The sequence below is a fragment of the Myotis myotis genome, unplaced genomic scaffold, assembly GCF_014108235.1.
Source record: "Myotis myotis isolate mMyoMyo1 unplaced genomic scaffold, mMyoMyo1.p scaffold_m19_p_2, whole genome shotgun sequence".
In the NCBI taxonomy this organism is placed as follows: domain Eukaryota; kingdom Metazoa; phylum Chordata; class Mammalia; order Chiroptera; family Vespertilionidae; genus Myotis; species Myotis myotis.
The window spans coordinates 145,950,728-146,094,906 of NW_023416324.1; the positions used below are offsets into that span (position 1 = coordinate 145,950,728).

General features: G+C 40.0%; 1 protein-coding gene and 1 pseudogene across 2 annotated transcripts; one reads left to right on the top strand and one right to left on the bottom strand.

The window, feature by feature from the left end:
* Window positions 1-5,591: 5,591 nt before the first annotated feature.
* Window positions 5,592-31,455, top strand: LOC118675711 (annotated as a pseudogene).
* An 8,249-nt stretch (window positions 31,456-39,704) lies between these two features.
* Window positions 39,705-109,630, bottom strand: IFT57 (intraflagellar transport 57). Of its 2 annotated transcripts, none has more exons than XM_036351589.1 (11): window positions 109,302-109,630; window positions 106,572-106,734; window positions 105,597-105,715; window positions 98,881-98,971; window positions 90,279-90,347; window positions 73,156-73,278; window positions 47,937-48,008; window positions 44,606-44,737; window positions 42,978-43,040; window positions 41,228-41,294; window positions 39,705-40,143 (listed from the first exon to the last, which is right to left on the bottom strand). In XM_036351589.1, the coding sequence occupies exons 1-11, from the start codon at window positions 109,511-109,513 to the stop codon at window positions 39,965-39,967; spliced, it is 1,290 nt and encodes a 429-aa protein (XP_036207482.1). In that variant the 5' UTR covers window positions 109,514-109,630; the 3' UTR covers window positions 39,705-39,964. The 2 variants fall into 2 exon arrangements, with proteins under 2 accessions (XP_036207482.1, XP_036207483.1); XM_036351590.1 differs by lacking the exon at window positions 39,705-40,143 and adding an exon at window positions 40,302-40,438.
* Window positions 109,631-144,179: the final 34,549 nt, after the last annotated feature.

Sequence of the window (144,179 nt, forward strand, 5' to 3'; positions counted from 1 at the left end):
AAACCCATTTACTGGCACTTCTGAAATGCTATAAGAATGAGGAAGTGCAGGTGCCAGCACATGTTTATGTAATGTGATGAAATAATAAACGGCCAATGTTTATGTTGGGTGTAGAAGCACACAGTCATAAATAATTCACATAGAAGGAGGGTCATAGGTATGACCTGTAAAGAAGACAATATAGATTTTTCCAGCCAAACTTATGTTGGCGCACAACAACCTTAGACATGTCAGATTTTATAAAGATAATTTTCCTCTCACACTTCCCTTTCACTATCTAGAAGCCAAGCTGAGGCATTTTCTTTGGTGAGTGGGACTTGTAAGGACTAGCTCAAGAGTAGCGCAGGCTTTAGGCAAAACTGTAATGTAGGGGTAAATTATTGATGTAGCTGCATTTTGTTTCAATGTCTTGAGTCTAAACCCTAATCTCACCCCCGGGCACCCCAAATCTCTGCAGGTACAAAATCGCCCAAAGAAGTGTCTCTCTGCTCTTTAAACAGTGCCAGGGCTTCATTTTCCTTTTGCCACCATCTAAAATTTAGCAATTCTAATATTTATTTCCCTATGGCCCCAGTTTTGGGGGTGGGGGCATTTATCAGTGCTAATACCACAGTTCTTATGATCTAAAAGTGTTATTCTTCTAAATAAGTGGTTTGCATTTTAGCAGGGGAAAATAAATGCCTTAGTTCAAAAGAATGACACCATGGGGGTTGTTAAATTCCCACTTCCTCCAGCCTCACTCTGCCTCCACAAATTAGAAGTTCCAAGTTAAGACTCCCAGGCAAGTTTTCCTGTTATGGCATGCGGCATCCATTATTGTGATCACCTGTTTCACTGTACCTTGTTGGAGGAGGCCAACGACAGGATGTGACCCTTGATTGACCGCTAGCTGGACCTGGACAATCACATTCACTCCTCGCCCCTCATTTTTGGGATGTACATTCTGTCCATTTTTCCTGCACCAGGAGCTTCATAAAGGACACAGCCCTGAGAGAGGAATGTGTTGTTGGGACCATGCGGATGAAATACTGAAATATGTGACTGAATCCCTTTAGGATCTCTATATAAAATCGTAAGATTCTGGTAGGTGGTTACAATCTACTTGTCTTATAGCCACCCAGGACAAGTCTCATATGTAAGTTCCCTTGCTTCTTAAAAGTGCCACACAACAATCTGAAGTGGTCTGCCTCTTTCTTTGGTCTCTACTTGCCCTCCATGCATGGGGCCAATTTCAAATTTCTCCCAGGAAGCTCCCAAGGTTGCAAACCTCTACTTCTTTCTAGTTGAACTGTGAGCTCTGCATGTGAAAGCATATACACTGGGCGGCCAGATTATTATGACCACCAGACATTTGTAGGCAAATTAACTATAATTTCACGCTGAAGTTGCTAGAGGGCCAGACCATTATAAATGTCTGAATAGCACAACATACCTAAGTATCATTGCTGCTCAAGTTCATCCTATCATGTTGATGGCGTATCCCAATGGAGATGGCTTCTTCCAACAAGACAACGCGCCATGCCACAGTGCTCGTATTGTGCAGGAGTGGTTTCAAGAACATGAGGGAGACTTTACCTTGCTGAGGTGGCCCCCACAATCACCAGATCTCAATCCAATTGTGCATTTGTGGGACGAAGTTAAAAGAGCCATCAGGCAGCTGGTTCCACAACCATCAAATCTTACAGAACTGGACAGTGCTATTCATCAGGCCTGTTGTCAGATTCCTCGCATCACCTTTCAGCATCTCGTGGAGTCAATGCCAAGAAGAATCACCACCGTATTGAAGGTAAAAGGTGGCCCAACAAAGTACCGATGGGGTGGTCATAATAATCTGGCCACTAAATATATATATATATATATATATATATATATATATGTACACCATTATGCTAGTTCCCCCCACCCAGCTCTGTGATTGAATACTTGCAGGACCTCAATAAATACTTGTGGATCTAAGAATGAATGACCAATTCTGATCATTTCAGGAGCTATAGAAAAGTGATGGGCTGAGGGAGAAGAAAGCAGTATTTTGGAGATCAGATGGCTTTCATTAATGCCTCCTATTTAGTTATTTTATAAAGCTAGAAAGCCCTTATAAATTTGAAAATACCACTTGAAGTTAACAGATACAGATTGAAATATCACTTTAAATGCTTTAGAAACCTGCTCAACATGGATACAAATACTTGAGTATGACGATGACATACTACAGCCACAACCTTTACAGAAATTATACAGAAAGCGCCATGGTATTCATGTTTTATTCAGTGAGGGAATCCATTGTTCAAGTTAAAACCAATAAGGAAATTACTTCTTTCACCAACAAGAGCAGAGAATGAAAAGAATAACTAAAGTAAAATCTCCTCAGCTCTACGGTAGGACATAGAATGCTCAGATAAAAAAGAGAAAGGTGGCTCCAGGGAAACAAAAATAAAAAAAATAAGTATTTCAGTGGTCTTCCAAATAAATAGTGGTTAGCATTTCGACTCAGTTACTAGAGTAAAAGACCCTCCTTAGCAACACAGTGATAAGAGCTCTACTCAGAGGAAAGTGAACTTGGAGCAAGTGAATGAGAAAACACTGAGAACAGGGGCTGACTAGAAGAACACAGCTCCTAGGCGCGTGCAGGCACAGCTCAGCTGAGTTCATACAAGGAGGAAAGGAAAGTTTATCCCAGACCGGAGACTGCTCTAGTCATCTTACCTGTGGGTCTCTTCCTAAGTTCTTAGTGAGGCAGAATGTAAGTTACACCAGAACTGCACTGATAACATACAGTTTATCAATGCAACTGTGGCTGAATCAACTGTATGTAGTTCTTAGTAATATGGCCTTCCATCATTTTCTTCTCTCTCTCTCTCTCTCTCTCTCTCTCTCTCTCTCTCTCTCTCTCTCTTTCTCTCTCTTTCTCTCTCTCTATCTTCCTTTGTCTTTATGACATTTCAAGTTAAAGAACCTCTTTTGATGTTGTTACAACCAAATATATATGGACCAGGAGGACCAATAAATAAGTTAGCATGTAAAAAAGATCAAATCCAGTAAAAGTATGTAACTTCTACAAATCTATTTCAATTTGAATGTGTTACATGTTTTTACACACACACACACACACAATCTCATTTAATTCCCTCAACAGCTCTACCCTATGATAATTATATTTCCATTTTTTGGCTGAGTAAACAAATTTAGATAAGTTAAATAGGTTGGCCAATAACAAATAGAATGTGGATCATGAATTTAAAGCTAAATGGTCTGGCTCCAAAGCTTATACTTTTCTCCTTGCCTATCTTGGGAGATAATAGGTACAAAGTAGGATAAAAATCAATGTTGTGATTATGGTTTAGCTTACATAAAGATGTCACATCCTCATTCATAATGGAGTTCATTTCCCTGCTCTAGAAGAGGAGTTGCAAAGCTACCAGATACAACTAAAGACTCGGAAGCCCTCCATGCACAAGTTTTAAAACCCAGCAGCTTCATGCTTTTCTCTCTCCCTTCGGCCTGGGCTGGTGGACACAGCGGCCATATTCCTAGCATGGAGGACACCTGAGGCTTCCAGGCTTTGGTGGCTTCCTCCAGGATCCTGTACCCCCATGCCCTTCCACAGGGCACCTACCCAGGTGAGTGGCAGGCCCATGGCACCAGTTCAGACTCTGTTGTTCCTACTTTCCCATATTTGATTTATAATATAAACTGGTACAGGATATTGGTATATTTTAATTTGCTCATATGTCAAATCACAGTGTTTATTTGCAATTCTGAGAATTGATAAGGAGAATAAATAGAGTTAGAATTCATATGTACAAGCACCAGGAAGTGCTCTGAGCTTCATTAAAAGAGGTGATACAAAGACATTACATTAGAAATTGGTTAAGAGAAGCAAATGGAGAGAAGCCACATTTTGCTTTAAACACACACACACACACACACACACACACACATATCACCAGCCCTTCATTATGAGCAGCACACAATTTAACAGGTGTGTGATTTATTCATTTATTCAGACTCATGGACTAACTATTCTATCACAGCACTATTGTCTATGGAACAAAACACTTTTGCAATAAACTATATCCACTTCTTTGTTGAAAAAGAAGGTTAATAATCACCAAAATGGTAAACATGAATAAACATTACCCCAATAAAGTAATTTCCATTCTTGGATTTCTGGTTCATCTATAACCAGTACTTGATAAAAAAGGAAAAATATAGTGTATTATTTCCAATGGAGAAATAATGAAGTGTAATAGTTTCCCCATATGCATCTAGAACGGTCAGCGGCCCCCTTGGGAAAAGTGCGGTAGCTCTGCCCTTTTCTCACTTAAACTTGAGAGGAAGATGATTTTCCTGACTGGTGAGACTGGGGAAAGCATGCCACTACTTGGCCACAGTCCTTTACTGGGCAAAGTTAAGTATTGATACGCCATTGCTCTTTTGTTCATAGACGCAGCGCACCTAGGAGCTGCATATGCCCATCTCAACTCTCCAAGTGGTTACTTGTCACTGGTGGGCCCAGCTAGGTCTCTTGTTCTTGCTTCTGCACTTGGAGCTGGGTAATCTGTCAGGGTTCAGTGGGTGTCCAGATGCAGACACAGAGCACAGAACTAGTAGATCAGCTTCTCCCACACAATTAAACAAAGCGCCCTGTGCTCTCTGGCCCATGACATCAAGCTGATACTGTGCTTGGATCGCACAGTGTTATCCAATCCAGCTTGACTGATGGTAAAGCCGATGCTGTGCTTTGATCCTCTCTCCGCTTGCTCCTTTTGCCAAGTTCTTAACTGTGTGGAATTGGAAAGTGGTGATTGGATGAGTGATTTTTATCCTGCCCCCAAATTCCAATAAGAAAGCAAGGGCAACAAAAGGAAGACTGGGGGTGGAGGCCTGGAATGAGAGTTGATTGTTGAAGTGTGCCTATGGGTGTGTGTGGAGAGACAGGGACTTTTCACTTTCTGCCTGCCTTTAGTTCATTACAATGCCCTAATTAAAAAAACACACAGACACTAAAAAGCGAGGTTCAAAAATGATCCCAGGGGCTATAATGCAGTCGGCGGCACTGTTGGAACATGCAATCAATAAGTAAACAGAGCATGTCAGCCTGAAGACCTTTCAGAACAACATTTCTACTCAGGGGAAAAAAAATTAAAGGTAGATTTAGTCTATTTAAATATTTCCCAAGATCCTTGTTAAATTTCAGTTAGTAATATTCCTTTCTTTGAACAAGCAGTGTATGTTTGCCTTTGACTGAGAATAGTCTGGGCTAAAGACCATTTAATATTCAACCTGTGACTATTTTAGTACTGGGGCTGGACCCAAAGAAATTCATGCTCAATGGAATGATTTTCACTTACTGAGACAAATTCACTTTTTGCTTCCTTCAGCAATTCATCAATCTAATGGGAGAAATAGAAGCCATTGTAATAATGAGAACAGGGCTCTAGGAATATGAGCCAATATCAATACTTTAATAATGCAAATTCTATTGCTATTTATTTGGTCTCAGTCCAAATTTGCTTTTAATTAAGTTTTCTTGCCTTTGCATGCTGCTCTCTCTCTCTTCACACATATGATGCCTATGCTTTTTTCATAAGATGCATATCACATTTGATAAGATCCTAATTGGAAAGATTGATAATGATATTGATGGCACCACGATTACCATCATCATTACCATCATATCAGTGAACATTTTAGAACATTTTGCTCTCAACAGTGTTTTGGATAAAGTAAATGTTTCCTGTCTGATATGTTACATCTGCAAACAATACACCAAGAATGCTAGAGAAGATATATATTTAAAAGTAATATATTAACATAATGTGTAAGTATGAAAATTTATTCTGTGTCGTGACTAAACGTATATAACATAAGATACTGTTAAACTCTTTAGCTGCAAGGACTATCAAATTCTGTTCTTTCATTGTTTTTATATATATAACAATTTTAAATATTTCTAGGGTAGTTGATTCTGGGCAGCGGGCATCATTCAAGAATATTATGAAATTCTGTGGCTTCTTCCATCCTGGTTCCCTACCTTTATTAGGATGCTCTGGGCAACCTGTGGTTAACAACTATGGCCCAGACCCTAGTTCCCTGGTTTCTCCCCTGTTTCTAGCCTATTTCCAGCTTGTTCCTGACTCTGCTTTATTGTCCTCTACTCTCTATCTCCCTTTTTTCCTTGAAGCTTTTGACTTTGGGCTCCTTTCAAGACTCTGGGATTGCTGTACAGCTGCTTTAAAAGGGATAACCCACCTTAGCAGGCTCCAGATACAAATGCTGACCTAGTTTCTCTGGTGGGTGGATTTGGACAGAACAGTTTCAGACCATAGCTTGCTTGTTCCTTCATCCTTCTTTATCCAGACCTTAAGTGTTGGATTTCCTCAAGGCTTAGCCCTGGGTCCTAATGCATCATGCCATTTCCTATTCCCAGCAGCATTATAAGGTGGGGAATATTGTTGCCTCTATTGTGTAGGCAGTAGAATTTTGTTTAGAGTATTTGAGTAATTTCCTCATGATTGTACAGCTAGGAAGTAACAAAGTTGGGCCGAAATCTAGGTAGTTTTACTCCAGGACCCCGGTTTTCAACCACTGCTGTATATAGCCATTGGTTTACATGGAATCTCTAGGTGATCACATTCACTTGTGAGTTCAATTGCCATCAAAACATTGATGACTCCCAAACTTCAGTTGCCTACTCAAGGCCTTTATTTGAATGTCTCAAAAAAATACACAATTTCCATCTAAACACATCCAAAGATTAATTTAATTATTGCCCCCTCCAAACCCAGTCCTCTGAAGTGTTCCCCCATCATTTCCCCACAATCTTCTGTTTAGCAATACAACCCAAACACCTGGGCATCACCCTTGACTCATCCCTCTCCTTCAATCCTGGATATAATCCATTGTTAAATACTGCCACCGAGGCCTCTGAAATGTTTCAAAGCAATCCTCTTACCTCCACCTCCACAGCTCCACCTTCACCTAAGCCCCTGCTGTAATTCATCTGATCTAGTGCCTTAGACCCCTCACATCTAGCCTTGGCCCTTTTCATCTGCTCTCAACAATGCTGTCGAAGTGGCCTTTTCAAAATGTAAATCTGACCATATCATCCCCTGCCTAAGATCTTTCATGGTTCTCATTGTCAGATAAAGAGTTATCTACTTAGCATGGCCAGCAAGGGCCTGCAAAGGTTGGCCTCTGCCTGAAGCTCCAGCCCAATATGGATCCTGTCTCCTGGCTCTCTGTACTCAAGACACTTGCCTTCTTTCATTTGGGCAACTTCAGCCTAATGCAGAGCCTTTACGCATGCTATTCCCTCAGTCTGAAATTCTCTCTCTTCCCTGACCCCTCCCCCCCCCTCCGACCCCCTGCCCAAGTCTAGATAACGTTTACTCATTCTTTAGTTCTCAGGTCACATGTCAATTCTTCAGAGACACTTTCCTACCCCTCACCCCAAGACTGTGGCAGGTTCTCTTGTAATATACTAACCTTATGACACTGTGAACTTCACTGTCATAACACTTAGCTCAGTTTGTAATTATGCTTTTGTTTATGTGATTACTTATTCAATGACTCTTTTGCCCAGTGGAACAAAATATTCTCAATAAGGGCAGGGACCAAGTCAGTTTTTGCTGAATGTTGTATCTCCTGCAGGCATTGATAAATATTCATTGAATGATTAAGACAAATGACTCTAAAAACACAACAGAATTAATTTTATATGTAACAGATTAAATGGTAGAAATTAAATGTCTGTTGAGTGATAGGTCATATATTAAATTTGAAGATAGTTACATTTTTTGACTCAAAACTTCCCTCTTCTATTATAAGCTTCTTAACACATTCTGAATATCTCAATATATAACAAAAAGAACATAATCTGGTCTTAAAACCCATTCCTGAGTCTTGAAACTTGACCCCATTGTGGTATGTGGCAGCCAGAACATGCTGCTCTGGGGTATTTGCCTGACTGTCCCACTTCCCACCACACTCCATGCATCTCCAACCTTCTGGACTTCCCAGCTACCTTGCCTTCAAGTTGGAGCCTATTGCTGGCTCTTGGTTGGGGTGACCCGTTAGACTCTAGTTTTTATTTTACCCTTAGGTTTGTGTCCCAGCAGCTTTAGTAAGAGTCGGTGCCAGGCATAGTAGTAGATGGAGGTGAGGAGGTAGTGGTGGTGATGCGGATGGCTGGTCTAATTTATAGTCACTGCCAGGAGGGGAATTTGCTAATATCTGATCTGGAGTCTGAACTTCCTAGTAGAAAGAACAGGGGGTGCTGGGAGTTGTTTGATAAGATGCTAGTAGAATTCATCATTTTTGGTCATTTGGGGGAAATGATTAAGTCCCAGGACTATTAACTCTGAATCTCCAAAATGGGCCCAGAAATCTGCATTTTAATATGCAGCCCAATTCATTTTGAAGCATGTAGTTTTTGTATTACACTTTGAAAGAAACACTGGCATAGAAACACCATTTATGCAGAGCAGTGTTAACACTTACTCTAAACACACACACACACACACACCACACACACACACACACACACACACACCATACACACACACACACACACCATACACACACACACACACACACACACACACACACACACACACACACACCTATATTCTCGGCTCTATTGACTTGCTTTGAACAAGATACACAAATGCCACCACATGGGCTGACCCTCTGGTCCCTTCCATTAAAGTATATAATGGGTATCACTGTTTTTTTATGCTAAGAAGCCTAGAAGAGTAGTTACCTGTTTTTCTTTGTGAATCTCAGGAACATCTGTTGCCTACCACCTGGAGTTCTCTGTAACAGGTGCATGCTAGAGACAGCAATGGTGAAAAATCACATGGCATTAGCCCACATCCCTCTTGCCAAATGGGTCAGTTGAGATGGTAGCCAGAATTTGAGCAGATGTGTATTAATAATTTAGTGAAGTGTCACAATTTAAATGAAAGAGTACACAGATATGGGACACATTTTGTGGGGCAGGAGAGGCAGTTTTCAACTATCCAGGAACCTCAGTCTCTTTCTTCCCCTCTATAAGTTCTCATCCCCTCTTTGCTTATCCCCAAAGCATTCACTATTTCTAAAGACCTTATGAAGGAGATGAAAGTTGTTCAAATAAAGGAAAGCAGTTGTGTAAATGGTGGAGACCTCAGTCAGAAGGCCCTGAGATCGTCTGATTCACATCTATTATGCAGATGAGGAAATGGTAGCCCAGGGACATTATGCAATTAAGCCAGGAGATAGGCTATATTATGGTCTATTCTGTCTGGAATCCAAAGCCCAGCTGGAGTCCAGGTGTCAGATGGAGTTCAATATTCTTCCCACACTACCACAATGTGTTAACTCAGAGTTCCAGGCAAGGGAAATGGTCAATGATATTCTCTCTACTATACTGGAAATTGTATGTCACGAGTACCTGTCTTGTTCTTCGCTATAACCTTAGTATTTAAAACAGTGCTAGACTTATTGTGAGTACTTGGTAAGTCTTAAGAAGGCCTGGAAGCTTCTATTTTTGTGTTTCTAGGAACTTTGAGCTGCCTGCAAGAAGTCCTACTACTCTGATGGAGGGATCCTGTGCCCAACAGGAACCTGCAAATGAGACCTTATTTGGAAACAGGGTCTTTGCAGATGTAACAAGTTAAACTGAGGTCATGCTACATTAGCGGAGCCTAAACCCAATGCCTGGTGTCCTTAGAGAAGACCATGTGAAAAAACAGCAGCACACAGAAGGCCCTGTGGTGACAGAGGCAGGCAGAGACTTCAGTCATGCAGCTGCAAGCTAAGGAAGGTCCAGCCTTCACAGTCCAGCAAAGCCTCCAGGTTACCACAGCCCTAGTTGTCATCACAAGGAGTAGAAGAACCGCCCACCCAACTGAGCCCAGCCAACCCACCAGATTGTAAGCAATAATAAAATGGTTGTTTTAACTATTGTGTTTGGGGGTTGTTTTCTACACAGCAATGGATAACTAGAACATTTATGATCCCCATAAGCAGATTTGGAGGTTAGAACGTGATTTATTAGGTTATGTTCCCAGGAAAAACAAGTGGCATGGGGAACTGGGATAGCAAAGGCAAGACAATCAAGTAAGGATGTGGCACCAAGCAAAATCCCATGGAGGGTAAGTGTGAGCTAATCCTGAAAGGAGATCTGGATACAGTGCAAGTCATAATTCAGCATTGTCCCCATCAGGGTCATAGACACGGCAGAACCTATACTTCCTTATCCTCAGTCATTGGTTAAGGACTTCCAAGGGAGACATCAACTTCCAGTCGCCTCTGGCTCTCTGGGTGAGCAGGTGCAGGGGATGTTAGCAGCAGCCCTCCCACAGGAGACACAATGCTGAAATTTGGGAGTGAGGGTGCACAGAGAAGCAGTTCGGGTGAAATAGTAAAGACAGGGTAACTAATTAATTCCAATTTGCCAGGGACTATTCATGTTTAAAATGGACAATTCTACATCCTGTGAAGCCCTTCAGTCTTAGGACAAACTGAACAGCTGGTCACCCTAGAAAGGGATCCCAGGGGACATGGGAAGAGCATGGCAACATCTGTTGCAGTGGATGCAGTACTATCCCCAAGCTGGAGAGAGTGGGGTCCATGGGACCCTCCAGAGGTGTCTCTGTAAGAGGCCAAGGATGCTGGAGGTCAACAAGCAGACGACACTTTTAATGTAAGAGCCTATAACCTGTGACAGATATGAATGTTTTAAAACTATTTCAAACACTGCACAAGGGCTGAGGGTGATCAAAGAGGAGAAATATCTTTTAGTTCAGCAGTTAGAGGCATGGGTGTGAGAAAAGGGACAGAAAGCACATTGATTGATAGGACTAGGAGCTGGTATGGAACACGGAACTCAACAAGGAGTGCACATCACAGCGTCATCCATGGTGAGGGTATACAGGAAATGAGAGACAGGTGGAAGACTGGGAATTAGAGGGAGGAGAGGGACAGGAAATGATGAATTTACGGTTAGGCAGAAATTTTGGAAAAAGAAAGTGTTCTAAAATGATCATTTTTTATGTTTCCTGAGGGGAAGGAGTTCATGGATAAAAATGAAGGTGAAAACTAGTTGTGGGAATCGAGAGGCTGGTGGCTGGTGATTCTAGTAGGGAAAGAACTGGAGTCCTAATTACCTTAATTACAAGCAAAGAAGCTGGTTTATGCCAATAACAGAATGAAAAAAGAAATTTATTAGCAAAAATGAGAACTTCAGTGAGAAAAGGCAAAGATAATGGGGAGACTTCATTAATGCTTATAGATTAATGAATGGTTTGAGGACAATAAACATAAACATATTCATTTAATATCAGAATATTAGATGAAAGCGGAGTTTTGCAACCAAGAGTGAAATGCCTATAGGATAAACAAAAAGGATGGTATTTCATTTAAATTCCATAAGTTAAGTAAGTATATGAAGAGGTTATGTTATGGAGTATAATCCTTTGGCTAAGTAGGTAAAGAGGTTGAAGACAGGTTTGTATAAATTAGTGAGCAAAAATCTATCAGATTAATAAGGAAAGGCATTTAAGATTTTCCTGTTCTTTTTATTTTTTATTTTTATTTTTTTTTTTTTTATTGCTTAAAGTATTACAAAGGGTATTACATATGTGTCCATTTTATCCCCCCGCCCTAGACAGTCCCCTAGCCTCCCCTATCCCCCCATGTCTTATGTCCACTGGTTATGCTTCTATGCATGCATACAAGTCCTTTAGTTGATCTCTTACCCCCCTACCTCCTGCCCCGCAACCCTCCCCGGCCTTCCTGCTGCAGTTTGACAATCTGTTTGAGGCAGCTCTGCCTCTGTATCTATTATTGTTCAAAAGTTTATAATGGTCTCTATTATCCATGAATGAGTGAGATCATGTGGTATTTTTCCTTCATTGACTGGCTTATTTCACTTAGCATAATGCTCTCCAGTTCCATCCATGACGTTGCAAATGGTAAGAGTTCCTTCCTTTTTAGAGCAGCATAGTATTCCATCGTGTAGATGTACCACAGTTTTCTAATCCATTCATCTACTGATGGGCACTTAGGCTGTTTCCAGATCTTAGCTATGGTGAATTGTGCTGCTATGAACATAGGGGTGCATATATCCTTTCTGATTGGTGTTTCTGGTTTCTTGGGATATATTCCTAGAAGTGGGATCACAGGGTCAAATGGGAGTTCCATTTTCAGTTTTTTAAGGAAACTCCATACTGTCTTCCATAGTGGCTGCACCAGTCTGCATTCCCACCAGCAGTGCACAAGTGTTCCTTTTTCTCCACATCCTCTCCAGCACTTGTCGTTTGTTGATTTGTTGATGATAGCCAGTCTGACAGGTGTGAGATGGTACCTCATTGTTGTTTTGATTTGCATCTCTCGGATGATTAGTGACTTTGAGCATGTTTTCATATGTCTCTTGGCTTTCTGAATGTCCTCTTTTGAAAGGTGTCTATTTAGGTCCTTTGCCCATTTTTTGATTGGATTGTTTATCTCCCTTTTGTTAAGTTGTATGAGTTCCCTATAAATTTTGGAGATTAGGCCCTTATCGGATATGACATTGGCAAATATGTTTTCCCACACAGTGGGTTTTCTCGTTGTTTTGTTGATGGTTTCTTTTGCTGTGCAGAAGCTTTTTATTATATGACATTGGCAAATATGTTTTCCCACACAGTGGGTTTTCTCGTTGTTTTGTTGATGGTTTCTTTTGCTGTGCAGAAGCTTTTTATTTTGATGTAGTCCCATTTGTTCATTTTCTCTTTAGTTTCAAGTGCCCTAGGAGCTGTATCAGTGAAGAAATTGCTTCGGCATATGTCTGAGATTTTGTTGCCTTTGGATTCTTCTAGAATTTTTATAGTTTCCTGTCGTACATTTAAGTCCTTTATCCATTTTGAGTTTATTTTTGTGTATGGTGTAAGTTGGTGGTCTAGTTTCATTTTCTTGCATATATCTGTCCAATTTTCCCAGCACCATTTATTGAAGAGACTATCTTGGCTCCATTGTATGTTCTTGCCTCCTTTGTCAAATATTAATTGAGCATATTGGTTCGGGCCGATTTCTGGGCTCTCTATTCTATTCCATTGATCTATATGCCTATTCTTGTGCCAGTACCAGGCAGTTTTGAGAACAGTGGCTTTGTAATACATCTTGATATCTGGTATTGAGATCCCACCTACTTTGGTCTTTTTCAGGATTGCTGCAGCTATTCGGGGTCTTTTTTTATTCCAGATGAATTTTTGGAGAGTTCGTTCTAGATCTCTGAAGTATGCCGTTGGTATTCTAATGGGAAGTGCGTTGAATTTATAGATTGCTTTGGGTAGTATGGACATTTTAATGATGTTGATTCTACCAATCCATGAACACGGTATGTTCTTCCATCTGTTTATGTCTTCCTCTATATCTTTTTTCAACGTCCTGTAGTTTTCTGAGTAGAGGTCTTTTACCTCTTTAGTTAAGTTTATTCCTAGGTAGCTTAATTTTTTTGGTGCGATGGTAAACGGGATTGTTTTTATAATCTCTCTTTCTGAAAGTTCACTATTGGTGTATAGAAATGCCTCGGATTTCTTGGGGTTAATTTTGTATCCTGCTACATTGCCAAATTCATGTATTAAGTCCAGTAGCTTTTTGATGGAGTCTCTAGGGTTTTGTATGTATAATATCATGTCGTCTGCAAATAAGGACAGTTTTACTTCCTCTTTTCCAATTTGGATGCCTTTTATTTCTTCTTCTTGCCGAATTGCAATGGCTAACACTTCCAGTACTATGTTGAACAGGAGTGGTGAGAGGGGGCATCCCTGTCTTGTTCCTGTTCTTAGGGGAAATGGTGTTAGTTTTTGTCCATTGAGTATGATGTTGGCTGTGGGCCTGTCATATATGGCTTTTATTATGTTGAGGTATGATCCTTCTACTCCCACCTTGCTGAGAGCTTTTATCAAAAATGGGTGTTGAATTTTGTCAAATGCTTTTTCTGCATCAATTGATATGACCATGTGGTTTTTTTCTTTCAATTTGTTTATGTGATGTATCACGTTTATTGATTTGCGGATATTGTACCATCCTTGCATCCCTGGGATAAATCCTACTTGGTCATGGTGTATGATCTTTCTGATGTACTGCTGGATCCGATTTGCTAAGATTTTGTTGAGGATTTTGGCATCTATGTTCATGAGGGATATTGGCCTGTAATTCTCTTTCATTGTGTTGTCTTTACCTGGTTTTGGTATTAGGGTGATGCTGGCTTCATAGAATGAGCTTGGAAGTGTTCCTTCCTCTTGAATTTTTTGTAGTAGTCTGAGGAGGATAGGTTTTAGTTCTTCCTTGAATGTTTGGTAAAACTCCCCTGTGAAGCCGTCTGGTCCTGGGCTTTTGTTTGCTGGAAGCTTTTTGATGACTGCTTCAATTTCTTCCATAGTTATTGGCCTGTTGAGATTTTTAGATTCTTCCTGATTGAGTTTTGGAATGTTGTATTTTTCTAGGAATTTGTCCATTTCCTCCAGGTTGTCTAGTTTGTTGGAGTAGAGCTGTCCATAGTATTTTTTAACAATCATTTGTATTTCTGTGGGGTCTGTTGTTATTTCGCCTCTATCGTTTCTGATTTTGTTTATTTGGGTCCTCTCTCTTTGCTTCTTGGTGAGTCTGGCTAGAGGTTTGTCAATCTTGTTTATCCTTTCAAAGAACCAGCTCTTGGTTTCATTGATTTTCTGTATTGTTTTTTTGGTCTCTATGTCATTTATTTCTGCTCTAATCTTTATTATCTCCTTCCTTCTGCTCACTCTGGGGTTTTCTTGTTGCTCTCTTTCTAATTCTTTGAGTTGTAGAGTTAGATGATTTACTACCATTTTTTCTTGTTTTTTGAGATAGGCCTGTAGAGCTATAAACTTCCCTCTCAGGACTGCTTTCATTGTGTCCCATAGGTTTTGGATTGTTGTGTTTTCATTGTCATTAGTTTCCAGGATGTTTCGAATTTCTTCTTTGATTTCATTGGTAACCCAATCAATATTTAATAGCATGCTACTCAGCTTCCAGGTGTTTGAGTATTTTGGGTTGTTTTTATTGTAGTTTATTTCTAATATTATGCCATCGTGGTCTGCGAAGACGCTTTTTATGATTTCAATTTTCTTGAATTTGGGGATACTTTGCTTGTGACCCAATATATGGTCTATTTTTGAATATGTCCTATGAGCATTTGAGTAGAATGTATATTCCCTGGCTTTCGGGTGAAGTGTTCTGAAGATGTCTATTAAGTCCATCTGATCTAGTGAGTCATTTAGGATTGCTGTATCTTTGCTGATTATTTGTCTAGAGGACTTATCCAGTGCTGTCAGTGGTGTATTAAAGTCCCCTACTATGATTGTATTGTTGTCGATGTCTCCTTTGATATCTTCCAGGAGTTTTTTTATGAATTTGGGTGCTCCTGCATTGGGTGCATATATGTTTACCAGGATTATATCTTCTTGTTGTATTGATCCCTTTAGTATTATGAAGTGGCCTTCCTTATCTCTTGTTATGGCCTTCACTTTGAGGTCTATTTTGTCCGATATAAGTATTGCTACCCCAGCTTTCTTTTCCTTTCCATTTGCCTGAAAGATATTTTTCCATCCTTTCACTTTCAGTCTGTGTGAGTCCCTTCTAATGAGGTGGGTTTCTTGTAGACAGCAGATGTATGGGTCATGTTTTTTTATCCATTCAGCCACTCGATGTCTTTTGTTTGGAGCATTTAGTCCGTTTACGTTTAAAGTTATTATTGAAAGGTAGTTGTTTGTAGGCATTTCTGTTTTTGTGTGGCTGTTTTCTTTCTGAGCTTTTTATTTCTTGTTTTTATACCAGTCCCTTTAGCATTCCTTGCATTGCTGGCTTGGTGGTGATAAACTCCCTTAGCCTTTTTTTGTCTGTGAAGCTTCTTATTTCCCCTTCAAGTTTGAATGATAGCCTTGCTGGATAGAGTATTCTTGGATTCAGTCCTTTGCTTTGCATCACTTTGTAAATTTCCGTCCATTCTTTTCTGGCCTGATGTGTTTCTGTTGAGAAATCATTTGACAATCTAATGGGAGATCCCTTGTATGTAACTTTCCGTCTCTCTCTTGCAGCCTGTAAGATTCTCTCTTTGTCCTGAACATTTGCCATGGTAATTATGATGTGTCTTGGTGTGGGTCTTTTTGGGTTCACCTTGTTTGGGACTCTCTGGGCTTGTGTGACTTTTTTCTTCCCCACCTCAGGGAAGTTTTCTGATATTATTTCTTCTAATAGGTTTTCTAATCCTTGTTCATCCTTCTGTTGTTCTGGTACCCCTATTATTCGTATGTTGTTTCGTTTCATGTTGTCCCAAAGCTCCCTTAGGCTCTCCTCCTGTCTTTTCATTTTTTTCTCCAATTGCAGTACATTTTGGGTGTGTTTTGCTTCCTTGTCTTCTAAATCACTAATTCGGTCCTCCGCTTCTCCTAGTCTACTGTTGATACTTTCAATGGAGTTTTTCATTGCAGCTATATCGCTCTTCATATCTTCTTGGGTCTTACTTAAGTTGTTGATTTTTTCATCTGTTTCTTCTAGCTTCTTCCATATGTTATCGATTTTTTCATCTGTTTCTTCTAGCTTCTTCCATATGTTATCGATTTTTTCATCTGTTTCTTCTTGCTTCTTGCTGAGGTTGTCGATTTTTTCCTCCATCCGGTTTATGCACTCTAGGACCCTTATTCTGAATTCTTTTTCTGTCATGTTGCATGCCTCTGTATTACTTAGCTGCTTTTCTGGAGAGTCCTCCTTCTCTTTCCTTTGGGGGTTTCTTTGTCTACCCATGTTTGATCTCACTGACATATCTAGACGTTGAGTCGTTCAGTGGCTGCTCCCTTGGTGGCAGTGACTCCTTGGTCTGCGGTTCCTCTTCGGGCGGTTGCGGTAGCAGCTGCTCTTCAGTTGGCAGCAACTCCTCTGGTGGGTGCTGTTCACAGCTGTGGTGGCTCTTCTGGCTGGTGGGGCGAGGTTTCACGTACAGCTGCTGTTCCTCAGCAGAGGGTGTGGTGCTCAGGAGGTTGCTGTTGCTTGGATCTGCTGTGTTGATTTAAAGGCACAAAATACAACACAACAAGGCACCACGTACCAGGCACTATACACAAATATATTCACGATATTAATAACCCCAAATAAAGGTGACCACCTGAATTAAGAGAATTAGGGGATAAGGAAGAAGGAAGAGAAAAAGAGAAAAGAGAAAAAAGAAAAGAAAATTAGGGACCAAAAAAAGGAGTGCAAAAATGAAAGTGGGAAAAAGGAGCGGGGAAAGTAAAAGCGAGAAAAGAAAGGAAAAGAAAAAAAAAAGAGCGAAAAGAGAGAATGAAGTGGAAGAGGGGAAGAGACTTTTTATATGAGGAGAATGCTCCTATAGAACAGCCATTAATCCCAACAAATTCCAGCAACAGCTCCCTGGAGATAAATGCAAACTAGAAACAACCAATAATATAACGATGAAAATAGAATGGAGAACACTAATCCCAAAATAAAATAAAGAGAAAATAAAATGGCACTTTAAAAAAAATGGTAAAATGGTAGCAGTAATAATACTGGTTAAAAATAAGAAGGTAGTAATTAAAAGGGTAAAATCAGGTGATGGAAAAAAGAAGAAAAAAAAAAAGAAGAAGAGGAAAAGAAAAAAAAACAAGAAAAAAAAAGAAAAAAAAATTGGTTTCTTAGTTAAAAGGTGAAAAAAGAAAAAAAAAAAAATATTGCAGTAGTGAAGGTCCTTCGGTTCTTCTATTCTTCAGTGTGGCTCGCCTTAGACCTGCCCGGTATTCAGGAGAGTGTTGAGTTTCCCTGCGATACACTGTTCCTCTGTGTTGTAAACCACAGTCCTTATTTTAAAGCAAGCCGCATTTGTTTCCCAGACTGCCTTATTTTGTGTTTAGCAAAGAGTCAGTTTGTGGGTCAGCCTCTGGGTGGCAGTGTTCTGGGGTTGGCCTCTGAGGCTACAGGGCCTCTCTGTCCAGTGGAAGTTCACTGCCCAGAGCTGGCTGCGTAAGAGTTACCAGTGCTGTGTTGTTGCTGGGATTGAAAATCCCTCTATAGGCCAGACCCTGTTAACTCCCAGGGACTGATCAGGTTATTTTAATCCTTGATCTCCTACAGGGTGGAATCTGGGTGTGGCTGTGCTCCTTGCCTGGGGGCTGGGGGGAGGAGTCTCACTCTCCAGAGAGAATGGCTGCCTCAGACGTGGGCTCAGGGGTGTCTCAGCACTCAATTCGCTGCCACCTCTCCCGGCCCCCCTTCTCTCCTCAGTCTCTCCCCAGATTCCACTCCTCCGCACACTCTCCCTCTCTTCAGCACAGGTGAGTGTCTGTATCCGAAATGTCCCATGAACAGGGTTCAGTGAAAACAAACAAACGCCGGCCGCGGAAACGGGGAAGGCTTGGTTTCTGTAAGCTTCTTCTCTTACCGGGACTGCATGGTCTGGTCAGCTCTTCAGGCTGCCCCCTTTAGGCTCAGTCCTCTGTGATCACAGACCGAGCTCTCAATTCCCCCGGCAGCGCCAGGAATCCCGCGGTTCTCCTTTCCCCCGTCAGGGGCTGTGCCTGTCCCAAGGGACGCGGCTGTCTGCCACGCGGTCTCCCTCCGACTCTCTGGGCTCAGAGGTCTGGCAAACTTTCCTGCCCAAATCCCTGGTTTTTTTTACCTTTCCAGGGGAGTTCTGCTCTTCCCGGCTGTAAACTGTCTCGCCAGCTGAGGAATTTCGCCAATTCGGGGTGGATGTTACTAGTTTCAGCTGCTCACTCCATTTGCTCAGGGACACGACCTGGGACGCGTCTGCCTATACCGCCGCCATCTTCCATATCGCCCTGTTCTTTTTAAACTTATATTTCATTTCATTTAAATATTTAGAAAATATGAAAGGTCACACAGTGAAAACTTGCTCTCTTGCATCTGTCCCATGTCTGCCCAGTCCTTACCTCTCCAAACAGGTAATCGCTGTTGTGGATTTCCTGTGTATCTGTTTCCAGTATTTTTAAAAGTGTCCATTCACGCAATAGGAATGCATTCCCTGAAGGCAGGGAGTTTAGTTAGCTACCGTATCCTCAGCACCTAGAAAAGCGCCTGGGGCATAGAAGGTGTTCAATAAGTATATATACACACTTTGAATGATTATTAAGTCAGTGTTTATTAACATACAGATCATTTTCAAAATTTAAAAGAATCTACAGAAATGAATCATTGTTTTGTCAATGCTTGTTTCAAATTGATGACTGTTAGGTCCAGGCCCTACTGATAATTTGAAGCAATGGAATCACAAACATCAAGAATCATTTTGTTTGATATTTATGTGCCCTAGTTCATCAACTGTTGCCGATTTTGAACTGTAAACTTTATGTTTTATGTATCCACATAAAAAAATCTACAGGATAGATTTTTTGTTTGTTTGTTTTGTTCAAAGCTTAGTCTGGCTTCACCCATTATTTCAAATCAGTTAAACCTGAAAAGGAGTGAAAATTGAGTTATCAGCTGTTAAACGACATATACATTTTTGGTAGACAAAAATGTATGCACACTTTAAATAATTACAAAGGCAGTGTTTGTACTTCAACTGCGTTTTCAAACTTCCCATATAATTTTAGGATGAATTTCCTTTGTTCAAAGCTTAGTCTTGCTGAAAAGAAAAATATCAATTGAGCTATCAGCTGTTAAAGTGTGTATACATGTTTTTGGGACAACCTGTATGTTAAGTGATTGAATATATTCACCCCCCACAACTGTAAACAAATAGTAGCATTCCATACACACTCGTTTAAATGCATCTCACTTTATGTATTTCATAGTATGCCCTTGAAACTTCCTTTATTGATACCTAAAGCCCTTCACCTTTTTTTTTTCCAATTTGAGTTCTGTTCCATTGTATGGATGTACATACATATACATACAAGAGATAATTTATTCAACCAATCTCTTATTAATGGCTACTTAGTTTGTTCCCAAATGTTTGCTATTACAAACATTACTGCAGTGAATAACCTTGTGTGATTTTTGTATCTATGGGGTAAATTCTTAAAAGTGCAACACCAGTTTTTAAGAACCCATGTCTTTTCCCACATGTCTCAGATAATGATGACAAAATTCTAGATTAGATTTCCAAGCATGACATTTCTTTTTTTAAATTTATCTTTATTGTTGAAGGTATTACAGATGTCTCCCCTTACTTCCCATTGACCCCTCCACTCAGCACCTGCCCCATCCAGGCTATTGTCTATGTCCATGATGACGTTTCTTGTGGGGTTTTCTTTTTGTTGTTGTTGTTTTTTTATCCTCACCAAAGGATATGTTTTTTGGTTTTTCTTGTTTTTTAAATATATTTCATTGATTTTTTTACAGAGAGAAAGGGAGAGGGATAGAGAGCTATAAACATCGATGAGAGAGAAACATCGATCAGCTGCCTCCTGCACACCCCCTACTGGGGATGTGCCCTCAACCAAGGTACATGCCCTTGACCGGAATCAAACCTGGGACCCTTCAGTTTGCAGGCCGACACTCTATCCACTGAGCCAAACCAGTTAGGGCAAAGGATATGTTTTAATTTATTTGGGGGAGAGAGAGAGAGAGAGAGAGAGAGAGAGAGAGAGAGAGAGAGAGAGAGAGAGATTGGTTGTTTCCCATGTTCGCCCAGACCAGGGATTCAACCTGCAACCTAGGTATGTGTCCTGACTGGGAATCAAACCCGCAACTCTTTTGTGTAAGGGATGATGCTCCAACCAAACCAAGCCACTTGGCCAGGGCTCATGTTTGTTTTAGTGGTTACTAGGGTTACTAATGGCAGGTGTCTTTGTGTTTTTGGCCTGCTTTAAAAAAATGCAGAGAGATTTGCAGAATGAGAAACATTAAGCAGGGTTGGAAGCCATAAAATTGACACATAAATGCCCAAGGTCATGCCAAAAGATCACATTGGAATCAAATCTAAATTTCCATCTCTTGTGTAACCACTGCTTGGATCTCTAAGCTGGTTTTAATCATTACTGTTTAATATTCACATCTGTGTTTTTTCATACTTTTCTAAGGACATTTGAGTGCTCAGGCCAATTCATAATGGTTTCTTTGCCTATCATCATAGCTTTTCATTTTCATCATAGCCTTAGGGCTTTGATCTTATTAATTTGGTCAGACGGTGACACGGGGGACATCAGGCTGAAATGACAGCATCCCACTTGGTTGATCTCAGTGTTGTTTCTTACAGGCGAGGGCAAAGCCAAATCAGACATGGATGATGGTGCTAAAAGGAAACAGGCTCTGAATTCTTAACCCAGACATACATGGCCAGGCTTCCTCCCGCTGCCATATTTCCATCTGAAACCTGCAGATACTGATACATGCCCTACACTCTTTGAGGGTGTGGTGGTGCATTTTAATTAGATAAGCTTCAAAATGTAGTTTGTTTGAGCTCTTCAGGTCTGAGGTCCTGGATAAAAAAAAAAGGAGGGGAGGAAGGGTTATAGAATTAGTGAGATAAAGGAGCACATTCCAACCATGACCATTTTTCATTATAGAGTAACTTGACAACTGCTGTAAGCCTCTTACTCCAATACAATGCCTGGGAACTTCCAGTACAGCGCATGTCTGTTTAATATTCTGCTTTCTCTTTCTATGCACTAAATGCCTAGGACCATGGATAGTTTATCCAGTCATGGATATGTTTTAAATGTTAACTGGATCCTAATGGAGGTGTCAGCCTCAGAAAAAGCCCGGGGCTGCCGGCCAGGAGGTGGGCTTTTCTGACTCGACCTCACCTACCTGATGCCCTCCAGCAGCTCACGTACATCCCCTGAGCCCAGCTTCTCTTTCACTGTACAGGGTAATGATTTCTACCCCATCACTTCTGTGGATGAATGGGGAAGTGCAATGAGAATGTATGTATGAGCGTGTTCAGTAGAATAAGGCCCATTAAAGATTATTACAATCATTAATGTCTATACAGGGCACTTTCTCAAATTGGAAAGAAAATGGAGATATTAGGAAATGAGTTCCACACATCCGAGGCCAGGACTTCCCCGCCTCAGCTGAACTATAGATCAATAACAGATCTAAATTTCCTCCTGTGATATTTCAAAATTACATAGGCCTATACATGCATCAAATCTGCTTATGGATATACTAGAGGCCCTATGCACGAAATTCATGCAAGAGTAGGCCTTCGCAGTCCTGGCTGCCTCAGGCCGAAGCAGCAGCCCTGGCGACTACCTTGGCCCTCACAGCCCTGGCTTCATGTGAAAGGTTGTCTGGAAGGTTGTTCCGCTGTTTGGTCATTCAGTCTATTTGCATAGTATGCTTTTATTATTATAGATTATAATATGCATATATGGATATAAGATATAGACTTCAATATTTCAATAACAACAACAACAAAAATCTTCTTTTCAGTGGGCTCACATTGAACTGTCCTGGTGCGGGGGGGGCGGGGGGGGGGGAGTTGGAACAGCCAGGATGTAACAAAGGGGCCCAATGCCAAACTCGTCATCCTGCCAGCTTGTGTTCCAGCCCTGGGAACTGCCCCGAAACCTTTGGGTGGCATTAGGAGTCTGGAACAGATTCTATTCCAAGAGCTCTGGACACTCATGGAGAGGAAATAAACCTGTTGATTTCTTTCCCCCTGAAAGTGGATAGCCAAATGGGGTCTGGTGATGCTGGTACTTGTGGTGGTGATTACAGAGTCTAGCAGGCAGCAAGAATTCACCAGTCTCCTCTTAAATATTTACTGGGTCAAGCAGGTAATGCAAATGAGTAAGGCGGCCAAGATTAGTATTCTTATACTCCAGTGTCATCATAGTTAGCACGTAGAACAGCTACTCATTTCAGGAATACAGCCAGGAGTGTGGGGGCCGAAGCACAAGGGAGAGCATACTCCACTGGATCTGACTGTCAGGATGGGAGTGCAGGCTTTGTGTGGTAGCATTCTCTTGATTCTTACTTGAGGTCTAAATTTTCATTTTATGTAAAATCCTCTCATTTTTGAGTGTGGGTGCGTCTATATACACACTCACACATACATGCACATATTATGTGAGACAAACTCTCCCTGGGGGTCTTTGAACCTCAGGTGGAGAGGAAAGGGTGGCACCAGGCAGGAGCAGGAGAAAATTATAACATAGCACAGTGGCAACACTATCACAACACTTCCTTCTGGAGCTCAGCCTGACCTCCAAAGTGGGGGCACAGAGGCTTCTGGGCCATGACCTAAACATCTATCAATTTCCTAGGGACGGGCAGTTCAGGAAGACTACTTTGGAATTGCTTGTTTTCGATTCCCCATTTTGTTTGTTAAAGATCATGCCCCCCTCCCCCAATAAAGGAGTTAACATATAGACAATGGAACTAGACTTTGAAACCTGTGTGAGTTTCTAAGATAAACTGTATGAGTCATAATCATAAACATGGGCTTCTCTCCTTTCCTTCCTTCCTTCCTTCCTTCCTTCCTTCCTTCCTTCCTTCCTTCCTTCCTTCCCTTGTTTTTTTTTTTTCTTTTCTTTTTAGCTTATAAACAAGAGAATTGTATTTCTCACAGTTCTGGAACCCACAATTCCAAGATGAGAGTGCCAACTCTCATGTTCAGATGAGGGCTCTCTTTCAAGAAGCAGGCTTCTTATTATATCCTCACATGGTGGAAAGGATAGGACAGCTCTTTGTGGTCTCTCTCTTTTTTCCTTTTTATTGAATTTATTGGGGTGACACTGGTTAACAAATTTATACAGGTTTCAAGTGCACAATTCTACAACATATCATCTGTACACTGTATTGTGTGTTTACCACCCCAAGTTAAGCCTTCATCCATCACTATTTATCATCCCTATAGCCTCCTCCACCTCCTCCCATCCCCGCCTCCTCCCAGCAACCACCACACTGTTGTCCCTGTCCATGATTTTCTTTCTCTTTTTGCTCAATCTCTCCCCACACCCAAATCCTCTCCCTGACAGCTGTCAGCCTACTCTCTATCTATGAGTCTCTCTCTAGTTTGCCTGTTAGTTCATTTTGTTCATTAGATTCCACATATGAGTGAGATCATATGGTACTTTTCTTTGACTGGTTTACAGAATTTCACTTAGCACAATGCTCTCAAGGTCCATCCATGCTATTGCAAAGGGTGATATTTCCTTCTTTTTTATGGCTAATTACTATTCCATTGTGTAAATATATCACTGCCTTTTTCTCCACTCATCTACTGATGGACACTTGGACTGCTTCCAGATCTTGGCTATTATAAGTAATGCTGCAATGAACATAGGGGTGCATATATTCTTTTGAATTAGTGTTTTGGGTTTCTTTGGATATATTTCCAAAGTGGAATCGCTGGGTAATAAGGCAGTTCCATTTTTAATTTTTTGAGGAAACTCCATACTGTTTTCCACAGTGGCTGCACCAATCTGCATTCCCATCAACACTGCGCAAGAGTGCCCTTTTCTCCACATCCTCACCGATACTTTTTGTTTTTTGATTTATTGATGATAGCCATTCTGACAAGTTTGATGTGATATCTCATTGTGTTTTTAATTTGCATTTCTCTGATGATTAGTGATGCTGAGCTCACGTCTTACAGTATATCTATTGGCCATCTGTATATCCTCTTTGGAAAAGTGTCTATTCAGGTCCCTTGCCCATTTTTTAATTGGATTGTATGTTTTCTTGGTGTTGAGTTATATAAGGTTTTTATAAATACTGGATATTAATCCCTTATCAGATGTATCATTGGCAAATATGTTCTCCCATTAAGTGGGCTGTCTTTTGATTCTGTTGGTTGTTTCCTCCGCTGTGGAAAAACTTTTTAGTTTGATGCAGTCCCATTTGTTTATTTTTCTTTTGTTTTCCTTGGAAGTATATTAGAAAAAAATGGCTACAAGAAATGTCCAAAATTTTACTGCCTATGTTTTCTTCCAGGATTTTTATGGTTTTAAGTCCAACATTTAAGTCTTTAATTCATTTTGAGTATAATCTTGTGTAAAGAAGGTATAAGAAGGTGGTCTAGTTTCATTTTTTTGTATGTACCTGCCAAATATTTGCAACACCATCTTTTAAATAAACTATCTTTAACCCATTGTATGTTCTTACCTCCTTTGTCAAATATTAATTGACTATAAAGTTGTGGGTTTATTTCTGATCTCTGTATTCTATTTCATTGATCTATGTGTCTGCTTTTATGCCAGGACCATGATGTTTTGATTACTATGGTCTTATATGTAGCATGATTCTTCCAACTTTGTTCTTCTTTCTCAAGAGCACTGTTGCTATTTGGGTCTTTTGTGGTGTCAATACATTTTTGGAATATTTGTTCTATTTCTGTGAAAAATGATTGGTACTTGATAGGAATTGTGTTGAATCTATGGATTGTTTTTGGTAGTATGCACATTTTAATGATATTAATTCTTCCTATCCATGAACATGGTATATGTTTCCACTTGTATCTTCTTCAATGTCATTCTTCAGTGTCTTATAATTTTCTGAGTTACAGGTCTTTTATATGCTTGGTTAAATGTATTCCTAGGAATGTAATTTTTTTGAAACACTTGTGAATGTGATTTTTTTAGTTTCCCTTTTCAATAGTTCATTATTGCTGTGTAGAAATGTAACTGATTTCTGAATATTTATTTTGCATCCTGCTACTTTACTGAACTCATTTATCTGTTTTAGTCATTTTTGTTGTTGTTGTTGTTTGTTTGTTTGTTTTATGGAATCATTATGGTTCTTTATATACAATACTAGAGGCCCAGTGCACAAAATTCATGCACGGGGGGCAGGGAGGCGGGGTCCCTCAGCCCAGCCTGCACCCTCTTGCAATCCAGGACCCCTCAGAGGATGTCCAAATGCCAGTTTAGGCCCAATCCAGCAGGGGTCCCTGTGGGATTTGGCCTAAACTGCCAGACGGACATCCCTCTCACAATCCAGGACCATTGGCTCCTAACCTCTGGCCTTCCTGCCTGCCTGATCACCCCTAACCACTCTGCCTGCCTACCTGATTACCTCTAACCACTCGCTGGCTTGCCTGATCGCCCCAAATCCCTCTGCCTGCCTACCTGATTGCCCCTAATTGCTCACCTGCCTGCCTGATCGCCCCTGACTGCCTCTGCCTTGGCCCCTGCCACCATGGCTTCACCTGGAAGGACATCCAGAATGATGTCCAAAAGGTCATTTGGCTGTCTAGTTTAATTAGCATCTTATACTTTTATTATTATAGATTGTAATCTGCAAATGACAGTTTTACATCTTCTTTTTCCAATTTGGATACATTTAGTTCTTCTTGTCTTATTGCTGTGGCTAGGACTTCTTGTAGTATGTTGAATAAGAGTGATGAAAGCACTTAAGATCTTGTTCCCGATCTTAAGGGAAATGCTTTTGTTTTTTGCTCACTGAGTATGATATTGGCTTTGGTTTGTCATATATGGCCTTTATTATATTGAGGTATGTTTCCTCTATTCACACTGTATTGAGAGTTTTATCACAAATGGGTCCTTGGTTATATCAAATGCGTTTTCTACATCTATTGATATGATAATATGGTTTTTATCCTTCATTTTGTTTATGTAGTGTATCATGTTTATTGATTTGTGGCTATTGTACCAACCTTGCTTCGCTGTAGTAAATCTCACTTGATCATGTTGTACCCATCTATTTCTTTCTAATAAGGGAAAAGTAATAGCACACCATTTGTCATTTTTGCATGTGTATAATGGCAGTGCTGAAATATAATAGCTAAGCAATAGACCACCAATAAGGTGATTCTGGGGAACTGGTTTGCTCCAGCATTGGAAGGCTAAGTACTACCACATGTTTCATTGTCTTGCTTCTTTCAAATCCTTGAAATTTTCCAAATGCTAAGCAACTGACAAGAGACAGTCTTCCAGGGCACAGACTACAACTATGACTTTGGAGTAGATACTTTTGTTCAGTTGATTATTTCAATTTTCTCATTCATGACAAGGGGTAGCCAAAGAACACCTTTTCAATACACGGTGAAAAACAAAAGCTTGGTGCCGGGAGCCGGTCCATGCTTGCTGTTTCAAGGGAGCTGGCATATATGGCATACTGTTCTTAATATGTTTGCTCACCTTCTTGGCACTATGTGTTTTAACCAAGGTCTCTGAGAAAGGTTGTTTCCCCAGGTAGGGATTTTCCCCTGAAGTTAGGGAAGGAATAAAACCTCTTAACTAAGTGCCAGGCAGGTAATTAATCACTTTAACTATGGACAATCATGCTTAAGCTACATAATCTTTACTCCCTGGAATGGAGATAAGAAACGCCCTAACCTTTGTAATAGAGATTGATAGGATTGAATCAACTGGTATAAATACAGATGTAATAAGACAGCAAGAGACAGAACTTAGAATACGGAACCAAGAGAGACAGAACCTAGGCACAGAACCTACACAGAACGTTCTCTAGAGACAGAAGAACTTCGCTGGAGAGAACATGGCAAAAGATCCTGGACAGAAACTGGCCTCAGAACCTAGAGACAGAACCTAGCGAGAGAACATGGCAAAAGATCCTGGACTGAACCTGGCTGGAGAACCTAGCAAGACAACATGGACACAGAACCTGGCTGGAGATCCTACCAGAACTTCTCTGGAGATCCAGACCAGAAGTTGGCTGGAGATCCTGGCTAGAGAACCTTGCTATGATGATCATCTGAACGCCCTCTCCGTGTCATTCCTTCTTCACTAACTCCGTCCACACCTTTGGGGACCCCCGGACCCGCTGGGGTTGGAACCCAGCAGCTTGGTTCTTTCTTTTTCTCTCACTGTGAAGCTTGTCTGTAAAAATTGGTCATACCTACTTTAATCACAGAAGTTTCTGTTTTGATGGTGAAATCAAAGGACTTGGGGCTAAGGCCTATAACCCCAGGCGAGGGGAAGGGTGGCCAGCAGCCCGTGGTGGTGAGAATCAACATACGTGGAACACCCAGCAGATGCAATTGTACATTATCCCATTTAATACTCACAACATCCTCAGAGGGAGGAACCGTTACCACCCTGTTACAGTGCAGTGACTTTTCTTTTTGAAGGTTTTTTCCAATTACAGATCAAAGTAGAAAATAAAAGTTTCACATGGAAATGGAGAAAAAATTAAAAGAAAGGAAGATTGGAAGCTACTCTTCTCACTTGCCTTTAACTTATCCGATTAATCCTTCTTTCTTTCCTTTCTCTGCCTGGTCCTTAAGGGTAACCATTTCCAACCCTTGGTCCTTTCCCATTCTCTGTCTCTGAGTGATCTTACCAACTGCAGGCTTGAGGTACAACCTCCTGGTAGATGGCTCCTATCTCTAGTCCAGTTCTGTTCTACATTCCAGAACCATGCCAGCCTGGCTGGCTCCCAGCTTGCCACCTGCACACATAAATGAGTGCTGCACTGCTTATGATCAATGGCTGTGTGTTGGGCCAAAGTCGCTTCAGTCCATTTCAGAATTCCAATGAAATTGGGACTAAGTAGCATTTGCCTATACCTAGAGATCAGAAATCTGACCAAAAGGAGGGAGGGGCGCTGAATGGTTTCTAAGGGCCATGTGGTTTTCTTGTGCCCTAGATTTTGGATCCCCTCTAAGGTATGGCCACTGCAGGTGGGATCCCATTCAGTATTTCTACCTATGTCTTATTTCCTTACCAGCCCCAGGCCTTGGGAAGACCAGATGTTACTGCCATTCTGCACAACTTGGCATCATTACCTAGCCTAGCACTTGGTATCATATCAACTCTGCTCTGATCTCTGGCTGGCGGCCCCTGGGCTGAAACTCCAGAATTGCTATGCCCTGATTCCAAGTTGGACTAAATCATGACATCCCTGGGCAGACTGTATCTTTGCCATTTTGGCCCCATCCGATAAGGAAATAGAAGCTTGGTCCATTTTCTTATATTATTTTAGTTTCTAGTCAGGTTCTGCCACTATCTTCATTACAAAATATCCCATACCAAATTTCGACTGCCAGTATTTGTGGCTATTTGAGTGTATCCACATGGATGTTTTGAACATGTTTCCAATTCAACAGTTTAAATCGAATACGGTCTTTCTCTCATTCCTTCTCTATGTGAATTAAGTAAGAAAGGTGAATGGCAGTAGGCTTATAATCATGTAGATGTCATTTATAGATGCCATAACTTCCTTGCTTTCTCTCCACTGATACCTCTCTGAAAAGTCATGACTATCGTTCTCTCTTCCTCCCCTTCCCAGCTCCCTCTGTCCTTTCTGTGTGACAAGAATTTCTAACTTTGCCATAACTGGTGACCTTGGTCAATATTTTTCTTCAAGCTGTTGTGATGATTTAATACATATATTAACTTTCTTGCAAAGTAGTAACTGCTCAATAAAGGGCTTTTACAATTTTTTAAATGATTATATTCATTACATTATAACTTGATTTACTGTTGTGTTACTACATCTTATATCTTTACTTTTCTCAGATTGAAGGTTTTTGGTACAATGAGTTTAAATCCTGAGTCTACTGTTATATGGCCTTGGGCATGTTACTTAGCTCTTCTGGATCTCAGTTTCATATTTGTAAAATGGAAATGATATCTCCCTCACTCGTTGCAAAATAAAGTGTGATAATATAGATAGAATGCTTAGCACAGTGCCTGGCACACACAGCGATAATGATCATTACCATTGACTTTATGCCTTTGCTCATGTTAGTCATTCTTCTTAGAATGTTGTTTGTCCTCTTTCCCATTTTGCAAAGTTCTAAAAGACCTGGTTGAAATACCCTTTCCTCTCAGTGAATTCATGTTTCCTTAACTGTGTTCTACTGCTTTCAGCCTATTGTTATATTTTGTTTTGTACATATTTGAATTACCACTCTTCCTGCTTGACTCTATTCTTATATTCAAAATACTCCATTTTTGACCTGAGAAAGATGACATCTGAAGTATGAGAGAGTGACTCAGCACAGGGATCCTGGCAGCTGTCCCTTTAGCTTTCTCCTCAGAGCCACCAACCCCAGATTCTCCTCATGTGACTCTAGTTCTCTCTGCCCTCCCTCCACGGGAGCTCAGGGAAATGCTCCCAGACTGCATACTTTTATTTAGAGGACAGTACTTCCCTTTGAGTAATATCCATACCTCCAACACTTACCTTTCCAATTTCAGATTATATTGGAGCAATTCCAGTAAAGGACTTTCCAAAGCATGTTGCAAACTTACATGCAAGTAGTGGATTTACTGAAGAATTTGGGATACTGAAAGATTTTTACCAGATGATCATAGTAAGGTTAAGCTTACACAACTTGCTGAAAATGATAGCAAACTGACTGATTACAGCAATGACAATCATGTTGATAGTTACAACAGGTTTAAAGCTTATATTGCTGCCAAGGTCCACTGAATCCACAGCCGAAGATTTCTGGAGAATAGTATGGGAGCATAATGTGGAAGTCATTGCCATGATCACAAACCTTGTGAGAAAGGAGAAAGGAAGGAGAATGTGAGCATTACTGGCCTGCCAACGGTAGTGAAGAGCATGGGAGCTTCCTGGCCACTCAGTAGAGTGTTCAAAGGCTTGCCTGTTATGCTGCGAGGAATTTACTGGAAGAAACACAAAGATAAAAAAAAGGCTCCCAGAAAGGAAGACCCATTTGGTGCGTGGTTACACGGTACCACTCCACGCATGGCCTACATGAGAGTACCAGGGTGCTCTCGGCCAGTGCTGACCCCCGTGAGAAAGGCGTCCCATGCCACACACCAGGCTCCACGCGGTGGGGCCTGCTGTTGCCCACTGCCGTGCTGGAGTGGGAAGAACAGGCAGATACACAGTGCTAGACAGTATGTTGCAGCAAATTCAACACAAAGGCACTGTTAACATATTTGCTTTTTTAAAACACATTTACTGCCCTAACCAGTTTGGCTCAGTGGATAGAGTGTCGGCCTGCGGACTGAAGGGTTCCAGGTTCGATTCCGGTCAAGGGCATGTACTGTGGTTGTGGGGGATGTGCAGGAGGCAGCTGATCAATGTTTCTCTCTCATCATTGTTTCTAGCTCTCTATCCCTCTCCCTTCCTCTCTGTAAAAAATCAATAAAATATATTTTAAAAAACACACACAAAAAAAAACACATTTACTTGCAAATAAACTATTTGGTGCAAACTGAGAAACAGCATGTCTTCATTCATGATGCACTGGTTGAGGCCATACTTAGTAAAGAAACTGAGGTGCCAGAGAGTCACATTCATGCCTATGTTAATGCTTTCCTCATTCCTGGACCCACAGGCTAAACAAAGCTAGAGAAACAATTTGAGCTCCTGGGTCAATCAAACACACAGCAGAGTGACTGTTCTACGGGTTTACTAGTAAAGCAATGTGACAGAACCTCTTCCATCATCCCTGTGGAAAGGTCAAGGGTGGGCATTTCATTCCTGGCTGGGGATGACCACATCAATGCCTGCTATATTGTGGACAGTTATGTACTTGAAGTGAGGCATTTTCAGTATCCCAAAGGTCCAAACCCAGATAGCCTCATTAGGTAAAACTTTTGAACTTCTGAGTGTTATCAAAGAAGAAGCTGCAGCACGGACAGGCCCACGATCATTCACAATGACCGTGGAGGAATGACAGCAGGAACTTTCTTTGCTCTGACAACATTTATGCACCAATTAGTAAAAGAAAACTCCATAGATGTTTACCAGGTAGCAAGACAATTAACTGGATGAGGCCAGGAGTGTTTGCTGACATCGAGTGGTATCAGCTTCTCTATAGCCTTGAGGGCACCAGGCAGGAAGAGAACCCGCCCACTTTCTGGACAGTAATGGTGCAGCATGGCCAGATGGAAGCATAGCGGAGAGCTGAGAGTCTTTAGTTTACCACGGAGAGAGGAAAGTCCATATCTGAGCCTTGCTTCCTCTTTCCAAGATTAGACTGAAAAATCCGTTTTTTATGTGTTGTTGTTCTCCCCCCCACCCCCAGCCACCTGACAGTAACTTTCAAGATATGGGATCCTGCTACCAAACTTATATCATTAACAATGTGTGCCTTTTTGCAAAACTTATTATAATTTACTTATTGTAATTCTCTTATTGTTTTTGAATTAAATTATTGAATTTTACAGTATGTCTAAGAATGGAATTATGAGGGGTATTTTTTGTATTCATTTTAACAGAAATTTTCAATTTATAGAGATTAGGAATCCCAAAGTACAGAAAATATGTTTGTTTTTAGTGTCAAATTTTTAGCTGTATTGATAGCAATCACCAGGTTTGCTGGAAACATAACTTTTAATACAGGAGACTGTAAATAAAATGCTGTTCCTTGTGATACCCAATATTTTACAACAGCAGTATTCACCTAAAGTAGGAAATAACCTGATACTTCCTATAAATACTGCTCTAGTGTCTCCATGGACCAAATTTAATAGTTGTAGATTTATATATTTTACTAATGAGTCAGTTTCTAGTTCTGTGTAATTGCTTAGTTTAATGATGTAGTTCATTGTCTGGTCTTGCTCTATAAGTCTGCTGATATTGTTTCATGTTGTCTCAGTGATTAGCTCTGTTTTAGGATGTAATTTAAACTCTTATGGGAAACAGAAATACTTTTGTTTTGAAAGAGGATGCTTTTGTGGAAATAACACTTTACCCAACATTGTTTGGTTTATCCAAGGCATTGCAAAAATAAATATAAATATTGCCATAAAAACAGCTACACTCCATAACACTTTCTCTTGACCACTGGACGCCTGCATACCCTTCCCCATGATTGGGTTTGTGTCCTGTTTCCTTTTCCTCTGTCTGGAATGGCCTTTCCTATTTATTTATTTGTTTGTTTGTTTATTTATTTTGCTACTGGAATCTTACTCATTCATGTATAAATTCTTCTGTTTTATCCAAGTCAGAATTATTCCTTCACCAAGCTTCAAAAACACTGCTTGTTCTCTATTATGAAGCTTACCATTATAACCTTTTATTTAAATCACATGTCTTTCCCATTAGACTGTGAGCTCCTGGAGGGAGGGGTTATTATATCTTATTTATATTTGTTTCCCTCAGTAATTAATACTATGCTCAAAATATAGTAGTTATCAAATTTTTGTATTTGTCCTACAAAGATGTACTAATTTATAGTACCTGCCTAAACCCAGAGGTCAGAAAAATTACTGAAGGTACCACTTCTAGGTCAGCAGCACCTTTTGTAAAGCTCATGGGTTTCTGAGTGGTTTCCAAAAACCAAATGAATAGATGGTTTAAAATTTATCACAATCTCTACGTGAAATAAAACATCCAGGCATGAACATAAGTATAGGCTAACATTTAATGACAGACAAAGTCCAGGAAGCATAAGAGAAATTGGGTCATATGCAGGGGAATTAGGTCAGTGAAATTTTTAAAAAATCGAATAAACTCTGGCTGTGATTTTAGTCCCTGTGTATTATGTAGAATCCTTATTGAAATTTATGGCTGTGGAAAACTGGCCAGTTTCTGTTTCAGCATGGCTGGCTCAGGGACATTTCCTATTATCAATAGGAAGCTGCTATACAATTAAATGGATCAATGATGCAGTGAACTGAATTAGTTGTTTTTTTATAGTCAAGTAATTGAACTAGCTGTGCATTCCACATTTTTTCAGTCGTACAAGCATGACCTTTGAGTCTATCGTGTAGGAAGATGCCCGGGCTGCTTTAGCCTATTGATTTGAGAAGCACTAAAAGGAACTGGGTTTAGTTAGGAAGGCAGGCAAGTAACATCAATAAAATGGTTCAGGGGATGCACATGTGACACATTGAGTAGCTTAATGGAGACTTAACGATTTTGAGAACAATTTAAAAATCTGATGTAATTCAGTTAGTACCATAATAATCTACCTTAAACTATGGTGGAACATTCTGTCATATATTTAATACATTTGGTTCTGGTCTCTGTTACATTATAATACATTCTAGAGGCCTGATGCACGCAATTCGTGCATTCAGGGAGCCCCTCAGTCCCGGGGAGTCCCTCAGCTCGGCCTGCGCAGTCCGGGATCCCTTGCTCCTTACTGCCGCCCATCAGCCTGCAGTGGAGGCGGGAGAGGCTCCTGCCACCGCTGCTGCACTCTCCAGCTTTGAGCCTGGCTTCTGGCTGAGCGGAGCACTGACCACCAAGGGGCAGCTCCTGTGTTGAGCATCTGACCCCTGGTGGTAAGTGCGTGTCAGCCACGGGTCTTTCCTCTGTTCAGTCGATTTGCATATTAGGGTTTTATTACATAGGATTATGCAGGTAAATCAGCTCTCTGTTTTGCTTTTGCCTTTTTTAAACCCTAATTTTTAGTGGTTTTCTATTTTCATGGTGTAAACATTTTCATTATGGGCTGGTTTTAAGCTACCAACAGTTTAACTGCTCTCAAAGTTTCTGAATCTCTGACAATCAGCAATTAGGAACTGGCACTCCATTGCAAGTTATTACAAACAGTGGAGGAGAGCCTGCTAAAGATTTAAGTCACACAATTTTGGGACTGGAAGCATTCAAAATATTCGTCTTTTCCTAACTTTGCAGGAGAAAAATCTTGACACTGAGGATAAGTGCTGTCCTAAAAGTCATGCAGAAAGTTCCTAGCAGATTTGGGAGGAATCAAGGTGTCTGGACTCCCCATGCAGTATTCTATGCCAAACCCTTTATACGGGGGGGTGGGGGGGGGAAATTAACATTGGACCTGACTGGAAACATGACTGTGTCATACTGCTTTGGGATGCAGATGGGACAGAATGGGTGACAGGTATTGTGGACATGAAATCCCACAGAACTGCTATAAACTGCACAGAGAACCGTGTGGTTTATAACTTTGGTTTGTAAGTAAGCAGGCCAACTAACCTTTTGGGGCACTTTCTATTGATTTGGGGTGTGTGTGTGTCAGTTTTTAATATTAGCATGTCTCAAACTCTAGCATGTATTAAATAATCTAGGGTATTTATTAAAAATCGCCCCAGGTGGGGCTGTTAAGACAGTCTGTAGGTCACACTTTAACACTAGTTTAGATCTTCTTTAAAGAACTTTTCAGATCTAAGATGCTATGTCTGTGTACTTATAGCCAGAGAAAATTTCTAGAGGGGTAGATCCTCAAAGGAATTCTTAGATTAGCTGGAGCAATCACCAGAGGAGCTTTTTAAAATTTCTGACACCACCCCCTAGTCCCACTCAGAACCTCTTTAATAAGAATTGAGGGCGGAAGAGTGCTGGGAAATTGGGTGTTGTTAAAAAAATTTTTCCTATTTGATTTTGATACCCAACCAGAGTTAGGAACTTCAGAAGTTGCTAGCCTAGAGAATGCTTTCCATTAACTAGTTGTTAACTACACTGACCCATAGAGAAAGGGCCACATGTATGGAGCTTTAAGCCTATTGGGCAGCTTCTCAAGTGGGGGATGGGAAGGAGCAGGTGGTGGGCTGTAAGGTATGATCTGATTGTCAACTGGAGGTGTCCTTGTAGTACTACTTAGTGGTATAAGAACAAGACATAGAGGGGCCTAAATGGACCCGGAAATAAGGCATTGATGGTGAGTCAGCGAATCACAGATGCGTGAGATATGTAATTTAGGAGACATTAAGATGAGCATGGTTCTTGCTCTCCTCTCTCCTGTAAAACAAACAAAACAAAAAAAAAAAACAAAACAAAAAAACCTTGTAAAAAAACACCAATAATCTAGTGAATCCAAGTTTTCTTTTACCCTTTAAAATGCCATTCCTCCTATTTAAATATAAAAAATTTAGGCTTTATGACTTGGCTGTTGGTCACATTAACTTTTCAAAAATATATAGCTATGACAATGCTAGCTGACCTCAAAATAGGGCAGTGTATTCTAACTACATTTAACTGCATTGTTGTAATAAAGACTGTCTTAGAGAAAATACAAACAATTTTTTGAGCTGGCATAGAAGTGTTTTAAGAAGAAAAACATTTGGCCATGAAATCCTAGGTTCTGTACAAAGTTTCCCAACCATTCAAGGATCGCTGCCTGCTTGTTAAGCAAGGGAGGTTATGAATCAGTGTGTCATGAGTCTCTTCTCTTCCTAAGTAGGTCCGCTGGTTCTAATAAAAGGTTGGAAAGTAATCTCAGATTTGTATACTGATTTTACACGCTTATTTATCTAAATCTGCATTTTCCATTGTTAAGAGTCCATGGTTACTTATTTGTAAAAAAAATAATGGAACTACATTTGCTGCTTGCAGATTCACGATGTAGGCAGGAAGACATGAAGAAAATGAAACATGTACAGCATTTCCCAAATTTGCTGCTTACGGAAACTTTTGCTTCTGTGTAAAAGTCACGGTAAATGCTGACATAGATAAATTTAAGGGCAGTAGGAAAAAACTTCCTTAGAATTGTCAAAAAATTGTTTCTACTTGGTTTTATAATCAATGAATCAATGATTATAAAATTGTACGTTTAAGATGTATTCAATGGGCTATATAATTTTATTCTAAAAGTCATATTACTTCAACAAGTTGATTACTTGAATCGGAGGGAGACTAACTTCTATATAGAGTGTATACTTTCTAAGAACCATTATTTTGTAAGATTTACATTTTAAAATAATTTCAGACTTACAAAAAATTATTTAAAATGTGCAATGGAGCCTGGCCAGTGTTGCTCAATGGTTGAGCATCAACCCATGAACCAGGAGGTCACAGTTCAATTCTCGGGCAGGGCACATGTCCAGGTTTCAGGGTAGCTCCCTGGTAGAGAGCATGTGGAGGCAGCTGATCAATTATTCTCTCTCATCATTGATGTTTCTCTCTTGCCCTATCCCTTCCTCTCTCTGAAATCAACAAAAACATATTTTAAAAAATTATTTACATGTGCAATGGATTTCTATTCTTCCTCCAGATTCCCAAAATATTAACAATGCACCACATTTTCTTTATCATTATCCTTTTCTCTATATACATGTGTTAAACACACACACACACACATACACACACACACACACACACACACATTTTTCCCTGAACCATTTGGGAGTATACTGCTGACACAATTCTACTTTGTTTCCAAATACTTTCTTACATGACCACAGTACAAGTATAAAAAATTAACACTGATTTCACACTATTAAATCTATTTATCTACTATTAATCTATAGACCTTATTCAAATTTTACCTATTGTGCCAAGAATGCCCTTCATAACAGCAAAAAATATATTTTTTCTGGCACAGGACATCTAATAATGTCTCTTTAGTCTCCTCTAATTTGAGAGAGTTTCTGTCTTTTTTGTGTTTTTCATGACCTTATTATCGTTTTCTAAGAACACAGACCATTTTCTACAGTGTCCTTCCACTGGACTCATCCGATGCTTTCCCCATGATGAGGTTCAGGTTATGCACTTTCAGCAGTAATTACACAAGTGTGTACCCTTTTCACGAGACACGTGATGCCTATTTGTTCACTACTAGTGATGCTAACTTTTGATCACTAAGTTAAAGTGGTGCCTGCCAGGATTTTTCTACTTTAACGTGTACAATTTACTTTGAGACAATGTAGATATTTAGCTTTCCATTAAACTTTTACCTACTAGTTTTAGTATCCATTGATGACTCATGCCCAAAACAATTACCACTATGGTAGTTGCCAGATGATTATTTCTAAATATAGTATTCCTCTTACATTAGCTGTCTTTCTATTGTAAGATTCTTCTCTTCTCCCATTGATTCATTTATTTCTATCTGTATAGACTCATGGTTTCTTGTTTTATTCTATGGGTTGGAATTCATTACTGTAATCCTTTACTTTCATGCTTAATTATCCCAGATTAGATGGTGGAATATACCTCAATCTTAATTTTTTTTTAGCCATTTTCCCATCATTCTTTGAGCATTACCTTACTTTTTAACAGAGCAAGATATTTGAGGCTCATTTTGTCCTTTCTCTGCCCCAGGCTAGGAATCAGTAATTTTTCTAAGAAGCACCCTCCTTTTTTTAAGTAGAAAATTTAGAAAACAAGATCTGAATGCTAGGTATTCTCATTGTTACTGGGCTGTCACTGCGTCTAGGCCTTCAGAGGACAAAAGTAAATATATATGTATATATGTGTACATGAATTTCTAGTTATTTCTATTAACCTATATCTATGAAAAAAACATGAGTTCATAATAATGTTTCCAATTCCAATCCACCACCACAGGGAAAAACCTATCATTTATAATTACTATCTTGAAACTGTTTCAAGCTCATAGTCATTAAACTTGCCAGGCTGCAGAATAGGAGCTCTGAGATGCTCTGGAACAGCCATCCACTTACTAACTCACACTATCTGCTAGGCACTTGGCTACAAATATGGGCATGAAAAAGACTTTCTCCCTATACTCAAGCAGATCAATCTACAAGAGAGGACAGAAGAAAAAAATAAACTTAATGCAGTACAGTAAGTTCTACATTAGAGGTAGTCAGTGTTCTACAGGGGCAGAGAGGGGGCTCAGAGCAAACCGAGTAAACTGTATTATTTCAGAAAAGGAAGTAAAAACGGGCTGCTCACACTGCTCCCTGGAAGAGTGCTTAGATTACTGTGTGTTTGCATGAAATGAAGAACGCAATTTGCTTCTGAGCAAACATACATTTTATGGAGAGCTCTGATGTATCTAGAAGGGTCTTCTACATTGACTGAATTCACCGAAAAACTGCTTAGCTATGACAATACTTATGCAAATAAACTCTAGGGGAATCAATGTTAGCTTGTGGGACCACAGTTAAGTTCCGTTTTACTATGCCCCTCCCAAAAACCACAAAGAAAGGGGAAAAGTTTGGACTTTTTCAAACTGCCTATTATCACGTGATGGACTCCCCCTCTTCTTTATACATTAAATAAACCAGATCATTTTTCATTGTATTGATTACCACCCTCTTGACTAACAGAACTTATACATAGGTTTTATCAAATTTAAACTAGAGTTTGAAGGAAAGAAAAAGAGTGTTCAAGTATATGTCTAGAAAGTAAAAGCTAAGAAAAAACATTTTGAGGTAGAAAACATTAGGATAAGGGATGAGAACAGGATTTTATTATTTTTGTTGTTCTATACATAGTATCCCTATCAAAATTTACCACCAGAGCTTTCTAAATAAATACATGTGGGCTATCTCCTGGTTGTGCTCTTCTACCAGTTTCCCTTTGTTGTAAATCTGCTCACTCTAATGTTGCTTATTTTGCCATTTAGAAGTCCTGGTCTACAGAGCTGCTCTGTAGGGTATGTAACCATCACCAGGACTAGGATGCTGATCTGCATGTGACTTGCTGTCTCTCCTTCAACTACAAAATTATTCCAACACCACAGAACAAAGTGAGATGTACATACCTTCTTATCACTATCAGAAAGAGTCAACATGACTGAAATGTTTACTGATTAGGTGGCCTTAAATCATAGAAAATATAAATCCTTTAGTCACAAAACACCCATGATAAGTAATAAATTCAAATGTTAACAAGGACGTTGAAGTTTTTCTCGTGCTTTTTTTCTTACGTAATTTCAAGTAACTACAAAACCTAATGTAGTACAGTAAATTCTACATTAGAGGTATTCAGTGTTCTATGGGGCAGAGAGGGGGCCCTTAGAGCAAACCCAGTAAACTGGATTACTGGGTGTTGGAAAGAGTGCTTAGCCATTGTTAGCTGCCTCTAGGTGCACACGCACTGTGATCGCTGCAGAGGTGGTCAGGCTGTGTCGAAGGTCCATGTGGTGAGAGCAGCAAGAGAGCTACAGAAACATGGGTCACATACACTGGCTTACACAGGAACAACAAGAAAAACGAACCACTGAGTGGGGACTTGAACTTGTTTAATGATGAATGAAATCTGCTTTGAAAGTGATAATTTTTCATTACTTTATTAAATGCCATATTCATTTTAAAGGCTTTAACCGTCCATAATCACCATGATACAATATGTGTGTGTATATAAAAATACTCATTGAACATGCTTTAAGAGTTATAATTGTGTTTTGAAACATGCGAATGTAATATGATTTGATATAAAAAACCAACTAATCAGAAGCACACACAGAAAACCACACTGATATGTTTTAATAAGAACCCATTGCAGATTCTGGGATGATTGTTGCATGCATGTCCCTAGTCATGTTCGATTTCTCCTTCAGCTGTGATTGGAGTAATGTGTGTTCCACAACACCGATTCTAATGTCCATCTGAACAGTTTCCTGCTTCAGCTTTGTTAAGCTCTGTTTAATCTTTACCAAAGGAGCTGCAGAATGAAAATAACATGGAATAAAAATATTTATTTGGAGTAGCATCATATTACAGAGTTGTAACACTTCCCCCACTTGGTCTTAAGCCAAAAATAGGGTTAAGAACAGCCAACAACTTACTGACATTCACACCATTTTGCTGTGGCATTTTAACCACCTGAGATCTACAAGATGGGAAATGATACAGGATTTGAAGTACTGAGGCTGAACTTCCTGTCTTTTCTATGGAAAGAGTTGCTTAACAGGTGGTTTAGGGATGTCTTCAATTTTTTTATGGATTGGTATATATGTCTGAAGGGAAAGGGATACAGCAGAAGAAAAAGAAAAGAAAGAATTATCTTTGAGATATAATGGGTTCATTCAACCATACTGAAAAACCCCTACGTATCCCCTTTTGAAAATGGCTCAGTATATCCTATGTAATAAAGAGCTAATATGCTAATTAGACCAAACAGCAAAATGACTGTCCAGACGACCTTCTGGACGAAGGTGGGGCCGCGAGGGCCAAGGCAGCCGCAGCTGCGAGGGCTGAGCCCCTTGCATGAATTTCATGCATTGGGCATCTAGTACCATTAGAAAATCTTTCTAGAGTCTAGAAGGGCCTTAGGCAATCACTACTGGGCCAGGTCAAAATAACTAGCTCATGATGGAGAATGATTACCGAAGGATTATTAATTTTTCTCTATTTGACCTCTGCCCAGTCAGGTCTACTGGGGAAGAGGAAAAAAAACCAGAGGCCATCAGATCACTGCCCGTGTGTCACTGGGGCACACACTTAGTGCTCTTTTGTACATGAAATGGGATAATGAAGCTCATTTGATGAAAACAGACCAGAATATTTTTTTAAATTGACACAACAAAGTGCATAAATATTTCCTACTTCATTTGAATAGAAAAAAAAAAACCCTACATACAGTTAAAATGGCTCTTCTCAGCTGATTTATAAGGAAAACAGTATACTGACTATCATTTTGGCACCATGTCTCTCTCCCTAACACATTCATTTTAAAAAGCAGACTCCCTACTTATTATGACCGTTTTCTCTTGCTCATGTTCTTCTTAAAATGAGTGTGTACTTACCACCATCAGTCATACTGCTACCTTTTTCTTCCATTTCTTGCTTTACCTTTTCTAGTTCTTCAGTAACCTTTCATTGAAAAAAAATTTTCATGAGCAATGGATTTTAATAAACTTTCAAAAATTTTAAATGCTGCATTAAAAAACTTAGAAATAATATACACATAAAGACTATAGAGATATTAGGAGTATTCTGGACATAATTTGAGTAAGAAAAAGTATGCAGCCATACAAAGCTTTTTATCTTCTGAGAGTGCTCCTAACGTTAAGTTCACGAAATTACTTCCTCATTAACTTTCTCAGGTGGTAACATGACAGAATAATAAAAACTAAACTTTTGTCTCAAACCTTATAGTTATCTCATAGCATCTACTCTGCCAGTCTCTAATAATCAGTTATTAATTAAAATAGTATAAACATTCTAAAAAGATTTTGAATTTCTAAAGATCTACAAGATATCTTAACATTACAGTTTTATAAGAGAATATGCCACCTTTATCTCTATAGCACACTAAAAATAATGTGTATACCATATGGCTATGTATAAAAATATTCTATCTGCTCTATCCAAACCATGAACTCCAAGAGGCATACTCTGCTATCATATTGGTTCTTATCTGTACTCCACATAATACTCAAAATTATACAACTATTATTAAAAAACATCCAAAATAGCATCGATATAGGTAGGAAATATCATCTTGAAAAAAATGAAAATTTTTTATGTAATCTAGAACTAAGCATAATTATTGTGACTTAGTGGGCTTTATTTTTTATCATACCAGTGAGTAAAAACTTCCTTGGGAAGAAGGTATTCATCCAAGTAAAGCAAATTAATTTTTTCCAGTACCTGAAATGTTACAACTGAGGATAACTATCCACTCTGAAAGAATTGAATGAGTCCCTGGACTCCCTTCAAGTGTTAATTTACTCAACCTCAGTGAGCACTTCATTTCTATATAATATTTAATTTGCCTAGAAGCTCCACAGGATTAAAGTATAAATATTTTCAAAGTTATATTTTTTATATTTTAAAATAACCATTTACTCCTCAAATAATGTCTATAAAAGAAGCTTAACTGTATTATATAGAAAAGTTTGTGACAATTATACTGGATTGTAATAAAAGATAATCCTGGATTTTGTCCCACATTGGCTACTGACCTTATTAAAGGTATTTTTTTTCTCTTTCAGCTCTTCAGTGAAAAAATGGGAACAGATATTAGGTTTTACTTCTCTTTCAAGATGATGAAAATAAATACACTATATATATATTTTTTTCCAGGAGTTCTCAGAAGGCAAGGGTTCCACACCACTCCCAATTTGTAGAGAGAGAAATACTCAGTATCACATACACATTATCAATAATCACTAAAAACAAATCTTGGATCTAGAAGACTAATATTAAAAGCTGTTATAGATATTTAAGCCAATGCTCTACCTACTCTTCTATATATCAATTATAATCATTATGTTTAAGAAAGTTAAGGAAGGTTATAAATTTGCTAATATTATCAGCAGGTTTTATGTTCAATTTAATAGAACTTCAGGCAGTTTATGGAAACAAGTAGAATATACATACATAATTGATTCATTGATTTAAAAAACTAGAAATTTTCTCCTAAAGAAAAAATTCAAAGCCACAGAAACAGTTATTGAAACAACGCAACGTGTAGCAGTATTAACGCATCAGGGCTCTGAACAGCTGGCTCAGGTGATAGAGGAGGAGTCTGCAAGAGCACACAGCGTGTACCTCAGACAGCAGTCTGGTCCTCTCGGTCACTCCGCCATTTCCTTGCTGGTATCGCTCCCTTGCCTGAGAGAGAAAACATTTTGTTTAATGACAAATTCACCACAGAAACAGAGTGCTTACATATGACCTCTGTGTGTTTGCTATTTCTGCATACCATTTTGTGACAGCCCCTCCACTCATTTGTGAACACATTTGTGGAAGTGACATTTAACTGTAGTTATTTTATGTCCTTAATAGGCACCATGTATTTAAATAAAGCACTATAAAATGATGAACTACTTTAACCTTCACATGCTGTCTGTGTAACTGGCACGGGCATGGTTCACAATAAAAACTGTCCTCGACCATTAGTTTACAGTTTAGGAGAGAGGCCCTTGGTCGATCTAATTTGTGTCCTATGCAGAGAAAACCAGTTTTAAAAAAATCAATCATAATAGAGCATCAGGATCAGCAATTAATAAGGATTAACAAACAGTATGACAGTATGCAATATGTTTTTGGGAGCTAATTTAACAATCAATTATTTAATAGCAAAGTTTGAGAGATACATGGTGGCTTTAGTCAGATTTTTACAGCATTTTAAAAGTAAAAATATCCATGAATAGATGTGTATGTGAAGAAATAATTAAACAAATAACAATAAAAAGGTAAAGATTACTTTCTGCTTGGTCTTTGAGAAATTCTCAAAGTACAGAAGTATGTTAAGTTTATTTCCATATTTTTATCCCTTAACCTTGTCTGCTGAAAGGAAAAAAAATGCCTTCAACTGACATTTGCAAGTCAGTTCTTACTATTCTTCTTCAATATCAGGAAGGAGGGGGCATAAATCTCAAAGGAAAGCCTTTATATCCCCACTTCTGGGACAATAACTGCTGTTTTCAAAGGCTGAAGGCTTCATTTTTTGGTTGAAATTCTAAAACTTTGAAAGGATTAAAAAAATTGCTCATTTCATTAATTAAACTGCTTGTCTTTGAACGTGTCTCACTTTCATACTGCTTATTACATGGTTGTAAGTCATTATGGCAAGAATGTCTTTTCCCTCTGACATATGTAAATGCATAGTATTCTTTATCCTCCCACTCATATGGTAAATTAACAGCAGATAGAAACAAAACTAGGTGTCCTGACCCTCTGTTCCTGTTCTAAGTCATATTCCCCAAAATATATGCCTTCATTTATTTAAATCAAATGAAGAAATTCATTTAAAGACTTCTAGGAGATCATTTCTATCACATGTAATATGGAAATGACAAGTTTTATCATTGGGCTTCCTAAAGTGGGCAGAGAATCAGTATACAGTAAGTCCTCACTTAATGTTGTCCATTGATAGGTTCTTGAACACTATGGTATTAACCAATTTTACCCTAAGCTAATTGATAGAAACAAGAGTTAAGTTCTACGGCATAGTTCCGTACATCAATTAGCCTATTGTGAAAATTGGTTTTGTTTACACATCATTTTGCTTAAAATTGCAGTTTCCAAGAAGCTGTCAACAATGTTAAGTATGGACATACTGCATTGATGTTTGTGAAATACATTTCACAATTTTCCAACAAAAAGTGCTGTGTCAAGCTTAAGGATTAGGGTCATTAATTGGAATAAATTCCTGGATATCATTCTTAAGTTACCTCACTCAGCTGAGCTTGAGCTGCACGATATTCTTGAACCAAGTGCTCAAGCTGACTATTGATGTACTTTTCTCGGCTGCCGATCTTCTCCAGAGTCCTTCCAATTTCATTATGGAGTTTGTCCAAAAATCCCTAGAAATTCCATGTGACTTTAGTAGATAAAAAAATTCTCATATTTTTCAAAAAAAAGTTTAAAATGGATTAAATCTTCCTCAATCCATCCCACAAATCCTCAACCACTAAAGAAGACAGTTTGAAATTTTTAATAGCAAAAGCAGTCTGTAGTAAGAAATATAGTCAATTTTCAGGAAACTCCATACTGTCTGGCACCTGGCAGTGTTAGTCAATTCATTCATTTCTATGCATATCTAGAATAGATGTAAGGGGAATAACATGACTTTCTTCTAGCACAATTCAAACAAGGCTGCAATAGTCCAGTTGGAAGTAGATCATTAAACATAGCTCTAGTCTGAGACCCACAAATTCTCATTCAAATTTTGCTTCTTTGTGGTATACTCTAAAAGTCCTATTTCTGGCAGGGCAGTAAGCTTGGGGAAGCTGTGGATTCTAAGCCTGGTTGGCCTGGCACTCTGTTATTCCTTGGAATTCAGAGAGGAAAGAATGATGAAATGTTTCTCTATATACTAGAGGCCCAGTGAATGAAACTCATGCACTCGGTGGGGGTCCCTCAGCCTGGCCTGTGCCCTCTCACAGTCCAGGAGCCCTTGGGGGATGTACGACTGACGGCTGATGACCTAAGCCGTCCAGTCAGTCGTACTTCTTTAGCGCTGCCGCGGAGGTGGAAGAGGCTCCCGCCACAGTGGCTGCGCTCGCCAGCCATGAGCCGGGCTTCTGGTTGAACGATGCTCCCCCTGTGGGAGCACACTGACCACCAGGGGACAGTTCCTGCATTGAGCATCTGCCCCCTGGTGGTCAGTGTGTGTCATAGCAACCAGTCATTCCACGATTCGGTCGATTTGCATATTAGCCTTTTATTATATAGGACTAGAGGCCCAGGGCACGAAATTCATGCACTCGGCGGTGGGGGGGTGTCTCTCAGCCCGGCCTGTGCCCTCTCGCAGTCTGGGAGCCCTTGGTGGATGTCTGACTGATGGCTTAGGCCCACTCTCCACGGGAGAGGCTCCTGCCACCACCACTGCACTTGTCAGCAGTGAGCCTGTCTCAGGGCTTCTGGCTAAGCAGAGTTCCCCCTGTGGGAGCACACTGACCACCAGGGGACAGCTCCTGCATTGAGCGTCTGCCCCCTGGTGGTCAGTGCATGTCATAGCGACCAGTCATTCTGCTGTTTGGTCAATTTGCATATTAGCCTTTTATTATATAGGATGGTCTGGTTGATTACCTCCAACCTACCCACGATCGGGGCTGGGGAGGGACGCGGGAGATTGGCCAGCTGGGGAGGGACCGTGGGAGGGCTCCAGGGCACGTCCGGCCGATCTCACTCAGTCCCAATTGGCTGGACCTCAGCAGCAAGCTAACCTATCGGTCAGAGTATCTGTCCCCTGACCGACACATGTCAATACATGTCATAGCAACTAGCCTACTGGTCAACTGTCTGTCCCTTCAGCGCACATCATAGCGAGCGGTTGAGTGGCCTTAGCATATCATTGGCATATTATGCTTTGACTGGTTGATTGGCCAACCGATGACTGGACACTTAGCATATTAGGCATTTATTATATTAGGCTTTATATATATACTAGAGGCCCGGTGCATAAAAATTTATGCACTGGGGGGGGGGTCCCTCAGCACGGCCTGTGCCCTCTCACAGTCTGGGACCCCTCAGAGGATGACCACCTGATGGCTTAGGCCTGCTCCCCAGGGGATTGGGCCTAAGCTGGCAATCAGACATCCCTCTGGCAGCCTGGCAGCCCCCGGGGGATGTCCACTTGCCAGCAGTGAGCAGGCCTAAGCTGTAGTCTGACATCCTTAGTGCTGCTGAGGAGGCGAGATAAGCTCCCACCACCACCGCTGTACTGGCAGCCATCAGCCTGGCTTGTGGCAGAGCAGAGCTCCCCCATGTGGGAGCACACTGACCACCAGAGGGCAGCTCCTGCATTGAGCGTCTTGCCCCTGGTGGCCAGTGTGTGTCATAGTAACCAGTCATTCCCAGTCCTTCTGCTGTTAGGGTCAATTTGCATATTACCCTTTTATTATATAGGATAGAGGCCTGGTGCACGGGAGGGGGCCGGCTGGTTTGCCCTGAAGGGTGTCCTGGATCAGGGTGGGGGTCCCACTGGGGTGCCTGGCCAGCCTGGGTGAGGGGCTGATGGCTGTTTGCAGGCTAGCCACACCCCCTTTAGTGTGGAGGGTCCCCTCTGGGGTGCCTGGCCAGTCTGGGTGAGGGGCTGAGGGCGGTTTTCAGGCTGGCCAAACCCTCCAGCGACAGAAGCTCCCAGCCTCTCCTTTTTTTCTTTTTTTTTTATTCTGGGATTTATTTACCTTCTATAATTGAAACTTTGTTGCCTTCAGTGGAGCTCAGAGCCCCATGGCAGGCGGGAAGCTTGGCTTCCTGCTCGCTCCAGCTCTGTGGCCACAGCCGGCTGAAAGCAGGTATCTGGGGTTTCTTTATCTTCTATAATTGAAACTTTGTTGCCTTCAGTGGAGCTCAGAGCCGGCCAGGAAGCTTGGCTTCCTCCATCACTGGAACAACCAAGCCTCCTGCTCGCTCCAGCTCCGTGGCTGCCGGTGCCATCTTGGTTGGGTTAATTTGCATATAGTCGCTCTGATAGGCTGGTGGGCATGGCTTAAGGCATAGCAAAGTTATGGTCAATTTGCATGTTTGTCTTTTAATATATATATATATATATATGTATATATACATATATATACATATATATATATATATGTGAAATATATATATATTGGAGGTCCAATGCACAAAATTTGTGCAAGGGCCTTGGCCCCTGCCACTGCGGTGGCCGCCTCTGCCTCGGCCCCTGTCTGCTGCCTGCCACTGTGGCCAGGGACCGCTGCTGCCTCTGCCTTGGCCCCCGCTCGCCGCGGCTTTGTCTGGAAGGATGAATGTCCAGAAAGGAAGGATGTCCAGTATAATTAGCATATTATGCTTTTATTATTATATATATAGATAGATATAGATATATTAACTATATATCTAATATATGTAATGTAATATATATACCACTTTTATATAAAGTTACCTTTCTTGAGTTGGTTTAAGTGTTTAGGGCTGTGGAAATTAATATGATACATTCAAATCAGTAAGCTCCTAAAGGGCAAAATTTGTGTCTTTTTTCTTTCATGTTCTTCCTTAATAGGTGTTCCACAGAAGAGTCAACGTATATTCACATACCTTGGTTTCCTTTAGAGCAGATTCAATTCCACTTTTGTGCTGGTGCATTTGGTCAACATGGATTCTCCAATCCTATAGGCATAAGAGCATATAGGAACAAATGAAAAACATTTCTTTCTTTTGTCTACTTTTTTTGAAGTTGTATACTTTATTTTAAATACTTTGGTTGCTGCCTTATTTCAGGTGGGAGTCCTATATATAGATTGCAATCAGATTATAAAGAAATACATATAGAGCACTGTAGAATAAAAGGTTCTAAATAAGTATAAATTATTTTGTGTTCACAGAGTGATGTCTGACAATTTGAATGTAAATTATTCCTGCACTGTTGGTGGTTAATATTTATGACTATCCATCAAAATGAAAAAGAAATCTAATTACTAGAAAAGAAATACTTGTTTAAGCAGTAACAATTATGTTTGCTAGAAGCAATGCTGGAATCAAGACTCATATATCTAATATTAGCTTGTCCCTTGGAAATAAAATGGGACCCTCTTTTTCAGTAAGACTTTGGAGTCTGTCTTAAGAAAGTAAGTCTATAATGATTTAGAGTTCATATATTTTGAGATATTTTGTACTACTACTAGACTGATTGAATTAGTGTGCATATTTGAAACATACTCCAAAATCTTAATTTCCTACAAGGTATCTTTAAAATTTTTGGTTTACCTTACCACAGGTAGTAATTTTAAGACTTGAGAAATACCCACTATAAGAGAACAAATATTATACTAAGGTCAAGTGATGGAACCAAGATACTCCTCTATCACCTATACCCACTCCACTTTGCTATCTACAGTATTTTGTGAAGAGAAAAGTATTTTGTGACTAGTCCCATTCTGATTTCTTAACTTTGAAATATAGGAAAGTGATTATAGGGTAAAAAATCCTTGGGCACATTACACATACCAGTTATAAAATTATAGGAAAGCTGCAAAGAACCACACAGAGCATCTACTCTCACCTTTATCATTTCTCTGATAAGCAAATAGAGGCCCGATGACAGAAAGTGGCATGCCCAGACCACACAGATAGTGATACACCTGGGTCCGAAGCCAAATGTACTAAATCCCCACACAGTACATTTTGGCAGTTCAGAGTTAATAAAAAGAACAATTGGCTACTTGACATCAGTGAAGGTGCTAGAACAGAGAACAAATCAGTACTTTCCTTTGTCCTTAAGCATTTTTCTGTCTCATGATCAAAAGGTATCTCAGAATATGAAAGCTGGAAAGGACCTTACAGATCATCTACTCATCCATTTAACAGTCATCTAGTGCAGTGTTTTCCTTTTACGGTTCAGGGACTGTCCACCGCCTGTCACTTTGACTAGATAGATCTGGCAAGGAACAGGCCCCTCCAACTCAGCAGTCAACACTGGAACAGGGAAGAGGCTCAAAAGGCTGGCCTCCTGCAGCTGGACCAAATGGGTGTTAAGTCTCAAAGTGGACATCTGTTAAAGTCCAAGCAAGCATCTTCACAGATAAAATAAACCTGATGAGTACAATTCTGTAATTAATTTTTTAAAAGTACTCATCCTGCCTGATTCCAAAAAGAATTGTAACTCAAGTATTCCTATAAGTCTCTGTATCTGTCCATATATACATATAAACATGCACACACACACACACACACACACACACACACACACACTTTTGTTTTATTATTTATTGTAAGTGATGTATTTAAAATAGTTGGTGTTCTGCTTTTTCTACCCAGCATTTTCTATCCAGCAAATAAAATATTGTCTTCACAATTTGACATTCAAAGTACTTCAAGAGACACAAGCATGCCTGACTCATCTATGTATAACTATGATAACTTACATTGACGTTAAACTCCATGGAGAGGCTGGCATTTCAGTGGAACCTTGAAGCATGAGTAGCATGTCAACAGGGAGGATAGAAGAGGAGGAATATTGTAGGCTGAGGGAGAAACAAGTACAAGGAGAAAATAGGAAAATATACAGGGAGCAAGTAGGCCAGGCTGGCTAGAATATAAAACACAGTTTTTGGATGGGGTTGGGTGGGGAGGGTGAATCTCAAGGACATAAGCTGGGGAGAGGTTAAATTAGATCAATGGCTTTAACTAAGGAGTATGGATTTTATCATGTGGATAATGGAGAGCTATCAGAGATTTTGGGTATCAGTTTTAAAGACAAGTCTGTGTTTTGAGAAAGTAACAGCATGAAGGACATATTAGAGAGGCATGAGACTAAAGACCGGTTGGAGACCAGTTAAGAGGCTGCATAATGGTCCACATGATAGATTAGCAGAGTTTGAATCAGAGCAATGTTTGTAAGAATGGAAGGGAAGGAATGGATTCGAGGAACAGTGTAGAGACAGGATTAGCAGGACTTGAGGACTGAGGGGAATGTGGGGAGGCTGAAATGGAGGTGGAAAGTAGAGAGAATGTGTCTTTAAGGTTTCTAGCCTTAGGAACTAAGAGGATAGTAACATTGCACTGTGACAGAACAGAATATATTTCAGGCAGTCAGACATGCTAAGGAAGTTTGTTTTGGACTTTTTAACTTGATAAGCCATTGAGACATTTGGGTTTCTTGTTGCCATTTAAAATGGAAAGCTGTATAGGATGTACTGGTATAATTATCTGCCAGGTAAGCCTGAATGTTTGTTTTATTAAAATCTTCAACATGGACACATTTTCTGATGTACAGTTATAAAAAAATCCTTAAAAGTGTTGACACTTTAACTCAGCAATTTCATTTCTGGAAATTATTCCCAAGAAAATAATTGGGTATACACACACAGGAATAACTTCTTTGTAAAGATACAAAAGCAGAAAAATCTCTAAATACCTAACAGCAGAGGGCAGTTTAAACTATTTTGTAATACTCATTTCACTGCTAAGTATAAATGCAGTATAATACCATTTGTATAAAGCTCTAAACCAAGCTATAGCAATATACTGTTTAGAGATATATATGTGAACACACACACACACAATAAAAAGCTATTGACAATACACAACCCTGAGGCCAGGGGTCCCCATGGGTGGGAAGGAGCAGCAGCAGAGAAGCACACAGGTGACTTTCAGGGTGTTGTAATTGCCTAATTCTCAGGTTGGGTAGTGTAGTGCATGTGTGAATGCTTGCTTTATGTTGGACTTCATAATTATGTATGTATTGCATATTAAAATGCAAAATTCATGTTTTAAAAAAATACTATATATAATAAAAGCCTAATATGAAAATTTTCCCCTTGGGCAGTTGTTTGACCCGGAGTTAGACCTGGAGTTCAACCGCTCACTATGATGTGCACTGACCACCAGGGGGTGGTGCGGAACATGTGGGCATCGGCGACGTGGCACTGGCAGTGGGGCACTGCCGGCCCTGATGGGCCCTGATGAGAGCGGGACTATAGCAGGATGGTGGAGCAAGTGAGCGCAGTGCCAGGTCAAGGCAGGTGCAAGCAGGGGCCCAATCACCCTGCTGATCGCCCCGCAGGCGATATGGTGGAGCAGATGAAGGGACAGCACCAGGCCAAGGTGAGGTGCCAGGCGGGGAGTGGCGGGGCTGTGAGGCTGGGGGTGCGAGCTGGGACCTGATCTCCACAAGCCACCCAAAGGGACCCCACCCATGCACAAATTTGTGCACTAGGCCTCTAGTATTTAATAATATACAAAAACACATGCTACCAGCATATCATAAAGTGGAAAAACATTCCCAAAAGAGTATATTTATTAGGTGGCCAATTTGGTAAAAATTAGTATTTGTGTATATTATATGTCTATATGTATGTGTGTATTAAGATAGATAGTTGAATATTGTTGTTTTAAATTTCTTCTTTATTTTTCCAAAAATTTCCAAATTTCCTACAAGAGAACTTTATCACTTTAATCAGAAGGGAAAAAAAATCAGTAACCTTCTGGATACCCAAGAAGTTCTTGAAAGAGGCTTAATATAGTTATAGTGGAAAATATAAATAATTATACTTGTAACATTTTATTTTTAAAATATATTTTTATTGATTTCAGAGAGGAAAGGAGAGGGAGAGAGAGATAGAAACATCAATGATGAGAGAGAATCATTGATCGGCTGCCTCCTGCACACCCCCTACTGGGGATGGAGCCCTATGTGCCCTTGACCAAAATCGAATCTGGGACCCTTCAGTCTGCAAGCCGATACTCTATCCACAGAGCCAAACCAGATAGGGCTATATTTGTAACATTTTAAAAGCATGAATATAAAAAGGCAAAATATAAGCTTTAAAAAAACTACAACTGAAATGGTTAAAAACTTTATAAAGGTTTGTGATAAGAATGAAGAAGTGATGGGTTTTAATGATATGTAAGGAATTGATCCCCCAAATAAGTAATAGTAAAAAGAAACTGTTCAACAACGATAATCTTACATTAGTAGAAAATCCATTAAGTTACAACACACTTTCATACATCTTTCTTTCTTTGATAACAAAAAAGGTTTGGATCACTAAGTAGGCATATGCATCCCTTCTTCTTTTTTTGCTTTTCTTTCTAAAATTTATTTTAAATTTATTGGGATGACAGTGGTTAATAAAATTATATAGGTTTCAAATGTACAATTCTATGATAGATCATCTGTATATTGTAGTGTGTGTTTACCATCCAAAGTCAAGTCTCCTGTCACCATATATTTGACTCTCTTTAATCTTTTCCGCCATCCCCCACTCCCCTTTCCCACTGGTCACCACCATAATGCTGTACTTATGAGTTTGTGTTTGTTTGTATTGTTTGTTACTTTCAGTTTTATATACCACACGAGTAAAATCATATGGTTCTGGACTTTTTCTGTCTGACTTATTTCATGATATTTTCAAGTTCCATCCATGTTGTTGTAAATTGCAGTATTAATCCATTGTATATATCTGTTCAGGTCCTCTGTCCATTTTAATTAGATTGTTTGTTTTTGTTGTTGAATTGTATGAGCTCTTTATATATTTTGGACATATCAAAGGTGTTGTTTGCAAATGTCTTCTCCCATTCTGTTGGTTGTCTTTTTGTTTTGATGATAGTCTCTTTTGCAGTGCAGAAGCTTTTAGTTTGATATAGTCCAATTCAGTAATTTTTGCTTTTACTCTCTTTGCCTTTGAGATCAAATTCATAAAATTCTCTCTAAGACTAAGGTCCAAATTTGGTAACCATTTCTTCTATGTATTTTATTGTTTCAGGTGTTACCTTTAGGCCTTTGATCCATTTTGCGTTAATTTTTGTGTATGGTGACAAATAGCAATCTAGTTTCATTCTTTTGCATATGGCTTTCCAATTTTCCTAGCACCATTTATTAAAGAGGCTTTCTTTTCTCCATTGTATGTTTTTGGCTCTTGTTGAAAATTATTTGCCTTATTATATGTGGGTTTATTTCTGGGCTCTCACTCCTGTTCCATTGGTCTGTGTATCTGTCCTATCAATACCATGCTTCTTTTTCACCTCTATCCTTCTCTCTAAGAGGATTATGTGATCTGCTGGCTGGTGGTGGGAGGAGTGTAGTTCCCTGCTCCACTAATGCTGTCCTTAGCTATGTGATTCTCTTTGGTCATGGAATGATGGTGGCATAGGACATGGCCTATGCCAGGACTATGCAGAAGCTATAAGAAGCATCCACCAGCTCTCCTGCCCTTTCTTTCAGCCATGATACCAGGCATGTCCCATATAAGGGTTATCCTTTCAGTCTGGGTCTAGGAATAAGAAATATGGGACACAGCTGGAATAGAGCTGCAGCTGAGCCACACATCAGCAGACATGTATCTTAAGTAAAAATAATGGCCCAGCCAGCATGGGTCAGTGGTTGAGCACTGACCTATGAACTAGGAGATCACAGTTTGATTTCCGGTTAGGGCATATTTCCAGGTTGTGGGCTCGAGCCCCAGTGTGGGGCATGCATCCGATCAATGATTCTCTCTCATCATTGATGTTTCTCTCTCACTCTATCCTTCTCTCTTCTGCTCTGAAATCAATAAAAATATATTTAAAAAAATAAAAATAAATAAACCACTACAATTTTGAGGTTGTTTGTGATACAAAAAAACTGAATATGTATACAAATTTTACAATAGGAAAACCAAGAATCAGGTTAATGACCTTTCCAAAGTTTCATGTCTGGGAAATGGAAAGCACTCCCAAACCAGTGCATTTTCCATATATTACATGCTGTTGTTCTTTGTATGAAAATGAATTATCAAACAGTATCTAAGGTAAACCAAAAATTGTTTTTTGTTCTATATCAAGTGAGACCCCACTGGTCACTGGAGCTTACTGGTCACCTATTCCAAAGTGCTCTAAGTGTGTTTATTAAGCATCATTTCTCCTTTCTATTGAAATTGAGTTTTTCACCTCTCTATGGAAATGAGAAGACTAATAATAACACAGAATATCCTTTCTTCAGACTTTCTATTTTTCAAAATCCTTTCATGCAAAATCTCATGTATAAGTCTCTCTGTCCCTTGGGAGGGAGGTAGCAAAGACAACATAACCATAAGCTCCTCCCCACTCCAAATTCTTTAGCACCAAATTATAAATCTCTTTTTCAGAAACAGGAGAAATGTGATGATATATCTGCAGATGGTGATTCACAGCATACCATAAAATCAATATGTATGAAATCTACTTGCAGCTGTTAAGGTGACTGACAGGACTATATGGTCTCTGGGTTTTACTTTAACAGAATAAACCTGAGTGATTTCCTTTGCATATGCAGACATTTTGCTTCTTTGTTTAAAGCACCAACTCAAGACTCAAAGCTCCTCTGAATCTGCAGGGAAAGAGAGACTGAAACATGAGCTAGGGATGGCAAGTGAAACTTATTCTCTGTATAAGTTTCACTAATTTACAACTTTTAAAATGTCAAGCTGTCAATATTTTTCACCCAGTTTGAGCCTCTTCATGGGTGGAGAGGCAGAGTGTGAAAGGACTCTTGGTAGAAAACAGGCACCTTTGTGTGCACTGGGATGCTTCTTCCTGGCCTAGGAGCAGTCCACGCCAGAGCACACTGACTCTAGCAGTTCCCGGCTACTGGCCCCTTCTGCTCCAGCTCCCAAGAGCAAGGCCCATGGCTCTGATTGCTTACATCACAGAAATGTTACTTCGCCATCTACTCTACCTTTCTCCTCTATTCTTACTGTTTCTTTCTCTATTTTGTTATGAATAATTACTAATAAAATCTTAATTCAATGTTCCTATAGTCTTATTTTAGTGAATATAAAATATATACAAAGGCTTTTATGGGCTTCCTCCATTTAAAATACTTAACCCCATTTTTGTCATAAGGCCCTTGTTTCAACTCTGAATTCACTTTCTCTAGGGATTCTCAAGATCACTCTGGGGAGAAAACCCTGCACCTCCATTTCACAGATTGGGGAGCAAACTGAGATTGTGTGATTTTTACAGTGTCAATCACAAAATAAATAGGAAACCAAACATCCTTTCTCTCACTTACAGATTTTCCATTACACAACTGCCACTTTTCTTTCCTTACTTTGTCACCCAATTTCAGTGAGAGACACAAGAAACTCTGACAACTCCAAATTCAAGTTTGCACATTAAATAAATGTTTCTTAGGTTGGCTGTTTTGCTAACGCCTAGATGCTATAGAGATTTGTTGCTTCTAATCTTCTGTGGACGAAGAATCCCGGTAGCTACGTTGTTAGAGTAATCTCTAAAAAAAGTACATGTAAGCTCCAGAGAAGGATTTACAGGGGGAATGCTCTCCTATAAATAAAATGCATGAGCTTTACCACACTGTTTTTTGTAATACCTATTTTGACTACCAGAAACCTTTTTTAGCTCCTAGTAATAGTGGGGAAGGGCAGGGCATGTAATGAGAATACAGCCACAGTTGCCTAATAATTATTCACCTTACTAACTATAGATAAGAAATTTTCTTACAGATCCTGGGAAACTGGAGGATGAAACAAGGCTGTAAAAAGATAAGATGCCTTGATGGGTTCATTACTCAGAAAAGAAATACATTTTGCAAACAGACCAACGACAGGACACGCTTTGATTTGGTTGCTGTGCCAAGACCCTGACCCCCTCCAGGAGTTTTTCTCAAGAACACTGATCATGCTCCAGTTCCAGGAATGGGCTCAGCAAGTTGTAACATCATAGAAGGTTAGCCACCTTGTTATTGGACTTTGAGCTCCTGAAGGCCAGACTGCAGATTCTACCTTCCCCTTCCCATGTTACACTTGCAGCTCCCAGCTGCATGTAGCTATCTTCTCCAACTGGTGAGGGGGGTGAGTGCAGATTTTTGTGGGTGACCAACTGCTCTCCCCATTCTGCCACATTATTGGGATAAACACTCATGTATGATTCAACCCTGTATCTGCTTAATTGGCTCAAGTAGTGACAGGCAGCCCAGAACCCTTGGTTGTCTGGTTCCACCAGCTTAGGTACAAAGTAGTCCCCCAATAGACACATCTACTCTAAGATCTTTTAAAGTCTAATAATAATAACTTCAATGTTAATATTCAAGGAATGCTTAGTGTTAGGCACTATGCTAAGAAGCACTATCCATACACCATCACATATAATTCACTTAAATGAGGAAATTGATGCATAGCTACTTGTCAGTACACTACCCAGGCTCACATAGGCAAATGTGTGGTAGAGCCCAAGTCTGCTATATCATAACGTATCATTTCCCTGATGAATGTAGTAAAGTATAACTAAAATTTGGAAGGGGTGATGGTTAAAGGAGACATTAGTTTTACCTGTAGTATTTGAATTTTTACAATAATATATTTAAGTATAAATCGTATAATGAAACAATGAATTTAAAGCATTTTTAGGATAAACATGTAATTAAAAATTTTCTCACAAAGAAATATCTAGACTCAGATGACTTCATCAGTGCATTTTCCCAAATATTTAAGAAAGAAATAACAACCTATACAAACTCTATCAGAAAACAGAAAAAAGGGGAGAGGGGAAGCAATTGCCAACTTGTTTTATGAGGCTTGCATGGCATTACACTGAAACCTGACAAAGATACCTTAAAAAAACACACAAGAAAAATTACAGATCAATATCTTTTATAAAGATAAGTATAAAAATCCTCAACAAAATACCAGCAAATCAAATCCAGTAATATATCAAAAGGATACTATATCATGATTAAGGTGCATTTATTCAAAATGCAAGACTAGTTACTCAAAAATCAATCAATATAATCCACCATAACAAGAGAGAGAAAAAAGGAGATAAATCATATGATCATCTCAACAGGTTAAGAAAAAGTCATTTGAAAAACTTAATATCCATTCATAATAACTCTTAGCAAATTAGAAACAAAACAGAAGTTCTATAGTCTATTAAAGGATATTTATAAAAGTCATAAAGCTAACATCATTATAATGATAAAATTGTAATACTGAAAGTCTTCCCCCTTGATAATACCACTTATTACCAAGATAGAATTCTTAGCCAATCTATTAGGTAAGATAAAATAAATAAGAAAGAGAGAAAAGCTTGTGAATAAATAAATAAAATTGACATGATTTATCTGCAGACGATATAATTATACATACAGAAAATGCAAAAGAATCTATAAGCCTATTATAGAATGAATAAGTGAATTTAGCTGGAAATGTGTATGTATACTGTACACACACACACATGCACAGATAATTGCATTTTTTTTAAATATATTTTTATTAAGATATTACATATGTGTCCTTGTCCCCACGTTACCTTCTACCCCCCACGCCCCCCACCCCCGCTCATGCCCTCACCCCCCCGTTGTCCATGTCCATTGGTTAGGCCTATATGCTTGCATATAAGTCCTTTGGTTGATCTTTCCCCCTTACCCCCACCCTCCCCTACCTTCCCTCCAAGTCCCGACAGTCCAATCAATGCCTCTCCGTCTCTGGATCAGTCCTTGTTCATCAGCTTATGTTGTTCATTATATTCCACAAATGAGTGAGATCCTGTGGTATTTATCCGCTCTCAAGTTCCATCCATGCTGTGGCAAATGGTAAGAGTTCCTTTTTCTTCTTCCTCTTCTTAAAGAATACCTTTCAGCATTTCATATAATGCTGGTTTGGTGGTGATGAACTCCTTTAGCTTTTTCTTATCCGTGAAGCTCTTTATCTGACCTTCTATTCTGAATGATAGCTTTGCTGGATAAAGTAATCTTGGTTGCAGGTTCTTGCTATTCATCACTTTGAATATTTCTTGCCAGTCTCTTCTGGCCTGCATGGTTTCTGTTGAGAAATCAGCTGACAGTCGTATGGGTACTCCCTTGTAGGTAACTGACTGTCTTTCTCTTGCTGCTTTTAAGATTCTCTCTTTATCTTTTGCTCTTGGCATTTTAATTATGATGTGTCTTGGTGTGGTCCTCCTTGGATTCCTTTTGTTTGGGGTTCTCTGCGCTTCCTGGACTTGTAAGTCCATTTCTTTCACCAGGTAGGGGAAGTTTTCTGTCATTATTTCTTCAAAAAGGTTTTCAATATCTTGCCCTCTCTCTCCTTCTGGTACCCCTATAATTCTGATGTTGGTACGCTTGAAGTTGTCCCAGAGGTTCCTTACACTATCTTCATATTTTTGGAATCTCTTTTCTTTTTTCTTTTTCGGTTGGGTATTTTTTGTTTCTTTGTATTTCAAATCTTTGACTTGATTCTTGGGATCCTCTTTTCTGCTGCTGGATCTCTGTAAATTATTCTTTATTTCAGTCAGTGTATGCTTAATTTCTAGTTGGTCCTTTTTCATGTCCTCCATGGTCTCCCTATACTTATTGAGGGATTCATTAAATTTATCGGCGGTTTCCATAAAATTCTTGAAAAACCTTATAACCGTGGCCTTAAACTCTATATCCAATCGTTTGCTTTCCTCCATTTCTGCCATTTGTGACCTGTTTCTTTGTCTCCGCATTTTGGTTGCTTCCCTGTGTTGATAGAGTGGCTTTGTGTGCTAGGTGTCCTGTAGGGCCCAGTAGCTCAGCCTCCCCAGTTACCTGAGGTGGACACTCTTGGTGCACCCCCTCGTGGGCTTTGTGCACAGTCTTGTTGTAGCTATGCCTTGGTTGTTGTAGGATCACTGGGAGGAATTGACCTCCAGGGCAATTGGCAGCGAGAATCAGCTGCCCTGATGATGCTCAGCTGTGTAGCAATGCAAGCCGCTGTGGGGCCTGGGCCTTCTCTTGGAAGCTCTGAGTCTATCTGGCCCGGCTGCGGTTAGGTAATTACAGGTTGCAAATGGCCGGGGCATTCATATGCAAAAGCCTCTGCCGCAGCCTGGGCGGGGCAGGGTCTCAAGGAATCAAAGGGCTGAGAAAGCAGCTATGGCGGAGCCTCAGCCCTGCCCTAAGGAGTCGCGAGTCCCAGTGTCCCGGCAATGGCTGCAAGCACCTCTGAGGGAAAGCCGCTCTCAAGCTCGCCCGCTACCAGACAGTCCAGTATCTCCCCGTATGAGCCCTGGGTCCCCAGAGACTTCCCGGAACCGGATTTCAGAGCCGTCGGGAGCTTGTGTCTCCCTCCGGATTCAAAAAGACAGCCGCGTCCTCAGGTGCCAGACCCTTTCCGCGCGTACGAGCCCCCGTACCTCTGCACGCCACCTCCGCAGCTCCTCTGGCTCGCAGTGTGCTTTTCTCTCCTTCTAGTTGTAGAATTTACACTCAGCCAGCCCTCCTGTAGTTCTGGATGGTGTCCACCTTGTGTTTTTGATGCATTTATCGATTGTTGTGGGAAGCAGAAATTTCCCGGTGTTTATCTATGCCGCCATCTTAGTTTCTCCTGATAATTGCATTTTTATATACCAGCCACAAATAAACAAAAATAAAATCTAAAAAGATACCATATTTAATAGCATCAAGTACCAGGGGTCCTCAAACTACGGCCCGCGGGCCACATGCAAATACAAATATTGTATTTGTTCCCGTTTTGTTTTTTTACTTCAAAATAAGATATGTGCAGTGTGCATAGGAATTTGTTCATAGTTTTTTTAAAAAAACTATAGTCCGGCCCTCCAACGGTCTGAGGGACAGTGAACTGGGCCCCTGTTTAAAAAGTTTGAGGACCCCTGAAGTAGACCAAAATAATAAACAACAAATAGACCAAAGTTATAAAACAGTGTCCAGATACAGATCCCCATATACATGCTTCTTTTTATGACAAAGTAGTACACTGTTCACTTTTCTGTAAACTGGGTAAATTGCACATACATATGAAAATCAAATAAATCTTAAGTTCTACCTCACACCATATACAAGAATCAGTGCTAGAAGCAGAAATCAATGCAAAAGGTAAAACAGTAAAGATTCAAGAAGAAAACATAGGGCCAGCCAGCGTGGCTCAGTAGTTGAGCGTCAACCTATAAACCAGGAGGTCACAGTTTGTGAGCTTCTTCCCCAATGTGGGGTGTGTAGGAAGCAGCCGATCAATGGTTCTCTCTCATCATTGATATTTCTGTCTCTCTCCCCGTCTCCCTTCCTCTCTGAAATCAATAAAAATATATTTTTTAAAAAAGCAGAAAACATAGGAGGATATCTTCCTAGCACTGGGGTAAAGATTCTTAAATAAATCATAAATATAAGCTATAATCCCCTCCCCCCCATTTGAGTATAGTATTAAAGTTTAGCCACTGTTTATCATAATATAGCAATAAGAGTGAAAAGGGAAGCTAAAGAGTAGATATTTGCAATACATATATCAGACAAAGGACTCATACCCTGGATATAAAAAGAACTTCTATAAGTCAAAAGAAAAAACAGACAATCCAATAACAAAAGATCACAGAGGATATCCAAATGCAAAATAAGCATATGGGATACGGTCATCAGGAAATGTAAATTAAAATGACAAGGAGACATCACAACATATCTACTGTGATGACAAAATAAAAAAGACCAAGACAATGCTGAATGTTGATAAAGATGTGGAACAAATGGAACTTTCATACACTGCTGGGAGAATAAATTTGTATATCCACTTGCAAAAACTATTTGGCAGAGTCTGCTGAAGCTGAATATACACATACACTATGACTTAGCAATTCAACTTCTGGTAGAAATTTTAGTAGAAATGTAGTGTATATTTTTACCAAGAGATATGTCCAAGAATTTTCAAAGCAGTATTATTTATAGTAAGTCCCAAACTTTAGTTCACGTAAGTCCAGATGCAGGCTACTCTGAAAGGGCATGACCTTGGGTTAGGCAACTCTCTGCCACTGTAGGCACAGACAACTGGAGATTGTCTATTAACTATACTCTCTACGGCTGGGCAGCAAGTACTTGCTTATAAGGGTATCTGGACAGTTCATATGTTTCAACCAGTGATTAAAATTATGACTGTAGCTGGAGTAATAGGGAGGTAAGGCCAGGTGCATGCTGCAGTCCAGAAGTGATCACTCTCAAGATTCAATGTGGAATATTGTTGCTCCTGTGACATGTGTAACACCCAGACACAGTCAATGATAAAATTCTTCGGAAATCTGATGGCGGGAAATCAGGTTAAGTGAAAGAGGCAGAGAAGATAGCTTGATAAAGGAAGTAGTGCATATCTAAGTTCACCATAGCAAATATTTCTGAGACAGGTCCTGCTTTCTGCAAATATATAAGTAGCATATATATTTCCCTCCTCCACGGAGAACACTCCCTTTCCTAGTAACAGAACATTACCTGTATTCCCTTTTTGCCACTTTGTACAGTTTTGCAATCTCTTCTTGTTCTATTAATTTTCAGCTTCATCACTGCTCACATTTCTACATTTGTATGTATGTGTGTGAGAGAGAAAGAGAAAAAGAGATTGTCCATTAAATTAAATAACTTTTTCATGAGATTGAATTACTTTCTTAATGAAAAATGCCCATCAGGTTGTGGGATAATTACAGATTGTAGCTTTCTGAATTTTTAAATGAGACATTTTTCTTTCATTGCCAGAAGCTTAAATACTTCTGTGGCATACACTTGTGATGTGAAAGCATGATTTTTCTTTATAAATGTTCAAAGAGCTAAACATAGGACTTAAGAAGAGTTGAGTGTGTTTGTGTGGTGTATGTTGTATGTGTGTATTTGTTGCAGGGGAGGGGGGTAGGAATTATGATTGCTGCAAATACATGTTTCCTCAGGAAAGTTCCTGCTTTCCAGATATTCCTCTGGTAGTAGAGGAAAATAAGATAGTGTGCACAAAGTTACAAGCACAGGCTATCATAACAATCACTGGTATTCTCACACCTGCCTATAATTGACCTAAAACTGGAGATCCATAATCTCTAAGTAAAGTACCCTGCTAGTTAAATACATTTCTAATTTACCATCTGTTACTAAAGCGTTTTCATATGTAGACTCAGACTTATTATTCATGCTTATTCCATACACACCCATTTTATATGACCACAAATCTTCTGAGTGAGGCTTTCTAGACTTTAGGAGTCACATGCCAGTGAAGAGATCTGGCCAGGCAGACAGGGAGTGAATGGGGCCTTCCTTCTGAGAATGCAGGCACAAGTCAGAATGTAACTATTTCACAGGATGGTGAGTAACCATGACGGACAGTTGGAAATGATAATGGGAAAGGGCAGGGCATGTAATGAGAATACAGCCACAGTTGCCTAATAATTATTCACCTTGCTAACTATAAATAAGAAGTTTTCTTACAGACCCTGGGAAACTGGAGGATGAAACAAGGCTGTAAAAAGATAAGATGCCTTGATGGGTCCATTACTCAGAAAAGAAATACATTTTGCGAACAGACCAACGACAGGACACGCTTTGATTTGGTTGCTGTGCCAAGACCCTGACCCCCTCTGGGAGTTTTTTTCAAAAATGCTGACCATTCTCCAATCCCAGGAGTGGGCTGAGCTCTCTGTAACATCATAAATTAGGCGCCTTGTTATTGGACTTTGAGCTCCTGAAGGCCAGCCTGCAGACTCTACCCTCCCTTTCCATGTTACACTTGCAGCTCCCAGATGCATATAGCTACCTTCTCCCTCGCTTGTATATAACTAGCCAACTGATAAGGGGAGGTCAGAGCAGATTTTTGTGGATGATTTGTTGCTCTCCCATACTGCCTGCTCATATATGATTCAATCCTGTCTCTGATTAATTGGCTCAAGTAGTGACAGGTAGCCTGGACCCCTTGTTTGTCCAGTTACAGAAGGAACAACCTTGACAGTTCCTCTCAATTTCAAGAATCTACTAATCAAAACTTTGATCTCGCACTGATACTCAAAAAACAAACAAAAGACTTAAAATATAAAAGTCATCTGCGTATATGAAGAACCAATAAGTTTTACCTTGGCATAAGTTAACAAATATAATGGGATAAAAACTATGGGAGCAAAATTTGTCCAAATATAAGGTATCCAAATATATATGTATAGACATACATTTTTGATAGTTCAGTTGATGTTTCTCTTTTCAGATTTAACCCAAAAAGTGTGTATAATTATTTTGGGACACCCTATAAGAAATTTGTAATAAAACACAGTGATAGTGAGAACTACTCTATATCGTTGATTAAGAAAATGAATCAAGCCAATTAAAAAGTGCATTTTATAAGGCGGTCCAATGATAAATGGTTTCTGCTTCAATTCATATTTTATATTAAGTAATTTAAAGGAAACATTAAATTATACTTTGCAATAATGAAATATTTAGGCAATGTAGAAATTTTAATTATAATCAATATGTATTAATTCAGTGCTCTTAATCACAAATGTCTATTTGAGGTATATCTACTATGAGGCATTAGTAACTCCCCTCTGCAGTATTTATATAGCATGCAGTCTTTACTGGTTATTTTCTTAAAATCTGCTACCGCTGATGTTCTTTTAGTTAGAGCTAATAGTAATCTCTGAAGCACAAACACTTGTTCTATTTCCACTGTGATAAATGAAACCTTTCCCTGATCCAGTTGCAACATTTATCACACAAGGGTAAATAACAAGGAAGGCATCATCAACTACCTTTAAACACAGAATATCCTGAATGTTCAACAAGACTGTGACAGCAGCAGCTAAAAATCCTTTCCAATTACTTAGGGATGGCTGGGTTTTTCTGCACCCATTTGCAGTATTTTTATGTGTATAATTTTTTAAGCACAGTATTTTTCCCTACAACTCTGAAATCTGTCCTTGACCCACATGCTACAAAGGAAAAAGAAAAACAACAGCTGACCTTGTGAATACAACTTGAAGTCCACAAAATGACACAATATTTTAAAAAGAATACAAAATCCAAAACAGTATTTTGTTTTGTATAGTCTCCTTAAAAGGGAGCTTGCTTGCATAAGTCCATCAGTGACTATTTCCCTCATTCTCTGAGACGATGCAGCAGTTGAGTAATCATGCAGGCTGCTCTAAAAATGTATGTGTGTCTAGTTAATTTAGGCAGTTTATTTTGATAGCATTCACCTCTTTTTGATTATAGCAGGTGTTTCAAGGATAAATTTGCTGGAAATTGTATTTTGTTTAAACAACAGCAGCAGGTACATTTATGGCCTTACTATATTAAAAAGCATTTATTGCCAGGCAGCAATAGATATAATTACAAACATTTATGACAGTAATTGGAGCTATTACTCTTGCATGGAGCCTCATGGAGACCAACATATTACCACCTGTATTTACATTTGTTACTGGTAATTGTAAAAGCTGTTGTTGTTTTTTTAAATATGGTGCCTTACTTTAAAAAGTATGTCATATTTTTCAATGAGAGGTCTATTAGAAAATCTCTAAGAATGATAAATATAGTTTCTCCATTATCATATAACAGAATCTGATTGCAATGACATATATATATATATATATATATATATATATATATATATGTTGTATTCCTGTATCCTAGCCCACACAATATATTATATCTTTTGCTCATGGATACAAGAATCCTATCAATAGAGCCTACTCAACAACCAGAGCACAAATCTTAAGAAATACTCTTTATGCTCAAACTGTAACAATTTATAAATCATTACAGGTCAGAAATATTAAGAAAGCTAACTTTTATTATCACTCTTCTTATACTGCATCCAAACGTAGTGATGGGAGAAGGTAAAGCAAGTTACTCTCCAGTGTTTTGTAGTGAGAAAAGTATCTTCTATTTTTTCCAGATATAGATTTGTCTACAATAGTAAAAAGAGAAAGCCTATCATTGTACATTTCTGCAGGATTTGGCTTCTAATTTGAAGAGACTTAGATCTAATACAGCAATTCCGTGGTCCCTCCAGGTTCACTCAAATGGAATTCCATTTGCTGATTAAAGAAGGCCTTGCTCCTCCCTCCTAGGTTTTAGCTCTCCAAGTGACTAGAGAGCCCAAAGGCTCAAGACTATTGCAATGATTTCTTCCGTAGCACAATGACTCTTCCCAAAAGGTTTCTTGCTGTGAATCACCCAAGGCACTACCTATACAGTTTATTTATGTTAAAACAAAATCCAATTGCTTAGAGTTGAAATTTAAAGTTTAAGGTTCTTTTTACAACTGCACCCTGAAAAAGTCAGACATTGAAGAACAGGTAAGGATGTAAAAAAAAGCTGTTCGGTGAATCAAAGGCTTGAAATAATTAGAAACACATGCTTTGGTACTTCCAAAGCCTTAAAAAAAATCTCAATTTAAATCCCCTATAATATAGCTAAAGATTTACATAATGACTACACTTTTTGGTGAAAAGAAGGAGGTACCTAGCCAACTGTCTTTTAAAACAACAAAGCAGGAAACATTTAATTATAATTTGGAAAAAAATCTAAGTCATTAATCAAAAATTTAATTATAATATCCATAGGGCATTAACGCATGATAGAACATTTGTTCATTACATTAAAAACCTAATATTAAATCATTATATACAATCTTTTAGGATTAAATACTGTATAATTGAAGAAAGAGACCTATGTAAGGTTTAGTTGAAAACTGATTTCACACTTTCTGCTCTTATTTCTGGGGAAGAGAAATAACTATATATTAATGTTTACTTGGTTTATATAATGGTAAAAACCCTGGCCTTGAAAAAATTCATTCTCCTGATAGACTAATAAGGTTGATTATTTTAAGAAGCCACTTTCCCTTGGTTCAATGAATGAAGTTCAGAGATTGAATATATAGTCTTGACGTGCTTAATGCCAGAGACACATTCTGAGAAATGTGTTGTTAGGGGATTTCATCATTGTGTGAACATCATACAGTGCACTTACACAAGCCTATCTAGTAGAGTCCTATTGTTCCTAGGCTATAAGCCTGCACAGCATTTTACTGTACTGAATACTGTAGACAACTGTAACACAATGGTATTTGTGTATCTAAACATTGCAAAGGTACAGTAAAAATATGATAAAAAAGATAAAAAAATTATATATCTCTACAGGGTACTTACAAATGGAGCTTGCAGGACTGGAGTGAGTGGTGAGTGAGAAGGCCTAGAACATTACTGTATACTACTGTATAATTTATGAATACTGTAAGCTTAGGTTACACTAAGTTTACAAAATAACATGAGGTTAAATGAAGAGCAAGAAGTATGAGGCTGCTGCTGATGTAACATAACATACTGTTTTACAGCAAATTTTATAAATATTGTACAATTAAGCTATACCACAGACAATAATGTGGTGAGGGCAGATGTGGGCTGGAGGGGGCAATGGGGAAAAAAAAACAAAGGAGACATCTGTAATATTTTGAACAATAAAGATAAAAATAGTATTTTTCTTTATAATAAATTAACCTTAGCTTACTATAACTTTTTACTTTATAAACTTTAAAAAATTTTAACTTTCCAACTCTTGAAATAATACAGCTTAAAACAGAAACACACAGTATAGCTATACAAAATTTTTTTTAAATAAAAATTCTTATTCTATAAGTTTTTTCTATTTTTTATTTTTACATTTTAAACTTTTTTTGTTAAAAACTAAAACACAAAAACACACATATTAGCCTAGGCCTCCATACAAGGTCAGGATCATCAGTATCAATGTCTCCCACCTTTCCATCTTATTCTAGTGTAAGGTCTTCAGGGGCAGTAACACACATGGAGCTATCATCTCATGATAACAGTGCTTTTCTGGAAAACCTGAAGGACATGCCTGAGGCTCTTCTTATGAAGGTGTCACTCTTTTCAGAAATATGTCCATGGTGGTTTGCTTTGTTTTTTTCTTTTCATCATATATTTGCTTGTAAGCAAGTAATGCATCATGAACATTCCTCTCTATTGCCAGCTACGAGGTCACTGGGCGATAGAAAATTTTTAGCTCCATTGTAATTTTATGGGGCCACCATCTTCTATGAAGTTCATCATTTACTAAAACATCTTTATGAGGCACCTCACTATATACAAATGGACAACACACAACAGCAAGACCACTATTCAAAACAGAATTCTGATCCACAATCTGCAGCAACTAATCCTGGAAGCCAAAGTCTGTAGCAATCAACCCAAAATGGTCAAGACTTAATAGCTGCCAGCTTTCCCCTACCCCCATGTCCAGTGTAAAACCAATCAGACAAAGCCACATATCCTCCCCTAACCAATCACATTGGAGGTCCTGCCTCTAGATTAGCCTGCTTCCAAATTTCCAGCCATCTGAACATATCAGAAGCTTCCTCTCCTTCCTCCTCCCACCCCCCCCTAAATTTTCCTGTCTGCCTTTGAGTCTCTGCCAAATCCAAGTGAAGATGGCTGGCTCCCTTGCTATAGCAAGCTCTGAATAAACAGCCTTTGCTTGTTCTCATTTAGGTGGTCTCTATTTCCACAAAGTCATATAAAGGCTTTTCTCATAGTAAAAAGAAAACTCAAAGAGACAGAATAATTTCCCTCAAGAAACAGCATTTAATATTTAGTGATTCAAAGTTAATCAAATACAAAAAGTGAAATTATATATATATACTCCACATTTTCTATTGCCCCAGAAATAGAGGACATGTAGAATTCTTTGGCAGCTCAGTTTCAACTAGTATTATAACTCAACTTTGCAACTGTCAATGATTCACTTAAAGTTAAAAAAAATAATATTATTATAGAGTTAAGAATATTTCAATCATGTAGGAAAATATTATCCTTCAATAACTGTCATAAAATACCCTGGAGAAGAGTATTTCACATGGTTGAAAAGGTAACAGCAGCTACAACCTACAGGCAAATCTGACTGTAAACTCTTGCAGTGATGAGTAATTACATGAGATTTCTAAATTTAATTTTATTTTAATCTTCATTTCTGCTTCCTGCTCTCCATGTTTTACCTTTCAAAAGGACTTCTACCTTCAACAACCACTTTTTTCTCTAAAAAGACACATCAGCAGATTCCATTTCTTGCCTTTGGTATGTGTTCTCAGATCTTATGGTTAGAATATGCTTGCCCATATTCTAACCATGACTCTACCCTGTCATTCCTGTACCCAGACCCTGGACCTCCTGTTCTGATGCCAACCTGCTGAGGTTGGCCAAGCCATCTCTGCCACCTGGTACTCAGCTGGAGATTAATAGTAACCTTTCAGCACTATAGACAGCATCTAAAATTATGGTTTTTAAATTTTAAGGATGTGTGGAAATGCCCATGATGTCACATCATGTCACAAAAAGAGGTATAATTTCAACTATATAGATAAAAGCACAGAGAAATAGTGGTTAAAATATTTTAAGTAAGTCTTCTGGCATCATTCTAAGTCCTTTAGGTATGTTAATTCCTTTAATCCTTTTAATAACTCTTTGAGGTAGGTTTTATAATGAACTCCACTTTATAGATTAGGAAACTGAAGCACGGAGTGGTTGAATCCAACAGTTAATAAGAATTAGAGCCAGAATTTGTACTCAAGCAAGCTGGACTCAGAATTTGTGCTTTTAACCAGTATGTTATATTGCTACTAACCAAATAGGGAAGAGCCTGGGTTGTAGGTTCAAGTACCAAAAGCAAATTACTTCTCTGTGTTTCAGTTTCTTTATCTTTAGTAGAAAGTATCTGCATCTCAAAGGGCAGTGGAAAGGATTAAATGAGCTAAGGTATGTGAAGTGCTAAGAAGAGCACTTGACACACAGTGACCACTCAGTAAATGTCAGTTATTACTATTATTATCATCGTATTATATGTACTTTTAGACCTAGAAAGAACTAGGAAGATTGACCAAAGCGATAATAATATGAATCTGATTATATCTACATGTAAGAATATAAGGCTGATATTTATAAATATTCCCTTAAGGGATGGAAACAAAATTTCTGGAAGAAATTTTGTGAATTCTTCCTGAATACTGATATAGGCACTGAATATAAGAGGGCAATGATAGAAAGCAATATTATCGTAACAATACTGTAACATAACAATAATTAACATTTATTAGGTATTAACTATTTGTCAGACATTGTTCTTGGTAATCTACAACAACTCTGTGAGGTAAGTAATATAATTAGTCCCATTTTATACATGGGGGAAGGAGAACAGAGAGGTATCATAGCTTGCCCTGGGTCATGCAACTAGTAAGTGATGTAAATATAAATTCTGGGTGCCAAGAGGAAGTGTGTGAGATAGGCTACATCTTTTCTGGGTCTTTATGGCTACCACATTCCCGCTAAGTTTCTAAAACTTTGGCGAATAAATTAGAAATTGATAGTTGGACTAAATGTGTAATTGTACCTTCTAATTCACAGCATGCTGACTGGCCCCTCTTCCTTTGAAATAATGCTTTCATATTATTTTTATAATTAAAAACAAAAGTATATTTAAAAAAAATTTTAATACGTTTTTATTGATTTCAGAGAGGGGAAGGGGGAAGGAGAGAACAATAGAAACATCAATGATGAGATAGAATCATTGATCAGCTGCTTCCTGCACACCCCCATAGGAAATTGAGCTTGCAACTCAGGCATGTGCCCTGACTAGGAACCTAACCACGATCTCCAGGCACAAAAATGTATTTTAAAAAGACTCAGAGATTAAAATAATTCTTGACTAGTTACAGATTTAAATCTAGTCTGATAATAATCACAGATGTTTGCTCTTAGTTTCAAATTCCACCAGAATAGTTATGTAACACTTGTGAGCACTATTCGGTCTAGCAAAGAACAATACAGAAGATTAAAAAAAAAACAAAAACACACACACACACACACAGTAGAAAAGGGTAAGAGAAATAAACAGTAAAAAATAAGGAAGGAAAGAACAAAAGTACAAGATACAGGATCACAGTGTAGCAACAATTCTGGTAGATGATTTTATTAAGTGGTACCAACATCTACTCTAGTTGTCCTCAGACTGCCCTTCTAAGGCATTTATTCCTGAGCCTTACTCACTTGGCAATAACTGAGGCACTAACTAGAATGGAGTGACTAGGATTTGGCTAAATTTATTGACTCATAAAAACTTCTTACTGTATCTTTAGCCACATTATTTCTAGTTGGGGCAGATCTGAGTTGGTCCCTGAGTGTATAATTACTCTAGAAGTAATCACCAGGAGTATTCCCTATAAGCAACTCTAAAGAGGGAACTACTAATATAGTCCATTCAAGCTAGCATATGACAAAAGTCTTTTATCTCCATTTCGGGACACTATTTGTATTTTTGGCAGCATACTTATTTTCCTAATTGCAATTTGTTTAAGCTAATATTAAAATTTGTTTATATTCTTTGAGATCTGGCAACAGTAAGAAGTAGTGCCAGAAACAGGGACAATCTGGTCTACAATAAAAACCTTACTGCAACCTCATGGAGAATATACAAAATAAAATATTGGTATATCATAGGATCGCATCAAATTGTACATAGTATAATATGCAAAAAACAAAACAAACAACCCCGCTCCCCCCCCCCCCACACACACACACACACAAAACCCCACAGAAAAGGAGATTTGCTTTTCTGCAGTTCTCTGCTAGGAAACATATAAGGAATAAACTGAACTTGAGAGAGAAAAAAAGCAAAACAAACATTTGATTTAGTCCCAAATAAATATGGGATTTATTTACTACTAACATGAGGTCATTTAAAATAAATTTATAATGGATTTAAATAATGAAGGGCCTTTATTACTTATCTCTGATATATCTATGCTCCTTCAAAATTAATCTAACAGTGATTAGTAAAACATATTGATCTGAAAATAATTTCTTTTTCCCCTCAAACACAAAATTGAAATCTCTGTATGTCCCAAAACAGCCTGTTTTGAGTGAAAGGTTATTGTTTTGGCCAAAATAAAGGAGAGAGTTTGGTTTTGGTAGAGTGAAGAGTTGAGGAAGAATGGGATATACCATGATGCTGAGGTCAACCTCTGAAGAATGAGGGTAATGACTCCGTGAGAAACCTCATATGTAAGTGGATTATTTTTATTTCTGAGAAATAAAAAACATTTCTCTATTCAGTAGTACCTTATTTTCTCAATTCAATGTAAAATTTTATTTTTCTTAAGGAAGCGGAATAAAAAATTGACCCTAAAACTATAGTTCCCATTTGCTACATCTGAAATACTTAGCAAAAATAAGTTTGTGAAATACCAGACACAAAGATCAAATGATCTGGAGAATTCTGAAAAAGCAATACTATATGACTTTAGATCAGTATGTTTTACCACAAAAATTCAAAGTGATATTCACATATTCTAAAAAATACCCAAAACTTTATCTGACATTTTGGAATGTTGCCTATAAAGTCTGATTGTGTAATTAATTTGGTACCATATGTCCTCATAAGATTAAGGCTGGTAACATGTGGCATGAGACTAAGAGTCCAATTTCAACTGGTTAATTCTTCTCCAAAACAGAACATTGATTCTTTAATAATCCATGATTTTGATTACCATAGTATATATTGGTTTGTAACAGAATCTGACCTACACTTAGTTTTGTAAAAATGTGCGTGCTGGCAATTACACTTACACTCTTTCTTTATTCAGTTACTTCTATTATGTAGAAATCAATAACAGTGTTTACTTAAAAAACCTATTACGCTCTAAATGAGATGTTTGATTTCAAGAGTTTACTTAGCTTGAAAGTAAACAAATTAAACTTGTACCTTGTGGGATTAAGGTGTACTTGAGAGTTCCCAACCACACAATTATTTTAACATGTCATTCTAACTAGATCCACAATAACAGTGGTTTTTAATTTTATGAAGAGACTTTGTTATGACAAAAAGAGAGAATCAGAAATGGGCTTTTTAGGTAAAAAATACACTTTTGCAAATTATAACTTTCAGCAGAGATCTAATCAGTGAAGAAATTCTTATTAATGTGTATTATAGGTAAGAGATATATAAAAAATTAATTCACCCCCAATGCAGTCAAATAATACCTGTCCTCCATAATGACTGAATAAATATAGGGTAAACAGGTTATGAGACTTGCCCACTTATTTTAGATAAAGTTTTTGTTCCACAGCTGTTCACAGCCTAGTTATCCCTCTGCCATCCATCCCTATCCTGTTCTAAGACTACTCTAGTATTCCAGTCTACTTTTTACTTTCTTTAGGATACAGTTCCACAAGCCCAAACCAGTCAGTCTAAGAATGAATTAACTTCCAGGGCACCCTGAAAACTGCAATCTTTGTAGGTTTCTACTTTGGGGGCAGACACAGGACCTCATTTTCAGAGTGACACGCTTCCCTAGAATCTTACTGCATAATGCTGGGACTCGTCTCCAGCCTCCAAGGATGAAAATTCTTTCATTGCATTACCTAGATGTCTCTCTAGCTCCTTTTGTAAAGATTACTGTACTATAGTACAACTGAGAATAGTATTGTCTAGTCAGCTATTAGTTTGTTCTGAAGTTGTTACTTATAAATTGTAGGTAAAAAAGGAAGCAGAAACTTCTTTAAATGGGCCAGTTCATCTGGCTTAATACCCATATCTTGCTAGTATTGCATATGATTTTTCGATTATTTCAATATTTAACTTGTAATCACATATAATTAATAGAAAATGTAAGGCAGCTTCTAGGATGTCTTCTGTTTTGTCTTTCAACAGAGTTCTTAATGATCTTCTAACTCTATTCAGTTGGTATATAGTCATGAAATCTCAATTTCATTCACTATTCACGTAAATAAAATTGGATTGCAAAAAAACATATATCAAAATATATTGAGAAAATAACTTTCAATCCCAGGGAAACATGATGTTTTCCAAATCATTTTAAAGACCTATTACACTATTTTTTATTCATTCAATGACAATTTATTAAATCTTTAATAAGACAAAACACTGGAAACTGAACCCTAACACCCTTCTTAAATCTCTGTTAGTATGGGAGTACACTTGACCCTGAAATTGCCTTATAAAATTCTATTTGAACAAAATGTGTTCTCTCTTCTATACCTTATTGTCGGTCCTAATCGTGACTTTCAGTTGTGGTAGTACACGTTCCACTTCTAGACTCCATTCTGCAGCATCTGTTGTAGATTCTAAAATATCTTCTTGTTTGGCAGACTCGTTCAAATCCTAAGAAAAGAAAGATATCACAAGATTGAGAGTTTATAAAAAGAAGTGGTAAAATTTTGAGGCATTTTTGAGGCATTTTAGCAGAACTACACAATTTATATCAAGCATGGGTAGTGTTAAAATTACAGTGACAGAAGAAATTCTTTTCTGTCCTAATCTATGTTGAAAGAAAATAATGCACCAACTTGGTAGAATAGCAAAATAAATATTTTTTAAAAGATGCAAATATATGATTCAATTATTTTTACAAAGGACAATGTTTTTGAGATATCAGAGTGAACTCAATGGGAAATAATTTCAAATGGACAAGCCGTGCAAGTATGTTAATTGGTAACAGTAGAGGAGATACAAACACTTTTGGTAAGAAAACATTGTCTTACTGACAATACAACACCAAATCTGAAAGACAAAAAAGATAAGATCCCACAGGCAAAGGGCTTATCATTTATAGACTTTGGATTCAGAATTAAAGTAATATTCTGGTTAGGTCAAACTATAATGTAGCTTACAAATGTGATTTAATACAGACCTATTTGACTCAAATAGGGTGGGGCCATATTTCTGCACTTGGTTCCTGCTGCTGAGTAAGGAAATAAATTCATGCCTGTTTTTGAATAAAAAAGAAAATCATTCTCCCCCCCTCCCCCATTTTCTCAGCCCTTCAAATTTCAGCACCTAGTGTGTAGAAATCTGAAAAAGTAAAAAATATATAAATTAATGATTTAAAAATAAAGCCTAATGCATTAGTTTTGGTAGCAAGTTTTCCATTTAAGCTCCCTTGATAAATTACAAGAAAATGTAAGGAAAAATATGAAAACCTATTAATATAGAAGAAAAGAAACCCAAGAGATGTAAGCAGCCAAATACAGTGTATAAAACTTACATAGATTCTAATTTGAACAAGCAATCTGTAAAAAGACGTTGTTGAGACAATCAGGGAAATTTTAATGTGGAAGAATATTAGACAATATTAGGGAACTATTAATTTTATAGATATGATAATGTCATGGTGGTTGTTTTTAAAAAGGCCTTATAAACTAGAAATAAATGCTGAAATATTCCAGGTGAATTGACAAGATGTCTGAAATTTACTTTAAAATTATGGGGCAAATAAAGGAGGGGGTGCTTTAGAGGAAGCACAATTGACAAAATGTTAGCCATTGAAACTGGGTAATGTTGCATAGGAGTTCATTGCCATATGCTCTCTAATTTGGTATATGTTTGAAATATACCATAATACAAAACTTAAAAATAAAAGACTATATATACTATATCAATAACCTCATGGTAAAATTACATTCCCAGTGTTAATTTATGTCACTAACACACTTCTCAAATGAAAGCTCATTAGACAAATCTTTCTAATCTAGTCTAAAACTAAGTCCAAGAATAAACTTATATTGGAATTTGTATTTTAGTGGGAGCCTGAGGTCTTCAGGGGCTTTGAACTCATTCCCAATTGAGTGTCCAGGGCACTGCGGACAAGAAAGCCTCTCTCTTCTACCTCCTAGCTCAGATTAGCAGGTTATAAATAGACTCAGAGCCTTCAAAGGGACATATATTACTTTTAGTTCAAAAATTCAGGGAGCTTACAGTTCTAACCACACAATTAAAAGATGGATAACTAATATATGCTTTTACATTTTACACTATGTTGTCTGAATTCATTGTTATTCTATTTAAACAACCAGAAGAATAAAAAATAAAAGATTTAAGAAAAGTAGAATGTGGAAACTCTAAATAAAAAATGTTCAATATTCTATTGTACACATTTCAGTGCTCCTTTAAATACAGAAACATTGTATTATTTTGAGTGCTTATTAGAATGCTATGTGTGTCTCTATATAAATTGAATCCAGGGTAGCATAAGAGCACCACAGCTGGGAAGGGGTGGCAGTATTCACTAAGTAGACATGTGTGAAGTTATATGAGAATATAGTGATGGCAGAAGAAGAGATGCTGGATCTCCCAGTTGAAACGTAAAGCCATGGCAAAAGGTCTTAGTCATGTTAACTCCACATGGACACCCTTGAGCATGCATATATTTTGAGGAGCCAGATAATTGCAACTTAATGGCACATCCCACTACTTGTTCCCGGCTCTAGGAAGCCGAATTTTCACTGGCTCATTTTCTATAGCAGACAGGGTAGATTTATGGGGATAGGGGTGGGAGGATGTATGCACTGCTAGTGGTATGTAAGTCTGACATTTGGTGCAGGTGTGTGGTATATATACAGGTTTGCTCCTGCCAGGATTATGGACCCCCATATCTCAATCCAACAGAGCCAGGCTAAGCCAAAGGGGCATATCCTCTGAGCAGCAGGTTTGTATGATTCTTAACAGAATGTAGATATTCTAGACACTGATTGAAAAATAAGTTTTATCTGCCCTGGCTGGTGTGGCTCAGTTGGTTGGGCATCGTCCCATGCACTGAAAGGTTGTTGGTTCAATTCCCAGACTGGGTACATGCCCAGGTTTTAGGCTTGATCCCCAGTAAGGGGTGTTCAGGGGGCAGCCAATCTACATTATGTTCTGCTCTCACATTGATGTTTCTCTCTCTCCCTCTTCCTTCTTGTCTAAAAATTGATTGCAGGTCTTAAAAAAACAGAAAAGAAAAAATAGGTTTGATGTATGGAGCCACTCTTTGGGTAAACTGAAGTTGGTTATTACTGATTAAATCCCCTGAGCCAATGCTTCCAACCCCATGCCCTCATTCCCACCTCTCCTTCTTTCATTCCTTACAGGAAGGTGAAGTCCGGAATCCCCAAACTAGGCCAGAGAGGGTACCAACCCACATTCTCACTTTCTTCAGGCCTAAACATAGAATTGTTCAAGTTGGCATAACATACTCAAAAATTTTACTCAAGGAAGGGCACATTTCCCTAATTTTCACAAATGCAAACGGGTTAGCAGTGACCCTGTATGAATCTGACTCATAATCTAAGAGTAGGATACATGGAGATCAAACACTCCATTAAGATATCCCTGTGTATAAGTTCTTTGTTTCTATATGGGGCCTTTTAGTAAGTCACATTTACCCTTTTTAGCTTATTATCTGGTCCCTTAAGCAATGATTTGCTATCTCCTATTCCCAATGTTCTAAAATGTTTTGATGTAGGAGTTTTCTTCACTCCTAGGCCACAGTTAACACACTGAGGGAAATAGCCCAGTTACTAAGTGAAGAAAAGTCAAAAAGAGAACATTAAGCTTGATAGAGCAGCATTAACTGATTCAAACTCTATAGCCTCTTTCTACTTCCATGTTACACATCTATTTCATAACCTCATTCCTCACTCAAAATTTCCTAGTGCCTGATAAGTGGATACATTAACTGAGCAAGCCCTACACACAAAGTATAAATCATTTTAAAGCTATATAGCATGCCTTGGTTATAATACATACTTTGGGAAAACCTTTCCTTTCCAATTGTTTCCCCATTTAACAAATGGTATTTTATGTGAATCTATTAGTAAAAGAGAAACAAACTGCTGTTTCCATTTAATCAAAATTTTATATCATCATGACACAGTTCCTCTCTGAAACAACATTAACTAAGATAAAGAATAGCTCTGGGGAAATTGCGTTTTCCAGTTAATGCTGCTGAAGAAACAATTAGACGCTCAATAATACACAGGCTATCCAGAAGTCTCATTTATAATTAATTAATTTACCAATAAGCCATTTGTTAAGCTCCCATAACATGCAAGGTGAGAATCCAGGCACTGTGCTCAGTGTGGAAAGATAACAGGATTTAATCCAGGCCTGCATAGAGTTTACAGCCTATTAGGAAGAGTCTGAGACTGGTTAATGGGGGTAAAAATTGGTCCTAAGAAAAAGAAACTGATGAGAACTGACTCTAATACCACCAAAGGAAGAATTAAAGACAACAGTGTAAACCATCCCATAACAACCCTGGACTGCAACAGAGGGGCATGTTCAAAAATCAGGCATGCAGTATTAGTGGCCTGCTCAGAATCCGTTCCAGTAAGTAATCTCCTCTTTTCCCAGGTAATATTAATGGGATGATTAAGCATCTAAAGAAATACTATGTTCTCTGTGTGTGTATGCATACATAAATTAAAGTATTTCCAAATCTTGTCTAATTATGAATACCCTATAACACTTTCCTAGATCACTGATTGAGAAACACCATGTTAGTAAAGGGAATATATATGGCTGCAAGGGTGAACCCAAGAGTGAAGCTCAAGACTCATGCATTCTTGAGAAGACATTTCCTTGGAAATGAAGATCCCAAGTTGGAAGTTACAGAGAAATCACAAGTTCAGGTGGGAGCCTGGCCAGTAGAATCTAGATCACAAGGGCCAGGATAGAAATAGAATTCACAGACTTCCAGGTGAAAATGGGAGATGAAGGGAGGGCCAGAAGATCACAGCACTAAACTAGTAGTGAAACAAGAGCAAGTGGAGATGCTTGAGTCTTCAATTACCAAGCCCATCCCTATCTCTTAGGAGGATGAGGCACCACTGTCAGACTGGATACTGGATATGATTGATCCCAGACTAAATGATAACAGACAGCCACAACGTTTTGCATTCTTGTCTGTTTTTAAAGTATTCCAATAGCTTCTCTTGTTATCAAGATGCCAAGGGATCACCTTTGGATATTTCCTTGATTGCCTAGAGTAGCTCTTCCTCCTCCTAAACAGCTGTGGGTTTGGAAACCTAATATCCAGGATTGTTAGAATTTAGGTAAAGTAAGAATACAGGGGGAGAGGGCAGAAAGTGAGAGCTTGACAAGTTGGGACTCTTCACAGAAATTTTAAAAAATGGAAGTGGTTATATATACTTATTTTGGTTGCTCAGAGGCTTTTTTTATTTTTATTTTTGCATTCTTCCTAATTTCATGCTTTGTTAAAGATAGGATAGGTGGCCAAGAAGCTAAGAAGTAAATATAGTATATATGGTATTACCATAAATTAAACAGGATTTCTCCTAAGGGTATCTAGTGTCCCTCTTTCTTTAGCATACTATAAAATAAAGAGTTAATATGCTAATTAGACCTAACATCAGAATGACCAACTGGACAACCTTCCAGACGAAGTGAGGGCCAGCTGAGGCTACAAGGGCCCCTTGAACGAATTTTGTGCATTGGGCCTCTAGTCTATCAATAAGAGAAAATCTAGATAAGCCAGATAGAGGGAAAAACCACAGTTCTTTCAATCAATAAGAGTGTTCCCTCAAAATCCCATGATTTTAACAAATCATAGTTAAGGCAGAGAGTGAACTCCTTTCACGTCCCTCCAAGTTAATTTTTCTTCATGATTAAAGCAGCAGAACTCATGAGTGTGATTCACTATTATCTTTCCAAATTAGGGTTTTATATGATTTAATAACATTCCTATGAAGAAAAATGTTTAATACCATGCAAAAAGTATTTTCACATTTGTTCTGAATAACTAAATTAAACCCTGGCTATGATCTATCAAAAGAAATAGATGATAGCTTCTGTCTGTGAATATATGAAGTTCATAAAGGTCTTTTAAGTTCAATTTTAAGGCTATAAAAAAACTTGACTTATAATGTGAACTAATATTTGAATAAATTTTGCTCCTATAAATAAAAATAAAAATAAAACTCCCCAAATTCACACAAAATCAATTTAATTTCCCATTAAGAAATCTGAAATTATTTTTGAATGAGAATTTAACTTCCAATATCATTTCTCTTTAATTTATCAAACACCAACTTTTGCTACCACTTCAGCTACTTTAATGTACACTCAGTGGTAAGGTGAAATCATCTCTGAATTTTTACTTTTCTCAAAACAAAACCAAAATAAAGTATCTTAAGAAGTATGTATGGAGAAACTACTATAGACATTATCTTGGTTTTGTAGATTATGCAAAATAAGTTTAATTATTTATGGCCTTAATTTCTATAAAATTTGTTTTCTTTGAAATGGCAACTTCATGGATATACCAATGCCCAAATGCCTTTGGACTCAAGTAATATACCTTCTGAAAGGGACATAAAAGTCCAACTAACTGTCAAGATTAAATATGTAGTCCCAAGACGCAAGGAAGAGGAAATTAAGTTGAATTGAGAATCACCACAGGATGGTGTAAATGGTAGGAGGATGGGTTCCATCTCTGCTCAAATCCCACCTCCATCACTTATTAGCTATTAGTCAAGTTATTTAACCTTTCTAAATCTCAGGGTTCTTGTCTGTAAAATGGGGATGATACTAGTAACCTCCTCACTGGAAGGGTTGATGTGTTAAGGTAGATGATGCATGTAAAAGGCTTGCACAGTACCTAATACATAGCATACCCCCAATATATTAAAGCAGTTATTCTTATTATTTATATGCCAAGCATGGTACTTACTTTCACATATGGGTAAGGTGGCCAATAATAACACCATGAATCAGAGGGGTCTTATACCCATTTTTGCAAATGAGTAAAGTGAGGCAAAGAGCAGTTAGGGAATTTTCCCAATGTCACATCATTAGTGTCAGGGAGTAGGCTATGTTACCATAGAGCACAGATGCTGAAACATCTTCTATATGCCTATCAATCCTTTGCCATATAGGTTACAACTATGTTCCCCTGGTTTATCTCTTACCATTTACTTTATGGTGTTCCCCACCCCAACACACCCCTCTATATATAAGGTTTTAATTTTTATGTAATTCAGATTTACCAGTAGTTTTCTTTCATGGTTTTTGGTTTTCTTGCCATGCTTCATCATGCCCATTTCAACTCATGAATATAACACTTGTCACTCATGTTTTTGTTTTTGTTCATCATTTTTTAATTTGTTGATCTATGGGGGTTTATTTGTGTGTAAGATATGAGGGAAGAGTCCACCTTTTTTCTCAAATTGATAGCTTGTTATCCTATAACCATTTAATGGAATAGTTTAGTTTTCCACAATGATTTGCATTGTTCCATGTATTAATATCACTGCACAATTGGATTATTTTATGGACTCTGCACTATTTCATTAATCTATTTCTGTGTATAATGTTTTTTGAGACTTAGAAAAAAAATTACACGAATAGAAAAAATTCCCCTATATCCTTCATCAGATTCACCAAATAGTAGCATCTTACATAATCTCAGAGCAATTATGCATAAAGGGACATAATGCTCACATCTGGATGCTGAGATTTGTGGAAATTTTCACATTTTTTTTGTACATTTTTTTTCAATAAGAGCAGGTAAAATTATAAGTTTGATCAACCAAAAATTAGAGGACACAGGTGGTAAATGCTATAAGTATTTGAGTAAGAGACAGAAGTGTATTGTAATGGCAACATGAGGTTTCCGTGTAACTTCACAAAGATGTATGGAACGATAGGTAGAAAAGAGACAAGCCAAGTGTTTATAGTCAAGAAAAGCATCATAAGCCAAAATAGGTATAAACATGGCTTGTGAAGATCACAATGAGAAGAGAGACTAGGGGCTTAGAAAGGTAAATATTGCAGAGCAAGAAAGTTGAATACATTGTGAAAAACCTCAGAAGCAAGGCTCAGGAATGTGAACATTGTCCTCTAAGCCAGAGGGGAGGCAAAGAAGACTCATAAGGAAGGTGCAATGCCTTTTTTTATGCAAGAGATCTTTATTTAGTGCCTACTATAACCCAAGTACTGTTCTATTCTAAGGACAGGAAATAAAACGACAAAAATTCTCATAAAAAACATTCTAGTGATGTCTTATGAAGATTTATGGGTCATAGAATTAAATGGGATTGGGGTGATAAAGAAAGATGTTACTTAAGAGGAAGAATTTGAGCTAAACCTTGAACATTTATGAGTTGGGTACAGAGATGATGTCAAGGCATCCTAATATATAAAAACCCTGGGTCCGTCACGACCAGAGGCTTGGCTAACTGGAAGTCAGTCCTGCAGTCAACACTGGGTTGCCATGGCAACCAGGCGCAGTGACCAGCACTGACTGCTGAGGGGGCTGCAAATCAGGCCTGGAGAGAGGCCTGAAGAGAGAAGCAGGGTCTGATCCGTAGCCTGTGTGGCAGCTGTTGATCAGCATTTGCCTCTCTCTCTCCAGGCTGGGCCAGCAGCCGTGCCTCCATTTCTCTCCAGGCCACCAGCAGCCCTGTCTTTCTGATCAGGCCCCGTTAATAGGCCCAGAGACACTGACTGGCATAGAAACTGACCAATCAGAACCATATCTGGGTCAACTGTGAGGAGCCAATGGCTGCCAAGGAGGTGGAGCTTTTGATGCTGACTGGCATAGAAACTGACCAATCAGAACCAAATCTGGGTCAACTGTGAGGAGCCAATGGCTGCCTAGGAAGCGGAGCTTTTGATACTGACTGGCATAGAAACCAACCAATCAGAACCAATTTGGCCGGCAGAGGAGGACAGTTGGGGGCTAGATCTGGCCAGCAGGGGAGGGAAGTTGGGGGCAAGATCAGGCCAGCAGGGGAGAGCAGGATCAGGCTGGCAGTGGAGGGCAGTTAGGGGCGATCAGGCAGGCAGGCAGGTGAGCAGTTAGGAACCAGTGGTCCCAGATTGCAAGAGGGATGTCCGACGCCGGATGTTAAACCGGCCGTTGGACATCCCCCAAGGGGTCCCCGATTGGAGAGGGTGCAGGCTGGGCTGAGGGAACCCCCCCTTCATGCACAGATTTCGTGCACCAGGCTACTAGTTTTATATAAGAGATAAAAAAAAAAGGGAAGGATAAGATGGGATGAATGGGAAGAGATGTGTTCATGAGGTGTTTGGAAACCTATGAGAGGATCTGTTTACCTGGAATACAATTATTCCAGTGGAAAAAAATAAGGTTGGCTATGTGGACAGTTATTCAATTGCAAAGGCTCTTGAAAGCCACACCCCAAATTTATTGTTTTATAATCTATACTAGAAGCCCACTGCACGAAGATTTGCGCAATAGGCCTTCCTTCCCCTGGCTGCCGGCACCAGTTTTCCTCTGGCACCCGGGACCCAGGTCTATGGTCCGGCCACAGCAGAGAAGCCAAGCCTCTTCAGTCTTCAGTCTTCAGTCTTCACTCCAGCTGGAGCCTTCAGTCTTCCCTCCGTGCCTGAGTATGCAAATTAACCGCCATTTTTGTTGGATTAATTTGCATAGTCACTCTGATTTGCTGGTGGGCGTAGTGGAGTGACACCAATTTGCATGTTTCTCTTTTATTAGTGTAGATAAATGAACCTGTAGGCATTGAAAACTATCAGAAGTTACTGAAGTCAGAATGCCCTGATAAAAGTCATGTTTTGGTAAGACAGAGGAGTATGGTTAAATATATTTTCAATAAAGGGGGTGGGGTGGGAAGGTAGGGTTAAAGGATAAAGACTAAAGACCATTTGAGACATTACTATTACACAATTCAGAGAGGAAGAGGACCTGACTTTGAAAGACAGCTGAAGGGATGGATATGAGAGAAATTTCAAAGGCAGCATCCATAGGTCTTAGTGGCTACAACTCCTGGATGAAAATGAATCATGAGTCACACATTCAAAGCACTAACACTGGAAGGGGTGAGTGGTGATAGGTGTGTGTGGGTTTAAAGATTATAGGCTTATAAAGGACTGGAAAAACAACAACCATATTCTGGGTGCCCATATAAAATGTTGAGTTACATAATAAATATCTGCAATTAGTGTTGATTTTGGAAATATAACCTATCTATTCATAAAGTGACAACTCTCAAATAACTGCTGGGGAAAATCATTATATCACTTTTCTTCAAATTCCCCTTATTTATTTCTGTAGGGGAGACCTTATGTGACAGCAGATTTAGTCTAGTAGGCCTTCAATAATAATCCATGTCACAGATTATGAAAATAAAATCATGACATCACCAGAGCTTCCTAATTTACATCAAAATCAAACTTCTTGGTAACTCACATCTTATGTAAGTTTCTAACACAAAAATACTCATGGCAATTTAGAAACTGATTAGTATTAAGAGACTGGGGCTTTTTTTATTCTTCTATAGCAATAAGAACGTCAGTAATCCCAATCTCCAGGAATGGTGAAAAGTTACACAAAATAAGAAATGCATCAAGGATAAAATCTATGCCAGCCCCATAGTAGGTGCTGTCCACAAGTTATGGTAATCTCTAAACAGCTCTGGGAAGAACCGTGTCCCCATTTTACAGATAGAAAACAGAATCATAGAGAGGTTAATTTACTCTAGTCATGTGACTAGAGTTATGCAGTCAGGATTTCATCTGTGACTACTATTTCAGCCATAGAATCTACAAACCTTGAAGTTATGGACACTTATTTGGAAGGAACCTTGAAAAGTCCTTGCCCTACTTCTTGATAGACTCGCAATAAAAATCAGGATGAAAATAAGGATCTTTCTTATTTCAAGTGTAGGTTTAAAAATGACACTAAAGATCAAGCAAAACGCTCTTTTACACCCAGTAAGAGCTGCTGTTTGAGCCTCCTCTGAGCAGTGAGTACAAGTTTTTCCCTCTAAACTACATTTCCTATTCACCTCCAGATGTACAACTGATGGGGTGCAGGTTAGTTACTAGAGAAATAAAAGCACCTACTCAGGCATATTGTGTTCCATCACACTTAAATATATCATGTTTTCATTGTTTCCCTTGGGAAATAATAGATTTCTCACAGTAGGACTAACATTCAGCTGCTTTAGGAAAGAAGAAAAAACAACATTTTCCTTAAGCAGGAACCCGAACCAGCTAACTTATAGAGCAAGTTATGTTGTAGAACAGTATTTTTCCCCTATATTACTCAGAAAGGACATTTTGTCAAGAATTGTAATATGTAAAATGAAAAAAATTTAAAGTATTTAAGATATTAAGCAAAGTAGATCCATCTTCTTCCCCTTTTTTATTACAATGTTGCAGACTTGCTACGATGACACTTTTTATTCTAAGCCCAGATTTTTACTTCCTTACAGCTTTGCTTTTTAAGCTAAAAATTCTCTCATTCTTGGTACAATGCATTTTTTGCTAAGTAATTAAAAACCAATTGTGCTTAAACCTTTGCAGATAGTTGGTTTTATGCTGTCTAACTCAGAAGTTGGTTTCTAAAACCTCAAATTTAGCATCTCAAGGAAGAATGGTATCTATGGCATGTTTAAAAAAAATGTTTTGAAATGAAGTGATGGGCATTTAAAAATAGAATTCAGAGAGCGCACAGCTTTCCTCCCATCCTTCACTGGGGGAGGAGAATGACACATCTGTGTGAAGCTGCCAGAACACTGTTGCTGTGATTCTATTGAGCTTTAGAATGAAGGGGAGCTACAAAGACCACTCATAATTACATCATCGTTGCCAAACATGCAGGCCGTTTCCAGTAGACATACTCAAGTTAGAAAGAGAAATGATCAGTACACCCCCTATCACCAGAGCCTCCCTTCCCTGCCCCCACCCTTCGTGTCTCTGAACATTCTAACGCACCCCTAATCATCACAAGCCCTGCCCAACTGTCAGAGCTTCAATACCGAGCCAGTGTTCTCCCCATGATCACTGAGGGAGGCTTTGGCTAAATGCAGATTTCAAAAACATGCAGCAATCAGAGGGAAAGAGTGAATATAAAACTTTCTGGGCTAGCCTTAAAGCCTAATATCCATCCATAATATTTTTTCCTTCTAAGACAGTGGTTCTCCACCTGTGGGGTGTGACCCCTTTGGCGGTCAAATGACTCTCTCACAGGGGTCGCCTAAGACCATCCTGCATATCAGATATTCACATTACGATTCATAACAATAGTAACATTACAGTTATAAAGTAGCAACGAAAATAATTTTATGGTTGGGTCACAACATGAGGAACTGTATTTAAAGGGCCAGAAGGTTGAGAACCACTTTTCTAAGAAAAGCTATATCAAAATTCAAATAACTAACCTGCAAATGAAATTTTGGAAGATAAAACCATCCCTCACTAATTGCAGGAGTTATCTTCTTGATAATTACATTTGGGAAAACTGTAATTGGGATAAGAGAATTAGAGGGGGAAACCACACAATAACAATGGTTTTAAATTCATAGGGTGGGGCAAAAGTAGGTTTACAATTGTGAGAACACAAAACACAGTTTATTTTTGTATCATTTATTGATTATTATACTATTTTCCATAAGGACAAATGTAGAATTACTTTTGCCTCTCCCTGTATTTTTTTTTTAACTTTTAAAATAAATAAATGTTTTGAAAACCACCTGCTTTCAAAACAAACCAATTTAATCACTGTAAGCATTCACTTCCATAGGAGGAACTATTTTCTTAGAACAGTTTTCAATGTTCATGAAACACTACTGCTGTGTCCAGATCCAATTAGGAAGACATTTCAAAGTTTAGTCAATGGCCACACACTGTCTCTTTACAAATTCCTCACGTTAGCAGTTACAGGCTTCACATATGTTTCCGAAGTCAGGAAGATGGACCACCAGGTCACCTTTCAAGGAAGAACTTGCTGCTCCGCTGCAGGGAAGGTGGCCAGCAAAGAGCTTCCCGCTGTCAGCTCCTCAGGCTCTGCTTTACCTGCAGAGAGCCACCTTACCTGGAGCTATGTCCTCCCCTGGCAGTCTGCCTCCAGCCATTGAGCCAAGCAGGCAACACTTTCTCCAGTGCTCCTCACCAAATTGGCCAAGGCTATGTCAGGCCTAAATCAATTGCACTTCTCCCTTGGCCCAATCCTGCTTTCTTCCCGCTTGTACAGTAAACGTCATGCACCTCAAACACTGTCTCAGTGTCCAATTCCAGAGGCCACAATGTGCAACATACATCTTTTTCATTACATTCTCTCTTGCTCCATTTACCACAAATCTCAGAAAAATGCTTGTGTATATCTATTTTCTGGAATTATCATGATACTTAAGAACATACTTTTCAGGTTCTAGATTTTAATGAAAGAAAGGAATATAACTAGATTTTCCCTGCATTATCCTACATGGTGCATAGGAGAAACAATTAGTGTGGAGAAGTTTATTTTTTTTCTCCAAAAAGATCAAAATATACCTTGCCTGTAAAATTCTAAATATAAAATAGCATTTGTGCATATATGTATTCATTCAACATTTTTCAATACTGAGCACGTTCTACACACCAGGCACAGGTGAAAAAGGCTGCTACTCTGGAGGAATTTGCATTCTAGTGGTTCAAAAAGACAATAAATAAATCAGAAAATAATACAATGCCAGGGTCTGTGAAGAAAAATAAAGCAGGGTGAGGGGATAGAGAATGACTGCAGAAGCATCTATTGTTTCATAGCCACAGGTGGAGAGGATTGCGGTAATCCACACATCGCTGGGTTGGCACAGTCACATATACACTTAGTACATCAATTTCCTAGAGAGTATACATCATTCCTGTTCTAGTGAAGAATTCATCACACTCAGCTTTACTAAAATAACATTTCTGCATTGTAAGTCCACCTGCTGCATGAGACATAAAATCTTAGCTCTATGTTACTAACCTATCCAGCAGATCTGTCTCGGAGAAGGAGCAGCCTGAGATATCATAAGCTATGGTCAGACACAGCTGTCTCAGGCAGATGGCTTTATGGGCAACATCATAAGCTTGCCAGATTTTTTAAAATATGAAGGGTTTTCTGCCTCATTAGTACTTCATGGCTGACCATTCACAAACACCTGGTCAAACTTCTTCCTCTTGTGAAAATGCAACCATACCTAGTCTTAATTGAAAAGGGTATACATTAGTCTGGCAGGTGTTGCACAGCGGTTGAGTGTCGAACCATGAACCAAGAGTCACCAGTTCGATTCCAGGTCAGAGAACATGCTCGGGTTGCAGGCTCTATCCGTAGTAGAGGGCAGGCAGGAGGCAGCCAATTAATGTTTCTCTCTCTCTCTCTAAAACAAAAAACACACACACAATAATACATGTTTATTACATAATCTTTATCCAAAGGACCTAATACTTTGATAATTTGTAAAGATATGGGTAGGGGGAAAACCCTTCCTTATATAGCTTAATTCAGGTGAAAATTCGAAATCAGGACCACTAGTGACTTTGAGTAGTGGTAGAGGCAAATTAAATTACTGTGCTCCCAATAGTGAAAACCACTTGGTCCACAGGGAATCCCAGGATAGCCTTTACAGACCTCCAATTACATCATCAATATCCTATCTAATAAAGATAGAATGTATAAATTGACCATCACTTCAGACAAAGATGGCGGCACCCACAGCCAGTAAGGAGGGAATATGCAAATTGACGTGATAAAGATGGCAGCGACCAGTCGGGATGCTTGCATCATTGCCACGGTGATGACGCAGGCTTCCGCCCTGCCCTCTGGGCAGCGTGCACTTGCTACGAAGGAGGGAGAGGAGGGTGAAGGGAGCTACAGGAGGGCGGCAGGGCTGGAGCGAAGGTGGAAGGCAGCTCTGGCCCAGAGCAAAGGCAGAAGGCGGCCGTCAGAGCAAAGGCCCAAGTCCTGGGTGCCAGAGGGAAGCTGGTGCTGGCAGCCAGGGAAAGGAAAACCTATTCTTGCATGAATCTTCATGCATCGGGCCTCTAGTAAATGAATAATACAAATGACAGTTCCTTTTTGAGAATAACTGTGTTTGCATCTCTACTTTTGTTTTCTTCCTCATATTTTAAGAGAACTTTGTCACCATTATCTTTAACACACACAGGAACACCAAGCACCACTGTGTCCTTGCTTAAGGCAGAAATCAAAACATACCTACTCTGTTGAAGTCTTACTATGAGACAAAGGGGAAAAGAAACAATAGACTTGAAAGTTTGAAGAAAATGAGTTCAAACTTAGCTTTTGTAATTTATTAGCTTTTTAAAAGATGAATTGTCTTAAGGTTATAAATTTCAGTTTTTGTATCTGTAAAATGGAGATAACAACATCCAATTACCTCACAAGGTCAGTAAAAGTATGTTTTGAAGTAATTGAAAACTATAAAAGTGATCTGCAAATGTATTGTTACAACTGGAGTTTTTTTGTTTAGATTTCAATGTTAACATTACTTTGAGATAATTTTGAATTGAGTAATAAAAATATATTCATTTAGGAATTATTTATTCAGTATCTTCTGTGTTACACCATAGAGAATGTAAAAATGATAGCTATCCCTGTTTTCAGAGAGGGGGAAGGTAAGATGTGGTTTTGGTTTTTGCCAACACTTATTCAGCACTATCTATGTGCCAGACATCGTAATAAATACTTTACACGAAGTATCTCTTTTAATCTTTAAAACCCCTATAAAAAAGGTAATATTTTAGTCCTCACTTTATAGATGAGAAAGACAGGCACAGGCAGTTTGGAAACCTGCGCAAGGTCAGACACCTAGTAAGTATTAAAAATATTAGAGTCAACTCACCGGCTCAGGCAAGTTAGTTATATTCTTATGCTGTGTTACATCTCAAGTTGGCAGAACACACACACACATCATTAATCATAATTGATGCTGACTAACAATACTAAGGCAGTAAATGATAAATGGAAGCCATCATCCTGGGGTGAGGTGGACAAGGAAGTCATCACAATGAGAACTCCAAACTAGATCTAACCTTGTTTGTAAAGTTCAGATTTAAAATTACATAAAGGACAAACAAGAATATTATTTTCTGTATGTATTTTTTGAACATGCAATAGGTTTCACCTTATCTATCTATCTATCTATCTATCTATCTATCTATCTATCTATCTATCCAAGGCTATGTGACTGTCCGACCAGTAGCTATGACACACAATGACCACCAGGGGGCAGACGCTCAATGCAGGAGCTGCTGACCTGCCGTGACGTGGCAGCTGTAGTTCTTGGCTGATGCACCCTGGAACCAGAGAGGAGGGAGCTCGATTCCGGGGGGTGCATCACCTGACAACCACCCTCTCACAATCTGGGACCCCTTGGGGGAGGTCAGAGAGCTGGTTTCGGCCCAATCCCCACAGGCCAGGCTAAAGAACCCCGCTCAATCCAAAGACGCCATTCCAGCCATGGTGCTGCCCCAGGTGTAGCCAGGTGCAGCTGGCCTGGGAAGAACGGCAGGAGGTTGGCTCCAGGGCGTGTCTGGCCTGTCTCACCCAGTCCTGCCCCGCCAGCCACCTTCTAATTACTAGTAATATCCTTTCAATGTGCACAAATCCATGCACCGGGGCACTAGTTTAAATATAATATACATATAGGAAAATACAAAAATCCCATATTAACTTGTGAAATATCTCATTCATAGGTTCTCTTTTATAGATTGGATTTACTTCCTAATTGAAATAGAGCAAAAACTGACTTACAGCAATGTCTATGTATCTATATATCAATCTTAATATAATTCATTTCATTTTAAAGAATTACCATTTAATTGCTATTTTCCTATTATCAAGCCCACTCAACACTTCAACACTGGTCCATTATTAAGAAAAATAACTTGAAATCAAATAATATATGTTTCCATAATAAATGACAGAAGGCAAATAAATTATTTTCAGTGTACAGAGAAGCGCTGTGTTGCTTTTCCATAGTATAGACAGCAGGCTTCTGGCCCTACTTGCACCACTGGATTTTTATACAGTGGGGCCTTGACTTACGAGTTTAATTCATTCTGAGACTGAGCTCGTTAAGGAGCTCATTAAGGAGCTCGTTAACTCAAATTACTCTGTCAACTCAATGCAAAAAATCGGCCGAAAGACAGCTGGTATCTCAAAAAACTCATTAGTCGGGACACTCGTAAGTTAAGGCCCCACTGTATTTGCTATTGCATCTTATATAGAGAATAACAATTTTCAGATCTACTTTTCAAATGACACACTAAGGAAGGGTGAGGAAGGCCGGCTCGAGGGTTATATAAGGCCTGAGAAATCATTTGGTCTGGCCCTGCCAAGTCATGAATGGTGAGCTAATTAAATGTTTGATCAAATATAGCAGGCTAATTTTTAAGTTGATAATTTTATATGGCCCTCAAAAGATGTTATAAATATCCACATGGCCCTTAGCAGAAAAAAGGTTTCAGACTCCTGCATTAAACAATGGCCAACAATGGTTTCTACTTGTTTCAATTCCCAGCAGAAAAAGTGTACATATTGCTTGTTTGTCCTGTGTATATACCATGCAACTTACCAAGCGATAGGTCTGAGCTTTTAAAACATTGAGGTCAATAAAGTTTTCTTCATTATCTGTCTCTTCTTCCTTAGGAAAACAAAGAGTTTTAAAAGTTAATAATTATAAAGTTACAATTTAAAAATATATTTCCAACTTCCACATACATATTAAACCCTATATATAGACTAATGCAGGAAAAGGTATTTAAAAGCCTAGTAATGTGTGTAAAGTTATTATCAGCTCATCTGTTTTTTGAGGTTTTGATGGAGCCATTTAAAATGGGCAGAAAATAGTGTAGTAAAGGCCTGGGGAGGGATTGCAGTGTGGAAGAGAGGGGTTAATGAGGGGAGGGGGGAGGGAGGGAAACATTTGTAATAATTTCAACAATAAAGATAAATTTCTTTTTAAATATATTTTATTGATTTCTTACAGAGAGGAAGGGAGAGGGATAGAGAGTTAGAAACATCGATGAGGGAGAAACATCGACCAGCTGCCTCCTGCACACTCCCTACTGGGGACGTGCCCACAACCGAGGTCCATGCCCTTGACTGGAATCGAACCTGGGACCCTTCAGTCCGCAGGCCGACGCTCTATCCACTGAGCTTAACCGGTCAGGGCAGCAGGCTAATTTTTAAGTTGATAATTTTGTATGGCCCTTGAATGTTATAAATATCCAAATGGCCCTTGGTAGAAAAAAGGTTCCCCACCCTGACCTAAAAGGATAGTTCAGGTAGATTCCAAGCTGGTCCTGATCCCTGGGCCAATTGCTATGAAAGGTGAGGTCAGAAGTGGCCATTTGAGAGGTAATCCTTTCCCAAATATAAAGTAAATACAGAATCTGAGCAGGTTCTATAAACATGTGTAAGGACAAAACATTAACTCCCTTTTCTCTTCAAATGTCTTTGCAGTGACAAGTGACATACTAGGTGAAACAAATTTAACAAGAATATCCCAAGCTTAAGAATATGGTAATAAAGCCAATGAAGCTTGGTCCTCAAGTCTTATAAAGAAAAAAGAAAAAAAGGGGTGTTGTTCAGTGGGCACTTTCACATGCAGCTATACAAAAGCAGCATGGAAGATTTCAAAGATAATTCTTATCTGCAAGAATTGAAAAGTACGTAAGACAGTTGTTCTCTAAAGGCAGTTCTGAGACCAGCAGCGTCAGCATGACATGGGAGCTTGTAAGAATGCAAATGCTAAGGCTCTATCCTGGATCTGCTCAGAATCTCTGGGGGCAGGGCCACTAAAGTTAGATGTGAGAACTATGCTAATCTTTGGGGAACTGGAAAGCTTTTAGTAAAATATAAAACAATATAAAGTTTCCATACACTCAAGTGACATTTACTTTTTTAGGGAGGGGGGTAGTGGGGCATGGAGGTGTAGATAAAACTGATCTGTTTACATCTTAAATCCTAAGCATATATGCAGATGCACACTTTTGAAAAGTAGCTCAGTCTACTCTGTGTTTGCACTGATGGTCTTTTTAACAAGGAGAGTAAATGATTGAAATGCCAATGACTCAGCGCCCATGGAAGAAGAGACCAAGTTTATGTTTTTGCATTAACCTAATCAGTACAGTTTACATAGGCAATCAATAAATACTTGTTGAATTTTACCGGATTGAGCACTAATAGGTAAAAAACTTTAATAGTAGGTACTAGGGAAAGACTCACATTACTAAACATTATTAAGGGAGCATTCAAAAGGAATTCGAATATAAACAGAAAACATAGCTTTAAAATAAATTGAGGATTCTAATCTCAGTAATTTAGAAGGCACTCACCATTTCCTATCATTTCTTTGACCAATATGAACCCTCCTAATTCTCTTACTGCCAGTTACTAAGGATATGATTATACTTAGCAGGTGAGAATATTCTACTGTGACCAATACTTATTTTATTTTTTAACAGTTATCAATGTGCCCTATCATGATTTGGAAAGCTAGAACTAAAGGTTTCTAGTTTCTAGATGATTATAGCAGAACTTCATTCTTGTCAGAAATGATCTTTACCATCTATCCTTGAGCCACCCCAAGAACTCTGGAGACAAAATGAAGTAATATCTAACCACCCAAAGGCCTTTTTTTTTTTTTTTTTTTTTAAATTCTCACCTGAGAATAAATTTTTCATTAATTGTAGAGAGAGAGGAAGGGAGAAAGAGAAACATTGATTGGTTGCCTCCCATACACACCCCGACCTGGGATTGAATCCACATCCTGGGTATGTGCCCTGTCCTGTCCGGGAATCAAACCCGAGACCCTTGGGTGCACGGGACAACTGAACAACATCAGCCAGGGCCCACAGGCTTTTTAGTGATGATGCAGTTCTCCTTACCAGCCGTGGGCAAACTACGGCCCACAGGCCGGATCCAGCCCGTTTGAAATGAATAAAACTAAAAAAAAAAAAAAAGACCGTACCCTTTTATGTAATGATGTTTACGTTGAATTTATATTAGTTCACACAAACACTCCATCCATGCTTTTGTTCCGGCCCTCCGGTCCAGTTTAAGAACCCATTGTGGCCCTCGAGTCAAAAAGTTTGCCCACCCCTGCTAGCCAGAGGATTGGGAGAGGTAAGACGACCCCTTAAAATAATATGACAGTAAGGAAGGAAAGAAAAATAACTTCAAGAGACATGACTAAGAGAACTAATAGCTTCAGAGGCAACCCTTTGGGGAAAGCCTTGAGTATGGTCTGATGACTGTAGAAGGTCTTTACCTCACAGTTGGGCTGCTTTCTAGTTTGTTTCTCTAATTTACAGGCCTAATAATGCTGCTTTGAACTTTGACGGGTTCTCAGAAAAAACCTATCATTTTTGAAAGTTACACAGCAATGTGCTGACAGATGATTTTGTGGTCCAATATTTAAGGAACACCTACCATGCACCAGGTACTGCACAATAAATTAGAGATGCCAAAAAAAAGAAAAAGAAAAGAAAAAAAGCACAAAATTATTTCTGCCCTCATGGGGTTATTTTTCAGATGAGTACATTTTGTTAGTTTGTTTTAACCCTCCCTCGAGGATATATTTTTATCATTATTATTGATTTTTGAGAGAGGAAGGGAGAGAGGGAAAGAGAGAAACACCAATGTGAGAGAGAAACATCAACATTGATCAGTTTCCTCCTGCATGCATCCCAACCAGGGATCAAATAGAAACCAAAATATGTGCCTTGACCGGGAATCAAACCTGCGACCTCTTGGTATATGGATGATGGTCCAAACAACTAAGCCACCTGGCCAGGGCTGATGAGTATGTTTTTATACTTTTTCTGAACATTTATAGCAGTTTCAAGTTATACATCTTTAAAGCTAAATGTTGATGCACTAGGACCAGGTATCTGTCAATAAGCTAATAACTAATAAACAGTTATTAAGAAGACAAGATGATGGGGGGTCAGGATAAGCTAGAAGAGCTCAATGGGGAAAAAGGAGGACATATGTAATACTTTCAACAATAAAGATTTAAAAGAAAAGAAAACAAGATGAGAAATATAATGAGTAAAATAAATGAAGTGAACAACTGGGAATATGTGAACTCTTACATTTTTCTAAATCTGAATGAAAAGATCTATTACAGAAAGAATAAAGTCTAAACTCATAAAAATGCCTCAAATGATAAGGACTTGGCCTAGCTCCCCAGTTCATCTTAAGCCACCCTTCCCCCCCCCCCCCCCCCCCCCTCATTCAGGAGATCTAGCCACAAGTTTTCTCTTAGTTCCCTGATCAGGATAAATTCTTTCCTGCCGCAGAGCTTTTGTACATGCAGTACCACTAGAGTCTTGCCCAGTGCCCACCACATAAAAGATGCTCAATAAATACATGTAGAAGGAATGAATACATTTTTACCTTAACTTTTAAAATATAAGAATTCTTGTGAAAAAATAATCTTTTAAATTGGTTAGTTTTACAATGGTCTTTTTCCTTCTATAAAACATGTTAAATATTCTGAAAATACAAAACAGAGAAAATAAAATTATTCCTCATAATCCTGCTACTCATATATAACTAATGTTAACATATTGATATTATTTGTCTTTATTTGCACATTTTTCATAGCTGAGTTTATATATATTATAATATCATCCCCATATAAGTAACATTTCTTTGTAAACAATTTTTTTCAACTCAATAGTGTTTATTTATTTAAAAAATGTATATTCAGCTTGTGAAATAGCCACACAGTGAAGAAGTATTTAATTTCACATGGCTTATAAACCCAGCAATTTGACAATATGTACCTAGTGGTTTTATAGTTGACACTAGAGGCCCAGTGCATGAATTCATGCACGGGTGAAATCCAGCTGGCCCACCCCAATGGGGGCCCATCGGGCCAGGCCAGCGGGGGGAAGGGGCGGCGGGTGGTTGGCCAGCCAGCCCCGCCCCCGATCGAGGTGTTGAGGGCCGATCAGGGGCAGGGCTGGCTGGGGGGAGGGGCCTCAGGCGGTTGGTGTTTGGGGCCGATAAGGGGCATGGCCAGCCAGGGGTGGGGCTGATTGGGCCTGGATCAGGCTGGTTGGCTGCCGCAGTGCACTTCATAGCCAAGGGCCATTCTGGTCATTCCACCGTTCCAGTCGCTGGGCTTTTATATATATACTAGAGGCCCACTGCACAAAAATTTGTGCACTCGCGGGGGGTGGGGGGGTTGCTCAGCCCGGCCTGTGCCCTCTCGCAGTCTGGGACCCCTCGGGAGATAACGACCTGCTGGCTTAGGCCTGCTCCCAGGTGGCAGAGGGCAGGCCCAATCCCTAGGTGCAGCCCCTGGTCAGGCTCAGAGCAAGGCCGACTGGGGAGTTGGGGCGCCGCCCCCTGTCATGCACACAGCAGGGCGATCGGGAGGTTGTGATGCCACCCTCAGTCACACTCAGGGTAGGGCCGATTGGGGGGTTGGGGCACCATCCCGTCACACTCAAGGCAGGGTCGATAGGGAAGTTGCAGCGCCACCCCCTGTCACGCACAGAGCAGGGCCAATCAGGGGGATTGGGGCTCTGTACCCTGTTACACACAGAGCAGGGCCCGTTGGGGTGGGGGAGGGTTGGGGCGTCGCACCCTGTCACACACAGAGCCGCAGGGTGATCAGGGGGTTGGGGAGCTCCCCCCTATCAGGCACAGAGCAGGGCTGATCAGGGGGTTGGGGCACCTTCCCCTGTCACGAACAGAGCAGGGTGGATAGGGAGGTTGTGGCCCCGCCCCCTGTCACACACAGAGCCGCAGGGTGATCGGGGGTTTGGGCGCTGACCCTGTCACACTGATCCGGGTGCCGGGAGGCCTCGCGGCTCCGCTGATCCTGGTGCTGGGAGGCATATTACCCTTTTACTATATAGCATAGAGGCCTGGTGCACGGGTGGCGGCCGGCTGGTTTTCCCTGAAGGGTGTCCTGGATCAGGGTGGGGGTCCCCACTGGGGTGCCTGGCCAGCCTGGGTGAGGGGATGATGGCTGTTTGCAGCTGGTCACACATCCTTCAGGATGGGGGTCCCCACTGGGGTGCCTGGCCAGTCTGGGTGAGGGGCTGAGGGCTGTTTTCAGGCTGGGGGTGACTGAAGCTCCCAACCGCTCCTTTTTTTCTTTTTTATTCTGGGCCAGCTTTAGCTTTGAGGCTTGGCTCCAGCTCTTAGGCCTCCACTGCTGAAAGTAGGTTTCTGGCCTTTGCTTACAATGTTGCGATCCTGCTGGCTGAAGCCGGTGGACTAAAGCAGGTTTCTGGGGTTTTGTTTAGCTTCTATATTTGTTACATAGTTGCTTAGAGTTGCAGCTCAGAGGCCTGCAACGGCAGGTGGGGAACATTGGAGTCCTCTGTCACTGAAGCAAGCAAGCCTCATGTTAGTTTCAAGCTGCCTGACTGCCAGCCGCCATCTTGGCTGGCAGTTAATTTGCATATCTCGCTGATTAGCCAATGGGAAGGGTAGCAGTCGTACGCCAATTACCATGTTTCTCTTTTATTATATAGGATAGATACAATAATACAGTAGGCCCTCGGGTTACCGCAGACATCTGTTCCTACATAAGTACCTACATCACTCACATGGAGCATGTACACAGCAGTAATGAAGTGAAACAATAAAAAAAATTTTAAAGGAAAGATAACAATTCCTGACCTTTACTTGTGGTAAATAAATAAATAAATGGGAGATGGTGATGTAACCACGAAACTACGTACATCAAGTCCAATGTAACCTGAGGACTCTGTATACTAGTTTCAGGTGTACAACATAGTGATTCAACATTTATATACCTTAGGAAGAGATCACCATAGTAAGTCTAGGAATCATCTGTCACTATACATAGTTATGATATTATTAACTATACTAGAGACCTGTGCACAAAAATTCATGCACTCAGCGGGGGAGGGGTCTCTCAGCCCAGCCTGCACTCAGTCTCAGTCCAGGGCCCTTGCGAGATGTGACCTGCCAGCTTAGGCCCACTCCCCGGGGGATGCCTAAGCTGGCAGTCAGACATCCCTCTGGCAGCCCAGGAGCCCTCAGGGGATGTCCAATGGCTAAAATTTTAGCCATTAGTCAGACATCCTTAGCACTGCCGTGGAGGCTGAAGACAATCCCACCACCGCTGCTGCGCTGGCCAGGAATGAGCCAGCTTCTGGCTAAGCGGTGCTACCCCTATGGAATCACACTGACCACCAGGGGACAGCTCCTGCATTGAGTAGGTCAGTGCGCATCATAGAGACTAGTCGTTCCCAGTCGTTCCGCTGTTAGGGTCAATTTGCATATTACCCTTTTATTATATAGGATTCCCTATGGCAGTGATGGCGAACCTTTTGAGCTCGGCATGTCAGCATTTTGAAAATCCCTAACTTAACTCTGGTGCTGTGTCACATATAGACATTTTTTGATACTTGCAACCATAATAAAACAAAGACTTATATTTTTGATATTTATTTTATATATTTAAATGCCATTTAACAAATAAAAATCAACCAAAAAAATGAGTTTGCGTGTCACCTCTGACGCGTGTCATAGGTGCGCCATCACTGCCCTATGCTGTATAATACATCCTTATAACTTATTTTATAACTGGAAGTTTACACTTCTTTTTTTTTTTTTTTTTTTTTTATTATTAGTTAAGGTATTACAAATGTGTCCTCATCCCCCCCATTAACCCCCAACCTCCCCCCCACACACAAACTCATGCTCCCATCCCCCTGTTGTCCATGTCCATTGGTTTGGCTTATATACATGTATACAAGTCCTTCGGTTGATCTGAAGTTTACACTTCTTCACAAGTGTTAAAATTTTAGCCTGACCAGCATGCTCAGTGGTTGAGCTTCAACCTATGAACTAGGAGGTCATTGTTTGATTTCCAGTGGGGCATGCAGGAGGCAGCTGACCAATGATTCTCTCTCATTATTGATGTTTTTTTCTCTCTCTCCCTCTCCCTTCCTCTCTGAAATCCATAAAAATATATATTTAAAAATTTTTTCATGGAGACATTATATTCTACTATTTAGATATAACCTAAGATCTTTAATGTTTATTTCTGGCACTTGATAAAACAATGCAGTGACTAATATCTTTGTATCATAAACTAGTTAAATAAATTACTTTAACTTTAAATATAAAATATACTTCTTATATATTAACTAGAGGCCCGGTGCATGAATTTGTGCACAGGTGGGGTCCCTCGGCCTTGCCGGCGATTGGGGCTGATTGGGGCCACAGGAGGCTGGCCAGGAGGAGGGGCCGTGGTAGGTTGTCCAGTGGCCCCAATCGGGGTCATCAGGCTGGCTAGCAGGGGGAGGGGGACCACGGGAGGTTGGCCAGCCACAGGAGGTTGGCTGTAGGAGTGCACTGACCACCAGGGAGCAGCTCCTGTGTTGAGCATCTGCCCCCTGGTGTTCAGTGCGCTTCATAGCGACCAGTCGATCAGTTGTTCAGTCACATAGGCTTTTACATATATATAGATTTGTACAATCACCTGGAAAATTCTACTGGTTTATGAGAATAAAATACACTGGCATTTTAAATTTTTATCTTATCTATACTTCCTAAAAACGAGGGTTAATCCAACTCTGATTTTAAGAGCCCTTTGCTTCTATCATTTTATTAGTTTAGTCTATTGTAAAGACTTGATCATTTAGTTTAACACTATGGATAGAATATTGACTGGGAAAAAGCCCAGATGCTGCCAACAATTTAAATAACGTTGGTATTTATGAGTATTTTTAAAATTTCCTGCATTTAAAATTTTAAAGTTCTAATATTAGTATTTATCCTTATTTTAGAAGCATAATGAAGGTTCTGAGAAATGAATGGTGTTCTTATGAAAAATGTATTAATCTTAAATTCTATTGTTCTGTTTTAAATTGTTTATAATTTATGACCTATTTAAGATCATGAATACTTGTGAATAGTGTTTACTAGGGGTCTACTATTTATTTCCTGTCTATAATTTAGGAACCTCTGTTAAAATCCAGATCTCAGTCAGTAGAGAACATGAGCATTAATTTAACCAAAGGTCTAAACAACTGAACATGGTACTGTATAAGCTTCTTGTCTCTCGAAAAATGAAATAAAATATATGTCAGAAAATGGAAGGCTGGGAGAATTAAAAGAAGAAAAAAGAATTCAAAGGTGAAAATGAACAATAAGTTCAGTAACACTCATACCACAAATTCTTCATCCATTTTATTTAATGTTAATTCTGCATCATCTTCTGGAACAGTTTCTTCTTCTAATTCTTCCACTGGGTATGTTGGTCTAAAATAATAAAGCTAATATGAGTTGAGAATTGAAAACAAACATTCTAGCAGGACAAAAAGGTATATACAATGTGAATATTAAGGATCTCCTCTATAACAGATTTTGTCCATTTCCACCCACTTACAAAATCACTGTTAAATGATTCATGTATTCTTCCTGAAACTTTCTATGTAAAGATGCAAAATACTTATCTGCAAATTTAAAGAATAAATTTACACAAATAGGCTAATACCATGCATATTGTTACCCAATGTACTTTCTTCATTTACTAATATGCCACATTTAAGTACCTATACATACATCTCTCCCTGTCTCTATTATCTGCATGTATTCCACTTAACAGCAGTACCATAATATTAACTTAACAACCTATGGCTGAACATTAGGGTTGTTTTCATTTTTCTAACTAGACAATATTACTAAGGTCATCATTGTATATTTTTCATTGTCTACATCATTAGAATCAATTGTACACGGAGAATGGCTGGATCAACAACTTTGTACATTTTATTGTTTTGATAAATATTGCCAAAATCTATTGCTATAATATTGCACTTCCAACAACAGTGACTCCATTTCCATATGTTCACCAATGTGGTAAACAAACTTTAATATCTGCTAATCATTTAAGTGAAAATATCTCATTCTTATTTGAATTGTATTTTTTTACATTGAAGTGGTTGAAAACCTTTTAATGTTTTAATTGATTATCTGTGTTTCTTTTTCAGGGAAAGGCCTATTTATGTCCTTTGACTTTTTATATATGAAGAAAATTAATGCATAGCCTAAACTGTATTAAAAATATTTCCCTAGTTTATTATATACTAGAGGCCCTGTTCACAAAAACTCGTGCACTCGGGGGGGCAGGGCGGGAAGGAATCCCTCAGCCCAGCCTGTGCCCTCTAGCAGGCCGGGACCCCTTGGGGGGTTGTCCACCTTCCCGCTTAGGCCCACTCCCTGGGGGATCGAGCCTAAGCTGACAGTCAGACATCCCTCTGGCAGCCTGGGAGCCCTCAGGGGATATCCAACTGCAGCTTAGACCTGAGAGGAGCGGGCCTAAGCCACAGACATCCTTAGCACTGTGGAGGAGGTGGACGAGGCTCCTACCACCACCACTGAGCTCGCAGCCATCAGCCCAGCTTGTGGCTGCGCAGAGCTCCCCCTGTGGGAGCGCACTGACCACTAAGTGGCAGCTCCTGTGTTGAGCATCTGCCCCCTGGTGGTCAGTGTACATCATAGCGACTGGCCGTTTCCACTTGTTCCTCTGTTAGGGTCAATTTGCATATTACCTTTTATTATCCTACTAGAGGCCCAGTGCATGAAATTCATGCGGGGCAGGGGGGAGGTAGGAGATGGGGGGATGCCTCAGCCTGGCCTGCACCCTCTCCAATCTGGGACATCCCTCTTGAAATCCGCTGGCCGCTGGCTCCTAACCACTTGCTTGTCTGCCTAATTGCCCCTAACTGCCTCTGCCTTGGCCCCTGCCACTGTGGCTTTGTCTGGAAGGACATCTAGAAGAATTCTGGTCTAATTAGCATATTACCCTTTTATTAGTATCCTATCTAATAAAAGAGAAACATGGTAATTAGCGTACGACCGCTACCCTTCCCATTGGCTAATCAGCGAGATATGCAAATTAACTGCCAGCCAAGATGGCAGCCGGCAGCCAGGCAGCTTGAAACTAACATGAGGCTTGCTTGCTTCAGTGATAGAGGACTCCAAGGTTCCCCGCCTGCCTTGCCGGCCTCTGAGCCTGCAGTTTAAGAAACATTGTAACAAATATAGAAGCTAAACAAAACCCCAGAAACGTGCTTTCAGCGAGCCGGGATCTCAGAGCTGGAGTTATACATTGTTTCGATTATAGAACCCAAACAAACCAGATACCTTCTTTCAGCAGCAGAGGCCTCAGAGCTGGAGCCAGAGCTAAAGCTGGCCCACAATAAAAAAGAAAAAGAAAAAAAGGAGCAGTTGGGAGCTTCAGTCGGCCTGAAAACAGCCCTCAACCCCTCACCCAGACTGCCCAGGTACCCCAGTGGGGACCCCCACCCAGAAGGGTGTGTGACCAGCTGCAAACAGCCATCATCCCCTCACCCAGGCTGGCCAGGCACCCCAGTGGGGACCCCCACCCTGATCCAGGACACCCTTCAGGCCAAACCAGCCGGCCACACCCATGCACCAGGCCTCTATCCTATATAGTAAAAGGGTAATATGCCTCCCAGCACCGGGATCAGCGTGACGGGGCAGCGCCCAAACCCCCTGATCGCCCTGCGGCTCTGTGTGTAACAGGGGGCGGGGCCACAATCTCCCTATCCACCCTGCTCTGTTCGTGACAGGGGAAGGCGCCCCCAACCCCCTGATTAGCCCTGCTCTGTGCCTGATAGAGGGGAGCTCCCCAGCCCCCTGATCGCCCTGCGGCTCTATGTGTGATAGGGTGCGGCGCCCCAACCCCCTGATCGGCCCTGCTCTGTGTGTGACAGGGTGCGGTGCCCCCCCCCCCCCCCAGCCCACAGGCCCTGCTCTGTGTGTGACGGGGTAGAGCCATAACCTCCCCATCGGCCCTGCCCTGAGTGTGAGTGGCGGCGCCCCAACCACCTGATCAGCCCTGCTCTGTGGGTGATAGAAGGCGGCGCCCCAACCCCCCCCCCCACGGGCCCTGCTCTGTGTGTGATGGGGTAGAGCCATAACCTCCCCATCTGCCCTGTCCTGAGTGTGACACTGGCAGTCCCCCAACCCCCTGATTGGCCCTGCTCTGTGGGTGATAGAGGGCGGCGCCCCAACCCCCTGATCCACCCTGCCCTGAGTGTGACAGGGGGCGGTGTGCCAACTCCCCTATCGGCCCTACTCTGTGAGTGACAGGGGGGAGCTCCTCAACCCCCTGATAGGCCCTGCTCTGTGCATGACGGGGGGAGCTCCCCAACCCCGATTGACCCTGCTCTGTGCATGACAGGGTACGGAGCCCCAACCCCCCTGATGGGCCCTGCTCTGTGCGTGACAGGGGGCAGTGCCCCAACCCCCTGATTGGCCCTGCTCTGTTCATGACAGGGGGTGGGCCACAACCTCCCCATCGACCCTGCCTTGAGTGTGATAGGGGGCGGTGCCCCAACCCCCAAATCGGCCCTACCCTGAGCGTGACTGAGAGTGGCATTACAACCTCCCAATCTGTCCTGCTCTGTGCATGACAGGGGAAGGCACCCCAACTCCCCAATCGGCCCTGCTCTGAGCCCGACCAAGGGCTGCACCTAGGGATTGGGCCTGCCCTCTGCCACCGGGGAGCAGGCCTAAGCCAGCAGGTCGTTATCTCCCAAGGACCCAGACTGCGAGAGGGCACAGGCCAGGCTGAGGGACCCCCTCTCCCCACCGAGTGCACAAATTTTTGTGCACCGCGCCTCTAGTAGGTATAATAAAGTGGTAATATGCAAATTAACCCTCACATCCTCAAAAGATGGCTGCCTAGCACCAGGCCGGCAGGGGGATTAGGGAGGGATGACCAAAAGACTAAACAAGCAGGCTGCATGGGGCGACCAGGCCGGCAGGGGGGTTAGGGAGGGATGACCAAAGGACTGAACAGCAGGCTGTGTGTGGCGACCAGGTTGGCAGGGGGAGCAGTTGGGGGTGACCAGGTCAGCAGGAAAGGGGCAGTTGGGGGCAACCAAGCTGACAGAGGGGGGTACGTGGGGGTAACCAGGCAAGCAGGGGGGCAGTAAGAGGCAACCAGGCCGGTGGGAGGAGCAATTAGGGGTGACCAGGCCAGCAGGGGAGGGGGTACAGTTGGGGGTGACCAGGCTGGCAGGAGGGGCAGTTGGGGATGCTTAGGCTGGCAGGGGGCCAGTGAGGGGCGACTAGGGTGGCAGTTGGGGGCAACCTGGCTGGCAGTGGGGGGCAATTAGGGGCAACCAGGCCAGCAGGCAGGTGAGCAATTAGGAGCCAGTGGTCCAGGATTGTGAGAAGGATGTCCGACTGCCGGTTTAGGCCCGATCCCAGGGATCGGGCCTAAACCGGCAGTCGGATGTCCCCCAAGGGGTCCCAAATTGGAGAGGGTGCAGGCTGGGCTGAGGGGATTCCCCTAGTGCACAAATTTCGTGCACTGGGCCTCTAGTATAGGATAATCATGGCTATTTACAACTGTTACAATTCTTATTACATTGACTTTGCAACCTTTTTGTGCATGGATTCTAGCTTTAAAATCACACAACACATGCCACAACCCTTTGGTCTTTTAGTAGTACCATTTATAGTTTCATTTTTCATATTTACATCTTTGATCGATCTGAAATTTATTTCTGTAGAATAAGAAGAGCTCCACCTTTATTCTGTTTTTTTTTTTTTTAAATATAGAGGGAGAGGGAGAGAGAGAAACATCAATGATGAGGGAGAATCGTTGATCGGCTGCTTCCCACTCACCCCCAAATGGGGATTGAACCCACAACCTGGGATGTGCCCTTGACTGGAATTGAACCTGGGACACTTCAGTCCGTAGACCAACACTCTACCCACTGAGACAAACCAGCTAGGGCTCCAGCTTTATTCTTATTTCCAAAATCAAATCAGTAGTCCTAACATTAAGTATTGGACAATTATTTCTCCATCAAGATTAACAATATGTATTCCCATATTAAAAATACTGGAAACTTATTTTAAAATAAGTTCATATCTGAACAGGTTAACAAAATATAAAAATCAACATTTAATATTAAGAAAGTAAACTACTGAAAACCAAATCAATCTTCTAAAACAATTTCCTATTTTTTTATAGAAATCTCATAAGCAATATTCTTGTAGGATTTATTTTGATATATTTAGATACATAAAATAATCATCTGTAAATATGTAACTTCTATATAATTTACATATTACATAGCTGATATATTCTCTACTTCCTATTTTCAATATTTCCATAAATATATATATATATATATATATATATATATATATATATATTCCAAATCACAATACATGGCCATGAATAAGATATGTCCAAAAGCAAAGGAAGTACAAAATTAAACTGTGGATGAGAAATCAATAGCTTCTGTTCAATTTAGAATACACTGTGCAATAGATTTAATAATTTTTTTAAATGTTAAATGCAGCAAGACAACTTACAACTTCTTGGATTCTAATAAAGAAGTAATGTGCCCTGGCTAGGTGCTCAGTTGGTTGGAGCATCATCCTGTATACCAAAAGGTTGCAGGTTTGATTTCCAGTCAGGGCATATACCTAGGCTGTAGGTCCGATCCCCAGTTGGGGCACATAAGAGAGGTAACCAATTGACGTTACTCTTTCATATCAACGTTTCTCTCTCTCTCTCTCTTCCTCCCTTGCTCTCTCTCTAAAAATCAATGAAAACATATCCTTGTGTGAGAATACAAAAAAAGTAATGTGGATCATGTAGTCATTCTTTATGTTGTACTATGTGGTAATGTTTGGGCTGAGAATTGAAACAGCCATTTTTAGTTAAAAAATAAATGAATATCAGTAATTTCCTATACTTCAACCAGATGATAAACCAATTCGAGTAAGTTTTTAAAAGTATCTATTAATGAGAATAGATTATCTACCTGAAAGAATGTAATTGAATACACATTAAACTGTTAACAGGAAACAAAATATACACCTTTCTGCAGAAGTTAATTCTAATCAAAATCACTGTTTGCTCATGTTTTACCTGAATGCCTTCCACAATTTCTACCTATGAATAATCTCAATCTTCATCAGAATAAATTTATACATACTAGTTATAACCATATAAATTGACAGTTTCAGAATATTTTATGTTTTCATCCATTTATTGAGCATTTATAATATACCAAGCACTATGCTACCAGCCATAGAGTGCACATGAATACTATCTGATAACTACAATGATAGATATATAAACAAAACACTCTCAGGTCAGAAAAAGAAGCAATGAACAATGTCTAAGAAGAGTATCAGTTGGCTTCTTCAGTATTATTCTTGCCTAGTCACTTTAAGCTAAGGTAAAAAAATCCCATTTAAAGTACTATATTGATTTCCGTTTTTTTTTCTTAAATCTGCAGCTATCAATTATCTGTAAACATATACCATGTTTGGTTACAGAAATAAATATATGCAAATGACTTCTAAAAAATTTCCTAAACTGTCCTAGCTGGGTGGTTCAGCTGGTTAGAGTGCCATCCCATACACCAGAAGGTTGCCGGTTTGACTCCTGGCCAAAGCACATACCTAGGTTGGGGGTTCAATCCCCAGTCAGGGCTAGTACGGGATGTTTCCCTCTCACATGGATGTTTTTTTTCTCTCTCCCTTCCTCCCTCTCTCTCTCTCTCAAATCAATAAAAAAACATATCCTTGGGTGAAGATTTAAAAAAAACCCTAAATTGACAAAGATAAACAGTTAACAGTTAAACCTTTAATAATTATACTGTATATTTGAACAGGGGAGGGATGCAATAATATCAGAATTGGCTTTGAAGACACCAGATATTCCAATTTTTGTCTATACTGATTTTTCTAATCACCCGTGGCATTTTCAGTTTAGAATTGTTTAGAGGAAATACTTCTTACCTGTTCTATTAAATAACTATGTACCCTTATTGGAAAAAGCTATACACATAAAACTATGATTGCCAGGTTGGTTAATATTTACCTTTTCCAGGTGAAACCAATGTATTTTAGTGCTTCTTCAGCTAAACAGTCAAGAACATAGCATACATGCTCTCCATAACCTGACTTTAATTTTGAAGGAGGAAAATCTGCAGATCTCCCCTGAAATACAAAAGATAAACAGGATATTACTTGTTATTTATATCCCAAATGTCAAAATATTTTAAGCAAAGTACTACTGAATTAATCATTTCTCTATTTTACACATATGATTAAAAATAACTGTAATTACATTGTTTCTTAAAAATCCATCTCTATAGCCATTCATGCATAAAACACTAAAGAAAAATGAAGACTTTTTATTGTCAAAGTATCAAGTTAAAAGGCAATAAGACCTCATCATGGCAGAATAAACCACTGATATTGTTAGGGTAAAAACCAGTACAACTACTAGGTTGGTATCATATCATCAAACAACCATATGCAGGACAGAGTGATTCACTTGTCAAAAACACATAATATGTTTGACAAAAATTCTTATTGCCTATCCCCAGAAAAAATTAGAAGTGAAGAGTACCCAAGAAAAGTCAGAAATGGAAAGTACAACTGATATCATGGTCTATTAAATCAAAGTTCTCTTTCAACATAGTGTTTCAGCTTCCTAGTTGTGGTTTTTAAAATCATTTTTAAGGAGATTTAAGTATCCACAAATTTATCTCTGAGACATATCAAGATTAAGAAAAATATTATTACTTTGGGCTATAAAGGGTATATGCTAAGCATTTTTAGAAGTGGCATTGTTATAATATCAACTATTCTTAGGTTTTACCTGAGAATAAATCCAGATGTAATGTTATATGTATGGATTTATGTATGCATATAAATGTGTGTGTATAGACAGACAGATAGTTTTTCACAGAGAGTTCATCTAAAAGGCTAGCATTTATGTTGTTGAATTATCAATATTAAAATTCACAACTTGAGAACATGCAGAAAGAAGAGAGTTGTTTACACTTACAAATGATCGAAGCTCAGATAATATGTTAGATATTGTTGCATTAGGGTCATCATATTCCTGAGGCTGTTCAAAGTGGCGTCCTGCTTTGTTAATCAACCAAGCAGCAAGAGTACAAAACATGTAGAACTGTTCACCAGGGTTGGTAGGCAGTGCAAAATAATGTCTGTTCAAAACAAGAGGGGAGGGTGGAATATGAAATGTTGCAAAATCTATCTATCCACACACATCTAAATAGTGGAGTACAAAATTGCCAAAAGACTTTTTTTTTTTTTTTTCAAATGGCCTTAAAATCAAAAGACACTTTGAAGTTTCTAGGAATCCACAGTACTCACATTAAAGTTTTTAATCAACAGGATTAGGACAATAACTACTGTCCAAAAAAATACTGGATCAAAAACCGTACACCAGAAAATGCAGGGCATGTTATAAAACATAGCATATAGAACGTTTGCCAAAATAATTTATGTCAGGAATAATTAATGAGAGTACTTACTGAAAATGGTAATTTGAAATTAAGAGAATCTCAGAATTTTAAAACAAGACCTTAATGATTATTCACTATGCATTTTTACATTTTTTACAATGTCACTGGTAACTTTACTTACTGTTTCTACTCTATCAGCTCCATTCAACAGTTGTTCTCATCTTGGCTGCATATTTGAGTCATCCAAGAAACTCCTCAAACTGTTGCTACCTGACCAAATAGTTCTTTTCTCATGAATTAAATCAGGACTTCTGGGAGTGAAGCCCCAATATTGGTATACTTCAAAACCTTAGATAGATCTAGATATAGCCAGGATTAAGAACCACTGAATATCACAACCCCAATCTAAGAAACATTTGTTGACTTTTGCCACATCATCTAGCCAACTAAAAACAGTACTATGAGGATCAATATGATTTATATCTAAACATCTTAGAAATAAAATTTGCTAGCAAAAATATTCAATTCAGTTTAATTAAAGACCTTATTTTGCTTTTTTATGTGCAGCTGTTACTATTATGTTTCTAATTGTATTTATAGCTATCTTTCATAAGAATCAGAAGTCTACTTCATGTTTCCCAATTTTTTTCCTGCAGGATAAGTATAAATGTTCTCGAAGATAGCAGAAAGTCGTGAAGAAATAAAGGTCATAAAATCTGTGCAGGTAACCCCATGAAGTCCTGGCAGGTATACGTTTACAATCCTTTTGAAGCACCTACTGGTAACAACTCATCTTTTTCTTATTGCCTGATAATTCCAGAAAAGAGGAATGGATTCTGACACATTCTGTTGACCTATGGCAGTGGTTCTTAAACTTCAGCACGCTCAGAATCACTTGGAAGACTTGTCAAAACACAGACTTGTAGGTGCCACCCCCAGAATTTTGATATAGGAGACCCCAAAAGGGGCCTGTGGGATTGCATTTCTAATAAATTCCCAGGTGATGCTGCTGCTGCTGCTGCCCTGAAGACCACATGTTGAGAATCATTAAACCAAGATATCTCCATGCAAATCCATGATTCAAAGTTCCACAGGGCACTCCTGAGGAAATAGCAGAGGTTTTATCAATAAGAACCTTAAGGCCATCTTCTTTTAGCTTAAAAAATATACTAGAGAAAATATGCATTTTTTAGCATAAAATGTTGATTGTTTATATTATCCTGTTCAATTCATTTACGTAATAACTCCCAATTCTACAATTTCCACCATGGATCAAACAATACTACCTCTCCCTCTAACTTTTCTTCCATTATGGACAGACTTGGCACTATGGACAGTTTACCTAAAGCCTGCTCATCTTATAATTCAAATTATTGCAAGAGAGCAGGGAATGAGATCAAAACTGTTAAGGGAAACTATGTGACCCTACCTACCTATGGCCCTTAAGAGAAAGTACTACAGATTTTTAACCTAAATTGTCTATTATACAATAAACAAATGTAAGCATGTGTTAATGTGAAGGAAAAGCTATAAAACTTACTTATCCGTCAATCGCTAAGCTACATCGATGGGAGGACAAAGTGCTAGCTGCCCATTATCCTCAGCAACCAAGGGCACTGGCTTCAGGATCTGATGAACTTTTCCCCACCAGAACGACAGAACTTTAGGTTCTACGACAAAGAGACAATTCCAGCCGTTGCCATTTCATTTGTCTTTCCAGTTCTCAGTTTCTGAGAGTACTGTTATTGCGAAGGCAGCGGTCCTTTCGACCACAACAACTAGTCAACAAGTTCACTAAACTGCAGATAAAGTGCTCAGCAAGGTCCTGGGTATCCATGGTTACCGGCTGCAGGGGCAGGTTCTTCCAGAGGAAAACAAAAACGAGAGATAGATCTAAAACGATAACGGCCTCATCTTTGGGAATGAGATTACGGGTGATATTAGTATTTTTCTACAAATTTACTTGTGTTTTTCTGAGTTCTCTACAATGTATTTTATTACTTTTATAACCAGAAAAAAAAAAGTTTGTTACTTTGTGGAGGTGCGTTTGTGCTTTAAAGACCAGGCAAGCTGTCTCCCAATCCTTTCTGCTGTTTCAAAACTTTATTCTTTCTGCTAAAAAGCAAGTCAAAACTCCGTGAGTTCCACGGCGGCCCTGCTTCGCCAAGTTTGGGGTGAAGTGCCCCTTCCAGGATAGGAAGATGGAGGCAAGTGCTTGCTAACCCGCGCTAGGCGCTCCCCAAAAGGCCGGAGGAGGGAGGCATCTTCCCAGGAGGCACCCAGGTGCCAGGGACGAGGGCACCCACCTGGAAGGGGGCTTCAGGTTATTCTTCCGGAGGAGTTCCTCCTCATAGCGGAGCAACTTCAGCTTCTCCACCAGGTCTTCCATCACCACGAACATGTGGTAGGCCGCGCCGGGCCCCCGCTCCACGACCGCCTCCCCAGCCCCTTCGCCATGGGACCGAGACACCGCATCCTCTAAACCCGACGGCGTGACCACTGCCGCGGCGGCCGCCATCGCACCACAGACAGAAAGAGCCCAGCGTGGGCTCCAGCACACAGATTTCCGCGGCCTGCGCCGCCGCCGCCAGGACTGCCGCGACCGGTTACTAGGCGACCGCCAAGCAACCCGTCCCCCGGGAAACTAGACTCCGCCTCCTTCCCGCCCAGATCGCTTCTAAATGTTCTCCAACCAGAGCGGCCTTTCTGGATTACGTCACGCAAGGCCCGCCCCTTCCCCGGCCTCGGCGGAGGAAGTCGCTCGGTGGCAGCCCCGCCCCTCGTGGGGGCGTGGCGTCCAGCGACCCATGTTGTGCCACGCCTCCTCCTGCTGCTGCTGGAAAGCGGAGGAGGGTTGGCTGGCGTGTCTGCTGGGCTTTCCCGCCGGCGCTTGGTCGGCTTGGGGCTGGTTAGACCTGGTGGTTACCAAGGGCAGCTGAGCGGGCGGCTGAGTCCACCGGTAGCAGCTTAAAAGATTAAAGAACCAGGAAGACTAGCAGTATTGGAGGCTATGCTAGCCCACTGTTTTCTTTTTTATGTTTCTTCTCAACGTTGAAAGTTTTCAGTTGTAAAGATAGTCGGTACCCTGATGCTTCCCTTTACCACACAGCAACTTTCCAAAGGAGGGTCTCTCTTTTTTCCCCTTAAACTTAGTCTTTCATTAGGGGATGCTGTGTTTGATTTCACAGTGTATTACAGGACTAGACCATCCCAGGCTAGTACTGCTCCAGGGCTAGGAAAGGGGTTGTTGGTTGGGAGGCGGTGGGAAAGAATGGCACAGGATGAGCAAAAAAGGAGCCATTCGGAAAGATTTGTTCTACCTCAGAAACAAGAATTCTAAACTCACATCCTTCTGCTCCTAACCGGTTTCAAGCCCATTACAAGGCAGTATAACGTTTTGGCATTCCCTGTTAAAATAGAGGGGATAATCTTGAAAGGAATGTATTTCCCTGCGCTATAGCTCTAAATGTGGCTAAAGACAGTATTATTACTGTACTTGGCAGCTACTGACCTAGAAAATACAAGATAGGGAACAAATCTCACCACACTTTTACAGTTCTCCAAGAAATCCTGTGTCTCAAGAAGTTTTCCCAACAGCTACATAAAAAACGAGGTAAGTAGTAGATGCTTGGAGGTTTCCTGAGAGAAGAAAACTTACGGCAAGAAGTTGAGCATGTCTTTGTGTTTATAATGTGGTTTTTGAAGGATCTCTGATCTCCTATATCTGCTACTAGGGAATATAGAAGAGTCACAGTTTTGGACGTAGCCGAAGTTTGAAATTTATCTGTAATATCTCTTGGGTTCTGTTAGAAAAAATGGGCAGATGAACACTTTTCATTTTAATATCAGACTCTAGACCAGTGGTTCTCAACCTTGGCTGCACATTAGAATCACCTGGGAATCTTTTTAAAATCCTGATTTCTGGGCCTCATCCTCTGGAAGTTCTGTTTCTTTGTTACTAATGTTGTGGCCCCACCCCATAACAAAGAAACAGAATTTCCGGAGGATGAGGCCCAGAAATCAGGATTTTAAAAAGATTCCCAGGTGATTCTAATGTGCAGCCAAGGTGGAGAACCACTGCACTAGACCTACCTTGTTTCTGATACAAATAAAGGTATCAAAGTGAAAAATCAGAAAGGCAAATACCTTTCTATTTATGAAAGGAAATACATAAGATAACTACTTTGTGTAGAAAACAACCCAAAGGGGAAGGCCATTGAGAATTACTTTTTAAATAAATGACATTGTTTATTTGCTTACTACAAGTCATTACCCAGCTGCTTTTAATAAAGATGAGGGGGAAAATTGGATTTGACTGCACTCCCTTGCCGAATTGGTCTTTTTCCTTGCCTCCTTAGAAGGGTGTTTCTTCCCCATACATCCCCACTCCAACCACCACATTGTGGCATGCCTGTATAACTTTCAGAGTACAAGATGATGTACGTTTTAGGACTGAAAAAGATTTTAAGTTCTAAATCATGCTTTAAAATGACTCTCGAAAAGGTGTTGGACTTGACAGGTTAATTGGTTACACACAGGGAGATGCTGCCTACATAAGACGTTCTGACATTTCAGAAATTATATAAAGTACTCAGGATGAAATAGTCAAGCATTGTCTTTTGGCTGAGAGGAATCCTCCAACAGCATGTACTTTGTCTTGGGGGTGGGGGAAGGGACAACTCTCCCACAACCTAGCCATTCCATTCCCAGGTACACTAGTGATGTAACGTGTCTTGAAAGCAGTATGAAGAACTATTTCCCCCCTTAATTGCTGTAAAGAAGAAGAAAAAGACTAAACTATAAAGTGTCCTCCAGTAGCTGTGGCACAGAAATAATGAAGGAAAAGCCACCTGTTCAGCACTGCATTTCCCACAGAAAAAAACACTGAAATGTCATTTCATTTTTATAAGGCCCCAGGAATTACTTTTGCTGAATCTTTGTTCATAAGTCCATAATCGTTAATACTTTAAGAGGTCTTTTCCCTGATGGAAATAGTTTTCTTCACATGTGTAAGAATGTACACCCAAATTCTCTTTCATCTGTCTCAGCCTCTTGGAAGCTTTAGGGAACATTTTGTTAGTATTTTTGCAGGATGAGCTCATATGTTGACTAAGAACAGTGGTTCTCAACCTTCCTAATACCGTGGCCCTTTAATACAGTTCCTCATGTTGTGGTGACCCCCAACCATAAAATTATTTTCGTTGCTACTTCATAACTGTAATTTTGCTACTCTTATGAATTGTAATGTAAATACCTGATATGCAGGATGTATTTTCATTGTTACAAATTGAACATAATTAAAGCATACAAAAACAATATGTAATTATATATGTGTTTTCTGATGGTCTTAGGCGGCCCCTGTGAAAGGGTCGTTTGACCCCCAAAGGGGTCGAGACCCACAGGTTGAGAGCCACTGACTAAGGAGATAGATAAGAGCTTGAAGAGAATGGAATGTTGAAACATGTTCACACTTCTTTTCAAGAATCTTGAGAGAGCTTTATCCCTTCATCTGTGTGTTGACCACAATTATAGCCTGGCTTCTGATTTTGATTTTGACCTCTTGCAAACTGTCTGTGAAATAATTGGAAGTAATTTTTAAGGCCCTTATGATCTTTCTGTGATTGGGCCAATCTCTGAAAACTGAACAGCATCCCAATGAAAGGCGATTTAAGTTAAAGGGCTTTCCCTGATAGATGCTGAGCAAGGCTGAGGAGGAAAAGGAAGCAGGTTCAAAGATGGAGGACAGCTTCCCGGTTGCATCTCCAAATATAAGAACAAGTCCTCCGAGAAGATGGGGCAGGCTTAACGAGCAAAGCTGCTTTTTGTTATAAATGACTTAGTACCATTCAGTCGGTATGTTAAAAACTTAGAAAACCACTAATTGAATAAAACTTCCTTAACCTAATAAGAAGTATTTGCCAAAAATATAGAAAGAAAAAAGGCATATTTAAATGTGAAGCATAGAAGCAATGTCTTGTAAAGCCACAAACAAGACAAAGGCATGCACTCTTTGAAACGGAACTAGACATCAGAGCCAGTACACTGAGACAAAAATGAATAGTAAGTATTGCAGAAAAAACTATCATATGCGATAAGATTAAGTAAACATCCAAGAGGATCTATAGACAAGTGCTTAAGATACCTCAGCAACTGTGCCATAGATGAGATCCAAATTAAAGAAGAGCCACTGGGAAAACAAAACAAACCAAATATAGCACCCAGTAATAAGTCTATCATCATTAGAGAGAAATTGTTAAACTTTCCTGAAAGTCATGGAAAAATCTGAATAGGGATCAATGTTCACGAATGAGAAAAATCAGTTATATTTATCCAATCTATAAACTCAGTACAATTTCAACTAAAATTCCAAGAGGGCTGATACTGAAATTCATACATAAAAGTAAATTTAAAGAAGCATGAGGAAGGAATCATGCTATTAATAAGTTTCCTAATAAAAGTGTAATTTAAAATGATATCACAGGAATAAGTAGAAAATAGCCTGGAAATAGGTGAAAGCTTATTTTAAAATTCAGTCTACAACAAAGTTGGTGTTATCAATTAGTAGAGAAAGATGAACTACTCAATAAATGCTGTTGAAGCTATGGGCTATTCATGTGGAAACCAAATTATATCTCTAATGCCAGCACATAAATTCCAGATAGATTAAAGACATAAATGTGAAATACTGGTAGGATGTGTAGATGGAAACAAAGTAGAGTATCTTAAACCTCAATGTGGGGAAGGATTTCTTGAAGGAAAGAAGGAACAAATTTTAAAGAAAAGAGAAACTCATCACAATTTAAGAACTTAGATATAAAAGAGGACTCTATAAATGTTGCAGAAATTATCAGGCGACCGGAAAACACACAAAGGGTACTCGAAAGATTCAGGAAAAACTCTTTATTTGCAGATGCACTAGTGTGGTGACTCAGGGGAGTCGTTCTCCAAAGCCTGAATGATGAATATGGAGGAAGCTTTCCTTTTATCCCCTTAGTTTCTTTGTCCCCCAAATATGGAACAGGCTTCCAAATTTTTTGTGGGCTTTTCAGTCCCCCATGGGTTGGGATGGGAGAAGTGAGATTACACCCAAAGGCCTGGTTGTGTATGCCATGGTTTATGGCCTCTATACAATGGGACTATTCCGGGAAACAGGTTCTAAAAGGCTGGACAAGCTTTACATGTAAGAATGGGGCTTAAATATACTAGCAAGAATGTGGGTCAGAATACTGGTTACTGGAACAGATTCAGATTGCTAGCCCCTCCCCCCCAATTGTCTTATATTTCCCCCCTCATAAAAAGTGAAGAAAAAAGTCATTTGTGACCCATATAATGTCAGTGGATTAGTCTCCAGGATACACAGGAATTTAGAAGTGTTTCTATGTGAGCATTGCTCAGCCTTAGCACTATTGACATTTTAGACTGGATAATTTTCTATTGTTAGGGCCTGTTCTGTGCATTGTAGGATGTTTAACAGCATTCCTGGCCTTTACCCACTAGATGCCAGTAGCACCCATCCATAGTTGTAATAAACCAAAATATCTTCAGACATTGCCAACTGGCCCCTGGGGGACATATCACCCCTGGTAGAGAATCACTGCTTTAGATGCCTGAGTTGAAATGCAAATGCCTTTATAAAGACCAGGAATGCAAAGGTAAATTAGTGACTGAGGGAAAGGGGGTAGAGGGGGAGGAAGGAATGACTATGGTGACTAGAAAATTAATGCACCATTTCAAAGAGGGGGCATTACTGCCATGCAAGAATTTGGCCAATGTTGTCATATGCTATGATTTTATAAGGATCTGAACCTAGATTTGCATGTCAGTATAAAATGCTAACATACTTGAGAATGACCGACCTACACAGAAAATATTATTTCAGAGCTACTTTAGTTGTTAAAGATATTTGATTTATTAATACACTGAAGTTCAAAATTGAGAAGCTTGTTCTTCACTTTCCTTTTTATATTAAAATCGTATTCAATTTGTAAAGGTTTAAGTTTGTTAGAGTCAAGTTTAAGGGGGCATGGGAATTTACAAGTTAAATTCCTGTAGAGGTTTAAAACTGTTCATAAACTGACTGTATTTGTTTTAATATTGTTGACAAACCATTCCAAATAGTTAAATCTCCTGAAGCTAAAAGTTTTTTTAAAAAAAAGTAAGAGGAGAAAGGAACAAGCTTTATTAAGAATTCAAATACTGTTTGTAAACATAGATAGCAATGTAAAACCAAATCTGTCTAAATTAGTTATTCAGCTACATATTGTAAATTAGAATCATAAGTTAGTCTGCTTCTCTGATAGGCCAAATTTTCAAATATTAGATACTTCAGTACTAAATATGCACAAATTATTATTTAACATAATTATTACTGCCATGGGCTCAACTTTATCATTACTTAGCACTTAATGGGTTTGTACTTAGTGTTGCAATTTTCCAGTATTAAAATGTAGTCATCCACCTGGAACTATTCATCATCCCAACCTGAACCTGTGAAGTCTGCCATCCAATATACCAAGAGATTCCTGGGCCAGAGGTAGAAGAGATTTTTGCCGGAAATACCAAAGGGACACACTAAGGCCTAATTTGCTGTAACAAACCCCCTAAATTAGAAAGGGATGCAGTTTTGTAGCCCATTCTCCTGGGTTTACTTTGTTTTGTAGTTCTTCTCTACTAATCCAAGTCTTCTCACTCCACTAAAATTATAGTTAACTGCTTCAGCTAACTGGCTCTCATGGGAGAAGAATGCCATCTAATTATACTGTACATATTTCAAGGCTTTGCTTCGCTTTCATGGCCTCATTTTTGAGGGGAGAGTAGAGAAGCAAAGTGCATGTGTGAACTACGTTTAGCTTACTGCCTCTAGCAAGTGATTCAGGATGGTTAGTGAAAGGTTTCAAGTACTCGTGTGAGTGTGTGTGTGTGTGTGTGTGTGTGTGTGTGTGTGTGTTTAGGGTATAGGGGTGGACGATTATTAAATTTGCATCTTAGCGTGTTCTGGCAGTATTGTAGAGAGAGTAGATAGTAAGGTGAAAATTGATTCAGAAGGCAATTTGAATAGTTAGGTGATATCTCCTTAACTAGGAGGTAGCAATTAGAATAGTGAAAAAATGGTAGAAATTAGGAAGGAAATTCAACAGAACTTAGTAATGGGCACCATGAGATGTTCTCTGGGGCATTGATGTCCCATCCCACTCAGTCATTGGCTGTGGGCTGCCTCAGGCACCTCTGGGTGAGGTTGCTTCTGTTGGCCACAGGTAATTTTTTGGAGATGGATACAGCTGTGAATACTGAGCAGTCAGTACTCATAGCAACTGGGGAACTGGTACATCAGCCTGGTAAAAGGGGATCTATAATAGCAGCTTTTGCTATAATAGTTGACATTAAACTGTCACACATCTGAGTTTCATTATGTGGGATGTGTACTGAAGTAATGAAGATGGCCATAAAATAGGCTAAGGAAGGAAGGAGGGAAGGGAAGGGAAGGGAAGGGGAGGGCGGGAGATTTGTAAAAGTATAAACCATTGATCAGTTACAGTACAGTATCATATGGGGAAATAGCAGATAAGTAACTGCATACATTGAAACATTCATTCTAGTTTCTTGATAAGAGCTCTATTCCATCATATATATGTTAGTAACACTTTGGTTTGATACATATTTGGTACTAACAAAAAGAATTGATCTTATTTGTCAGAGTTTTGAAGATTAAACAGAAATGGGTTTATTCTTTAAGGGCTAGATTACAAAAATTCAATTTATTTTACAGTCTAGGATGGCATTTTTCTCCTAAGGAAAAATTAGATTCAAGATGGAAACTAAACAATAAATGTTATAAGAAAAAGATTTCTTAAAGGGGCTTGAGCCTAATAAAAGCCAAATCTGCTCGATGCTCCACTTTCATGACATAACTCTGCATCTCAGTGCACAGTACACCAGGCTTTCTGATGGCCTGTTTCCCAAATGTTTATTGGAACCTTGGCATGAGGCTTTGGAACTTGTTGCCCAGACTATTACATGGTAATAAAACATTAAAAATCCAAATGCCTTATTTTTATTCCCACTATTTAGTAGAGGTGCTTTCATACCCCATACCTACATATTTTGCTTCAGGAATAGAACAAGGAACCTATTCTGCCTTTGTTTGCATCTAGTGAGATTTTGACAATGAGAAAACTTTTTTCTTTCTGAAGGTGTGAATGTGAAAGCCCAAACTATTAGATCCAGAGATCAGTGTTTTGCTTTTGACAACCACAGAGAGTATTTTCAAATATTTGAGTCCATATAATGTGTCAGGCACTATTCTTGGGCCTGGTGCTACAAAGACTTGTGAGCCTGGTGTCTGTGCTTAATGCGGGGTACTCATACTCTAATGCGGGGTATACATGTGTTTTGGAGGAAGGCTCTCCAGACTTTCTTCCTACCCTTCCCCAGTTGTTTGGGCCTCTTCTGTATCCCCATAGTCTATTATACCTTCTCTTTCTCGAGTCCCATGTTTCTCCTGGGCTCTGAAGGGGTAGGAAGAATTAGTTAGGGACACCAGTATTATTAAGGTAGATCTCTTACCTGGAGAGCCAAGCTTCAGAGTGAAGATGATGGCTCCTCTCCTTTGTATCTAATGTGAGGGCTGATGCCCTTTAGCTTTTTTAGTGTGCAGGAGCCTAAGCTAACTCTGCCTGTGAACTTTAGCAAGGGGTCTGCACATATAGTCAGAAATTTCCAGAATCTGAAGAAAGAATATGCATCTGGGGCCCATCTGCTAAGAATTCAAATTGGAATGTGTTTAAGTTCATTACAAAGAACTCACCCTAAAATAGCCCTAAATCAAGAACATAGCTTAAACATTATTTTTATTACCTTCTAACAACTTACCATTTTCAGGAAGTCTTTGTGCTTGATCTATATGCCTAGTATACATTTTTTTTTTTTTAATGTTAGCTTTAGAGTTCAGAGGAATACTCATAAACTTTGTGTAAAACTTTACTTCCTTCTCCCCAGTACCCCAAGGTATAGTGTGTGTTTGTCCTAGTTACTTTCTGAGGAAGAGTAGACAGTTGTTGGAACATAGACTGTGTGGTGGTCTAAGCCCAGAGGAAGAAGGAAAGATCTTCCCCACTGTTCCCCCAGAGACTAGGAACTAATGGTTTTCCTTTCACCCCATAGTGCTGTGAAAAAATGACTAACCATCTACCAGCCCGTTCTTTTCCTATTGATGTGAAATGCTTATACTTATTTGGTCCATTTCCATACTTTAAACTTTGAACAGTCATCTCTTTCCTTATTCTCATGCCTGTTAAATTGTTTTTGTTTGTGTGGCTTTAAAATAAGATTTACTCTGATAGAACAAGCCACTTCTCTAATCCTCTCAATCTTCTTGGTTATCACATAGTTGTTCCTCCAGATGAACTCTAAGTTTATTTAATGTTCAAATATGTATTCTTAGAATATGTGTTGTAATACTGACTTTACCTTCCAGGGATATAGCATATACTCTACTTGAATCTCTTATTGGGTTAAAAATATCTTTGAAAAACTTTTCTATTTTTAATCTGACAGTCCATTTTTAAACAGAAATTCTTGCTATTTTTCTTATGCTAGTAACTTAGCACTGTTGAGTATGAAAACTCCATATTTTATTTTCTGAAGGCAAGGACAGATTGTTACACTGCAAAAGATTTGAATCTCCTCAGCTTCTTACAGGAAGAATAATACTTCTGAAATGGTAGGCTGGAGCTTTTGTAAGTAAAATTAGAACTGCCCCAGAAGATCTTGCTCTTTCAAAGGAAACACCAAGTCCTTTTACGAAATAAAATGAAAATGGTCTTTATTCTTGCTTGAAATACAATGACAGCTTCTTTACAGTTTTCCCTGCAGATCTGGTCCCCTTTTATATTTTTGCCTACGTTGTTCCCAGAGTAATCTTTCTAAAATGCAAATGTGGACACGTCATCGGCTTATCTGACATTCATACACGGATCCCCATTTCGGGAAAACATCCAAATTTTCTATCCCGCTATACAGGCCTCCAGGGACAAATCCAGGCTTTGGGGGACCTGAAGCTTATGCAATTGGGGATAGGGGTCCTTTTTAATAAGAATAAATTCAAAATTTTTAATTCAAAATCAGCTAAAGGGCCTTTGAATGGACAATGCAAGTGAGGCTCCCTGGAGCATAATGTCACTAATTTCCTGCTCTGTCTTCCTCTACAAAGGGAATTGGTTTATCCCAAATGAGATGAGGTTCCTGGGTCAATATATAATGACCAAGATAAAGTATCCAACCCACTGAAATTGAAAAAAAATTTTTTTCCTCTACCCTTCTACATTTTATGTCTGAAGCCCTGCAAATTAAACTGGCAAAAAACAGATTAACAAAATACAAACAAACAGTTTATTAATAAGTACAGTGAGATTATTTGTGGGGCTACTCAGTGATGCATAGTAACTCAAAGGGGTGGTTAGGACCTGGACTTATAATGTATAGCATCTTAATCAAGAACAATAAATGTGTAGAGAAGTAGCAAGACAAAGAAAAAGGGTTTTAGGCTTCCAAGGTAACTAATAGGGGAAACTAATGGAAAATAAGGATTGTTTTGGTAAGGCCTATTATGTAGATTTCTCCCAGTATTGTCTCTGGGCTGGTGAGAGTCTCTGGTGATTAAGAGTCTAAGTTTGACTTTAAACAAATGTGGGGGAGGGCAGAGATTTTTTTGAGGTATTTGCTATTTCTCAGTTGTCTTCAACTCAAAATGATTCTTATGCCAATGTGGCGTATTTTCACGTATTTTCATACTCTAGATCACTGTTAGCGTAGAGATCTCTGATTATATCAGAAGACCAGGTGGCTATTATGACCAGGGTGGTTCTTCCTAACCTGAGATAGTGATGTTGAGCCCTTTTTATAGTCACCACAGTAGGAGAATATTAAGTCCATAGCTCTGTAAATTCGGCTTCTCCCTTTTATTTCCTCTAGAGCAGTGGTTCTCAACCTGTGGGTCGCGATTTTCACAGGGGTCGCCTAAGACCATCAGAAAACACTTATATAATTACACTAGAGGCCCAGTGCACAAAAATTTGTGCACTCGGGGGGGACGGGGGGTCCCTCAGTCCAGCCTGTGCCCTCTCGCAGTCTGGGACCCCTCGGGGGTGACCACCTGCTGGCTTAGGCCCACTCCCCAGGGGATTGGGCCTAAGATGCAATTGGACATCCATCTGGCAGCACAGCAGCCCTTGGGGGTTGTCCACTTGCCAGTGGGGAGCAGGCCTAAACTGCAGTCGGACATCCTTAGCGCTGCTGAGGAGGCAGGAGAGGCTCCCACCACCATCGCTGTACTGGCAGCCATCAGCCTGGCTTGTGGCTGAGCAGAGCTCCTCCCATGTGAGAGCACCGTGACCACCAAAGGGCAGCTCCTGCATTGAGCGTCTGCCCCCTGGTGGTCAGTGTGTGTCATAGTGACCAGTCATTTCCAGTCCTTCTGCTGTTAGGGTCAGTTTGCATATTACCCTTTTACTATACAGGATAGAGGCCTGGTGCACAGGTGGGGGCCGGCTGGTTTGCCCTGAAGGGTGTCCCAGTCTGGGTGAGGGGCTGAGGGCCGTTTTCAGGCTGGTGGGTGACTGAAGCTCCCAACCTCTCCTTTTTTTCTTTTTTTATTCTGGGATTTATTTACCTTCTATGGCTGTCACTGGAACTGAGAGCCAGCTTTAGCTCTGAGGCTCGGCCCCAGCTCTGAGACCTCGGCTGCTGAAAGCAGGTATCTGGGTTTGTTTGGCTTCTATAATTGCAACATTGTTTCTTAGAGTCCAGCTCAGAGGCCGGCAGCGGCAGGCGGAGAACCTTGGCTTCCTCCATCACTGGAGCAATTATAGCTACTATACCAGGCATAGTATGGTCAATAGAGCAAATTACGGTAATTATAGCCTCCTGGCTCCTGACAGACAAGCACTGCCACCTGCCACCTGGCCTCTATTACTCCAATGCCCCATCGTCTCCAAGGATAGCAACCAGTCCAGCTATGTAACTGCTCCCAGTGCTAACATTGTTGGCTGGAAGAGGAAAGGCACCACAGAATTTCTTAGTGGTTCTGGTGCCCCTCTCACTAGTGCATCCCTGACCATCACACAACTGACCTTCCTTGGCTGAGAATTCAAGTGTCTGTGGTGCTCTGCACAAATTTGGCCTCCCAGCAAGAGATGGGCCTCTTTGTAAGCTACTACCTGGGTTCTCTGGATCTCATATTTAGCTCCTAACTGCTTGTTTACAGCCCTCATCTCCTACTATCCCTCTGCAGGGTGTCAATACAGCTTAGTACTAACCAGCCAACTCCCCTTTCTTTGTAAGCATTGTTCCCGTCATATTTTTCAGATGCCCGTGTCATCCCCTCATGTCACAGTATTCACCTCCACTTGATTGTTTTCCAAAGAGCACACAGTGCACCAGGCCCTCAGGAACACATGGGTGAGAGGTCCCTGAAGTCTAGCAATTTTGTCACTGCCTGGTAGGGGGTAAGTCATTACCAAACCCCCATCTTGCTGCCTGTGTTTTGGACCATTCCTGGTACCATTGGTGTTCATTTGTGTCCTCTGAGAAAAAGAAATCAAGACTGGATTAAATATAAAAGGATTTTATTAGAGAAAATGCCTGTATGAGAAAAAAGGATGAGGGGGATGGAAAAGACTAGAAGAGCTGACACATGGGCAAGTCTGACCTGAGTGAGGAAGAGTAGAAGGAAGTTTGAGTGGAAGTATGTGGTTCTAATTTGAGGAAGGTTCAGCAAGGCCATCAAGAAGTCTTCAAGACCAAACGACCTGGAGTCCCATGTCTCCCAGGTCACGCCGCCGTTGCCTGGAAGCAGCCCTTCTGAAGCATTGCCTCTGCACGAACCAGGCAGTGGGTTCTCAGAGAGCAGCAGTTGGAGCCTTTGGTCAATTTGGCTCATTCTCATGGCCACCATGGCTTAATGTGTTTTAGTTACTATTTATGCATAACAACATACACCGAAGCCTAGCAGCTTGGCACCATTCTATTATGCTTGTACTCCAAGTTGGAGACCACAACTTGGATATACCCCTAGACCAGTGGTCGGCAAACTGCGGCTCGCGAGCCACATGCGGCTCTTTGGCCCCTTGAGTGTGGCCACGAAGTTTCAATCGCACTGTACGTGCGTGCCCACACGTGGTATTTTGTGGAAGAGCCACACTCAAGGGGCCGCAGTTTGCCGACCACTGCCCTAGACCAAACACTCAAAATTTAAACTGTCCCGATTTCCCTAAAATGCTGACTCTGACATTAAACAAAACTTGAGCTTCATGTCAGGGTGGCCTTATAGCTTCCTCACCAATCAGCTACAAATAAATATATACAGTGTTACACCCTGAAAGGAATGTAAGTCTCTGGTAACCAATTGCAATAGAAAACTGTATTTTCTCATCCATGACTTGTAAACTGAGCTGTAACAGCTGAGTCCTGAGCTTCATACTGATTTTGGTTTGTCACCCTATTTGCAAACAGTTTGTTGTTTTTGCAGTAAAATGTTCGTATCAAGTAATGCCCTCTGGATTTTCTTTGGGCAGTAGATTCTATGGGTCCGAAACTCAAACAGAGCCTATCAAGCGTGGCTGGTCTTTGCTCCGTAATGTTTCAGGCCGCCCTTGAAGGCCGGGGTGACTCCATGGTTCAGGGCTGGATTCCTCTGAAGGGTAATTCACTCATAACAGGCACCTGGATTGGGATGGTGTGAGGATTAGGGCAGGCTAAATGCCTACACGTGGCCTTTACATGTGGCCTGGCTTCCTTGCAACATGACTATCTCAGGGTAGTCAGGCTTATTACAGGGTGGCTTGAGGCTCCAAGGGTAAACAGTCTAGTGATCAAGGAACCCCTTTTATGATCCAACCTCTATTGTACTGTATTGGTCAAAGCAGTCACAAGCCCATCCAGTCTCATGGGGAGGGGACAGCCTCCCTACTCCTCCCCATCCCCCCCACACCTTTTGATGGGAGGAATAACATAATTTTTTGGCCGTTTTTTTAAAACCACAACTGGTCAGTTGGTTTCTGTAAAGGAGGCCATAGAAAACCCAGCTCAATATATTGCCATTGCTAGCTTTCTGGATTTCTACTCATCATAGCACTCTTCAACTTGTAATTGCCTGTCTACTTCTGTTTCAGTCTTCCTGTTCCCCTGCACCCGGCACACAGGTGCTTAATAGGCATTCAGTTAACTGTTCCTTCCTGAAACCTACTTTAGGAGCAAAACTAACATATAAACTAGTAACACTGTAGGACAATAAAATTACAATAAAGTTTATGAGGTTCAAGTTTTACTATAAGAGTTAAGTCTTCTTTTATCCCTCCTCCTAATTAAATTCAGGTTAATGAACACCAGGAATTATCCAGATAATGAACTATAGAGAGCTATTTCAGGATTCTTCCAACTACAGTGAGATCTGTAATTCCAAAATAATAAAATCCTAACTTGCCTCCTGAAATGGCCTTTCTAACTGGGAATTAGGGAGCTGACTTCTTATCCAAAGGCAATTAAATGGCCTTAATAAGTAATTAATGACTGAAAGATGTCCTTTGTACATTCAAGTGAATGTGTTTACCTCTGTAAGAAAACTGTAAGAGAATAAGGAAGAATGACAGCATTCTTAGGAAAAGAATTAGGAAAACTAAGAGAATTAGGAAGAAGGACATTCAGAACAATTCTATAACCTTTCCCTACTCCTATTTTCCTTAGAAAATTTTAGATAATAAAATGGATTAGATTATTTCAACTCTATCTGCATAGTGGTTAAGTGCAAAATAACAGAAGCAGCAAAAGGGAAATGAACAAGATCAAACCACACTATAGCTATGGCTGTGTCAAAATACCCTTGAGTTTGTTTAATCTCCATGTGATTTATACATGAAGAGCCAGCTGATCTGTGATATTGTTTGGAGAACTCAGAGGTGTCAGAGTGAAGGCGGTTTTTCTAAACTAAAATGAGTTGGGAAGATAAGAAAATCCACCATTTAAAATACATTGGCTCAGAGACCAGCTAAAACTCAATACAAAGTTATATTATGAATGAAATCCTTATTGGAAACTTGGTTTGACCTATCCGTGAAGATAAATTCTTATTTCATTCTTGTGCAGCAATAGATACCCATTTATCTATGACTTTTATTTTGCCTGTAACAATCTGCATATCTTGGTAACTTAAGAAAAAAATTTACAGAATTTTAAAGAGAACAAATATCCATTGACATTAGAAACAGCTTTCCTGACAATCCATGATTTTTCATCATTGATTTGATGAAGCAATAGGTTTACTTTGAATTGTATAGAATCTAATTATTGAAGTTGGGACTGAAAATTGGTGTGATTATACCTTTGTCTTTCTTGTATTCCCTTTGGCTTTTGTAGAGCAAAATAGACTGCTTCCTCACTGCTCTCCATCTCACTTCTGGCAGGCCTGGCCACAGAGGGAATATGTATATGGAGATGGGAGGTAGCTATTTAATTTTGTTTGAGCATAAAATCTACTGAGTTAAAAGCTTAAAATAATAGAGAAGAGTAGCATGAATCCAGAAAGATGTGATTGGATACCTATATCCTGATTAGAGACCAATTCTAAGAGTTATGGAGAAAGGGGAAGTGAGGGATGTCTGATCTCAATTAAGACTACAAAACTAAAGAGAAGTTCCTTTTTTTTATAAAAAAATTCTTCATACGAGGTTATGTTTTCATTGATTTTTAGAGAGGGAGAAAGAGAGAGAGAGAGAAATATTGATGTGAGAAAGAAGCATGGATCAATTGCCTGCCTCCCTGACCGGATTGAACCTGCAACCTTTGGGTGTATGGAACACACTTCAACCAACTGAGCCTCCTGGCCAGGGCAAGGGAAGATTGTTTTAGTTTGAGAGGTTAATTGAACTTACAGGAGTCTTAAAAGAGCATAATCATTCAATACACATCAATAATATATGTATTTTGTGATGCCTATATGTCATTGGTAGTTTCTGGCTATAAAGTCAAGGTAATTAACTGGATTAATCCTTTTAGATATCAGAACTAACACTCGATATGGTGTCTTCTTAAATGTGTGGTGTACATGATCCTCTTATATTAAAAATTAGTTTACTGAACAACAATTACGCTGCCTTGAAGGTGCCCATCCCCCACCAAGAAGAACGTTCTGACTCACTGCAATTTGATGAATCCTGCGCATTTATGTGTTTAAAATCTCCCCAGTTTGACCGGTGTGGTTCAGTAGATGAGTGTTGACCTATGAACCAGAAGGTCATGGTTTGATTCCCAGTCAGGGCACATACCCAGGTTGTGGGCTTGATCCCCGGTGTGGGGCGTGCAGGAGGCAGCTGAGCAATGATTCTCTCTCATCACTGATGCTTCTATATCATGTTTCTTCCTCTCCCTTCCTCTTTGAAATTAATAAAAATATATTTAAAATAATAATAATAAATAAGTAAAATCTCCACAGTTGAACCTGAAATGCAACTAGTAGTTATATCATCCTCTCAAAAAAGTCCTCAAACCAAGGCAGTGGCTTCCATCTTTAATCAGGTTTCTGTGGATAAAAATTCAGAACTGCCTTCTTTATTTTTCACAAAATATTGCTTGTCAGGTTAACCACACTGCCCTGTGACATTTTGGAATGTGAATTTTCCTCCCTTAGTTATCCCTTCATTCTATCTATCTTGGGCTTCAACTTCCTATTAATACTGTTCTACTAAAGTAAAGATTTTCTCCTTTATAAAGAAGAAATAAACCAAAATTAAGTAGTTCTGCCTTCAACTGAATGATTGCTTTTAAAAATTATATTCTTCAAGCAGTGGAGTCTAGCCTGCCTTTATTACTTTCTTTTGCCAATTGAATTTCGACTTCCTGATGCAATCTCTTACTGTTTTTTGATTATATGCCTGTCCCCTGAAAGTATAATCTGAGTTGTTGAATTTATGTATATTTCCCTTTTTCTTCCCTATGTTGCCTCCCAAATGATTCAGAGTTTAGTTTGAGCCTCTCATCAGGCCCAAACTGTCTTTCACAATAACAGATTGTCTGGTATGTAAATGCTCTGAATGCTTTGAAATAAACTTTGCTAATATCTGGCGTACTTTTCACAATGTATTTGATGCTCTTTTCTTTGGTTGAAATAGGTTCTGAGGTGTTTTCACTTTCTCCTGAAGTTTCTACTTCTTCTTCAAAAAAACCACACATTAATTTATGTTGGTCAGAGTGAAATTAATTCAAGGGAAGCAAATACTTTCTTCCAGAAAAGCAGCTTCTTAAAAATCCTGCTTCATCATTTCAGAAGTATTTGTCAGGCATTTTAGAGTGTATTTTTTTCAATATCCCCTCAGTAAAGAACCATGCCTACACCAATAGTCAACTCAAAGTTTTATGTAAATAGAATATTTCTGTTCATTTCTACAATAGAAAAAAAATGGAATCAACTAACAAGTCAATTATTATTATTATTTTCTTTCTGGAGCATCAAATTTATTACAAAATTTGAGAGAACCAAATACTTTAATAAGAAGCCCCACAAACATGGGAGGAAAGGGACCCAGGATAAAGTCCAGCCTCTGAAGTTTCATTCGGGTGGGGGCTGAGAGGTGGACCCACAGCAAGGGCACTTCCTCTTGACCTTCAGCGGGCACCAAGCAGTCTTCCAAGCTCAGCAGGTATTTTGGATAAGATGCTTCTGAAGACCTTGGAGCTGCTAGGTACCCTCCTGATGTGAATCCCCTGAGGCTGAGGAAAGGCCAACTGGTAGGAGCCTTGCTGTAAAGATTAAAGGGAAAGGATTCATCCCTCCAGTGGTACTTGCCAAAGGATGCAATGAATTTGGATCTGCAATGAGGCTGCACCCTGCCTTGAGTGTGACAGGGGATGGATCGGGAGGTTGCGATGCCACCCTCAGACACCCTCAGGGTAGGGCCAATTGGGGGATTGGGGCACCGCCCCCTGTCACACTCAAGGCAGGGTCGATGGGGAGGTTGCAGCGCCACCCCCGTCATGCACAGAGCAGGGCCAATCAGGGGGTTGGGGCGCTGCCCCCTGTCATGCACAGAGCAGGGTCCATCAGGGGGTTGAGGAGCTCCCCCCATCACTCACAGAGTAGGGCTGATAGGGGAATTGGGGCACCACCCCCTGTCACACACAGAGCAGGGTGGATCAGGGGTTTGGGGCACCGCCACTCTCACACTCAGGGCAGGGCCGATGGGGAGGTTATGGCTCTACCCCATCACACACAGAGCAGGGCCCGTGGTGGGGGTTGGGGCGCCACACCCTGTCACACACAGAGCAGGGCCGATCAGGGGGTTTGGGCTCTGCCCCCTGTCACGCTGATCCCAGTGCCGGGAGGCCTCACGGCTCCGCTAATCCCGGTGCTGGGAGGCATATTACCCTTTTACTATATAGCATAGAGGCCTGGTGCACCGGTCGGGGCTGGCTGGTTTGCCCTGAAGGGTGTCCTGGATCAGAGTGGGGGTCCCCACTGGGGTGCCTGGGCAGTCTGGGTGAGGGGCTGAGGGCTGTTTTCAGGCTGTCGGGTGACTGAAGCTCCCAACTGCTCCTTGTTTTCTTTTTTTTTCTTTTTTTATTCTGGGCCAGCTTTAGCTCTGAGGCTTGGCTCCAGCTCTGAGGCCTCTGCTGCTGAAAGCAGGTATCTGGTTTGTTTGTGTTCTGTAATCGAAACTCTGTATCAACTCCAGCTCTGAGATCCCGGCTCGCTGAAAGCAGGTTTCTGGGGTTTTGTTTAGCTTCTATATTTGTTACAATGTTTCACACTGCCAGCTCAGAGGCCAGGAAGGCAGGTGGGGAACGTTGGAGTCCTCCGTCACTGAAGCAAGCAAGCCTCATTCATGTTCGCTTTAAGCTGCCTGGCTGCCAGCCACCATGTTGGCTGGCAGTTAATTTGCATATCTCACTGATTAGCCAATGGGAAGGGTAGCGGTCGTACGCCAATTACCATGTTTCTCTTTTATTAGATAGGATACTTCATTGTATACTGAGCTCTAATTTAGGCAACCTCAAACAAAGATGGTTTAAGATATTTAATGGCATGGGAAAATACTCATGCAATCAAAGTAGGTTTGAAAACTGTGTACAAAGAACACAATATATTCTAAAAATATATGCATACAAAAAATAATAATCAGATTAACAAAGGTTATTTTGCAATGATTGCATTGTTTCTTTTTTTAATTTTCCAAAGTCTCTATAATCATATATGACTTTATAAATAAGAAAAAGTTGTTATTAGACCTTTTTTTAAATCATCTACTTCTTTAGTGGATGACTGCTTTGTTGGGGTTCTCTATCACTTTCGCATCTTGTTTGAGAATCTGTTTGATGATCACTTATCAGGTATAATATTGGGACAGAGGAAACAGTTGCTTGCTAAATAAAGTTTTGATTCTTTCTCCTTCATGATAGCTAGCATTTGTACTTACCATGTGCTAGCACAGTGTCAAGGGTATGAAGTACACAGCATTTTATTCATCTAATTTAGGCACTACCTCCTTAAGCCTTAAAACAAACCTGGTATTTTATATTTGAGGACATGGAAGCTGAGACTGTCCCAGGTCATACAACTGATATGTAGGTGAGCTATATTTGACCAAAGCTCATAATCTTTCTTTTCCATTACAAAATGAACATTACCATGCTTGTCCTATAGCATTTGGATAATATAGCAGCCCCTAGCAGTATTATTTGTGTCTATAATAAAATTTCTCCATTACCCAGCCTTCAATTAGATTTTTCAAATTAAATTAAATTAAACTTTTTGTTTTGAGGTAATTGTGGATTCACATGCAGTTAGTTGTAAGAAATGTTACAAAGATCTATGTACCCTTTACCTAGTATACTCCAATGGTAACATTTTACAAAAGTATAGTACAACTAGGGGCCCAGTGCAAGAATTCATGCACCTTGAAAGGAACTGTGGGCTGTGAGGCTGCGGTGGGCACAGAGGCAGGTCTCAGCCCATACTCTGCACCCCCACTCAGCCCCTCCCGCTGTGGCCCCTGGTCCCCTGTCTGCTGGCAGCCCCACTCCCACCGCTGCTGCTCCCATGCGCTGATGGTGCCAGCCCTGCTTGCACCCGCTGATGGCCCGGAGTGATTGGGGCCAGAGCCATCAGCAGTTGCGAGTGGTGACTGCTGCCCCGATCACCCCTCAGGAGCAGGAGGAGGTGGAGAAGCCCTGAGGGGCAATTGGGGCCAGCAGCTGCAGCTCATACCTGCTGATGGTGCTGAGAAATCGGGGGCTACGGTGCAGGCAGCAGGGGTGAGTACTAGGTGGGACCATGGCATGTGGGATCAAATAATTTTCAGTAACCATCAGAGGCTCTCCTCGATTACGACTGGTGCCCCGCCTTGGTCTGGTGCCTCCACTCACCTGCTCCACCATACCACCCACCGTGTCGGACACCCGCCATATTCCGCACTCTGCCACCTGCTGCCGACACCTGCCATGTTCGCGCACCCCTTGGTGGTCAGTGCACATCATAGCAACTGGTCGTTCGGTTGTTCGGTTGTTCCTTGTTCGGTCTACTTGCATATTAGTTTTTTATTATATAGAACTAGAGGCCTGGTGCACCAAGATTTGTGCACTCAGGGGGGTCCCTCAGCCTGGCCTCTTCCCTCTTGCAGTCTGGGACCCCTCGGAGGATGTCCACCTGCTGGCTTAGGCCCACTCCCTCGGGGATCGGGCCCAAGCTTGCAGTCAGACATCCCTCTGGCAGCCCGGCAGTGCTTGGGGGATGTCCACTTGCCAGCGGAGAGCAAGCATAAGCTACAGTCGGACATCCTTAGCGCTGCTGAGGAGGCAGGAGAGGCTCCCACCACCATCGCTGTACTGGCAGCCGTCAGCTTGGCTTGTGGCTGAGCAGAGCTCCCCCTATGGGAGCGCACTGACCACCAGGGGGCAGCTCCTGCATTGAGTGTCTGCCCCTGGTCGTCAGTGTGTGTCATTGTGATCAGTCATTCCCAGTTGTTCTGCTGTTAGAGTCAGTTTGCATATTACCCTTTTATTATATAGGATAGAGCCCTGGTGCATGGGTGGGGGCCAGCTGGTTTGCCCTGAAGGGTGTCCTGGATCAGGGTGGGGGTCCCCACTTGAGTGCCTGGCCAGCCTGGGTGAGGGGCTAATGGCTGTTTTCAGGCTGGCCACACCCCCTTTAGGATGGGGGTCCCTACTGGGGTGTCTGGCTAGTCTGGATGAGGGGATAAGGGCTGTTTTAGACTGGCCAAGCCCCCCTGGCAATGGAAGCTCCCAACCTCTCCTTTTTTTCTTTTTTCTTTTTTATTCTGGGATTCATTTACCTTCTATAATTGAAACTCTGTAGCATTGATAGGAGCTCAGAGCCGGCCAGGGTGGGCAGGAGGGAAGCCTCCTGCTTGCTCCAGCTCCGTGGCCACAGCCGGCTGAAAGCAGATATCTGGGGTTTATTTACCTTCTATAATTGAAACTTTGTTGCTGAGCTCAGAGGCCGCCACAGCAAGTGGGAAGCTTGGCTTCCTTCATCATTGGGACAACCAAGCCTCCTGTTTGCTCCAGCTCTGTGGCTGCCGGCCACCATCTTGGTTGGGTTAATTTGCATATAGTTGCTCTGATTGGCTGGTGGGTGTGGCTTAAGGCATAGAGAAGATGCGGTCAATTTGCATGTTTGTCTTTTATTAGTGTAGATATGGTCACCAGGATATTGTCATTGACACAGTCAAGATACATCAGCACAAGAATCCCTCATGTTGATCTTTTGTAGTCACATCCGCCTCACTCCCTGCCCATGTAACTCCTGATAATTATGAAAAGATTCTCTCTTTATGTAACTTGTCATTTCAAGAATGTTATATAATAGAATTGGCTTTTTAAACTCAGCATAATTTTCTTAAGAGTCATTTAGGTTGTTGTATGTATGATTAATTAGTTCTTTTTTACTACTGAGGAGTATTCGATGGTATAGGTACACCACAGCATAACTATTCACACACTGAAGAACATCTGGGTTATTTCTTATTTTTGACTATTACAAATAAAACAGCTATGAACATTACTCTTCAGGTTTTTGTGTAAACATAAGTTTTCATTCTCTGTGATAAATTCACAGGGATGCAATTTCTGAGCCATATTATAGTTGCATGCTTAATTTTTACAATAACTGCCAAACTGTTATCTGAACTGATTCTACCATTTAATGTCCCCATCAGCAATGTATGAGTGATTTAGTTCTTCCATATCCTCACCAGTGTTTGGTATTGTCATTATTTTTTTAAATTTTAGTGGTCACTATTTTTTAATTTTTATTTATTTTCTTTTAAATTTTCGTTGTTTTTTTCCTGCTAGATGTATAGTGATTATCTTATTGTAGTTTTAATTTTCATTTCCCTCATGTTTAATGATAAGCATCTCTTCATGTGCTTATATGCTTTATATATATCCTTTTGGATGCAATGTCTCTTAATGTCCTTTGTCTATTTTTCTTATGGATTCTTTGCATTTTTACTGTTGAGCTTTAAAAGTGCTTTCTGTATTCTAGATACAACTTCTTTGTTAGATGTGTGACTTTTTTTTATCACTGGTCTGGTTATAGAGATTGCATTAGTGATATTTTCTCTCAGTCTGTAGCTTGTCTTTTCATCCTCTTAAAAAGGTCTTTGCTAAGCAAAAGTTTAAAATTTTGATGAAGTCAAGTTTGTAATTTTTTTTCTTTTATGAAGAATACTTCTAGGGTCAAATCTCAGAACTTTTCCCTAGCTCTAATTCCTGAAGATTTTCTCTTATATGTTTTTCTTAAAGTTTTATAGGTTTACAGTTTATATATAAGTCCAAGTTCATTTTTTGCTTCAATACTAAAATCAACCACTCTAGGATATTTCCTGCCTCTGTCCTCGGAGCTCTGTTTGTTGTTTTTTTTTTAATTGGAGAATTGTATTAGAAACCAAGGACCTAGGTAATAGGTGTATTGGTTACTGGAGTGTCATTGATTTTAGGTCCTCTTGGCCTACAGAGCAAGGAAGTATGTGTTACACTAAAGCATGTACTAAAATTTTCCTGTACATATCTATAAATATTTTTTATGTAACCACCGAAAGCTATATTAAGCTAAACCCAATTTTATAGTAATATTTCTAACTCTAATCCATTAACATATGGGTTATTCCAGCTGATCTGTAAATTTCCAACAGTGGGAAATATGACATTCATCATCAATCATCTATTTATTTAATTGTTCAGTTCCAGTATACATGCATAGTGGTATCAGAATTGTTCATCTGTACCCCAGTGGGAAACAACTTATCTATTAGAGTATAATTCTTATATATGGTTTCTTCAGCTTTAGTGTCAGAGATTCTCTACTCATTTCCAGAGTTATTTAAATCAGCACCTTTCCCTCCACACCCATCAGTGAAGTTGTTTCATGCATTTGTAGTATAATTAGATTGTTTTGTCATAGTGTGCATTCCATCCTGGAATCCCTGCACTTCCAAGTGATTTTTTTAAAATGTGCACAGATTAAGGTTTCCTCTGTATGCTATAGAGTTCCATGGGTTTTAACGAATGCATCATTTCATGTATCCACCATTACATTATAATATAGAATGCATGTCTTTTGCCTGTTCAACCTTCCCTCTTCTCCCTCCTCCCTGGCAACCACTGATCTACATATGAACTATATAGTTGTGTCTTTTCCAGAATCTCTTATAATTGGAATCATACAGTATGTAGCCTTTGCATACTGGCTTCTTTCACTTTGTAATATGCATTTAAGGTTAATCCATGCCTATTGTTGGTTTGATAGTTCCTTTCCTTTTTATAGCTGCCTAATATTCCACTGTATGGATGTACACATCTTGTTTTTCCATTTACTTAGTTAGGGACACCTTGGTTGTTTTCAGTTTTTGTGTGTGACTGTGAATAAATGTGCAATATGCATTCATGAGTACATTTTTTTGTGGGCATACATTTTCAGGTCAGTTGAGTAAATATCTTGGTGTTTGCTTATTGAATTATATGGTAAGGAACTTCCAAACTGTCTTCTAAAGTGACTGTACCTTGTTGCATTGCCCCCAGCAATGATTGAGTATTCTTGTTGCTCTGTATCCTCACAAGCAATTAGTATTGTCAGTTTTTTTTAAAAAAATATTTTGCCATTATAACAGATGTGTATATTTTCATTTAAAAAAATATACTGGAAGACAGGTTATTTTGCAGGGCAGGAGAATTAAAGCACTAATAACCATTGGCTTTACCTCTTCACAGAATTGAAGAGGGGTCTCACTGCTAAGAAATTTGCTTCAAGATCCAGGAGAGCCCATGTTTGTAAACGCTCCCTTAAATTCATAGTTCTTAGCCCTATCATGCCCTACCATTACAACCAATGTTTGCAATGCCTTCTTTTCTATGCTAAAATGAAAGTAACCAGTAATATAACCTAACTAAATAGTTTTTTATTGAATTTGTTGGGATGACAGTGGTTCACAAAACCATACAAGTTTCAAGTGTACAACTCACTATATCATGCACCCATTGCTCCTAGCAAAGTCTTTTTCTGTCCCCATTTCCCCACTCCTTGGTCCACCTCCACCAACTCTCCACCCCCCTTTGCCTCTGGCTATCACTTTTTAATTTAATATAAGGAAGAATTTTTTAAAATTTAAAATAAATTATATATTCCAACACATAAAATGCTCAGTCATAACTGCATTAACAGACAATGAAATTGTTAAGTATTAGAACCTTCTTGAATAGGTGAGTGAGAAGATCAGAGTCATTCCACGTAAGACGTATAGGGAAACTGAAGCAGTGATACTGGTGGACACTAGAATAAAAGCTAGTGTTACTCGTGTGTATAAGAGAACGAGAGTTTATTTATATATAATGGGAGAGAACAGCCCCAGTTGAAGCAGGAATAACATCTATAATAATAAAAGCATAATATGCTAATTAGACTGGACAGCTGAACGACCTTTTCGATGTCATTCCGGACGTCCTTCTGGATGAAGCCATGGTGTGGGGGAGGGGAGACGAGGCAGAAGCGGTTAGGGGTGATCAGACAGGCAGGCGAGTGGTTAGGGGTGATGAGGCAGACAGAGTGGTTAGGGGCAATGAGGCAGGCAGGCAGGCGAGTGGTTAGGGGCAATGAAGCAGACAGGCAGAATGGTTAGGGGTGAGCAGGCAGGCAGGCGAATGTTTAGGGGTGATCAGACAAGCAGGCAGAGGTTGTTAGGGATGATCAGGCAGGCTGGCAGAGGGGATAGGGGTGATCAGGCAGGCAGGCAGAAGGGTTAAAGGCAATAAGGCAGGCAGGCGAGCTGTTAGGGGTAATCAGGCAGGCAGGCAAAGTGGTTAGGAGTGATCAGTCAGGCAGGTGAGTAGTTAGGGGCATCAAGAAGGCATGCAGATTCATTAGGGGCAATCAGACAGGCATGCAGAGTGGTTAGGGGCGATCATGCAGGCAGGTGAGCAGTTAGGAGCCAGCAGTCCCAGATTGTGAGAGGGTGCAAGCCAGGCTGAGGGACATCCCCCATCCCCATGCAAGAATTTCGTGCACTGGACCTCTAGTACTAAAATAAATTACATATTATTAAAGTGAAAACAGTAGGGGATACGTAATTCTTGCAAAGGAGCTCAACATTACAACTATGGAGTTAAAGTTTCCTATCTTATGACATAGGATATGATAGTGACAAAGTGTCACATCTCATCCTATTTTGAAATTCCATTACCTGTTGGGGCATATGTTCAGTCTCAGGGAAAACAGCCTGGGAGGCTATATTCCTCAATAAGCAATAGGGACTATAAGAAGGATTGGAAATAAACTGTAAAACAAGAAGCTATAGAGACATTATGTAATGAACCATTAGGGACAACATTGTGGTAAGAGCTGAGAACAGGCAACCCCACAATAATTACAATGCTATTTTCACCACATAAGTTTTTGTCCTTGTACTATAAAAATAATGTAAGATGGTAAGGATGTGAAATTTAAAAAACATTTTTATAATGAAATGTAGTGAGGTCCCCATATGTTCTGCTAATTTAGTAATATTTGGCATCAAGTATCTTAAAAGGAGTCCCAAAGCTATTACATAGTTGCAGACTGCCTCCTCATTTCTGTAGCACTGTAATTGTACTGCTGCACTGAAACCCTTCTTTTTCCTTTTTATTGAATTTATTGGGGCGACACTGGTTAACAAAATTCTACAGGTTTCAGTTGCACAATTCTATAGTATATCATCTGTACACTGTATTGTGTGCTCACCATGCCCAGTCAAGTCTCCATCCATCACTTTATTCCCCTAAACACTTCTCCACCTCCCCCCACTGCCTCTCACCCTGGCAATCACCACACTATTGTCTGTGTCCAGGAGTTTCTCTCTCTCTCTCTCTCTCTCTCTCTCTCTCTCTCTCTCTCTCTCTCTCTCTCTCTCTCTCTCTCTCTCTCTCTCTCTCTCTCTCTCTCTCTCCTCTCAATCCTTCCACCACCACCACCACCGCACCAACAGCTGTCACACAGACTCATAGATAGAGTCTGTTTCTATTTTGCTTATTAGTTCATTTTGTTCATTAGATTCCACATATTTACTAGAGGCCCACTGCACGAAATTTGTGCACTGGAGGGGGTTGTACCTCAGCCCAGCCTGTACCCTCTCCAATCTGGGACATCCCTCTCACAATCCAGGACTGCTGGCTCCCAACCGCTCACCTGCCTGCCTGCCTGATTGCCCCTAACTGCTTCTGCCTGCCAGCATGATCACCCCCTAACCACTCCCCTGCCAGCCTGATCAATGCCTAACTGCTCACCTGCCAGCCCAATCACCCCTAACTGCCCTTCCCTGCCAGCCGGGTTGCCCACAACTGCCCTCCCCTGCAGGCCTGGTCTCCCCCAACTGCCCTCCCCTGCTGGCCTAATCACCCACAGCTGCCCTCCCCACCCGGCCATCTTGTGGCTGTGGGTGCCGCCATCTTTGAGGGTGGGGCAGTCAATTAGCATATTCCCTCTTTATTAAATAGAATATAGCCCTTGCTGGTTTGGCTCAGTGGATAGAGTCTTGGCCTGCAGACGGAAGGATCTCAGGTTCGATTCTGGTCAAGGGTACATGCCCGGGTTGTGGGCTCAATCCCCAGTGGGGGGCATGCAGAAGGCAGCCAATCAATGATTCTCTCTCATCATTGACATTTCTATCTCTCTGTCCTTACCCTTCAATAAATATATATAATATATATATATATATATATATATATTTATATCTCTCTCTCTCTCTCTCTCTCTCTCTCTATATATATATATATATATATATATATATATATATCCTATATAATAAAGAGCTAATATGCAAATTGCCATCACTCCGTAATGGCTCATTCAACACTGAGGAGAGAGGAATGGGGACTAGCCAGGCCAGGGGTGGGCAAACTTTTTGACTTGAGGGCCACAATGGGTTCTTAAACTGGACTCAGAAGAAGGAGCTGCGGCTGTGTTTCCCGACGTTGCCATGTTAACACTGCTGCTGGTGAAGGAGCGGAGGGGAGAGCAAGAGAACCCTCCACTCTTTCGGCTCCGCGGGCCGGATAGAACAGCCGAACAGGCCGGATCCGCCCCGCGGGCCGTAGTTTGCCCACAGCTGAGCCAGGCTGTGCCCAGGAGAGGGACAAGCCACCTGCCCCATGGTCCTGGGCACCACCGCCTGTGTCTGCGGCCTGGGATAGGGACAAGTCACCCGCCCCGTGGCCCTGAGCGCCAGCGCCTGCACTTGAAGTGCTATGAAGCATTTAGTGGATAGAAAGTCAAGAGAAAGTAAATCATTCAATAGTTTGAGAATAGTCTTTGTCCCACTTGAGCTTTTCTTTCTATAACATGCTTCTCTTAAATTATGTTGACTTTTTGTATAAACATATGTAAAATATTTCCAGTGTCTCATCTACTAAAGTATTATTAACTTATACTTGTAATGAGATTGGCACCATGGATATAAAACACTTGTTCAGCAGCCTACTCAGTAATCTACACCTTCCCTGACAGTGGCCATTTGGGCTCCTTGCTCATTGTCTCCCTCAGGGATCGTGGAAGAAAGCTGTTTACCCTCCTCCAGTTGTTGTTCCTTTGCTTTTAACAGAACATAGTGATATTGGAAAAAAATAAAATCAGTTATAAATTTTAAAAAATTGTTCAGGAAGATGCTTTCTTTGTGAGATTGTCCTGTGTGTTTTAGAATATGTAACATCCCTGGACCCTAAGACTCCATGTCTCTGTCCCCAATCATCAGACAAGCAAAAATGTTCCCATGGCCCAGCTGGTGTGGCTCAGTTGGTTGAGCATTGTCCCAAGCACCAGTAGGTCTCCAGTTCGATTTCCTGTCAGGGCACATAACCAGTTGTGAGCTCAATCCCCAATAGGGGACGTGCAGGAGGCAGCCAATTGATGTTTCTCTAGAATCTATGTTTCTATCTCTCCCTCTCCTTTCCTCTCTCTAAAATCAATAACAACATTTTTTAAATGTTTCCAAGAGGTACCCTAGGCTAGAGTACCTGCCTTGTTGAGAACCTCAACTAAATTGATGGTTTCTGCCCACTTATGAGGAGTATTATACGTTTCTGCTATTTGAGCCTATAGAGTGAAGTCTGGACAAATAGATTTTGTAATTATTTCCTGGTTACTGGCGAGGCCATCATGTGTTTCATGACATGGGAGTTTTAATGCTGAGTTGAAATGTTTAAATGTCATATATTGCAAAGTTGGGTGCAAAAATGCCCTACAGGAGTAAACTGACTACTAGCAAAGAAGGAAGTTAGGTCAGAAACTAATTTTGCTCCCAATTTGTCCAAACTGGGTTAGGGCATGAGAACCAAGAAGAAAAGGAAACTAAAATGCAAGCATGTATTGCACTATTGATACTTCCACATCTAATCTTCATAAAAGCTCTGAGCAGGTTGCACTCTTCTCACTTAATAGTAGAGGAAACTGGGACCCTGAGAAATTATGTAACTTTTCCTGCCTCTCTTGAAAAAGAGTATCTGCTAAATGAGGAACGAGGAGAAAACTGGACATTGGAAATAGAACAGATTTGAATACTCATGCTGTTGAATAGACAAGCAGGCTCATTAGGTGAAAGATATCAATGTTTGGGGAAAATAGAAAGCCTTTGTGAAATGGTAGGTCCAGAAACTCTGTATCACCTAACCTGATAAGGTCTTTTGTCCAAGTGGTAAGACAATCCCCTAAGCAGAAACAGAATATGCCAGAAACCAATTCCAGCATGTCATAATTTCAAGAGTTTCATCAAAAAGTTGATGAGACTTGGAGATTCAACAGGGTTGGGAATGGCTGAAAGCATTTCCCCAAACCTGAATAGGATACATTAAATTGATTCGTGGCTGCCAGACAGCTAAAAGGCATCTTAATCTACATGTTATTGCCTCCTACTGGCCAAACACCTGAACAGCCATAGGCTAATTCCCCCATTCTGACAATGGACTCTGTACCAAAACCTGACCCTTTGGGTGTATATCTCTGCCTCGCCTCAGGACAAGTTGTGTTAATAAAAAGCATGGGGTCCTCGGAACAAAGAGAACCTAAGACCTTAGACTTAAAATATTGGATCTTAGCTCCTTTAGCTAAGCTCCTCTGACCCCCAATGCCTTTCAAAATTATCTTTCGTCTCTGGACTCTTCATTAGTCTCTGGATTCCTATTTAACATCTATGCACAGCCTTCTCCAGATTCCTGAGTACTTCCTGATGCTGGGACAAGAGCGCCAACAAGAATACACCACCTGCCTTGTTGTGTTGTATTTTGTGCCTTTAAATCAACACAGCAGATCCAAGCAACAGCAACCTCCTGAGCACCACACCCTCTGCTGAGGAACAGCAGCTGTACGTGAAACCTCGCCCCACCAGCCAGAAGAGCCACCACAGCTGTGAACAGCACCCACCAGAGGAGCTGCTGCCAACTGAAGAGCAGCTGCTACCGCAACCGCCCGAAGAGCAACCGCAGACCAAGGAGTCACTGCCACCAAGGGAGCAGCCACTGAATGACTCAATGTCTAGTTATGTCAGTGAGATCAAACATGGGTAGACAAAGAAACCCCCAAAGGAAAGAGAAGGAGGACTCTCCAGAAAAGCAGCTAAGTAATACAGAGGCATGCAACATGACAGAAAAAGAATTCAGAATAAGGGTCCTAGAGTGCATAAACCGGATGGAGGAAAAAATCGACAACCTCTGCAAGAAGCAAGAAGAAACAGATGAAAAAATCGATAACATATGGAAGAAGCTAGAAGAAACAGATGAAAAAATCAACAACTTAAGTAAGACCCAAGAAGAAATGAAGAGTGATATAGCTGCAATGAAAAACTCCATTGAAAGTATCAACAGTAGACTAGGAGAAGCAGAGGACCGAATTAGTGATTTAGAAGACAAGGAAGCAAAACACACCCAAAATGTACTGCAATTGGAGAAAAAAATGAAAAGACAGGAGGAGAGCCTAAGGGAGCTTTGGGACAACATGAAACGAAACAACATACGAATAATAGGGGTACCAGAACAACAGAAGGATGAACAAGGATTAGAAAACCTATTAGAAGAAATAATATCAGAAAACTTCCCTGAGGTGGGGAAGAAAAAGGTCACACAAGCCCAGAGAGTCCCAAACAAGGTGAACCCAAAAAGACCCACACCAAGACACATCATAATTACCATGGCAAATGTTCAGGACAAAGAGAGAATCTTACAGGCTGCAAGAGAGAGACGGAAAGTTACATACAAGGGATCTCCCATTAGATTGTCAAATGATTTCTCAACAGAAACACATCAGGCCAGAAAAGAATGGACGGAAATTTACAAAGTGATGCAAAGCAAAGGACTGAATCCAAGAATACTCTATCCAGCAAGGCTATCATTCAGACTTGAAGGGGAAATAAGAAGCTTCACAGACAAAAAAAGGCTAAGGGAGTTTATCACCACCAAGCCAGCAATGCAAGGAATGCTAAAGGGACTGGTATAAAAATAAGAAATAAAAAGCTCAGAAAGAAAACAGCCACACAAAAACAGAAATGCCTACAAACAAGTACCTTTCAATAATAACTTTAAACGTAAACGGACTAAATGCTCCAAACAAAAGACATCGAGTGGCTGAATGGATAAAAAAACATGACCCATACATCTGCTGTCTACAAGAAACCCACCTCATTAGAAGGGACTCACACAGACTGAAAGTGAAAGGATGGAAAAATATCTTTCAGGCAAATGGAAAGGAAAAGAAAGTTGGGGTAGCAATACTTATATCAGACAAAATAGACCTCAAAGTGAAGGCCATAACAAGAGATAAGGAAGGCCACTTCATAATACTAAAGGGATCAATACAACAAGAAGATATAATCCTGGTAAACATATATGCACCCAATGCAGGAGCACCCAAATTCATAAAAAAACTCCTGGAAGATATCAAAGGAGACATCGACAACAAAACAATCATAGTAGGGGACTTTAATACACCACTGACAGCACTGGATAAGTCCTCTAGACAAACAATCAGCAAAGATACAGCAATCCTAAATGACTCACTAGATCAGATGGACTTAATAGACATCTTCAGAACACTTCACCCGAAAGCCAGGGAATATACATTCTACTCAAATGCTCATAGGACATATTCAAAAATAGACCATATATTGGGTCACAAACAAAGTATCCCCAAATTCAAGAAAATTGAAATCATAAAAAGCGTCTTCTCAGACCACGATGGCATAATATTAGAAATAAACTACAATAAAAACAACCCAAAATACTCAAACACCTGGAAGCTGAATAGCATGCTATTAAATATTGATTGGGTTACCAATGAAATCAAAGAAGAAATTCGAAACATCCTGGAAACTAATGACAATGAAAACACAACAATCCAAAACCTATGGGACACAATGAAAGCAGTCCTGAGAGGGAAGTTTATAGCTCTACAGGCCTATCTCAAAAAACAAGAAAAAATGGTAGTAAATCATCTAACTCTACAACTCAAAGAATTAGAAAGAGAGCAACAAGAAAACCCCAGAGTGAGCAGAAGGAAGGAGATAATAAAGATTAGAGCAGAAATAAATGACATAGAGACCAAAAAAACAATACAGAAAATCAATGAAACCAAGAGCTGGTTCTTTGAAAGGATAAACAAGATTGACAAACCTCTAGCCAGACTCACCAAGAAGCAAAGAGAGAGGACCCAAATAAACAAAATCAGAAACGATAGAGGCGAAATAACAACAGACCCCACAGAAATACAAATGATTGTTAAAAAATACTATGGACAGCTCTACTCCAACAAACTAGACAACCTGGAGGAAATGGACAAATTCCTAGAAAAATACAACATTCCAAAACTCAATCAGGAAGAATCTAAAAATCTCAACAGGCCAATAACTATGGAAGAAATTGAAGCATTCATCAAAAAGCTTCCAGCAAACAAAAGCCCAGGACCAGACGGCTTCACAGGGGAGTTTTACCAAACATTCAAGGAAGAACTAAAACCTATCCTCCTCAGACTACTACAAAAAATTCAAGAGGAAGGAACACTTCCAAGCTCATTCTATGAAGCCAGCATCACCCTAATACCAAAACCAGGTAAAGACAACACAATGAAAGAGAATTACAGGCCAATATCCCTCATGAACATAGATGCCAAAATCCTCAACAAAATCTTAGCAAATCGGATCCAGCAGTACATCAGAAAGATCATACACCATGACCAAGTAGGATTTATCCCAGGGATGCAAGGATGGTACAATATCCGCAAATCAATAAACGTGATACATCACATAAACAAATTGAAAGAAAAAAACCACATGGTCATATCAATTGATGCAGAAAAAGCATTTGACAAAATTCAACACCCATTTTTGATAAAAGCTCTCAGCAAGGTGGGAGTAGAAGGATCATACCTCAACATAATAAAAGCCATATATGACAGGCCCACAGCCAACATCATACTCAATGGACAAAAACTAACACCATTTCCCCTAAGAACAGGAACAAGACAGGGATGCCCCCTCTCACCACTCCTGTTCAACATAGTACTGGAAGTGTTAGCCATTGCAATTCGGCAAGAAGAAGAAATAAAAGGCATCCAAATTGGAAAAGAGGAAGTAAAACTGTCCTTATTTGCAGACGACATGATATTATACATACAAAACCCTAGAGACTCCATCAAAAAGCTACTGGACTTAATACATGAATTTGGCAATGTAGCAGGATACAAAATTAACCCCAAGAAATCCGAGGCATTTCTATACACCAATAGTGAACTTTCAGAAAGAGAGATTATAAAAACAATCCCGTTTACCATCGCACCAAAAAAATTAAGCTACCTAGGAATAAACTTAACTAAAGCGGTAAAAGACCTCTACTCAGAAAACTACAGGACGTTGAAAAAAGATATAGAGGAAGACATAAACAGATGGAAGAACATACCGTGTTCATGGATTGGTAGAATCAACATCATTAAAATGTCCATACTACCCAAAGCAATCTATAAATTCAACGCACTTCCCATTAAAATACCAACGGCATACTTCAGAGATCTAGAACGAACTCTCCAAAAATTCATCTGGAATAAAAAAAGACCCCGAATAGCTGCAGCAATCCTGAAAAAGACCAAAGTAGGGGGGATCTCAATACCAGATATCAAGATGTATTACAAAGCCACTGTTCTCAAAACTGCCTGGTACTGGCACAAGAATAGGCATATAGATCAATGGAATAGAATAGAGAGCCTAGAAATCGGCCCGAACCAATATGCTCAATTAATATTTGACAAAGGAGGCAGGAACATACAATGGAGCCAAGATAGTCTCTTCAATAAATGGTGTTGGGAAAATTGGACAGATATATGCAATAAAATGAAACTAGACCACCAACTTACACCATACACAAAAATAAACTCAAAATGGATAAAGGACTTAAATGTACGACAGGAAACCATAAAAATTCTAGAAGAATCCAAAGGCAACAAAATCTCAGACATATGCCGAAGCAATTTCTTCACTGATACAGCTCCTAGGGCACTTGAAACGAAAGAGAAAATGAACAAATGGGACTACATCAAAATAAAAAGCTTCTGCACAGCAAAAGAAACCATCAACAAAACAACGAGAAAACCCACTGTGTGGGAAAACATATTTGCCAATGTCATATCTGATAAGGGCCTAATCTCCAAAATTTATAGGGAACTCATACAACTTAACAAAAGGAAGATAAACAATCCAATCAAAAAATGGGCAAAGGACCTAAATAGACACCTTTCAAAAGAGGACATTCAGAAAGCCAAGAGACATATGAAAACATGCTCAAAGTCACTAATCATCCGAGAGATGCAAATCAAAACAACAATGAGGTACCATCTCACACCTGTCAGACTGGCTATCATCAACAAATCAACAAACGACAAGTGCTAGAGAGGATGTGGAGAAAAAGGAACACTTGTGCACTGCTGGTGGGAATGCAGACTGGTGCAGCCACTATGGAAGACAGTATGGAGTTTCCTTAAAAAACTGAAAATGGAACTCCCATTTGACCCTGTGATCCCACTTCTAGGAATATATCCCAAGAAACCAGAAACACCAATCAGAAAGGATATATGCACCCCTATGTTCATAGCAGCACAATTCACCATAGCTAAGATCTGGAAACAGCCTAAGTGCCCATCAGTAGATGAATGGATTAGAAAACTGTGGTACATCTACACGATGGAATACTATGCTGCTCTAAAAAGGAAGGAACTCTTACCATTTGCAACGTCATGGATGGAACTGGAGAGCATTATGCTAAGTGAAATAAGCCAGTCAATGAAGGAAAAATACCACATGATCTCACTCATTCATGGATAATAGAGACCATTATAAACTTTTGAACAATAATAGATACAGAGGCAGAGCTGCCTCAAACAGATTGTCAAACTGCAGCAGGAAGGCCGGGGAGGGTTGCGGGGCAGGAGGTAGGGGGGTAAGAGATCAACTAAAGGACTTGTATGCATGCATATAAGCATAACCAGTGGACATAAGACATTGGGGGATAGGGGAGGCTAGGGGACTGTCTAGGGCGGGGGGATAAAATGGACACATATGTAATACCCTTTGTAATACTTTAAGCAATAAAAATAAAAAAAAATAAAAAAAGAATACACCACCAAAGGT

Bases quoted from the DNA above. Each gene is read 5' to 3' on its own strand.
- IFT57 (XM_036351589.1), bottom strand. From the start codon at position 109,513: ATGGCGGCCGCCGCGGCAGTGGTCACGCCGTCGGGTTTAGAGGATGCG. The intron at 90,348-98,880 runs GTATGAGTGTTA...TGTTTTCCTAAG, and splicing joins AAATGGATGAAGAATTTGTG to GAAGAAGAGACAGATAATGA. The intron at 40,144-41,227 runs GTAAGTACACAC...TTCATTCTGCAG, and splicing joins TAGCAGTATGACTGATGGTG to CTCCTTTGGTAAAGATTAAA.